This window comes from Nicotiana tomentosiformis, chromosome 4 (genome assembly GCF_000390325.3).
Source record: "Nicotiana tomentosiformis chromosome 4, ASM39032v3, whole genome shotgun sequence".
Taxonomy (NCBI): Eukaryota; Viridiplantae; Streptophyta; class Magnoliopsida; order Solanales; family Solanaceae; genus Nicotiana; species Nicotiana tomentosiformis.
This window is the reverse complement of record NC_090815.1, coordinates 17,596,720-17,740,898: the sequence shown is the minus strand read 5'-3', so window position 1 is coordinate 17,740,898 and position 144,179 is coordinate 17,596,720. Positions and strand designations below refer to the sequence as shown.

At 38.3% G+C, this 144,179-nt stretch overlaps 9 protein-coding genes, 1 non-coding gene and 3 pseudogenes across 16 annotated transcripts; 8 read left to right on the top strand and 5 right to left on the bottom strand.

The window, feature by feature from the left end:
• Positions 1 to 19,868: 19,868 nt before the first annotated feature.
• LOC104107230 (UPF0481 protein At3g47200-like) lies at positions 19,869 to 23,453 on the bottom strand (annotated as a pseudogene).
• Positions 23,454 to 26,323: 2,870 nt separating this feature from the next.
• Positions 26,324 to 26,430, bottom strand: LOC117278563 (small nucleolar RNA R71). Its single transcript, XR_004508927.1, has one exon. It is a non-coding gene; the product is annotated as a small nucleolar RNA R71 (small nucleolar RNA).
• Positions 26,431 to 48,102: 21,672 nt separating this feature from the next.
• Positions 48,103 to 49,795, top strand: LOC104102764 (putative GEM-like protein 8). The gene is made up of 4 exons (XM_009610613.4): positions 48,103 to 48,394; positions 48,514 to 48,588; positions 48,963 to 49,237; positions 49,321 to 49,795. Exons 1-4 carry the CDS (start codon positions 48,238 to 48,240, stop codon positions 49,510 to 49,512), a joined length of 699 nt encoding a protein of 232 aa, XP_009608908.1. The 5' UTR covers positions 48,103 to 48,237; the 3' UTR covers positions 49,513 to 49,795.
• Positions 49,796 to 51,302: 1,507 nt separating this feature from the next.
• Positions 51,303 to 53,158, top strand: LOC104102689 (putative GEM-like protein 8). Its single transcript, XM_009610506.4, has 4 exons — positions 51,303 to 51,757; positions 51,859 to 51,933; positions 52,385 to 52,659; positions 52,743 to 53,158. Exons 1-4 carry the CDS (start codon positions 51,601 to 51,603, stop codon positions 52,932 to 52,934), a joined length of 699 nt encoding a protein of 232 aa, XP_009608801.1. The 5' UTR covers positions 51,303 to 51,600; the 3' UTR covers positions 52,935 to 53,158.
• A 5,453-nt stretch (positions 53,159 to 58,611) lies between these two features.
• Positions 58,612 to 68,310, top strand: LOC104102931 (putative GEM-like protein 8; annotated as a pseudogene).
• A 2,144-nt stretch (positions 68,311 to 70,454) lies between these two features.
• Positions 70,455 to 72,115, top strand: LOC104103091 (putative GEM-like protein 8). Its single transcript, XM_009611002.4, has 4 exons — positions 70,455 to 70,942; positions 71,044 to 71,118; positions 71,353 to 71,627; positions 71,711 to 72,115. The coding sequence occupies exons 1-4, from the start codon at positions 70,786 to 70,788 to the stop codon at positions 71,900 to 71,902; spliced, it is 699 nt and encodes a 232-aa protein (XP_009609297.2). The 5' UTR covers positions 70,455 to 70,785; the 3' UTR covers positions 71,903 to 72,115.
• A 2,808-nt stretch (positions 72,116 to 74,923) lies between these two features.
• LOC104102842 (putative GEM-like protein 8) lies at positions 74,924 to 76,680 on the top strand. Its single transcript, XM_009610717.4, has 4 exons — positions 74,924 to 75,332; positions 75,434 to 75,508; positions 75,951 to 76,225; positions 76,309 to 76,680. The coding sequence occupies exons 1-4, from the start codon at positions 75,176 to 75,178 to the stop codon at positions 76,498 to 76,500; spliced, it is 699 nt and encodes a 232-aa protein (XP_009609012.1). The 5' UTR covers positions 74,924 to 75,175; the 3' UTR covers positions 76,501 to 76,680.
• Positions 76,681 to 81,525: 4,845 nt separating this feature from the next.
• On the top strand, positions 81,526 to 84,405 carry LOC104089123 (putative GEM-like protein 8; annotated as a pseudogene).
• An 844-nt stretch (positions 84,406 to 85,249) lies between these two features.
• On the bottom strand, positions 85,250 to 87,525 carry LOC104089118 (uncharacterized). Its single transcript, XM_009593947.4, has 2 exons — positions 87,057 to 87,525; positions 85,250 to 86,225 (listed from the first exon to the last, which is right to left on the bottom strand). The coding sequence occupies exons 1-2, from the start codon at positions 87,400 to 87,402 to the stop codon at positions 85,333 to 85,335; spliced, it is 1,239 nt and encodes a 412-aa protein (XP_009592242.1). The 5' UTR covers positions 87,403 to 87,525; the 3' UTR covers positions 85,250 to 85,332.
• Positions 87,526 to 88,424: 899 nt separating this feature from the next.
• LOC104089119 (FAD synthetase 2, chloroplastic-like) lies at positions 88,425 to 96,446 on the bottom strand. Of its 3 annotated transcripts, none has more exons than XM_009593948.4 (6): positions 96,074 to 96,446; positions 94,658 to 94,710; positions 93,562 to 93,697; positions 91,248 to 91,423; positions 90,726 to 91,159; positions 88,425 to 89,894 (listed from the first exon to the last, which is right to left on the bottom strand). In XM_009593948.4, exons 1-6 carry the CDS (start codon positions 96,298 to 96,300, stop codon positions 89,772 to 89,774), a joined length of 1,149 nt encoding a protein of 382 aa, XP_009592243.1. In that variant the 5' UTR covers positions 96,301 to 96,446; the 3' UTR covers positions 88,425 to 89,771. The 3 variants fall into 3 exon arrangements, with proteins under 3 accessions (XP_009592243.1, XP_009592245.1, XP_018623976.1); XM_009593950.4 differs by having other exon boundaries at positions 88,425 to 89,847; positions 96,074 to 96,442; XM_018768460.3 differs by lacking the exon at positions 88,425 to 89,894 and having other exon boundaries at positions 90,594 to 91,159; positions 96,074 to 96,440.
• A 1,523-nt stretch (positions 96,447 to 97,969) lies between these two features.
• LOC104089121 (uncharacterized) lies at positions 97,970 to 99,515 on the top strand. The gene has a single exon (XM_033654253.2). The coding sequence runs from the start codon at positions 98,107 to 98,109 to the stop codon at positions 99,184 to 99,186; it is 1,080 nt and encodes a 359-aa protein (XP_033510144.1). The 5' UTR covers positions 97,970 to 98,106; the 3' UTR covers positions 99,187 to 99,515.
• A 405-nt stretch (positions 99,516 to 99,920) lies between these two features.
• On the bottom strand, positions 99,921 to 103,115 carry LOC104089122 (pentatricopeptide repeat-containing protein At2g13600). Its single transcript, XM_009593952.4, has one exon. It carries the CDS (start codon positions 102,269 to 102,271, stop codon positions 100,145 to 100,147), a length of 2,127 nt encoding a protein of 708 aa, XP_009592247.1. The 5' UTR covers positions 102,272 to 103,115; the 3' UTR covers positions 99,921 to 100,144.
• Positions 103,116 to 125,043: 21,928 nt separating this feature from the next.
• Positions 125,044 to 129,163, top strand: LOC104120910 (protein-S-isoprenylcysteine O-methyltransferase A-like). 5 transcript variants are annotated; one of them, XR_011415285.1, is made up of 4 exons: positions 125,044 to 125,260; positions 126,513 to 128,090; positions 128,667 to 128,725; positions 128,804 to 129,163. XR_011415285.1 is itself a non-coding variant. In XM_009632776.4 (3 exons), exons 2-3 carry the CDS (start codon positions 126,431 to 126,433, stop codon positions 127,216 to 127,218), a joined length of 669 nt encoding a protein of 222 aa, XP_009631071.1. In that variant the 5' UTR covers positions 125,073 to 125,260; positions 126,428 to 126,430; the 3' UTR covers positions 127,219 to 127,787. The 5 variants fall into 5 exon arrangements, 4 of the variants coding, with proteins under 4 accessions (XP_009631071.1, XP_009631074.1, XP_009631072.1 ...); XM_009632776.4 differs by lacking the exons at positions 128,667 to 128,725; positions 128,804 to 129,163 and adding an exon at positions 126,428 to 126,512 and having other exon boundaries at positions 125,073 to 125,260; positions 126,632 to 127,787; XM_009632777.4 differs by lacking the exons at positions 125,044 to 125,260; positions 128,667 to 128,725; positions 128,804 to 129,163 and adding exons at positions 125,542 to 125,848; positions 126,428 to 126,512 and having other exon boundaries at positions 126,632 to 127,787.
• The last annotated feature ends 15,016 nt before the right edge of the window (positions 129,164 to 144,179 follow it).

The window sequence follows — 144,179 nt, the reverse complement described above, 5'->3', positions numbered from 1 at the left end:
CTTTTAAGGCTAACTTAAGGAACCAAGTGTTCCGATTTCAACCCAAACAATTCCAAATCCGAACCAACTATCCCCGCAAATCATAAATCATTAAAAACACATACGAGAAGTTTTATTTTAGGGACCAGGATTCTAAAAGTCAAAATGACCGATTGGGTCATTACATTCTCCACCTCTTAAATAAATGTTCGTTCTCGAACAGGTTTAGAATTGTACCTGGAGTGCTGAATAAGTGTGGATATTTGCTCCGCATGTTTTCCTCGGCCTCCCAAGTCACTTCCTCGATTGGTTGGCCCCTCCACTGGATTTTACTGTAGAAATCCTCTTGGACCTCGACTGGCAAACTTGTTTATCAACAATGGCAATTGGTTCTTCTTCATAACCCAAGCTATTATTTAGCTGAACTGTGCTGAAGTCTAACACATGTGATAGGTCGGCATGATACTTCCGGAGCATAGATACATGGAAAACCGGATGAACTCCTGACAGATTAGGAGGCAATGCAAGCTCATATGCAACCTCCCCAACTCGTCTCAACATCTCAAATGGGCCTATAAACCTTGGGCTAAACTTGCCCTTCTTACCGAATCTCATGATTCCCTTCATCGGTGAAACCTTCAAGAGAACTTTTTCACCCATCCTAAATGATAAATCTCGCGCTTTCTGATCTGCGTAACTCTTCTGTCTGGACTGCACTATACGAAGTCGCTCCTGAATCATCTTAACCTTTTCCAAGGCATCCTTCACCAAATCAGTACCATATAACTTAGCCTCACCGGGATCAAACCACCCGATGGGTGAACGACATCGCCGACCATATAAAGCCTCAAATAGAGCCATCTTGATGCTGGATTGGTAACTGTTATTATAAGAAAACTCGGCCAAAGGTAAAAAATGATCCCACTGACCTCCAAAGTCAATCACACATGCCCTGAGCATATCTTCAGAAATCTGAATTGTCCGCTCTGACTACCCGTTGGTCTGCGGATGAAAGGCTGTGCTGAGCTCTACACGGGTCCCCAATTCACTATGTACTGCTCTTTATAAATGTAAAGTAAACTGAGGGCCTCTATCTGATATGATAGAAATTGGCACACCGTGCAACCGAACTATCTCCTGAATATATATCTGAGCCAACCTCTCTGAAGTATACGTAGTCACATCAGGAATAAAATGTGCCGACTTGGTCAACCTGTCAACAATGACCCAAACTGCATCAAACTTCCGCAAGGTCCGCGGCAACCCAACTACAAAGTCCATAGTGATGCGTTCCCATTTCCACTCCGATATAGTCATCTGCTGAAGTAGGCCACCTGGCCTCTGGTGCTCATATTTAACTTGCTGACAATTTAGACACCTAGCTACATACTCAACTATGTCCTTTTTCATTAGTCTCTACCAATAATGCTACCTCAAATCACGATACATCTTCGTAGCACCTGGATGAATAGAATACTGGGAATTGTGTGCTTTCTCTAGGATCTTTTTGCTCAGTCCATCCACATTAGGAACACATAGACGATCCTGGAGTCGTAGAACACCATCCGTGCCAATAGTAACTTCCTTGGAACCACCCCGTAGTACCGTTTCTCGAAGAACCATTAAGTGTGGATCATCATACTGGCGAGCCTTGATCTGTTCAAATAGTAAAGACTGAGCTACAACACATGCAAGAAATCGGCTGGGATTTGAAATATCCAGCCGCACAAGTCTGTTGGCCAAGGACTGAATATCTAAAGCTAGCGGCCTCTCCTCTGCTGAAATGAAAGCCAAACTACCCATACTCTCCGCCTTTCTACTTAAGGCGTCTGCAACCATATTTGCTTTGCCCGGATAATACAGGATAGTAATATCATAATCTTTTAGTAACTCAAGCCATCTGTGTTGTCTCAAATTTAGGTCCCTCTGCTTGAACAAATGCTGCAAACTGCGATGATCTGTGTAAACTTCACAAGACACCCCATAAAGATAATGCCTCCAAATCTTAAGAGCGTGAACAATCGCAACTAACTCCAAATCATGTACTGGATAATTCTTCTCGTAGGGCTTCAGCTGACGTGAAGCATATGCAATAACTCGCCCTTCCTGCATCAATACACAACCCAAGCCAACGCGTGAAGCGTCACAATACACTGTATACATCCTCGAACCGGAAGGCAACACTAATACTTGTGATGTAGTCAATGCTGTCTTGAGCTTCTGAAAGCTCACCTCACAATCACTGGACCATCAGAACGGAGCACCCTTCTGAGTTAATTGGGTCAAAGGTGCTGCAATAGATGAAAAACCTTCCACGAACCGACGATAATAACCTGCTAAACCCAGAAAACTCCTGATCTCAGTCGCCGAAGTGGGACGATGCCAATTCTGAACTGCCTCAATCTTTTTGGGATCAACCTTAATGCCCTCGCCTGATACAATATGCCCCAAAAATGCTACAGACTCTAGCCAAAACTCACATTTAGAGAACTTAGCATATAGCTTTTGTTCCCGCAACGTCTGAAGCACTACTCTCATATGCTGCTCATTCTCCTCCTTACTGCGCGAGTAGAGCAAAATGTCATCAATGAAGACAATGACAAATGAATCAATATATGGCCTGAATACCATGTTCATCAGATCCATAAAACACTGCCGAGGCGTTAGTTAAACCAAAGGACATTACCAGAAACTCATAATGACCATATCTAGTCCAGAAAGCAGTCTTCGGAACATCCGAATCCCGAATCTTCAACTGATAGTACCCCGACTTCAAGTCGATCTTAGAGAACACCCTAGCACCCTGCAACTGGTCAAATGGATCATCAATACGCGACAACCGGTACTTGTTCTTAATAGTGACTTTGTTCAATTGGCGATAATCAATACAAGTCCGCATTGTTCCATCCCTCTTCTTCATAAATAATTCCAGTGCACCCCAAGGCTATACACTCGGTCTGACGAACCCTTTGGCTAGTAACTCTTCAAGCTGTTCTTTCAATTCTTTCGGAGCCATGCGATACAGTGGGATAGATATAGGCTGGGTATCTGGAGCCAAGTCAATACAGAAATCAATATCACGATCAGGTGGCATACCTGGAAGATCTGAAGGAAATACATCAGAGAACTCTCAAACTACAGGCACTGAATCAATAGTAGGAGTCTCTATAGTAATATCCCGAACATAAGCTAGATAAGCTAAATAACCCTTCTCAACTATGTGTTGAGCCTTTATAAAAGAAATAACCTGATTAAATGCACTAACAGACGAACCCTTCCACTCCAGCTCAGGCAATGATGGAATAGCCAAGGTAACAGTCTTGGCATGACAATCTAGAATAGCATGATATGGAGATAACCAGTCCATGTGCAGAATAATTTCAAAATCGGTCATCTCAAGCAATAGGAGATCTGCTCTAGTTTCATAACCACAGAATGTAATAATATAGGACTAGTAGATCTGGTTCACAACAACAGAATCGCCCACAGGAGTGGACACATAAATAAGAGTACTCAAGGACTCACGAGAAATACCCAGGAATGGAGCAAATAGAGATGACACATATGAATACGTAGATCCTGGATCAAATAATATTGAGGTATCTTTGCCGCAAACAGAAATAATACCTGAAATCACGGCATTTGAGGCCTCTGCATCTGGTCTGGCCAGAAAAGCATAGAACCGAGCTGGAGCGCCAACTGGCTAACCTCCACCTCTAGGACGGCCCCTACCCACCTATCCTCCACCTCTTGGTGGTCGGACAACTGGTGGAGCAACTGGTCCGGTAATCATAGGCTGCTGACCCTAAAATCTCCGTATGTGACAGGGATCCCCGCACTCATAACAACTCTTCGGTGTGATGGGCTGTTGACTAAGAGTCTGGCCCTGGGGAACTGAATACCCACTGGGGGGACCTTGAATAGCCGGTGGGCGATAAGAACTCTCTGGTGTAGCACTGAGATAGTATCGCACTGGAGCACCTCAAGGAGGCGGTGTTATTGGATATGGGGGCCTGCAGGACTGCCCTCTCACGAACTGACCTCTGCCCCCAGACGGAGCACCTCTGAACTCTCCAGAATACCTAAACCGCTTATCTCTAGTAACATGCTCTCGGCTACACTGACGTACACCCTCAATCCTGCGGGCTATCTCTACGACTAGCTCATAAGAAGTACCCATCTCAACCTCTCGAGCCATAGTGGCCTGAATGCCAGTATGTAAACCTGCAACAAACCTCTGCACTCTCTCCGCCTCAGTAGGGAGTATCATACGTGCATGGCGAGATAATTCAGAAACCTCATAATCGGTTACTGACATCTGACCCTGTTAGAGCTGCTCAAACTGAAACCGCAACTCTTCCCTCTGGGAGGGTAGAATATACCTGTCCAGGAAGATTCAGGTGAACCTGTCCCAAGTCATGGGAGGAGAATCTGCTGGAACATAAGACTGCCACCATCTACGGGTTCTGCCTTCTAGCCGAAAAGTAGCAAAGTCTACCCCATGAGACTTCAATATCCTCATGTTGTACAGTCTATCCTTGCATCGATCAATGAAATCCTGGGGATCCTCATGTCGCTCACCCCCAAAGATAGGAGGATGTAGTCTAGTCCATCTGTCTAATAGTTTCTGAGGATCAGCGGCTGCAGCTGGCCTGGGCTTAGGTGTAGCTGCTGCCACTGGCTGGGCTCTACCCACGGGTAGTGCACCCTGGGTCTGATATACAATAGCTTCCTATCCATGAGCCTGTGCGGTAAGGGTCTATGCTCCCTCGCCCGCCTGAGATGTGGCTGGGTCTGCTGGAAATAAACCGGTCTGAGTCATATTGTCCATGAACCGCAACATACGACCCATGACATCCTGAAATCCTGGTGCAGATGTAAAATCTACCGGAGCTGGCTCTGCCACAGGAACCTCACCCTGTTCCTCAACAATGGGGTTCTCTGCTAGACCTACTGGCGGCATAACTGGAATAGTCCTGGGATGTCCTCGCCCTCTACCACGGGCTGGAGCCCTCCCTCGGCCTCGGCCTTGACCTCTAGCAACTGGGGGAGTAGCTCTTCCCTGGTCTGGAACCCCATTAGAGCGCGTTCTCACCATCTGTGAGAGAATAAGATAAGGATATTTAGTACTATATTAATTGCACGATGGAATATGAAGAAAGGTAGTTTCCTAATACCCTATAGCCTCTCGAAGATAAGTACAGACATCTCCGTACCGATCCGCAAGACTCTATTAGGTCTGCTCATAACTTGTAAGACCTGTATGAACCTAGTGCTCTGATACCATGTTGTCACGACCCAATTTCACCTATAGGTCGTGATGGCACCCAACATTACAGCTAGGCAAGCCAACTAATAAATTAAACGTATATTAATCATTCTTTAAAAAATTTCCAAGTAATTATGTTCTTTTTCCTAGCAATATTAATGAAAATAGAAAAGATACCGATTAATTTAAATCCAAGATAAATAATCAACTCCCAATTCTATAAATGTGTGTGCCAAGACCTGGTGTCACAAGTGTATGAGCATCTAGTAGATTATACAAAACTCTAAATAATATCTGAAATAAAATAGACAGAATGTAAATACAAGAAGAGACATTGGTAGATGTAGAACAGCTCAAAAAGGCAGTTCACCACTACGCCTCTAGATAACGTGGGTGTAAGACAATAGGTCCCCCACTAGTACTTGCCTCAGGTCCTCTACAAAAAGTGCAGCAAGTGTAGTATGAGCACGTAAACAATATATACCCAGTAAGTATCAAGCCTAATCTCGAAGTGGTAGAGACGAGATGGCAAACTTTGACACTCACTATGGGTCAATAATAATAATTGAAATAAAACTAGAATATCTAAATCAGCATGATTCACAGAATATAACAATAATTAATTTAACCAGCAGAAGTATATAAATTCCTTCAATTCCAATAAATTTATAATTTATAAAAATAATCTCATTTACAGGAATAACAATCATTCCTTAGCAAGCAGGGATAATAATTCTTTAAATTCCAAGGATTTTCAATTTATCAAGTAGCTTCACAAGCTGCAATAAACTATCAAAGTGTCGTGTAATAATTATTATTAGGCACGATTTCTGCCGAGGTCGTACGGCCCAATCCAGAATGTCGTGTACACTGCCGAGGGACGTGCCGCATGATCCATAGATACATCTATCCTGCCGAGGCGTTCGGCCCGCTCCACAAGAAAGGAGGACATTTTCTTATGTACCTCCGGAAGGAGAGTATATTTATTATAAGATCAATTCGAGAGGATGAACAATTTCTCTTAATAATTAATTATTTTACACAGAACATTAAGCATATGAGATTTCTATCCTTTAATATTTTTATCTAACAATTCACAATATATATATATATATATATATATATATATATATATATATATATATATATATATATAAACAAAGAATATAATTTACACAAGTAATTCATGCTTTGAGTCCTAAACTACCCGGACTTTAGCATTAATAGCAGCTACGAACGGACTCTCGTCACCTCGTGCGTACGTAGCTCCCGCAATTAGCAACAATTATTACTTTAATTACCTATGAGGTAATTTCTCCCTTACAAGATTAGACAAGAGATTTACCTTGTCTTGCTCCAGTTTAGTCCACTAGTAGGCCTTTTCCTTGATTATCCAACTTTGATTGGCTCGAATCTAACAAAAAATAATTTGATACAATCACTAAAATTTATAGGAATCAATTCTATAATAAAATACTATATTTTCAATAAAAATTCCGAAATTAATTAAAATTTCATCTGTGGGGCTCACGTCTCGGAATTCGATGAAAGTTACGAAATCCGATAACTCATTCAATTACGAGTCCAACCATACCAGTTTTGCTAAAATCCGACTCCGAATCGATACCGAAATCTCAAAAATTTATTTCTATGAGATTTCTAAAAATTTCCAAAATTTCAATCTCAAAACACTAATTAAATGGTGAAAACAATAATATATTTGTGTATAAAGACCAAATCCGAGTTAGAATCACTTATCCCAATGTCTTTCCTTGAAAATCTGACAAAAGTCGCCTCTGCTCAAGCTCAAGTTCGTCAAAAATGGCAAATGGGACGAAATTCCCTCCTTTATAGATCTTCCCAAGCAGCCTTCGGAACTGGGCCTCGATCGTGGCTTCGATCATGGCCCTCGAGCTTGGCCTCGATCATGGCCTCGATCATGGCATCGAGGCTGGGCCTTGGTTATGGCCTCGATCATGGCATCGCGCCTGGGCCTTCGATCATGGCATCGATCATGGCATCGAGCCTGAGCGTTCGATCATGGCCTCGATCATGGCATCGAGCCTGGGCCTTCGATCATGGCCTCGATCATGGCTCGATATCTGGGCTCGATCCTGAGCCTCGTCCCTGGCTTCGACCCTGGCCGTCGACCCTGGGCTCGATCTTGGGCTCGATCACAGCCAAGAATATTCAGCAAAAGAGAAAAATTGCAGCAGCTTTTTAAGTCCAATTTTTGATCCGTTAACCATTCGAAACTCATCCGAGGCCCTCGGGACCTCAACCAAATATACCAACAAGTCCTAAAACATCATACGAACTTATTTGAAACCTCAAATCACATGAAACGACCCTAAAATCACGAATCATGTTCCAATTCAAGCATAATGAAACTTAGAATTTCCAACTTCTACATTCGATGTCGAAACCTATCAAATCAAGTCCGATTGATCTTAAATTTTGCACACAAGTCATAAATTACATAACGGAGCTGTGAAAATTTTCAAAACTGGATTCTGACCCTGATATCAAAAAGTCAACTCCCCGGTCAAACTTTCAAGTTTAAATTCTTGTTTTAGCCATTTCAATCCTAATTCAACTACGGACTTTCAAATTAAATTTCGAACACGCTCCTAAGTCCAAAATCATCATACGGAGCTATTGGAACCGTCAAATCCCGATTTTGGGGTCGTTTTCTCAAAATGTTGACCGAAGTCAAGCTTGGCTCTTTTAAGGCTAACTTAAGGAACCAAGTGTTTCGATTTCAACCCAAACACTTCCAAATCTCTAACCAACCATCCCCGCAAGTCATAAATCATTAAAAGCACATACGGGAAGTTTTATTTTAGGAAACGGGGTTCTAAAAGTCAAAATGACCGGTTGGGTCATTATAATCCAATTGGACTGAGCTAAAATCTAATACATGGGACGGATCACCATAATATTTTCGGAGCATAGACACATGGAACACCGGATGAACAGCTGATAAACTAGGTGGTAATGCAAGCCTGAAGGCTACTTCGCCCACCCTTTCAAGAATTTCAAAGGGTCCTATATACCTTGGGCTCAACTTGCCCTTCTTTCCGAACCTCATTACACCTTTCATAGGTGAAACCCGGAGCAATACTCTTTCTCCAACCATGAATGCAATATCACGAACTTTACGGCCAGCAAAACTCTTTTGCCTAGACTGAGCTGTGCAAAGTCGATCCTAAATAATTTTGACCTTATCCAAGGCATCCTGTGCCAAATCGGTACCCAACAACCAAGCCTCTCCCGGTTCAAACCAGCCAACTAGCGATCGGCGTCGCCTTCCGTATAATGCCTCATATGGAGACATCTGAATGTTCGACTGGTAGCTATTATTATAAGCAAACTCCGCAAATGGAAAGAACTGATCCCAAGAACCTACAAAGTCTATAACACAAGCGTGAAGCATATCTTCCAATATATGAATAGTGCGCTCTGATTGTCCGTCTGTCTGTGGATGAAATGTTGTACTAAACTCAAACCGCATGCCTAAATCATGTTGTATAGCCCTCCAGAAGTGTGAGGTAAACTGAGTACCTCGATCTGAAATAATAGACACGGGCACACCGTGAAGGCGGACAATCTCACGAATGTAAATTTCAGCTAACCGCTCTGAAGAATAGGTAACTGCCACTGGAATGAAATGTGCTGACTTGGTCAGCCTGTCCACAATGACCCAAACTGCGTCAAATTTTCTCTGAGTCCATGGGAGCCCAACAACAAAATCTATAGTGATACGCTCCCACTTCCACTCAGGAATTTCTAACTTCCGAAGCAAACCACCAGGTCTCTGATGCTCGTACTTGACTTGCTGACAATTTAGACACCGAGCTACATATGCAACTATATCCTTATTCATTCTCCTCCACCAATAATGTTGCCGCAAATCTTGATACATTTTAGCGGCACCTGGATGAATAGAATACCTGGAACTGTGTGCCTTTTCAAGAATTAATTCACGAAGCCCGTCAACATTAGGCATACAAATACGACCCTGCATTCGCAGAACTCCATCTTCCCCCACAGCAACCTATTTGGCATCTTCGTGTCGCATCGTGTCCTTAAGGACAAGTAAATGAGGATCATCATACTGCCGCTCTCTGATGCGCTCATATAAAGAAGACCGAGCGACTGTGCAAGCTAGAACCCGACTAGGTTCTGAAACATCTAACCTCACGAACTGATTGGCCAAAGTCTGGACATCTACAACTAACGGTCTCTCACCAACCGGAATATAAGCAAGGTTTCCCATACTCACAGCCTTTCTACTCAAAGCATCGGCCACCACATTAGCCTTTCCTGGGTGATACAAAATGGTGATATCATAGTCTTTCAACAACTACAACCATCTTCTCTGCCTCAAATTAAGAACTTTTTGTTTGAACAGATACTGAAGGCTACGATGATCAGTAAATACCTCACACGAGACACCGTAAAGGTAATGCCTCCAAATCTTCAGCGCATGAACAATAACTTCCATTTCTAAGTCATGAACAGGATAATTCTTCTCGTGAACTTTCAACTGTCGCGACGCATATGCAATCACCCTGCCATCTTGTGCCAATACTGCACCAAGTCCAACACGAGATGCATCACAATACACTGTATAGGATCCTGAACCTGTGGGTAATACCAACACTGGCGCCGTAGTTAAGGCAGTCTTGAGCTTCTGAAAGCTCAACTCACGCTCATCTGACCATCCGAATGGAATACCTTTCTGGGTCAGTCTGGTCAATGGGCTTGCTTTAGATGAAAACCCTTCCACGAACCGGCGATAATAACCTGCCAAACACAGGAAAATCCGTATCTCCGTAACTGAAGTAGGTCTAGGCCAATTCTAAACTGCCTCAATCTTCTTAAGATCCACTTTTATGCCTTCAGCCGATACTACATGCCCCAAAAAGGCAACTGAGTCTAACCAAAATTCACATTTTGAAAATTTGGCATATAACTGATTATTTTTCAAAGTTTGAAGCACACTCCGAAGGTGCTGCTCATGCTCCTCTCGACTTTTGGAATCAAGATATCATCAATGAACACAACCATAAAGGAATCAAAATAAGTTTTGAACACCCAATTCATCAAATCCATAAATGTTGTTAGGGTATTTGTCAGCCCAAATGACATCACTAGGAATTCATAATGCCCATACCGAATCCGAAAAGCTGTCTTAGGAACATCGGATGCCCTAATCTTCAACTGATGGTAATCAGACCTCAAATCGATCTTCGAAAATGCCTTGGAACCCTGAAGTTGATCGAATAAATCATCAATTCTTGGCAACAGATACTTGTTCTTGATAGTGACCTTGTTCAACTGTCGATAATCTATACACATTCGCATTGAACCATCTTTCTTCTATACAAATAATACTGGTGCACCCCAGGGCGAGACACTGGGCCTAATGAATCCCTGATCAAGCAAGTCTTGTAACTGATCCTTTAATTCTTTCAACTCCGGCGGGGCCATACGGTATGGTGGGATAGAAATGGGCTGAATGCCCGGAGCTAAATCAATACAGAAGTCAATATCTCTATCGGGTGGCATCCCCGGCAAATCTGCAGGAAATACATCTGAAAATTCACGGACAACTGGAACTGAATCCATATAAGGAACATCTGCACTAGAATCACGAATATGAGCCAAATAGGCTAGACAACCATTCTCGACCGTACACCGAGCCTTCATATAAGAAATAACCCTGCTGGTAGAGTGAACAAGAGTTCCTTTCCACTCTAATTAAGGTAATCCCGGCATGGCTAAGGTCACCGTTTTGGTGTGACAATCCAATATAGCATGATAAGGGGACAGCCAATCCATACCCAAGATTACATCAAAATCTACCATATCAAGAAGTAAAAGATCCACACTAGTCTCCAGCCTCCTAATAGTAATCACACACGAGCGATAGACATGATCTACCATGATAGAATCTCCCACCGTAGTGGATATACACACAGAAGCACTTAGAAAATCACGAGGCATCACCAGATATGAAGCAAAATAAGAGGACACATAGGAATAAGTAGATCCTGGATCAAATAGAACTGAAGCATCTTTATGGAAAACTGGAACAATACCTGTAATTACAGTATCAGATGATTTGGCCTTCGGCCTTGCTGAAAAAGCATAAAATCGGGGTTGGGCCCCACCACCCTGAACTGCGTCTCTGGGACAGCCTCTAACTGGTTGGCCTCCACCTGTAATGGCCTGACCTCTACCTCTAATGGCTTGACCTCCACCTCTAGCTTCCTGACCCCTACCTCTAACTGGCTGAGCAGGCGGTGAAGCAACCGGTGCCGGTATGATGGCACGAGAATCCTGCCGAGATCTGTTACTTGATAACCTAGGGCAATACCTCCTCATGTGACCAATGTTCTCATACTCATAACACCCATCCTGCTGCCGTGGCTGCTAAAGCTGAAGCTAACTCGAACGGGCCGGATAACCGCTGTAGTGACTCTGGAGTGGTGGTGCACTAATAGGATCTGAATGTGCACTACATGCTGGCTGCCCAAAGTAAGGCATAATAGGACCGTGACTCCCTAAAGTACCGTGAGAAGCCTGAAGTGCTTAATGAAACGGCCTGGGAGGATGACCCCTACCAAAATTACCCCTGCCTCCACACGAGGCATCACTGAACCCATCGAACTGACGAGGCCTCTTATCAGACCCTTGCCCTCTCTCCTACGCAAGAACCATCTCGATCCTCCTCGCGACATTAGTAGCCGCCTGAAAGGAAATCTCACTTCCGGTCTCCTTGGCCATCTGAAGCCTGATAGGGTGAGTGAGTCCCTCAATAAACCTCCTCACTTTCTCTCCGTCAGTAGGTAGTAAAAGGAGAGCATGACGAGCTAAATCCACAAAATGGGACTCATACTGAGTAACAGTCATACTGCCCTGCTGTAGACGCTCAAATTGCCTGCGATAATCCTCTCTCAATCTAATAGGGAGAAACTTCTCCCGAAATAGCCGTGAGAACTGTTCCCAGGTCAATGCTGGCAATCCAACTGGTCTAGTCAATGTATAATCTCTCCACCACCTCTTGGTGGAACATGTCATATGAAATACAGCAAAATCGACCCCATTGGTCTCAACTATACCCATGTTTCGTAGCACCTCATGGCAACGGTCAAGATAATCCTGTGGGTCCTCAGAAGGTGTACCACTGAAGTGAACTGGAAAGAGCTTAGTAAACTTATCCAGTCTCAATAAGGCCTCAGAAGACATGGCGGGCCTATCACCGGCTTGTGCCGCAACCACTGGTTGAACTACCCCAACTAGTGGGGCTGCTGAGGCCTGATACTGGGGAGCCATCTACTCCGGAGGTGGAGTAGTGGGAGCTGTTCTCCTCCCACAGCCTGTGAGATGGCTGGTGCCACTGGAATTGTACCATTCTGGGCCACGCCCTCCATAAGACTCACCAAATGGACTAGGGCGTCCTAAAGCACTGGAGTAGCTATGAATCCTTTCGGGACCTGAACTGGTCCAACCGGTACAGTCTGAACTGGAACCTCCTCCTGAAGATCCACCTGAGGTTCTACAACAGGCACTGCTGCTCGAGCTCTAGATTGAGCTCTACCTCTGCCTCTGCCTCGGCCTCTAGCACGACCTCGGCCTTGACCTCTACCCTTGGCCATAGTTGCCACCGAGGGCTCTGGTCTCTGTCCGTTGGTAGATGTATTACGTGTTCTCGCCATCTGTGAGAGAATAAGAATAGAATGGTTCAATTATCGATGATAGAATAAGATCGCACAATAGAATAAGAAATAAGTGATATTGTTCCTAAACTTTATAGCCTCTGAAAGATAAGTACAGACGTCTCCGTACCGACCCTCCAGACTCTACTAAGTTTGCTCGTGACTCATGAGACCTATGTAACCTAGGGATCTGATACCAACTGTCACGACCCGAAATTTTCACCTTCGGGGCCGTGATGGCGCCTAATATTTCACTTACTAGGCAAGCCAACGTTAGAATATAATTAGCCATTTTAACAAAATTTTAAATTAATTAATAATAACGAAACAAATGCAAAAATAAAGTCTGAAATAAAGTGAATAATCGATAATAAACGAGATATCTAAATACCATCCCAGAACTGGAGTCACAAGTTCACGAGCTTCTAAAATAATACAAATAAGGGTCTGGATAAAATAAAGTTGTCTGAAAGAAAATACACAGCTAAAATAAAGTAGACGGAGACTTCAGAACTGCGGATGCTGTGTAGTTATACCTCAAGTCTCCTCTGGGTAGCTGAAATCCGAGCAAGTCTATGGTACGTCGTTGTGACCAACTCCGAAATCTGCACAAGAAGTGCAAAGTGTAGTATGAGTACAACCGACCCCATGTACTCTGTAAGTGCCGAGCCTAACCTCGACGAAGTAGTGACGAGGCTAAGGCAGGTCGCTTACATTAACCTGTACACAATAATAATAATAATAATAATAATAATAACAGGAATAGTAGTAAGACCGGTAAATAATATCAATAATTGAAGTCAATTCAGCATTCTTAATCCCTCAACTTGTTTCTTTTGAGGCGTGCAACCCGCTCCAACAATATAAACTTAAAATAAATCTGTTACGGCGTGCAACCCGATCCCCCAATATAAACTTTAAATAAATCTGTTGCGGCGTGCAACCCGATCCCCCAATATAAACTTTAAATAAATCTATTGCGGCGTGCAACCCGTATCCCCCATATATTTTAATAACTCTTAAATGTAATAAAAATACTCCAATAAATATCACGTTCAATGAGAAACTATTAAGCATCAAGGCATACGGTAATTATAATTTATTTATGAATCAAACAATGACCAGTAGCAATTAATTATTTGCTTAATTATTTAAACATCTTAAATTATTTTAAGACACGAATTAATTGTTATAATAATTATTTCTCTCCTATTCCTTGTCAAAAACTATCGAATTCCGACATTGGATTGGCTTTCAAATCTTCATTTTATATTTTTGGAAGATTTTATAAAAATCTAATTTTTCTTCCATAAATTCACGAATTCATAATGTAAATGAGTATGGAATCATGAAATATAATCAATATAGGATAAGGAACACTTACCCCAATGTTTTTCCGTGAAAAATCGCCTTACCCGAGCTCAAAATCTTGAAAAATAAAAAATGGGACGAAAACCCATTTCCAGAACTTAAGTTCTGCTGTCCAGGAATTTCTTCTTCGCGAACGCGATAGCACCCTCGCGTTCGAGAAGCACAATTTTGTGTTGCCCCAGATTTCTTATTCGCGAACGCGAAGGCAATCTCGCGAACGCGATGCCTTGCCAAACTTGGCCTTCGCGAACGCGAAGCCTTATCGCCTGGTGCCTGGCCAGGCATCGCCTTTCTACGCGAACGCGAACGCTCCCACGCGTTCGCGATGTACACTGCCATTTACCCCTTCGCGAACGCGTGGAAGTCTTCGCGAACGTGAAGAGTAAATTTTTCCTGCCTCCAGTTCCTCTTCCCGAACGTGATACCCCTTTCGCGAACGCGAAGAAGGAAACCAGACAGTGCATCAGAAAAATTCCAGCAAAGTTTCAAGTCCAAAATTCAACCTGTTAACCATCTGAAACTCACCCGAGGCCCCCGAGACCTCAACCAAATACACCATCAAGTCCTAAAACATCATACGAACTTAGTCGAAACTTCAAATCACATCAAACAACGCTAAAACCACAAATCACACAACAATTCAAGTTTAAGGAACTTAAAAATTTTCAACTTCTACATTCGATGCCGAAATATATCAAATCAAGTCCGATTGACCTCAGATTTTGCACACAAGTCATAAATGACATAACGGACCTATTCCAATTTCCAGAATTGGATTCTGACCCCGATATTAAAAAGTCAACTCCGTAGTCAAACTTGAAAATCTTTAGCCTTTAAATTTCTAGTTTCCGTTAAATGGTCATAACTTGAGCTAAGGACCTCCAAATTAAATTTCGGGCATACGCCCAAGTCTCAAGTCACGAGACGCATCTAATGGAACTGTTAAAATACTGATCCGGGTCTATTTGCTAAAAATATTGACCAAAGTCAACTTAATTGAGTTTTAAGACTCTATTTCATATTTTAATCAATTTTTCATATAAAAACTTTTCGGAAAATTATACGGACTGCGTACGCAAGTCGAGGAATGATGCATAGTACTTTTCGAGGTCTTAGATCACAGAAATAATTATTAAATTTAAATATGACCTTTTGGGTCATCACAATTTTTATTTGGCTTAATATAATGGAGTTTCATTGATTTTTTACGAAATTTGGCTAAAAAAAGAAGATATAAACAGTTAAGATGTAACGACCCGGCCGGTTATTTTGAGTATTATAACTCTGTTCCTATATTTTCTGCTCAATTTATGCCCAATAATTGTTCATGACTTACCGGGTTACTTGGTTCGGGTCCGGAAGGAATTTGGAGTTAAATGAGACACTTAGTCTCATAATTGAAAATTTAAGTTAGAAAAGTTGACCAGATGGGGACTTATGAGTAAATGACCTCGGATTCGAATTCTGATAATTCCAATAGCTCTGTATGGTGATTTTGGACTTAGGAGCGTGTCCGAAAAATTATTTGGAGGTCCGTAGTGGAATTAGGCTTTAAATGGCGAAAGTCGAATTTTTGGGAAGTCCGACCGGGGGTTGACTTTTTGATATCGGGGTGAGAATCCGATTGTGGAAATTTGAATAGCTTTGTTATGTAATATATGACTTGTGCGCAAAATTTGAAGTCATTCCGGATTGATTTGATGTGTTTCGGCACAAGATATAAAATTTAAAAGTTTAAAGTTCATAGATTTTGATTTGAGGTGCGATTCAACGTTTTGATGTGATTTGAGGCCTCGAGTAGGTCTGTGTTATGTTATGGAACGTATTGGTATATTTGGTTGAGGTCCCGAGGGGCTTGGGTGTATTTTTAGATCATTGGTTGAGAGATTAATAAAGTTAAGAAATTTGGGAGTTTGTCCATGGTCAATATCGGGTAAAGATGATCTCTTTTCAGTGTTTTGAGTGCGCGAGAAGGTCCGTAGCATGTTTTATGATTGAAATGCATATATGATTCGTGTCCGAGAGGTTCCGGATGAGTTTCGGGGTGAGTTTTGAGCGAGTTTGTCATTTCAGCACTCTAATATTGTCCTGGCACTTTTGGGGGTGCGGACCACACATTTTTGGGTGCTGAGGCGAAGGAAGGGCGCGGACCACACATAAGAGTGCGGACCGCAGCAGAAAAATGCGGACCTCAGAGGAGGGGCGCGGACCGCACAATTCTATCTGCGGCCGCACTCCAGGGAGTTCTGCAGATTCTCTGGTCCGATTTCGGAAGCTTATATCTTTTGATCGACAAAGACTTTTGAGATGATTCAAAAACAAAAGTTATAGCTCTTCGTGTCTAATTTCCAGAAATGTAAAGAAATCATAATTCAAACATCTGTAGAGAAAGTTATGATCAATTTACTCAAGCCTGGTAGAGGAGAAGGTTGTGAAGTGCGGCCGCACTATTTTTGTGCGACCGCAGGAGCTGGGGATGTGCGGCCATGCCATTTTTGTGCGGAACGCACCTTGGAAGTTCAGAGGATGTACTATATATCCGAAGTTTAGGTTATTATTTCATTTTTAGACTTTGGGAGCTCGGTTTGAGACGATTTTTCGTGGGGTTTTCAAAAAATTCATCGGGGTAAGTGATTCTAACTCAGATCTGGTTAATATACATGAATATATCACTGATTTCATCATTTAATTAGTACTTTGAGATGGAAATTTGGGAAAAATTGTAGAAATTTCATAAAAATAAAATTTTGGGATTTGAACACCGATCTGGAGTCGGATTTGAGTGAAATTAGTATGGTTGAACTCGTAATTGAATGGGTTATCGGGTTTTGTAACTTTTATCGGGTTTTGAGATGTGGTCGCGATGTTTGAGCTAAATTTCAGATTTTTATGGATAATTAGCATTTTCTTATGGAAATAATTTCAATGAATTGTATTGACTGAAACGAGTTAATTGTGACTAAATTCGAGGCGTTTGGAGGCCAATTCACGAGGCAAAGGCTTAGAGGAATAAGAATTTCACGGTTGGAGGTAAGTAACATTTTTAAACCTGGTCCTGAGGGTATGAAACCTCGGAATTTGGTATCATGAAATTATTTTGGAGGTGACGCACATACTAGATGACGGGTGTGTGGGCGTGTACCGAGGGGATTGTGACTTGATCCGACCCGTGGAAACTGTAAAGCTGAATAACTTGTTGATAGTTATGTGCTCTCTATGTGTTATGGAAACCTGACTATAAGTCTTGCTAGAAATCATGTTTAGGCTATATGTTGGTATTATTGGGACCCACATAGGTCGTGTACATATTGAATTATCTGTTTAAATTATTATTTTGTACTCAGTCACAGCTTACTTGATTATTTTATCTCAGTTTCTATTGTTCATTATTGATGTATCATATCATTGTTGTTTGGGCTGATTTTTATGATTTTTGAGAGCCCCGAGAGATTGGAGAGCTTTATGACTGAGTGAGGCCGAGGGACTGATTGTGAGATATTATACTATAGTACGTGAGTTGGCCGTGCAACACGTGAGTTGGCCGTGCGGATCCTTATATTATACTATTGCACGTGAGTTGGCCGTGCAGCACGTGAGTTGGCCGTGCGGATCCTTATATTATACTATTGCACGTGAGTTGACCGTGCAGCACGTGAGTTGGCCGTGCGGATCTTTATATTATACTATTGCACGTGAGTTGGCCGTGCGGATCCTTATATTATACTGTTGCACGTGAGTTGACCGTGTAACATGTGAGTTGGCCGTGCGGATCCTTATATTATACTATTGCACGTGAGTTGGCCGTGCAGCACGTGAGTTGGTTGTGCGGATCCTTATATTATACTATAGCACGTGAGTTGGCCGTGCAGCACGTGAGTTGGCCGTGCAGATCCAGATATTTATATTATGGCACATGAGTTGTCCGTGCAGATTAAAGCGCTTGGGCTGTAGGAGCCCCTCCGGAGTCTGTACACCCCCAGTGAGCGCGGATACCCATTGAGTGTGAGTGCTAAGGGCTGAGAGCCGAGTGTATGAGTTGTTGTGACGAGTGGTGTAATTATTGGCCTGAGAGGCAGTACTTGCTTTTCATTTGTTATTGTACTTAGTTGCTATCTGTCATTGTTGTGAAATTCTCTGAAAGATTTTATATCCGGATTACATGAACTTGAACAATATAAAATTGATTTGGCTTAAATTGTCGGATTTGAAAGCATGTCTATTCTTTGCTGGAATTACTAGAAATGAAATGTAACTGTGTAACTCGTCATTACCTTCAGTTCCTTATTTATTATTGTTACTTGCTGAGTTGGTTGTACTCATACTATACCCTGCACTTCGTGTGCAGATCCAGGTATTCACGGTCATAGCGGGTGTTGATTCTTTCGCACAGTTGATTTTCCGGAGATTCAGAGGTAACTGCTGTATTTCGCAGACCTTGCCTCTCCTTCCTTATCTCCTTATTTACAGTATTTGGTCTCAGACTGTTATGGACCATATTTTCCACACTTGTATTCATATTAGATACTCATGTACTCAGTGACACCAGGTTTTGGGGGAGTGTTTGTATTAGTAATTGTGGAATTTTATATTGTATTTAAATATTATATTTTCAACCTTAAATAGAAGTTTTGATTTATTGAGATTATCGGCCTGTCTAGTATCGAGATAGGCGTCATCACGACATGTTGAAATTTTGGGTCGTGACATAAAACAAATCCTCATTGCATCTAAAGATGAATAAAATAAATACACGTTTAAAAACTATTTCATTGCTCCTATTTTGGTTAAGAATAATGGAACTCTAGCAAAAAATATTCTATAGATTTCACCAGAAAAAAGTGAACTGTTGGGATATACAGTCGTTGCATCTAAGTAATTAGTTAGTTTTTCGTTATTTCATGTTTGTCTAATTAAAACTAATGATGATGAAAAAGCAAGAGAATCAATAAAATTCTTCCACCTCCCAATTAATATTCCGCCCTATCCACCCGTAATAACCTTACATTCACACACTAGCACATTTTGATTTTGATATTTTCCAACAAAGATTCCCTCACATTGACAGCACACACATTTTTACAGATTATTGGTTTTTAGCGTTTGAGGAATTTTTTGCTAACGAAAGGCCCATTTCTCACTCTCTATTACTCGATTAATACACGAGTTTGATTAATACTTGATGTGTTACTGTAATTTATTCTTTAAAAGTATGCTCACATTGAAATTATCTTGAGTTTGCATCGTTATCTTCATTATAATGTGGTTAGTTATCCTCTGTTGCATGAGTCATTTTTGAGTCATCATAAACAACTTCCCTTAGATAAAGTATGCTCACATAAGCTTGTTTTCCCTAAACATTGCGAGACCCTTATTATCAGTAACGAAAATAGATGGTAAGGATTGATACAACTGACCCAATTAGTTTGAGATTGAGGTGTAATAATAGTTGTTTATATTTTTGTTACAAAGAGAGAAGAGGTTGATAATTGAAAATCTGCTACTTCTACGAAGACACAATCAGAGAAAAGAAAAGACTTTCATTTTATTATAGTTCTCACGCCATTAATGCACAAGCTTTGATGCAGTAAATTGCATGTCTGGAGTTGTGAGGAAACTCTACAATGGAGACATTCAAACTACTTAACACCACCTGTGAAAGCTAGAACAGTCTGTATAGCTGTGAGTATGAGGAGTATGACGGCTCCCACAGTTGAAGCTCCCGCCCAAGGACTGTTAAAATAATTATGCCTCAAACTTGCCTTCATTCGGTTCCATGGTTTTTCACAATGTTGAACTAACATCAAGTATTCTTGTTTGTAATAGAAGTCATAAGAAATGGCAACCCCTTCCCCAATTTTGTTAAAAAGGCTAGCCACTCTTTTGTCCTCTCCTATCTCGTTCTTGATGATTCCTTTCTGGCGAAGCAAACTCCCATCTTTGTCCGAGTCGATAAGATAATCCATAAAAATGGAAAAATCACTGAAATATCTAGGATGTACATCAGATGATTGTTGCTCGTATGCTATAAGATTTCTCAGGATCATCTCTGTACAGTCAAAGACTTCAAAACAAGGGATTGTCATCACTCCATTCTCAAATTTAATGTCAAATAAACTTGTGTTATCTCCAAGGTCGTGATCTTCCAATCTTCTATAAATTTTTCCAATTTTTGAACATGTAACTCCAGCTTCGCGAAGCTCTGTTGCATTCGGCATGTTAGCATCCCATGTTTGGTGGTCCTTACCATTTGGCATATTTTTCAATCTAACCATTTGTAAAGGATTCCAACATAAGCCTTTCGTGCAATGTTCCATTTCCAAACTAGGGTTTTCAAGAGTAAGGCTAGTTTTCTTCTCCAAAGGGTGACATGACATATGTACTAGTTGAAGTAAATGTTTGATGTTTTTGGCATCACTTTCAATCTCAAGAAAGGATGCATGACTCATCTTCAAGAAGGAAGAATTAAAGGTCTCTTTCACCAATTTTAGGAATGGTACTATTGGATCCAGTGACGAAAGGGGTTAGGGTGAACACGCTTCCGCCCCTAAATCCGCCCCTGATTGGATCCATAGTCATGTTGTGAAGCTTAGTGAGGACAAAGAAAGGATGTTGGGTTTCTAGTAATAACAAATCTCGACGTACTTGACCATCTATGCAACTGTAGGGGATAATAATATCTTTTTCTGTTGGCTTCCTTCCACAACGCTCCCGAATAAACTCAACTATAAAACAACCATCAACCAACAACATTTTCAAAAATTGACCAGTATTGTTATCACTATAAATATCCTCTATATCATCATAACACTTTAGTGCCTCATCCTTCAATTTCTCCAATTCACTAATGCAAGTTTTCACATCAAGCCCTACTTTCCTCCTGAGAAATCGTTGTAGGTAACGCAATTTATAATTCTCCATTGAGCGTAGTTGTGAATTCTTCTTATGGTAAGGACCAATAGAGACCAACATTGACTTATAAGCATCTGGATTTGATTCACTTAGTCCCACACTTACTCTGAATATGGTACAAGATTTGGTAGATGAATGGTACAAATCTAAATATATTTCATCAAGAATTTGATTTGTCTCGAATTGATCCACATTCCTCCCTTCTTCTATCTCAAATTAATGGAAAAGAGTTATAGGAGTTTCAAGCTAAATTACAAAAGTTTGAGGTTAAAACTGCGTGAAAAAGAAGTATGAGCAAAACTTCTTTATATGACAAAGTTGGATGTACATAGGTCGGTTTGGTGAAATTTTTTCATTTATCAAACCAACCGAATTATGTTCGTTTGCTAAATCTATAAACCAAATTAAAATCAAAAATCAAATTCCTAAACATTTCCTACTTTTTGTACGAAAACACAACAAAACAAAAAGGGCAGCCCAGTGCACAAGGCATTTCATGTTCACACAGGGTTCAGGGAAGGGTCACACCCTAAGGAGTGTGATCACTGTGATGTAGACAATCTACCCTAATACCAGCCTTAGTGACTGTTTTCATGCCTCGAATCCGTGACATATAAGTCATATAAAGACAACTTTATCGTTGCTCTAAGGTTTTCCTTCACAAAAATAAAGTAACAACGTAATGCTTGTACATGTTGAGGGAGAGAGAGTGGGAGAGAGTGTGTGTGTGGGGGGGGATACCTCATGTTCCGTAGTTTGATGAAGCAGCCGAGTTCGATGATTTATTGGGGTAATCTCAATAGAGTGTGCCATCCCTCTTAAATAACTTTCTTGAACTGTAATTCCTATTAAAGACAGGTCGGGTTAAAATGGTATGGTATCAAATTCTTTTTAATTTTCTAGACATAGATGGCTATTATTATTAATAATCAAATGACTTGCCATAACCTGTTAGAAATTTTAATTCTTAGATTGAAAGAACTAAATGGTTCTACAAAAAAAATAAAAACATCAGGAAGGGTACATTAATTTTTAATTAATTGAAAGCACATAGCTCTATTATCCATATCTGAAACTTTATGTACTTTGTCTTTTTATATCATCAAAAATTAATGGGAATTTGATGGAGTATTAGACTTTTCTACTCTTTAAGAAAATGAAAACACGTGGGAGTAATAAAAACTGTCATATGTATGTTAGAGAGTGGGGTATTTGTCTGTCAATACGATACGGTATTTAAATATTTCGTTACAGTATTTTTGGTATTTGATTTCTTAAAATATTATACCAATATTATACCTAATTAATTTGGTATGATTCGACTTTTCTCCTTTGAGTTTCAGTTTATTCGGTCAGTAACTACGGTTAATTTAGCTTGAATATTAATTAATGCATAAAACCTCGAGAAACTAAACGCACAAACGATTTCAATAAGGTGGATGTTGTATAAAAAATTTTAAGTTGTAACAACATTTTCGAAAGAACACACAAACTGACGATGAGTAAGAGTCTTAAATCTAAAGCAAAATTTTGAGACGAAATATATCTATTAAGGGCTTCTTTCGCCAAGCCGCCGAAAGTACCTTATTTTGAAAAATATTTTTAATCAAAATTATTTGTCAAAAAGGTTATTTGAAAGAGTAGCGGTTTATGTTTGGATAAATCATTTGAGAAGTACTTTCGTTAGTCAATTATGAAAAAGGAAGTTACTACTAGTTAAATTGGTAAAGATGAATTTTTTATTTGGGTAATCTTGTTCTTAAAGAAATTAAAAATACTTATTTTTGGAAAAGCTACTTTTTTAACTTCCACTTAAAAACTAAAATATAACTTTTATTACTACTCAAAAGCACTTATTTATTCACCATAAACTTGGCCAACACCTTCATTGTCTAAAGTAACTGTTTTTAAAAAAAAATTTAAAAAAATACTTTTGGCCAATCAGATACTTGACCAAAGAATATAACTTATTTATATGTTTAGCATAGAACGAGAAAATTGCAAAAAGAAAATGACCTTTTTTTGGTTTTGCTGTTTCTTCTTTCGTTGGTTCGATCTCTTGCTTCTCCCGAATGATGAGAGCTGGCCTGCAAAGTTATAAGAGGAATCAAATCAAATATTCATATTATATAATACAGATAATCGAAAATATCTGATATATGGCCTTGTTTTGAACTTTCAACACAAAATATTGTTGGCCAATGAGAGAAGATAATGAGAAATCCGTTGACTCCGAGTCAATGGTTATTTTCCTTGTTTGCATCAATGGTCTCCGATGATAGAAGCTAATAGAGAATGAGAAAAGTCAATGATTATTTTCCTCAATATTTTTCGAGGCTTTGTTGTTGTTGTTTTTTTTTTTTTTTTGCTTCTTTTTACGTATTTAATATCCACAATGGAGCAAAAAAATCTGAATTCACAAAAAAAAAACCGCATTGAAAGTACAACGCTCCCTAATCCGTTCCTAGTATCATGTCACTTATAACATAACTACATATTACTATGGAGTATTATCACTTTTAGCCCGCGCCAGAAATTATTTATATTTGGTAGCCGAAAAAGTGTATAAAATTTGTATAATTTTTGTATATAACATACAGAATGTGTGTTTATATATATATATATATATATATATATATATATATATATATATATATATATATATATATATATATACAAAAAACTATACATATTTTCGGTTATTAATTTGAGAGCGGCTATATAGTCATTTTTCCTATTACTTACTACTTATATTCATAACAACCTGAAAATAAGGCAAGCTATTACAACAAGTTACACCCAACAACAACAATCATTACATACCCAGCGTGATCCCACAAGTCGGCTCTAGGAAGGATAGGGTGTACGCAACCTTATCCCTACCTTGTGTGAGGTAGAGATGTTGTTTCTTAGACCCTCGACCCAAAAAAATATTTTCAAAACAGATTTAAAAAATACAAAAGTATAAAATCTAAGATGAAAATACTGAACAAAAGAAAAATATAGATAGCAAAAATAGTACAACAAGTTACACTCATAGTATTGGTGCTCGAACAAAATGCTGTATCTTTAGCACATTACTCGCCCTATATTTTGTTAATTTAGTGAATTATTGTGCGACATTTGAACTAAATTATATTATTTTATGTGTAGGAACATCGGAAGAAATAGTCGAATGAAAGTTGCACAAAAAGAGGACAAAAATACAAGAAAAGAGCGCAAAAGCATCAATTACTCAAACTGTGCTACAGGCCAGGCTTCGCAAGGTCTATAGTCAGGTTGACCGCGCTATAGACCAAGCTTCGCGAGGTTTATAGCCAGGTTGAACACGCTATAGACCAGGTTTTACGAGGTCTATAGCCATATTGACCGCGCTATAGACCAGGCTTCGCGAGGTCTATAGCAGGTGATTAAAAGTCGCAGGTTAAAAGACTCCGACCAGGATTTGGACTCAAGGACTTCGACCCCAACATATAAATACTTCCTATATGAGTTGAGAAAGGGCGGGACACTATTTTGGAGAAGAAAAAGGCGAGATAGCACGATGGAGCAAGAAGCAAAATGAGTTTCCCTTCCGTTTAGTTTAATGTCTTTAAACATCATGACGATTGTTGATACATTTATGAGTAGCTAAATTTTCTAATCTAGGGTTTGATGGTACCGATTGGAGGACGATTTTCTACTACATTTAATATAGATTTGCCTTTGATTTTTCTTTACTTGTGCAACTATATTTTCATTGTTGTTGATTGAAAAGCTCTCAATTAACTGTACCTATTTAGTGTGTATATTGCTCGAGAGAGAGAGTTTGCATTTAGGTAGTTGTTGAACAACACCACTCCTAACATATTTGAGAGATCAATACGGAGGGTTTAAAGGCGGGATTAGAGATAATGAAACCTTGGTGCGATCGTAGTGAGCGGTGAATTAGTTCTAGCTAGCGTAGTTCGAGAGAATACGTCTAGTAAATTATGGTAGTTACTCGAGAGAGAGATACGACACCCAAAGTACTCACGATCGGTAGAGATTACTTAGGTGAATTTATAGGTAACATGGTGGGGGAGATTCCGACAATAGAAAAAATTATAACCCTAGACTTTTCCAATTCTTGTCTACAATATTTGCTCCGTTAGTTATAAATTACTGCATTTTAATTACTTTGCTCTTACTTAGTAAACATTCAAATCGTTATTTAATATTTCTAAAGGTTAAATACTTGAATTCGTGCGGAACTAGTGGTTGTAATTAGTAGGTTAATTCCCTGTGGGATTCGACTTCGGACTTGTAAATCGGATTATATTTGTAACGACCGCTAGATTTCTTAGGAGGCATAGTTGGGCGTGATCAAATTTTGGTACCGTTGCCGGAGAATTAACGGTGTTATTAATTATGGCTAAAAGAATTGTTAGAATTCATAGTCTATTTAACTTTCTTGACTTGAAATTCATTATATTGAAACTCTAACGTTTGTAGTCTTGTGTGTTACAGGTGCATGGCTAGAAACTCCTCAAGAACTGATGAATTGTACGAAGTATTACCGGACCCTGAGAAAGTTTTCAATGCACTAAATCGAGCAAACAAGAAAGACAAACGACAAGAGAACTCAACAGAGCGAATCGAACTAGACATGGATGACGTAATAAACAACCAAAACAATGTGAATGACCCGAACAATCAGGGTATAGCACCTCTTGTGCCAGAAGCGGCTTTGTATGATTGGGCATAACCCACCGCTAAAGATCTGGCAACTGTTATTGCCGTCCCTCAGATACAAGAGGAGTGCTTTCAAACCACAAACAACATGCTACATCTGCTGCAGAATAAGGGACTGTTCTCCGAGTCTTATATTGAAGATCCACAACAGCATATGAAAAACATTTTGTCAATTTTTGTCACTCAAAGGCAATCGAATGTGACACTGGAAGCAATTAGACTGTTATTGTTTCCATTCTCAGTGACTGGAGAAGCTTAAACTTGGCTCAATTAGCTCCCCATAAACTCCATCACCACTTGGGAGGAATTAGTCAAGCCGTTTTTGAACAAGTTCTACCCACCCAATAAGATTGCCAAGCAAGTTTATGAGATATTGAGCTTCAGGCAGAAATCACCTGAAACACTACAAGAAACGTGGGAGAGGTTCAAGGGGATGATGGTTAAGTATCCACATCATGGCATTCCAGATCAGATGTTGGGGTAAAGGTTTTACATGGGATTGGTAGATAGCTTGAAGGCCAACGTTGATGCTTTAGCAGGTGGAGCATTTTTGAGAAAATCATTTAGAGAGTGTAAGGTCCTGCTAGATAAAATGGCTCAAACTCAGGATGGATGACAAGAGACACTACAATCACATTTGTAGTTCACTCGGTAGCTTTGGACCCAAACAACTCCATAGCCGAGAATATGGGCACTCTGATGACGCAAATGAGTATCCTCACCAAGAAGATTGATGATCAGGCCAGAAGCAGGTACACATAGTTGACACAACTAATGTGGGCTTATGTACACCATGCATTAACCAACCATATGTGTGCTCGTGGAGTGGTGAAAGTGACAACCAGGACTATCAGGAAAATATGAACTATGTGGGAAACTATGGAGGACAGAGGCAAGGTGGTCAGAATTGGGGCCAGTAGTATAGACCAGCACAACATCAATACAATAATAGCAATAATCTTGGAGCTGCACGACCACAGGGTCAGACTGTGCCTTAAAGTAGGCAGCAAGGATACAATCAGCATAATCAACAACTAGCTTATCAATAACCTCAACAGCAACAGATAGTGTGACAAGGTGATGGGTTGTTTGAAATAAAAGGAATGTTGCAACAACTCATTGGGTCCAGCGGGAAAATGGAAGAAAAGGTCCATCAGATGCAAGAAAAGGCACACCAGATGCACGAAAAGGTAGTATCTCACGACTCAGCTATCAAGGGCATTGAGATTCAACTAGGGCAAATATCCATGGCCCTTAACAATCTTCCTCATGGGACATTACCTACAGACACACATGTTAACCCGAAAGAGCAATTCCCGAAGTAGCTGATGGCTGTGAGTCTGAGAAACGGTAGAGATCTTGATCTAGAGCAAGAAATTGTTCGCGAAAGCCGACCAACTGAGATACTCGTGCCAGTACCAATTGAGGTAGATGAGTCAACTGAGCTAACAGAAGTAAGAATTCAGCCAACCCAGGAGGAAATAAACAAGGCAAAAGAGGTTGCAAAGGAGGTTGAGGAAGTGCGAGAGAAAGGCATTAGAAAAAGTTCCCGAGAAGGATCAAAGTCAAGTCACAGGAAAGAAGCGACCGCCAGCACTACAAAGATGAGACTGATTTGGGGGTGAGCATAAACTTGATGCCCTTGTCTATTTATAAAAAGTTAGGCATTGGAAGAGCAATATCCACATCCATGTTACTACATCTAGCCGACCGAACGGTGAAGAGTCCATAAGGTATACTTGATGATGTACTTGTGCAGGTTGGAAAGTTTGTGTTTCCGGCAGATTTTGTCATTTTGGACTGCCAGGTTGACAAGGAGATTCCCATAATTTTGGGAAGGCCATTCTTGGCCACTGGGAAAGCTTTGATTGATTGTGAAACTGGGAAGCTAAAGATGAGACTGAACGATGAAGAGATAACGTTCAATGTACAGAAGTTTATGTGACGGCCCAGTGAGTTTGCTAACTACTCTATGATAGAAGCTGTGGATGTGATTTTGGAGGAGGAAAATGAGGCACTGAATGCAAAAGACCCCCTAGCAGCCTGCCTGATGAACCTAGAAGAGGTAGATGGTGAAAACTTAGCGGAGTACTGGAACCTTGAAGGCCAAGGTACTGAAAAAGAGAGCTAAAATTCGAGCCTCCACACTTAGAAGAAAGAAAGACCCATTCAGCTAAGCCATCAATCGAAGAGCCAACGCAGTTGGAGCTACAATCCTTGTCGTCCCACCTCAGGTATGCTTTCTTAGGACCTAGTTCGACATTGCCTGTTATTATCTCATCTGGTTTGTTAGATGTGCAGGTAGAACAACTTTTGCAGGTTCTAAAGGAGTGCAAGACTGCAATTAGATGGACCATTGCAGACATAAAGGGTATCAGTCCAACGTTTTGTATGCATAAGATTCTACTAGAAGATGGGCACAAACCTTCCAGAGAACATCAAAGAAGGCTGAATCCCAACATGAATGAAGTCGTGAAGAAAGAAGTGATCAAGTGGTTAGATGTGGGAATCATCTTCCCCATCTCTGACAGCAACTGGGTCAACCCAGTTCAATGTGTGCCAAAGAAGGGTGGAATGACTGTAGTGCAAAATGAGAACAACGAGTTGATCTCAACAAGAACAGTCACGGGATGGCGAATCAGTATGGATTACAAAAGATTAAACAAGGCCACTCGAAAAGACCATTTTCCGCTGCCATTCATTGATCAGATGCTAGATAGATTGGCGTGGAGGTCCCACTTTTGCTTCCTGGATAGATACTCGAGGTATAACCAGATCTCTATTGCCCCGGAAGATAGAGAGAAAATGTCGTTCACCTATCCGTATGGAATCTATGCCTTTCGGAGAATGCCGTTTGGCCTATGCAATGCATCCGCCACATTCCAAAGGTGCATGATGGCTATTTTCACAGATATGGGCACAACCTTTTGAGATGATGTGTGATGCAAGTAACTATACTGTGGGAGCAGTTCTTGGGCAGAGAAAAGATAAAGTCATGCACCCAATCTACTATGCAAGTAAAACCTTGAGTGGTGCCCAACTGAATTACATAGTGACAGAGAAAGAGATTGTTACACCCTGTGCGTCCCAAGGTGACGTAATGAATATGAATTAATAATAATTTAAATGATTTTAAAGTCATAATATGGCTATATATGATGTTTGAATAGAAAATATAAAGTTTGGGAAAACTCGGATTAATGTTGCGGAAAAACCGACTAAGGATTTACCTTATGACATAGTTGTTTTGAGAAATACACTTCATATGCTAGATGAGGTCTTTTTGGGACATATTATATACCAAATTTAAGATCTTGGAATTTAGTTTCCAACTCTCTTAACCGTTCATTCATATGACACCCGGATAAAAAGTTATAAGCATTGGAAGAAGGACCAATGCGAGAGTGCCAAGTAGCACCTTTTGACTTTTCAAACAAAATGGATATTTATATCCTTATCTCGTTTGTTTCTTCCATTTTCCAGAATACACAACCAAATTAGACCCCTAACTTTACTTTTAAGCTCTCTGCAAGAGCTTCAAATAAGATTATCATCTCGTGCATGGAATCAAGAAGCGATAACATTAAAACGATCCCTACGACGTAAGTATCGCTATATCGCCTCTCTTTTTCTTTGTAGTTTGAGTTTTGGAAGGTATTTCATAGTTAAGAAAATGTGTACTTTCTGTATTTAAGTATTTAAATATTAAGGAAGGTTGATAAATTCGTTTCCTAATAGTTAGAACTCACGGGACGGTGATCGGAAGTCGTGAGTTTGAGTTATTCAGTTGTAGCAGACTGTTTTGTGGATTGTTTTATGTTGTTGTTGGTATGCGTGTTTGAATACTATTTTGTGGAGTTTTGGAGGAGTAAGGGTGTGGAGAAATACCACATAAATTCAGGGTGGTGGGCGGATCGTTCGTCATAATATTTTCGTGCCATTTGACACTACTATGATGGTCATTTTGTGTATGAAAAGATTGGGGTGTGTTGGGCTGTTTTGTAGTATTTTGTGGTGTATATAAGGTTGAAAAATAATGTATACATGTTGATATTATTGTGTTTGGTTTTATCTTGAATTTGAAGGAAGTAAGGATTATAGGGGAGATGTTGCCCGTTTTAATATAAAATAAGTTTGTCGTTCATTGTGCGATAGTTGTACCTTTCGTAACTTAATGATAGTATTATTATTGTTATTTTAGATTAAGGTACGAAGAGGCGAGTTCAACTTTGTGATTAGATAGATTGAGATAAGGTATGTTAAGGCTATCCCTTCTTTCCTTTTGGCATGATCCATATGATTCAACGAAACGAGCAAGCACGCCGCTTCCACGAATGATTCTATTCCTAGAAGTACTAGGGTTCCTACTATCATATCGTCTGTTCATGGGTCTCATGACATTCCTAGAGATCTTATTGACTTATTTCATTATGCACTTCATTCATTTATACATGTATATTAACCCATGACCAGATAGCATTATATATGCGTATAGTATATGTATATGGTTTATGGGGGAAAGGTTATGGCATTATATACGCACCACCACCTGATCAGCTGGTATACGTTGATGATTTCGCCAACAGTGGCTGAGATGATATGGTGGGATGCCCGCAGAGGCTTGATGATGTTATGTACGCATATACTTATGCATGGTATGTCATTTATACGCACATGCATGACATTATAAATATTTTCTTGATTCATAGAGCTATTCAGACTTACAGGTTGAGTTTCTTACTCCATGTTTCTTTCATGCCTTACATACACGGTACTTTATTTGTACTGGCGCCCCTTTTTCCTGGGGACGTTGCGTTTCATGGCCGCAAGTCCCGATAGATAGGTTGAGAGTTCTCCTAGTAGGCTATCAGCTCAGCAGAAGGTGCTTGTGCACTCCACTTGTTCTGAATTTGCCTATTTGGTCAGTATGATTTGAATATGTATTGATTGGTATGATGGGGCCCTGTCCCGACCTTTATGACGTTTATGTACTCTTAGAGGCTTGTAGACAGATGACATGTATATGGATACTTGTATGGCCTTATCGGCCTATGTCTTGAGTATACAAATGATTATGCCGGCCTTATAGGCTTGTATGTCACATGTATAAGTTTCTATATTATGTTGGGTCGTCCTATGTCTAGTATTCCCTTATGTTTTATTCTAGTTATCTCATGACGGCCTTTCAGGCAGAGAAATTAAGCATTCTGAGTTACTTTCAACAATAACAAAGATATATTCACTTGACAACACCCATTTCAGTTATGCCCTGTGGGAGCTAACAGATATAATTTAAGAGAAGGATGGGATATCAGCATCCAGCTGGGGTTAGAGTAACCCAAAATTATGGATGGATTGTTATCATTAACTCACATTTTCGAGGGATATTGCAAACGTGGTAATGGTTCTCCTTGTGAAACACCCAGATGGTGCACTCTAGAATAGAACAATCAGATATGAATACTAGAATGTTCAAAAATTTCAGAAGATTGGCATTGGAATCCTAGAAGGGATAAATATTTACCTTTGTATGGCTCTCGGCCCTAGTAAAAAGAGAGTGTTAGGCGACTCGAAGAGCCAGTGAGTTGAATCAAGGGGGGCTAAAAGTGAAGGAATGTTTTGAAGAAGTTTTCATAATAAGGTGATAGACAAAAATATTAGCAAGAAAATAAGAACAAAGTAAATGAAGCATTATGAGTAAGATGTGATAAATGGATGATAACGGTAAATCAAAATATGGCAGGACTACAAATTCTATAGTCAAGTGAAGGAAAAGACAAGAAGTTACATTACTTGAGAAAATAGAAGAGTATAAGCCATAAAGTCATGTCCCTATTTCGAGAAATGAGTTGGTGACTCAAATGTGATTACCTGAAGGAAAAGTTAGACCCCCAGAGTAATAAAAATTAGTATGGGCTAGTGAATAAGATAAACTGAACATGAATTCGGGATCGAAGGATTTGATAATAGTTAACATCGTGAGAATTTCAGAGATCGTGTTCCGGGTGATAATTGAATGGACAACAGAAGAATAACTTTTAAAGGTCATTCAGGAAGACGTTTTCCCTAAAACAAGCGTTGTGAGAAGAGTTAGGCTTAAGGGACTAAGTGTGCCAGTTACACTAGGTGTCACCTTTGTGTGTAAGAAATTAAATTATCCATGGTACAGAAGGGTTACCGCAAGGCAAGTAAGAGTCCGTGAAGATGTGAGAAGATGCCAAATATGAAGAGGTGAAACATTTATAGGTAAATCATCATAGCAATAAATGTTAGTACTCCCCTAAAGGGGGGAAAGATGGTGTGATATGGTATTAAGTCAGAGTTATGTGGTTAAGGTAACTATGGAATAGTAAAGGATGAATGTGGTAGAAAGGCAAAAGGAATGAGATTGCATTTATTCAGATCCTACGGATATGATACGACTCCAGAACATTATGTAAGCATGACAACAGGGAGAGGCAGAAAGGGTTCCATCACTAGATGTTATTGATAAATAAGTGCAAATGAACACTGGATACATAAGGAGCCAGTGTGCGGGGTAAGTTAAGACAAATGATATAACCCACGAGAGATTACGCAAAATATAGATATGATAATGGACTAACGTGTAGTTAGTAGTTGATTTGGGAAGAGCCTAGACATGGCTAAAGAAGAGGGTACCGACAAATCACCAGGTTGTGCAAGATAAACATAGCGAAACCCAACATAGGGAATTCAGTCTCGTAAATATGATGACATCATAATACTTGAGAAATATTCAGATAGGAGTTGGGGTTGTTAAAGAACAAGGTACCGTATAAGTGTTATGAAAAAAAAAAAATGGTGCCACTGAGAAGACAATCAAAAATTTTAGTTCAGAATCAACTTTACAAGCACAAGGGCGTGGAGGTAAGTAATTAAGGATAATTATAGGCGAGTAAGAACGTCAAAAATTCTTTCGGATATACGATATAATAAGCTCGCAGCTTTACAGAAGTCAAAGGGTGTCTCTTAAGTACTACAAAGAAAGACTAGCTGAGGGAATAAGGAAGAAGGCTTCAACTTAAGTATTGTGACATATGGAAGAAATGGTCTCGTAACAACAGTATCACAATAACATTGTATGCACTCCATAAGAATGTGGAACCTATCGTGGCTAATGAACGGGAAGAATAAAAAATCAAAAGATGATATTTGAGATCATATGAGTTACAGGAAATTCCAGTATTTGTGGGCAATGAGATAAGCCATGTATTCATGCAACAAGTGGCAGAACGACCATGAAAAGTAATTACTTATGTTTAAAGACAACTAAGAAAGCACGAGAAGAATTATCCGACCCACGATTTAGAGTTAGATGCGGTGATTCATGCACTAACGATGTGGAGGCACTATTTGTATGGAATTCATGTTGATATCTATTCGGATCATAATCGCCTTCAATATATCTTCAATCAAAAGGAATTGAATTTATGCCAAAGGAGATGGTTGGAGCTACTGAAAGACTATGACGTTGATATTTTATACCATCCGGGAAGGCGAATGTAGTATCCGACGCCCTCAATCGTAGATCTATGGGTAGACTGTCATATTTATAGCTAGATGAGTGTGGGATAGCCCATGAGATGCATCAGTTAGCTAGTCTTGGAGTTCAATTACTGGACTTAAGTGATACCGGAGTTACTATTCACGACACGACAACATCGTCTTTAGGATCTAAAGTGAAAGAATGTCAGTATGAGGATCCTGTGCTAGCTCATTACAGATATACATCCCCTCAAAAGAAGAATACACCATTTGAGATTATAGGAGATGGAGTCCTTAGATATCGAGGTCGATTATGTGTTCTAATGTGGCAGGGTTACGCCAGCAGGTTATGTGAGAAGCTCACTATTCTCGTTATTCTATTTATCCAGGAGCGACGAAGATGTATCATGATATCAGGGGAATATACTGGTGGGATGAAATGAAGAAGGATATAGCAGATTTTGTTGCTCAGTGCCCAAATTGTCAGCAGGTTAAGATTGAGCATCAGAAACCCTATGGATTATTACAAGCTATAGAGATTCCGACTTGGAAATGGGAAGTGATTAATATGGATTTCATCATAGGCTTACCTCATACCCAATGTAAGTTTGATGATATATGGGTTATTGTCGATAGACTAACAAAAGCAGCCCATTTTCTGTCTGTCAGGACTACTTACTTAGAATAGGATTATGCAAGGCTTTACATTAGGGAGATAGTACGACTTCATGGTGTCCCTATATCTATTATCTTAGATATCTTAGATAGAGGTTCTCAGTTTACAGTTAATTTCTAGAGGTCCTTCCAAAAAGGATTGGGGACTTAGGTAAGTCTTAGTACAATATTTCATTCCCAGACAGACAGTCAGGCTGAACGTACTATTCAGACATTATAGGATATGCTACGGTCTTGTGTGATGGACTTCAGGGGTATCTGGGACGATCATCTTCCACTTATTGAGTTTGCATATAATAATAGTTATCATTCCAGCATGAAGATGGCTCCATACGAAGCTCTTTACAGACGGAAGTGTAGGTCACCTATCGGATGGTTCCAGGTTGGGGAAACTAAGTTAGTAGGACCAGAGTTGGTACAATAGGCAGTTGAGAAGATTAAGCTTATACGGGAAAGGCTATTAGCAGCTCAGAGCCGTCAAAAGTCCTATGCAGATAATCGATGACGAGACTTAGAGTTTCAGGTAGATGACTGGGTATTCCTAAAGGTATCACCGATGAAAGGCGTTATGAGATTCGGTAAGAAAGGAAAGCTTATCCCTCGGTATATTGGACCTTATAAGATTATACGCAGAGTAGGCCAAGTAGCATATGAGTTACACTTGCCTTCCAAATTGGAGTCTGTACATCCAGTATTTCATGTGTCTATGCTCCGTAGGTGTATTGGAGATCCCTCTAAAGTCATTCCAGTTGACGATGTTCAGGTTACAGAGAAGCTATCATATGAGGAAGCTCCCATTGTTATACTAGATAGACAAGTTTGGAGATTAAGAACTAAGGATGTAGCTTCGGTTAAAGTACATTGGATTAACAATAATATGGAGGAGATTACTTGGAAAGCTGAAGAAGAAATGAAGACTAGGTATCCTCACTTGTTTCCACTTCTGAAGGAGGATCAGACTGAGACATCACAGCCTTTAGGTACGTATATGGTACTTGATTCTTATGTTAGTTATTGTTATTGGTCGTGTGAGGCCATTGGTGTTATTGATGATTGTGGCCCTGTGTGGATTTGTATTGTTGGGTTTTCTGTGTGACAAGTTAGTACTAGTACCGTTACAGAGGATACTCTGCCAAAATTTATATAGATTTCTGGGAGTTTAACATTCGAGGACGAATGTTTCTAAGGGGGGAAGATTGTTACACCCTGTGCATTCCAAGGTGATGTAATGAATATGAGACTTGTTAATCATGATTTAAATAATTTTAAATTCATAATATATCTATATAGTATGTTTGGATAGAAAATATGAAGTTTGGAAAAAATCGGATTAAAGTGGCGGAAAAACGACTAAGGATTTGCCTTGTAACAGAGTTTTTTGCGAAATACATTTCGTGTGCTATATGAGGTCATTTTGGGACATATTATATACTAAATTAAAGGTCTTGGAATTTAGTTTCCAACTCTATTAACCGTGCATTCATACAACACCCGAATAAAAAGTTATAAACGTTGGAAGAAGGACCAATGCGAGGGTGCCAAGTAGCACCTTTTGACTTTTCAAACAAAATGGATATTTATATCCTTATCTCATTTATTTCTTCCATTTTCCAGATCACACAACCCAATAAGACTCCTAACTTTACTCTTAAGCTCTCTTCAAGAGCTTCAAACAAGATTATCATCCCGGACATGGAATCAAGAAGCGATAACATTAAAATGATCTCTACGACGTAAGTATCGCTATATCGCCTCTCTTTTTCTTTGTAATTTGAGTTTTGGAAGGTACTTAATAGTTAATAAAATATTTAATTTCTGTATTTACGTGTTTAAATATCAAGGAAGGTTGATAAATTTATTTCCTAATAGTTAGAACTCACGGGACGGTGATCGAAAGCCGTGAGTTCGAGTTATTCACTTGTACCAGACTATTTTGTAGATTGTTTTGTGTTGCTGTTAGTTTGTGTGTTTTACTACTGTTTTGTGGAGTTTTGGAGGAGTAATGTTGGGGATAAACACCACATAAATGCAGGGTGGTGGCCTGGTCGTTCGTCGAAATATTTTCGGGCCATTTGACACTACTACGGTGGCCGTTTTGTGAGATTGGGGTGTGTTGGGCTGTTTTGTAGTATTTTGTGGTGTATATAAGATTGGAAAATAATGTATACATGTTGATATTTTTGTGTTTGGTGTTATCTTGAATTTCAAAGAAGTAAGGATTATAGGGGAGATGCTGCCCGTTTTAATACAAAATAAGCTTGTCGTTCGTTTTGTGATAATTGTACCTTTCGTAACTTAATGATAGTATTATTATTGGTGTTTTAGGTTAAGGTACGAAGAGGCAAGTTCAACTTGGTGATTTAAAAGATTGTGATAAGGTATGTTAAGGCTATCCCTTCTTTCTTTTTGGCATGATCCATATGATACAACGAAATGAGCAAGCATGCCATTTTCACGAATGATTCTATTCCTAGAAGTACTAGGGTTACCTATATTCTTGATTCCCCATATGTCCTACTATCATATCGTCTATTCATGGGTCTCATGACATTCAGATAGATCTTATTGAATTATTTCATTATGCACTGCATTTATTTATACATGTATATTGATCCATGACCAGATGGTGTTATATACGCATATAGTATATGTATATGATTTATGGGGGAAAGGTTATGGTATTAAATACGCACCACCACCTGATCAGCTGGTATACGTTGATGATTTCACCCATAGTGGATGAGATGATATGATGGGATTCCCTCAGAGGCTTTATGATGTTATGTACGCATATACTTATGCATGGTATGGCATTTATACGCACATGCATGACATTATAAATATTTTCATGATTCACATAGCTATTCAGACTTACAGGTTAAGTTTCTTACTCCATGTTTCTTTCATGCCTTACATACTCGGTACTTTATTTATACTGACGTCCCTTTTGTCTGGGGACATTGCGTTTCATGCCCGCAGGTCCCGATAGACAGGTTGAGAGATCTCCTAGTAGGCTATCAGCTCAGCAGAAGGTGTTTGTGCACTCCACTTGCTCCGAAGTTGCCTATTTGGTCAGTATGATTTGAATATGTATTGATGGGTATGACGGGGCCTTGTCCCGACCTTTATAACATTTATGTACTCTTAGGGGCTTGTAGGCAGATAATATGTATATGGATACATGTATGGCCTTATCGGCCTATGTCTTGAGTATACAAATGATTATGTCATCTTTATAGGCTCATATGTCACATGTATAAGTTTCTATATCATGTTGGGCCGTCCTATGTCTAGTATTCCCTTATGTTTTATTCTAGTTAACTCATGACAGCCTTTCCGGTTCATTTACCCATGATAGTATGATAAGAATGATACGTTACGTTGGTACTCGGTTGAGTTAGGCATCGAGTGCCCGTCACGGCCCTACGGTTTGGGTCGTGACAGAGATGCTAGCAGTGGTGTTTGCATTTGGCAAATTCAAGTCATATATAATAGGCTCAAAGGTAATTGTTTATTCTGGCCATGCGACTCTCAGGTACCTAATTGAGAAGAAGGAGTCAAAGCCACACCTGATTCAATGAGTGCTATTGTTGCAAGAGTTCGACTTGGAAATCCGTGACCACAAAGGAACGGAAAACCAAGTTACTGGTCATTTGTCCAGGATTGAAGGAGCTAAAAAGAGGGTTGAGGTGGAAGAGATCGTGGAGACTTTCCCAGATGAAAAATATTTAGCCACGAGCCTTGAGGTAGCATCATGGTATGCAGATATTGCAAACTACCTGGAGAGCGGTATTGTTCCCTATGACTTGTCCTCTGTGCAAAAGAAGAGGTTCTTTCGTGATTGTCGCATGTATTTCTAGGATGAACCATATTTGTTTAGGATTTGTATTGATAACATGATCCGGAGATGCATTCCCGAGATAGACCAACCTTCTGTTTTGCAGGCATGTCATGCTTCCCCGTATGGAGGCCATTTTGGAGGAGTAAGGACAGGTGCTAAATGCTGGAGTCAGGCTTTTATTGGCCGGCATTATTTAAAGATGCACACTTTTGGGTGAAAAGCTGTGATGAGTGCCAACGGACAGGGAATATTTCCCGTCGACATGAGATGCCCATGAACCCAATTCAAGAGGTGAAAGTATTCGATGTATGGGAAATCGATTTTATGGGACCATTTGTTAGCTCATATAGCAACAAGTACATACTGGTAGCTAAGGACTATGTCTCCAAATGGGTAGAAGTCGTGGCACTCACAACAAATGATGCAAAAGGAGTTATTGGTTTTCTAAGAAAGAATATCTTCACCCGATTTGGTACTCCAAGAGCGATCATCAGTGATGGAGGCACCCACTTCTGCAACCGGGCCTTTGCAAAGTTGTTGGAAATATATGGCGTTTGCCATAAGATCGTATCACCCACAAACAAGTAGGCAAGTGGAGGTGTCGAACAGATAAATCTAGAGTGTTTTGACCAATACTATAAATGCTACTCAAACTGATTGGGCGAAACAATTGGATGATGCACTATGGTCCTATCACACTGCATTCAAAACTCTAATTGGTATGTCACCATACAAATTGGTGTTTGGAAAGGCGTGTCACTTACCGGTGGAGTTAGAGCATAGAGCATTTTGGGCATTAAGGCAATTAAATCTTGACATGGAGGCCGCTGGTACGAGTAGAGTCACAGAGCTTCATGAACTTGACAAATTCCATTGCCATGCTTTTGACAGCACCAGGTTGTACAAAGAAAGGATGAAGATGATGTACGATAAGCATATTCAAGAGAGAATTTTAAAATCCGGAGATGTCGTGTTGTTGTATAATTCAAGATTGAAATTATTTTCGGGTAAGCTGAAATCTAACTGGTCGGGACCATTTAGAGTTGTACAAGTATTCTCAAGTGGAGCTATAGAAATTGAATTCGAGGATGGAACGAATGGGTTTAAAGTCAATGGGAAAAGGTTGAAACATTACCTCGGCATGGATGAGGAAAGTTTGTATCCGTTACTCATTTGTAGGAGCCTCAAATGTTGAGTGAACCTTAAGTTCGATAGCCTGCGAGGTGCCGCGACGTTAAATCAGGCGCTTCGTGGGAGGCAACCCATTGTAATATTGTATTCGTCATGGCGTGACGTTAACTAAGGTGCTCGTTAGGAGGAAACCCAACTTGTAGTTTATTTTAGAGTAACTAGAATTTTCTTTTCGTTTTTAGACACTAACAAGTTTTTAGTTAAGTCTTGGTGTGCGAACAGGTACTAGAGCACGCTGGGAGGTCGTAGTGCTTAGAATCGTTCACAAAATGTAATAAAAAAAATCACTTTAGTAAGCTCCGGACCACACTGCCTACCTTGTGTCGCACAACATGCAGCACCAGTGGACCGGGCAGCAGACCTCGCGGCGCCAGGTTCCTAGCGCGCTAGGCCAGGCTTCGTCTCTCGCGTCGCCAGGGTTCCACCATGCTGTAGAGCACGAATCGCTTGGGCTGTAGCGATATCTACCTCGCGACAGACCTCGCGACGCTAGGTAAGTGGTAATGTTTTATTTATTTATTAGTTTGCTTTTCTTATTACTTCTTTCTACTAAACACTACACACACACCTTAATTAAAACAACACTGACCGCCCTAATCTCCCATCTCACAAAACACCCTACTCCTCAATCTCACAAATCACCCTACTGCCCACTCCAATTTCCCCCTCCCCTTCATACGCAAACTCCATTAAAGCCATTCATTAATCCATTCCTTCACTCACCAACAACATCAATTGAAGAGAAATTTCTCCTCCTAAGCATCGAAGGTATGGTCTCTAACTCTTTTCTTTGCCAAATTTCGAATTGTGGAAAGTAATGAAATCGGATAACTTTTGGGTTTGTGATTCATAGTAACAATGTGCTTGTTTGTCCTAACCCCATAAACCCCATAGGAATGGTATTGTTGTTATGTACAAAAAGTGGTAGCACGAAATTCCCAAGACGATTTGGGAGGGTAAGGCAATCCCTCTTTCCTATAAGCACCTCCATGACACTAGCGCACGCTAAGTGTTTGTCAAAATGCCTCAAAGGCATTCTTTGTCCCCATTGGAGCCCGAGTCTCCGGGATTGTAATAATAGCGATATGTCGCCTTGCACCACTTGAAATTTTAAGTTTGGGGTGGCTTACCGGTAGCCATATGCTCCACTATTGTAGTAGACATCATTGTATCATTGCTTGATTCTCATGCTAAAATAAAGAGGTGAAGTCTGAGTAGCCTCGAAAATTATTGAACATCATGTGATGAACTCTTAAGTGTGGGTTCGTAAGACCATGTTTTGAAGTGATTAAATGCTTCCATGTTTGACTAATGTCTACTTGTGTAGGTACGAATATGCCTCCTAAGAAGGACAACGGTAAAGGCAAGGGCAAAGCCACTGCTCCCAACAAAGCTAAGGCTTCTTCCGCACCTCCACCGAAAAAGAGAAAAGGAGGGGAAGCCACTTCAAGCCAAGTTGAGGGGTTGCAAGCAGTTGCAGCTCTAGCAGCCTCACATCCCACAATAGGCGGGACAATAAGAATTTGGTCTTAAGAGTATACCCACATCTGCCAAGGACTGGTACAAGCTTTGTCAGCTGAAACATATACACTCTGAGTCGGCTATTCATGAGCGCCGTCTAAAAGCTAAGTATCACTCAATTTGGAAGGGTATTCATGATCTTTGATTGAGCTACATGTTTAGAAACACTGAGGATATCAATGAAAACCTTATCCATGAATTTTACGCCGGGTATGATCCGAATAATCCTGAGCAGCTAGTACCTATTTGGGGGAGGTTGATTGATTTTTCTGCATCAGCTATATGCAATTACTTGGGAGATCTGGATGTTCCCCAGGAGCCCCTGGATAACTTCATTACCCGTCCAATATATCTGGCATTGAGACACACTCTCTGTGGTGTCAATTATGTATCCGCTTGGGTTCGTGACAAGAATACCAAAGGTCATATGAAATTTCCAAAGAAAAAAATGAAGTCGGAAGCTCAGGTGTGTTTGAAAATTATCAATACGCGCTTACTACTATGCAACCATGAGACTCTTATTAGCCGTGAAAGGATATGCATGTTGTACTTCCTAATGACTGGCCAAAAAAGTGAATGTGGGCCGCTTGATACGCTACCAGATGGCGCAGGTGAGAACAAGCAAGAGAATTGATAGATTGACCTTCGGTAACATGCTGACTCAGTATCTGGGAAAAAAGGATGTGGAGGATGAGCAAGCTTTTGATGTAGTCATTCCACGACCCCTCTGACTGACAGACATCACCAGCATTCGGACGAAAGAGGAGAGTGCGATGGCCTCACTGACAGGGGCCGAGCGTAATGCTTGAGATGATAGCTTTATGGCCTATTTATATGGGATGATGGACTTGCAGCTTAGAATTGGAGGGAGGCCGGCCACTACGGAGGAGAAGGCCATTTTGGAGGAGTGTTTCTCGCTCAATGCTCATGCCCAACAGTTGGTTGGGCTTGGCGATGGCCAACGACTCCCAGAGGATGAGGATGTCAACACGCCAGAGTGTTCCGAGGCCGAGCCAGAGCAGTCCGAGGAGGAGGATGATGATGATGCGGAGGAGGGAGCAGAGGATGAAGAGTGGACAACTGCAGATGGGGCCTTCGAAGATGAAGGCGATGACGATGACTGATCAGGGAGTTTTTCCTACCACCCTACTTGATTCTTTTTATGAATTTATATATGCACTGAGGACATTGCATGAATTAAGTGTGGGGTGGGAGGTTATATTATTTGTGACTTGCAAAAATATTAGATACACTAATTACTTCTTATTTTATTTTTATTTTTATTTTTTTTAGCTTCGTCTTTTCTATTTTAGAATAGAATATAAAAATTAAAAACAAATTGAAATGATTAAACCTTTACCGATGATGGATCTCCTTAACAGTTTTCTTGAGGGACTAAAGTCTAACAAAAATAAATGAAAACACAGAAAAATCCAAAAGTATATACTTTTATTATTTTAGGTAGTAATAATCCCTCATGATTTTTCTTTGTGTCTCGGTACTTTTCTAAGGGATGTAGTTGAACCGAGTAGTAGTTTTTTATCTTTAGAGTAGAGTAAGATTTAGGGAATAAAAGGATGGAAAAATGAGATATGTTAGGCGCCTTTGACTAGTTTGATAGTAGCAAATTTAGGCTCTAGCATATGTAGTACCTTCCCTATGGTTTGAAAATGCTTATGATGCCTTGTTAAGTAGATAACATGTTTATTGACGCCTATATCTCGTTTTCTTGGCTTGTGTCACTTTGTACTTGATGCTTAATATTTTGTGGCTCCGTGAATACTTGCAGTTGTTTGAGAATCGGAATGGAACCGTCCTTAGCGAGTCATGTGCCATGTGTGGTGAGAAATTGTATAGTCTGTATCTTTGCATTAGAGTCTAGAACTTACCCGATATATGAGTTGAAGTGAAATTTTAGGTTTTCCTCGGTTCGAAAAATAATTTTAGGCTTCCTTTGCTTTGTTTGAGCTTAATGCTTACCACAAATAATATCTATCCATAGTCAACCCTTTTAAGCCTATAAACATTTATTTGGCAACCACATTACAAGCCTATACCCCTTTGTTCTTAATTATCATTGTTTTGATCATTTTACTTCTTAAAATACTTTAATTGTAAAATGAGCGCTAAAATAAGTTAGGAGGGAACTTGGGTGGATTTTGAATGAAACCAATGAATGAATGAAAGGTGCACTTATATTGTAAAGAATACACCACTAGCAGGAATGGTAGAGAAAAAAAGTATTGTTGAAAAGAAAAAAAGAATGTAGCAAAAGAAAATAAGAATATCTTGCTCTTGCTAGTGGGTATAAAGTAAAGTAGTGCTTAAAGAAATAGGAAATACTTTGGGCATGATATTGTTTGTGAAATTGCAGTTGGGTTGAAGAAATATGCAATTAAGTTAATTTTGTGATGTGTTAAAATGCTTAAGAGAGTCAGTCACTATTCCCAAATTTATCCTACCCGTCCTTTAGTCCACATTATAACCATAAAAAGTCCTAATTGATTTTAGATCGAGCAAGCCTACATTAGTAGAGGTTTATATAATGGGCAATCGTATGGTACTTTGTGCATGCATGTGACTTCTTTGTGAGAGTGCATGGTTTCTTTGATATATGTGAGTCCTTCAAATATATTTGAGCATTTGATTCGAATGTATGGATTCAACTTACTCTCTTGTTCTTGTTGTGAGGGCGCATGATTTCACAAGGGATAAGTGACATTATTAATTAGATTTCTCTATGATGTTAAGTATTCAAGCCATGAATGCATTGTAATATTGAGTCGGTGTGTGAGGTTATGATTGTTATAAGCATGTTGTCTTGTTGTTGAATAAATTTTTGAAGTATGATATAAAGTAAAGGGAAGTGTGTGTTGAAAGCATATTATAAAGTTTAATTGTTGCTATCAACCATAATCATAGGTATGGTGTGCTTCAGATGTGCTAAAAGAAAATAAAGTGCTCAATGTTAGTGTGAATTGGTGGTTGACTCGAGGACGAGCAACGTTTAAGTGTGGGGTGGTGATGTTCGGCCAAAATGCTATACCTTTAGTACATTACTCGCACTATAATTTATTGGTTTAGTGAATTATTGTGCGACATTTGAACTAAATTGTGTTATTTTGTGTGTAGGAACATCGGAAGAAATAGTCGAATGAAAGTTGCATAAAAAGAGGGAAAAATGCAAGAAAAGAGTGCAAAAGCATCAATTACCCAAACCGTGCTACAGACCAGGCTTCACGAGGTCTATAGCCAGGTTGACCGCACTATAGACCAGGTTTCGCGAGGTATATAGCCAGGTTGACCGTGCTATAGATCAGGTTTCGCGAGGTCTATAGTTAGGTGATTAAAAGTCGCGGGTTAAAAGACTCTGACCTGGATTTGGACTCAAGGACTTCGACCCTAACATATAAATACTTTCCATATGAGTTAAGAAGGGGTGGGATACTATTTTGGAGAAGAAAAAGGCGAGATAGCACGGTGGAGCAAGAAGCAAAACGAGTTTCCCTTCTGTTCATCTCTATACTTTATAGTTTAATATCTTTAAACATCATGGCAATTGTTGATACATTTATGGGTATCTAAACTTTCTAATCTAGGATTTGATGGAACCGATTGGACGATAATTTTATACTACGTTTAATATATTTTTTCCTTTGATATTTCTTTACTTGTTCAACTATATTTTCATTGTTGTTAATTGAAGAGTTCTCAATTAACTGTGCCTATTTAGTGTGTATATTGCTCGAGAGAGAGAGAAAGAGAGCGAGAGTACACATTTAGGTAGTTGTCGAACAACACCACTCCTAACGTATTTGAGAGATCAGTACGGAGGGTTTAAAGGCGGGATTAGAGATAACGAAATATTGGTGCGATTGTAGTGAGCCGTGAATTAGTGCCGTGTAGTAAATTATGGCAATTACTCGAGAGAGAGCTATGACACCCAAAGTACTCACAATCGGTAGAGAATACTTAGGCGAATTTATAGGTAACGTGGTGGAGGAGATTCCGACAATAGGGGAAATCATAACCCTATACTTTTTCAATTCTTGTCTACAATATTTACTCTGTTAGTTATAAATTACTGCATTTTAATTACTTTGCTCTTAGTTATTAAACATTCAAATCGTTATTTAATATTTCTGAAGGTTGAATACTTGAATTCGTATGGAACTAGTAGTTGTAATTAGTAAGTTAATTTCCTGTGACATTTGACTTCAGAGTTGTAAATCAGATTATATTTGCAACGACCACTAGACCTCTTCGGAGGCATAGTTGGGCCTGATCAAGTATACAAAAAATATTTGCCATGCTTGTGGACAAACAATCATTTGTTGTCATCCGAGTAAAGATTTATCACACAAAAATCACTATTTTAATTTTATCACTTAAAAGTCATCCAACTAAATCCCTATTAATTCAAAAATAAAATTGGAATTTTGGAATATGGTGAGCACAAGCACAACCATCACAGATTACAATTCCAAAGTGCATAATGTTCTCGTAACACTGCTATATATCCGAGTGGCATATTGTTAGGCTTTTCAATGCTACTTATCAACAACAGCAGGTCCAATTGCAGGCAGGGGCGGAGCTAGAACACAGATTACGTGTTTGGCCGAATCCAATAACTTTAATCCAAACCTTATATTTGTCTTCAGAAATCTATTGAATATGTGCAAATTATTAATTTAAAACCTAGTATCTTAAACGGACTAGATTCCCGAACCTATAAACTGTTGGGTTTAAGCTTAAAATAACATAAAATATAGTGAATGAGAAATAGAAGAAAAAATAATTTTTTTGAATTTTCCTCTTTTACAAAAGGGACATTGTCCCATATTGGAAGAGGAAAAGAGTTTTGATGGATATATATACAATTGTACTTCTTCTAGCTCTTAAAGAGTTGAAAAGAAGGCAAATCTCGCATCGTCGTCGTCGCACGACTTTGACTTCAGCTTTGTTCATCTGATTGTTCGATAAACTTTTGGACCAATTTGTTAATATTAAGATTACATTAATATTATTTAAATCCAAATTAACTTAGCCCAACCATCACAGATTACAATTCCAAAGTGCATCATGTAGCCTCCCCCTCCAAAGTGCATTATGTTCCCGTAACACTACTATATATCTGAGTGGTATATTGTTAAAGGTTTCTCAATGCTTATCAACAACAGCTGGTTCAATTGCAGGGCAGGGGCGGAGCTAGAACATACATGTTAGACCGAATTCAGTAACTTTAAACCATTGACGATAACACATTATTGAATAAAAAATGATGCATCTATCATCTAAGAGCTTTAAATCTAAGATTCTCAAATGATCTTATATCAAAATTTTAAAACGTTAAACTAAGCTTTATCTCATTTAATAAATTGGTAAGAGAAAAGGAACCACTTTTAAATTGTGAAAAGATCATTCAAGATGTGAGGAAAAGGAGATACTTACACTTGTGTATCTCTATTCTCGTTTTGTACATAATAGAGGTTGATTTCATATTATTTTAAGTTTTGAGTAACTTACACATTCGATAAAAGTTTGACCAACTAGATTGTTGGATAACACATAATTCGAAAAAACAAATCCAAACACATGGCAAAACAATAAAAATACTTTTAAAGTAACTTATTAATTATGCCGAAAGAGGCGTATGAAAATGCATCCCAAAATATACTTATTTTTTTGTGCATAAAGTTCATCTCTAAATACTTTTTGTTTCTTTAGATTCTTCAAGTTATTGTCTTCCAAAGGCAAAAGTTGGTCAAATTACAAAGCATTACTCAGAAATTTCAAATCATTAGTCATGCGTACGTGGTTCAACATAAAGTCAGCATACAATGGCTTACAGATCTGCCTTAAAAGTGCACAAGATCTGTTGGCCCTGCGCACATATTGAAATCTTTTAATATGGATTGAGAGTCTGTCCAAAACAGTTTCTCTAACTTTACACCGTAGAGATAAAATCTGCCTACACACTATTTTTTCCATACTTCACTTATGAAATTACATTGAATTTGTTATTGTTGATAATGTGCATTAATCAACTACGGTTTAATGATAACAACATATGTGAAGACATGTGTCATAACACTGTGTACGGGTAGGTTTTACCGGATAAAATAACATTAACATCCAACCAAAACAACTTGCTTCTCACTAAAGACAATTCAACTATCTTCTTAGGAAAATTACATTGTATAGATAGATAAAAGACTTATATATATATATATATATATATATATATATATATTGACACCCCATGACTTTTTCGTGGATTTACTTATTTATATTTTTATATCCTTAGTGAAAATTCTGACTCCGCCACTGACAATATTCATGTATAAAGTCAAACTATTAGTTTTATTTCAAATAAATGCTTATTCAATCCTTTTACATATAAAAAATTATCAACTCGGATCCATAAAAGTTAAAGTGCCTTATGATAATACCAATTGGGATTTTAAACATTAGAAGATACTAAATAAGATTATGGTTAAAAAATGAATTACACGCGAGTCGATTTGCATAAAAAAGTAAAAAGATCGCTCAGGTTTTGACAAAATGACATCAAAACGCATAGGTTTCTCTTACTTTTGCTCTAATTACAAAAGTAGGTTGCATCACAAAGCAAATCTGACAGCTCAAAAGTTAGAAACACCACATGTGCACCCAAATCTTGATAACAAAATTAGTCAGCAATGAGATTTGTTTACTGTAATTGATCAGACAACTAAAAGAAAGACATTTTCAAAACCTATGCAGCAATAATAAGACAGATTAAAACCATGAGAGACCAGGATTTAGTTTGATAAGTGATTTCTTCTCGTCTGGTGGGTAGCATTAGGGTCGGTATGATATGCGGCATAAATTTATACCGTCAACCAAATATAGTATAAACTTAGTCTCAAACTTAATCCTAAATATCTCATCTTATCCTACCTTTGTCCCATCAAACTTGGTATTATTTTATCCCACCTCCCAGGTGAGATAAATTAGTCTAGGTCAGATAATCTTGGGATAATATAGTCCACGTGCCAAACGGCTCGTTAGTACTTATGTTGATGGGAGGTTGTAGGTACCAGCCGAAGGAATATATAGTTGACGTGCCCACAAACTGACCGGACACAACTATTATGAGAGAGATGGACAGAAAGCAAAGGGAAAAACAAAGAAAGGAAAGGAAGGTTGAACATGCACTGCACTTAGATTTTTGTATATTTCAAATTACAATTAACAAAAAGATTATGGAAGACACTGTAACTTTTGAAAATCTCAGCCGACATTCCATCTTCCAGACAACCTTTTCTTCTTGGTACAAAAAAAAATTCTAAAAAAGCACATGCATTATCTTTTATGGTTGTTGATGACCCAAAGGTGACTCATGCAACAATTAGTTAAAAGATTCATCAACTTCTCCTCAAACCCTTATATATAATGATACAAGAAATGTTCTAAAACCATCAACCAAAACTTAAATATTTTTCACTGACCATTACAATACAGCAATATTCCACTGCAGAATCAGAATCACAATGAAGAACTTACTAAGTGGAAATGTGGTGGATATTCCAATGAATTCAGATGTATGCTCATTTGAAAGGCCGCCAAAAAGACTACTATCCCTATCTTCTTGCCAAGACCATATTGTTCCATCTGTAACTTCGAAGATCCTATCAAAATTAAAGCAAAGTGAGTATTTCCGCTGTCTCTTGATGAAGAATAATAAACTTGTTCTTGTACTAGTACTGAGTATTAATGACCCTTAGAATGACGAAATCTTAAAGATAACAATATTCTTGAATATGCAGGAAAATCTGTGATTGGGAAGATGACCAAACTGGGAGAGAGGATGGACTGTCTTGCACAAGGCATTCGCGAACATGGTAAGCACTTATATAGTAATATTCTTGATATATAACATTAAAAAAGGTATAAGAAATTGAAGATGAAAAAGAGTATTTGATTCAATTGTATTTGGACATGAACGAACTTGGAATTTTTTTTTTGATGTTTAGTGTCTTAAAACCAATTTTCACTTGACATACTCATCAAACAAGTTTTTCAATATTGGAAATACTGGTAATAAAATTTCAACTTGCATATAATGATTTCATTATTTGAAAGTGAAGCATGGCCAAACGCAAAGAATGTAAATCTAAAGTATTGATGTAAAAAACCATGCAAGAAGCACTATTTACACGTATATACGATAGAAAGTATTGATTTTAATGACAATGTTTTAACTTAAATTGTGCAGTGAGCCTAAGCCCGAAGCTAACAGAAACTGTGAAGGGAAAATTGAGCCTTGGGGCCAAAATTCTTCAAGTAGGAGGGCTGGAAAGAATATTCAAGCAGAAGTTTAAGGTTAAAGATGATGAAAAGCTATTGAAGGTTTCTCAATGCTATTTATCAACGACAGCTGGTCCAATGGCAGGCCTTCTCTTCATCTCTACTGATAAGATTGCTTTCTGCAGTGAGCGATCAATAAAGCTCTTATCTCCAACTGGAAAGTTGCTTAAAATCCGTTACAAGGTACCCCTCTGCTCTGGTTTTCTTTCATCTCTAATTTTCTATCCATGTAAAGCATAATCTAATAGGCCGGTTAACAATTGCAGGTATTGATCCCAATAAATAAAACAAAGAAAGCAAAAGAGAGTGAAAATATGGAAAAGCGATCACAGAAGTATATACAAGTAGTTACAGAGGATGATTTTGAGTTCTGGTTTATGGGATTCCTTAATCATCAAAAGACTCTAAGATATCTACAGCAAGCAATTTCAAGTTCTTCAAGCAAGCTAAGAAGATAGTTTTTTTCTCCTTTTCTTTTTTCATTTTGTTTCCAAATTCCCCCATTCATCAATGTTAAATGTTGATGAAGAAAGGAATTTACAGATCAGTTCAAACTTGTAACTAGCTCCATTGCTCAAGGAGGTCTTAGGTTTTGTAGGCTTTGAGCCTTAGGAGTTAATAGTAAATATGGATGTATAGACTTATTGTAAAAACAATGCAAACGAAAGGCTAATCCATCTTTTGGGACTTGGCCATAGTCATGCTATCATTTTAATGAAATCTATGGTGAATCTTGATTCATCCGTCCCTTTCACATCATTCTCAATATCTCAGCAGCCTCATGTATAGTGAAACCAAGAGAGTAGGATACCATATACCTAAACCCTACAATCCAAAAGAAAAAGGCATAAGCCTTATTATATTTTAATTTAATTATAATATCCTTCTTGAGATTTTTTTCGTGTAACATGTATGCTCTTCGTTTTGCATGTAATAGAGGTTCACTTCATTTTATTTAAGTTCTCCGTAACTAAACTCATTTTCTGACAAAAAATGACCAACTAGCTTGTTGGATCGTATAATTCGAAAAACGAATGAAAACACAGTGCAAACCTCCAAAAATATTATTCTCTCTGAGCCAGTTTATGTGATGGAGTTTGACTCGACATGAAGTTTAAGAAAAAAAAAACTTTTGTACTTATGGTCCTAAACCTACAATAAAATTTTTGTCACCATAAAAGCATATTGCCATTTAGAATAAAATGAAATTTTTTAAGTTGCATTATTTCCAAAAAAAATGTGTCATTCTTTTTGAACGGACTAATAAGAATAATGCCACATAATATGTATTATTGGGAGTATTAAAGATAACTTCTTTATAACTTGCTAAGTATTTTGGAAGAAACAAATGAAAAATGCATCAGAACACGTTATTTTTTGTACCTCATTTAAAAAAAGAAACAGGGTCCGGGGAAGGGCCATACCCCAAGGAGTATGATGTAGACAACCTACCCTAATGCAAGCATTAGTGGCTGCTCCACGGCTTGAACCCGTGACCTATAGGTCACACAGAGACAACTTTACCGTTGCTTCAAGGCTCCCTACTTTTTGTGCCTCCTTCTGTAATTTTTTATTTCTATAGATATTTCAAAGTATTGTTGTCTAAAGACAAAAGTTGGTCAAACTATGGAGAAAATAAATTAGTTTACTGAAAACGTCTAAATTATGTCTGTATGTGTTGCGTTCCACAGAGAGTCGGCATGGATGCCTACAAATCCTGCCTTTACACCTCAAGATGAGATTAAAAAATGTGCTATAATATATTTAGGGAAACAATGTGCTTCTCAATAAATATTTAGGTCAACTCCTACTAGCAATTTCAAGACAACATCCCTCTAGAGAGTCAAAACTATTAATTTTAGTTTAAACAAATGCTTACTCATAAATCCTAATCTATATAAAAATTATCAGTCGATTTGAATGGAAAGAAGTAAAGTAATTAGGGTGAATAAGATGACTTCAATATTCAAAACTCTCTTACTTTTGCTCAACTTACAAAAGTAGGTTGCATCATAAAGCAAATCTGCCAACTCAAAAGTTAAACACACCACATATGCACACAAATCTTGATAAAGAAATAAGTCAGCAATGACATTAGTTTACTGTAATTGAGCAGACAGCTAAAAGAAGACATTTTCAATACCTTTAGGAGCAAGAAAAAAAGATATATATTGATGGACTGATGCAAGCAAAGGGATATAAAAAAAAGAAAATAAAGGGTGAGGTTGAACATGCACTGCACTTTGATTTTTGAATATTTCAAATTTCAATCAATAAAAAGATTTATTGAAAACACTCCCATCTTCCTGACAACCTTTTTCTTCTTGGTACAAAAGAAAATTCTAAAAAGCACATGCATGATCTTTTTTTTTGGTTGTTGATGACCCATAGCTGACTCATGCATGCAACAATTAGTTAAAAGATTCATCAACTTCTCCCAAACTCCTATATATATATAGTGCTACAAGGATTGTTCTTAAACCATCAACCAAAACTTAAATATTTCTCACAATACAGCAATATTCCACCGCAAAATCAGAATCACAATGAAGAACTTACTCAGTGGAACTGTGGTGGGTATTCCCATGAGTTCAGCAGTATGCTCACTTGAAAGGCAGCCAAAAAGACTACTGGTTCTATCTGCAAGTGAAGACCATATTATTCCATATGCAACTTCAAAGAACTTTTCTAAAATAAAGCAAAGTGAGTATTTCATCTGTCTCATGATGAAGAATCAACTTGATCTTGTCGTATGACCCTAGAATGAAGAGATCATAAAAATAAAAATATTCTTGAATATGCAGGAAATTCTGTCATTAGTAAGATGAACAAATTCGGAGAAAGGATGGACTGTCTTGCACAAGGCATCCGTGAGCATGGTAAGCACTTATATTCTCCATAAAAGACTTCAAAATATTTATTGAAAATATTACTAAGACAATATTTTGTTTAAGTTGAAACAAAAAAGTATTTGAAATTGAAATTGAAAAATAGTATTTGGAAGTTGAAATTGTGTCTGGACATTAGTTCTCCGTGGAAAAATTATTACGGTTTTGCGAGTAAAAAACAATTATCTCACTTGAAATGCTACTCAGACAAGCTTTTCAATATTTCACCCGTCTTTTAAATGCTAAAAAGTTCCACTATCTGCAAATACGGATGGCCAAACTTCACCTTCAGTATTTGCAAGTGAAGTCATGGCCAAACACTAGTGTAAATCTAAAGAACACAGATATGTGAGTCAATGAAGTACACAAATTCGTGCAAGAAGCACAATTTACATGTATATACCGTAGAAAGTATTGGTTGTAATGTCCTTTATTTGTGCAGTGAGCCTAAGCCCGAAACTAACAGAAACTGTGAAGGGAAAATTGAGCCTTGGGGCAAAGATTCTTCAAGTAGGAGGGTTGGAGAGAATATTCAAGCAGAAGTTTAGTGTTAGAGATGATGAAAAGCTATTGAAAGTTTCTCAATGCTATTTATCAACGACAGCTGGTCCAATGGCAGGCCTTTTCTTCATCTCTACTGATAAGATTACTTTCTGCAGTGAGCGATCAATAAAGCTCTTATCTCCAACTGGAAAGTTGCTTAAAATCCGTTACAAGGTACCCCTCTGCTCTGGTTTTCATTCATCTCTATTTTTCTAGCCATGTAAAGCATAATCTAATAGGCCGGTTCATAATTGCAGGTATCAATCCCAATAAGTAAGATAAAGGAAGCAAAAGAGAACGGAAATAGGGAAAAGCCATCACAGAAGTATATACAAGTAGTTACAAAGGATGATTTTGAGTTTTGGTTTATGGGATTCCTTAATCATCAAAAAACTCTAAGATATCTACAGCAGGCAATTTCAAGCTCTTCCAGCAAGCTAAGAAGATAGTTTTTTTCTCCCTTTCTTTTTTCATTTTGTTTCCAAATTCGCCCATTCATCAATGTAAAATGTTGATGCAGAAACGAATTTACAGATTTGTTCAAACTTGTAACTAGCTCCATTGCTCAAGGGAGGTCTTAGGTTTTGTAGGCTTTGAGCATTGGGAGTTAATACGGATGTATAGACTTATTGTAATACTAATGCAAACGGAAGGATAATTCATGTTTTTGGGACTTGGCCATAGTCATCCAACCATTTTCATGAAAAGCTAGAGTGAATCTTGATTCATCCATCCCGTTCATATCATCCCCACAGCATAATCACACACCAACCATAATCTATAAAGAGTGTATCTAACAGTTGGGTGGTGTCAAATATCTCAAACTACCTCAATAGTTCAAACCCTAGTACTTGGGTGAAAATTTGGCAGAATAGGGTATCCAACAAAAATCTAAGATTTGAGAGTTAAATCATGTGTTATTGTAACGACCCGGCCGGTTGTTTTGAGTATTATAGCCCCGTTTTCCCATTTACTGCTCAATTTATGCTTTATAGTCGTTTTAAAACTTACCGGGTTAGTTGGTTCGAGTCCGGAGGGAATTCGGAGTGAAATGATACACTTAGTCTTATAATTGAAAATTTTAAGTTAGAAAAGTTGACCGGATGTGGACTTATGTGTAAACGACCTCGCATTTGAATTTTGATGATTCTAATAGCTCTGTATGGTGATTTTGGACTTAGGAGCGTGTCCGGAAAAATATTTGAAGGTCTGTAGTGGAATTAGACTTGAAATGGCGAAAGATGAATTTTTGGAAAGTTTGACAGGGAGTTGACTTTTTGATATCGGGTCGGAATCCGATTCTGAAAATTGGAATAGCTTCGTTATGTCAACTATGACTTGTGTGCAAAATTTGAGGACAATCGGACTTGATTCGATAGGTTTCGGCATCGAATGTAAAAGTTGGAATTTCTTAGTTTCATAAGCTCGAATTGGGGCATGATTCGTGGTTTTAGCGTTGTTTGATGTGATTTGAGGCTTCGACTAAGTTCGTATGATGTTTTAGGACTTGTTGGTATATTTAGTTGAGGTTCCGAGGGGTTCGGGTGAGTTTCGGAGTGGTTTCGGACTATTTCTAAGCCATTCTTAGTTGCTGGTTTTTGGCCATAGAGGTATTCATCGCGATCGCGGACAAATAATCGCGATCGCGAAGAGCAATTTTGCTGTTTGGACACTGTGAATCGCGATCGCGGAAGCCTTTTCGCGATCGCGTAGAGGAAAATCCTGCTGCACTAACCCGACTTTGGAAGCTTATATCTCGCAATCTATAAGGAATTCGGAGATGATCCAAAAATGAAAGTTGTAGCCCTTTGTGTCTAGTATTCAGAAAGTTAAACCATTTGTAATTTGGAGTTTTGTACAAATTGTTATGACCATTATAGTAGAGACTGTCTGGAAGAGCTGGGCACTTGTTCTTCGCGATCGCGAAAGGCAAATTTTGGGCTGGAAATTTTTGTGTTTCGCGATCGCGAAGTGTAAAATACTGGACAGAAGATAAAATCGTGGGTTATGGTTTCTTTCTCCATTTTCGGATTTTGGAGCTCGGATTTGGCGACTTTGGAGAGGAAATTTTTCACACAACTTGGGGTAAGTGTTCTTGACTCCCTTGTGATTACATTCCATGAATTAATCTTCGTTTTTGGCGTTAGATTATTGATTTTTCAAGAGAAATCGGAGGAATTTCTACAATTTTATAAAATGAATTTTCGAGATTTGAACACCGATTCGGAGTCGGATTTGAGTGAAATTAGTATGGTTGAACTTTTAATTGGATGAGTTGTCGGATTTTGTGAGTTTCGTCGGATTCCGAGACGTGGGCCCCACTGGCTTTTTTTAGCTAAATTTCGGATTTTTATGAAAAATTAGCATTTTCTTATGGAAATAATTCCAATAAATTTTATTGACTAAATCGAATTAATTGTGGCTAGATTCGAGGCGTTTGGATGCCAATTCACAATGCAAAGGCATAGCGAAATTACACGGTTTGAGGTATGTAACACTTCTAAACTTGGTTCTGAGGGTATGAATCCCCGAAATTTGGTATGATATAAATTGTTTGGAGGTGACACACACGATAGGTGACGAGCATTTAGAAGTGCACCACAAAAATTGTGTCTTGAATAAATCCTGTGCAGTTGTAAAATTAATGAATCATGTTATTATCTGAACATGTTCCACGTGTTAGAGAAATTGAGCCGAGACTCTTATTAAATATCGTGTTTAAGCTATGTGCCAATATTTTGGGACCCATGGGGTCGTGTTGCTGTTGAATTAATTGTTTAAAAAATATACATTTCACACTCAGTCATATTCGTCCATTGTGAGGATATTTATGGGATCGAGCTGCACGCCGCAGCAGGCCATATTGGCTTTATATATGTTATCAATAAATGGACCGGGGCTGCCCGCCTGCAGCAGGCCTTATAGGCTTTACTATTTTATGGATCCGGGTTGCCCGCCTGTAGCAGGCCTCATAGGTTTTGTTATTATACGGATCGGGACTGCCCGCCTGCAGTAGGCCATATAGGCTTTCTATCACGCTTGGGCTGAAGGAGCCCCTCCGGAGTCTGTACACACCCCCAGTGAGCGTAGATGATTATATATATTCGGAATGGATTTCCCAGGGCATGGACTTGCGTTACTTATTTATATTGTAATGAATTCACCTGGACATGGATCTTGTCCGTATCATTTACATTTGGGGATAAATTACCCCATGGCTGGATTGGTCTTATATGGTACTGAGTGATTGACTGTCAGTCAATGTGTATATATATACGGGTTGGAACACCCCTGGGCTACATTGGCCATAAACAGTACCGAGTGACCGAATAATTGGTGACCAGTATTTACTTGAGGTCTTTCTACTGAGATGTCGTATTTCTCATATCATGCAGTATTGATCTATTTCACTTGTACTGAGTTTAACTGTTGAACTTGAAAGCATGCCTACATTGTTGTACCATTATTTATACTGGAATGTACCTGCGAAGCTCGTCACTACTTTCAGTCCAGAGGTTAGTCTTGTTACTTATTGAGTTAGTTGTATACATACTACACTCTGCACCTCGTGTGCGGATCCAGGTACTCTCGAATACGGCGGCTGCTAGATTTCGAAGTTAATTCTATTGGGGACTATCAAGGTAGCTGCTTGACGTCTGCAGACTTGATTCCCTTCCTGTTTAATTATTGTATTGTTCTATATTTTCAGACAGTGATTTTGTCAGTCAGACTTTGTATTCATATTAGATGCTCATGTACTCAGTGACACCGGATTTTGAGAGTGTTATATTTGTATTTGTGAGATTTTTTCCGCTGAATTTAATTATTTTATTTTTAAATTTAAAAGATATGGTGGTTTATTAAGATTGTGGGCTTGCCTAAGATTGAGATAGGCGCCATCATAACTGGTGAGATTTTGGATCGTGAAAGTTATTATAATAGGAATAGCTTAAATCAAGTTAAATACGACTTACCTTGAAATTCAGAAGAAGTGGGGAGTGATTTCATCTTCTTGGACCAAGTTAGGGGTGTGGGAGTCAAGAAAAGTGATAAATCGTTATAGTTGCACATGTGAATAGCTTTGCTGCCATTCACTACTAGAAATCCGGTAAAAACCGACCAACGTTGGTCGGTAATGGCCAAAAACCGACCAAAACGCGACCATTTACGTGTGGACGATATTTTTTGTGGTCGGAAAGGCATACCGACCAAAGTTGGTCGGAAATTACCGACCAACTTTGGTCGGTCAATTAAATTCAGAAAAAAAAATATTGCAAAAAAAAACCGACCAAAGTTGGTCGGTATTTTAATTATGTAATAAAAAGATTCACTATCTGGGAATCGAACAGGGTTCTGTACTGTGGTAGGATACTATGCTACCACTAGACCATTGGTACATTTTGTTTTAAGACTGTCTTTTATTTGATTTATACTCTTTAATTGTATTTTCGCACGAAAATAACCGACCAAAGTTGGTCGGTTTTATTAAAAAGTAAAATTACCGACCAAAGTTGGTCGGTTTTTTTAAATGACCGGCCGAATTAACCGACCAATTTTGGTCGGTTTTTTTAATATTAATTTTTATTTATTTTAATTGAAAAACCGACCAAAGTTGGTCGGTTTCTTGAAACATAAATTTCGCGGGACTCAAAAATAGTTTCCCGCATTTTTGCGCCAAAGAAAACCGACCAAAGTTGGTCGGTTTCGTAAAAAATAAAAATTAAAAAAAATATTTTGAAAAACCGACCAACTTTGGTCCGTTTTTTTGACCGACCAAAGTTGGTCGATCGACCTTGGTCGGTTTTTGCCGAATTTCTAGTAGTAATTGCAGGCCTTGTGCAGTGATAGCAACACTGAAGATTTGAGATCCCAGGAAGAAAGCGGTGATAGCGGTCCTTGGGATCATGTTCACAATTTATGAAGTTGAGCTCAATACCTCAGCCAGCTCATAGAGTGGCGATTGCAGCAACCGGGCTCAGGATTGTGATTTTTGAGCTTGGGCTTACTACCTCCCAGACCTTGCCTTGCTGCGATCGTGAGTCATGTGTTGTGATCGCAACTTCCTTTGTTACCATGCAAAGATCACTAATGTTGTGATTGTGGCTCCGCAATTGTGCTCATAGCACCAGTTCATTTTGACCAGTGTTGCCCTTTTCTCACCCACAGTCCGCTTTGATCCCCGTAGCGAGCCAGCAAACAGCCTTAAGGCAAAACTTATAGCCATGTTTTAAACACCCACACCATCCAACTAACTCAATTTAGTCCCGAGCATGCAATCCAATCTCAAATGCCTCCTACTTGGAATTGCAAGATTAATTGGAGAAGAAATGTCACTTTTTTTGACTTTAGTAGTATGAAAACAATCCAACTATTAGTTTTATTTTAAATAAATGCTTATTCAATCCTTTTACACATAAATGATTATCAACTCAGAGCCACAAAGAAGGGACATACGATAATACCAATTGAAATTTTAAGTTTTAGAAGAAACTACAACAACAACAAAAAACCCAATAGTTTTCCACAAGTGGGGGTCTGGGGAGGGTAAGATGTACGCAGCCTTACCCCTACCCCTGGAAGGGAAGTTTTAGAAGAAACTAAATAAGATTATGGTTAGAAAAACAAATATTACATGCGACTGTAGAGAAATGTGGCCCATGAATGGAATTTATGAGTCGATTTGCATAGAAAAGTAAAAAGGTCGTTTAGGTTTTGATAAGATGACTTCAAAATGCATATGTTACTCTTAACTTACAAAAGTAGGTTGCATCACAAAGCAAATGTGCCAACTCAAAAGTTATACACACCACATGTGCACCCAAATCTTGATAACAAAATAAGTCAGCAATGAGATTAGTTTACTGTAATTGACCAGATAACTAAAAGAAAGACATTTTCAAACCTTGCAGCAATAGAAGACATAGATTAAAACCATGAGAGACCAGGGTTTAATTCAAGCAAAAAGTAAAAATGCTAGGTGATTTCTTCTTATAAGCCTAAGCTTTGGTGGGTAGCGTTATCCGGTACCTATGCTGATGGGAGATCGCAAGTACCTGATGGAATAGTCAAGGTGCATACAAACTAACACGGACACCACCGTTATGGGAGAGAGAGAGAGAGATTAACGGACAGAAAGCAAAGGGAAAAACAAAGAAAAGAAAGAAGAGGTTGAACATGCACTGCACTTTGATTTTTGAATATTTCAAATTTCAATATAAAAAATGATTATGGAAAACACTACAACTTTTGTAAATCTCAGCCTTCCAGACAACCTTTTCTTCTTGGAACAAAAGAAAATTCCAAAAAGCACATGCAATATCTTTTATGGTTGTTAGTGGTGACCCATAGGTGACTCATGCAACAATTAGTTGAAAGATTCATCAACTTCTCCCAAACTCCTATACATAGTCTAGAAGGAATGCTTTTAAGCCATCAACGGAAGACTTATTTATCAGTGACCTTTACAATACAGCAATCCACTTCAAAAGCAGAAGTCACAATGAAGAAATTACTCAATGAAAATGTGGTGGATATTCCAATGAATTCAGCAGTATGCTCAATTGAATGGCAGCCAAAAAGACTACTATCCCTATCTTCTTGCCAAGACCATATGTTCAAAGATCTTATCTAAATTAAAGCAAAGTGAGCATTTCCGTTGTCTGTTGAGGAAGAATAATCAACTTGTTCTTGTACTAGTACGGAGTATTAATGACCCTCAAACGAAGAAATCTTAAAGATAAATATTCTTGAATATGCAGGAAAATCTGTGATTGGTAAGATGACCAAACTGGGAGAAAGGATGGACTGTCTTGCACAAGGCATCCGCGAACATGGTAAGCACTTACATAGTTATATTTTTGATATATAACAGTAAAAAAAGTATTAAAAATTGAAGATGAAAAAAAGTATTTGATTCAGTTGTGTTTGGACATGAACGAACTTGGAAAAATATTGATGTTTAGTGTCTTAAAACCAATTTTCACTTGACATACTCATCAAACCAAGTTTTTCAATATTGGAAATATTGGTAATCAAATTTCAACTTGCATATCATGATTTCAGTAGTTGCAAGTGAAGCATGGCCAAACGCAAAGAATGTAAATATAAAGAACACAGATTGGTGAGTCATGATGTACAAAACCATGGAAGAAAGCACTATTTAAATGTATATACGATAGAAAGTGTTTACCCAAAAAATTGGATAAAGTTAAATTTGTGTATGGTTCTAAGGATATGTGATATAATTTGATACAAATCGTATAGAGAAATAGAAATACGTGTATTCTTGACTATGAGAATGAGAATAATGAGCAAGAAGAACGAATAAGATAAAGTGAAATAAACATACGGGGATATCTTTCAATATGAGAAGAAATCTTCTGTTACCATGTGTGAACCTCCCTGTGCTTACAAGGATTCCCCCTTTATAGTAGAGAGATATTACTTTATTTATAATAAAAAATATATAGTGGAGAACTCATGATGAATTGTCTCTTCCTCGATTTCTACCAAGATTCTCTACCCTAGTGTGGTCGCAACGGCTCCTGTCTGCGAGCTCGATACTGGCTCGAGCTCGGTATTGGGTCGAGCCCTCGGTCTTGGTTCGAGTTCAACATTCAGGGTGAGTGTCAATCGGTCTGTGCATCTCCGACAACCTTCACGTTGCACTTGCGGTTCGATTCGGTCATCGGCTCGATAATGATACCGAGTCGATTCCTCGATCGGTCTTGGAGCTCGAGGCTTGTTTGTACTATCCTCGGAACTCGTCTCGAGCTCTCACTTCGATCGCTTACCATTCGAACTCGATCAAACGTACGGAGGCCGATATCTATTTCGACCGTATACAAATAGTCCCCTCGTTTCTCAGGAAGAATGTGGTGAGAAGCGATATGATTTTCGACGGCTCGGTCGGATTATAAGCTGACGTTTTCACTGGGCTCGATCATGACGTACGTGATAGTTGTCCCGTCGATTTAGTCTTTCAAGGTATTTAATGCACGTCAGACGGTGGTCGGCCACCGCTGATACTGAACCGCCACGGTATAAACCTATAAATAACCCTTCCATTTATCATTTACCACTTTTACATCTTCAATCTCCCAAATTTTCTTACTCTTTCTGCCTCTATTTCGCCGCTTGTAGAGCCACCTTCATCAGCGTTTGGCACCATCAACCTTTCATCTTCCTTTGCTTTTCTTTCTCTTACATCAATGGCAAAAACTTCAAAAACCGTACCTCAGAAGGAGAAAGCTTCCTCTTCACGGCCGTCCGGTGACAAGGCGCCGGTGGAGCCGCCTCCCCACGAGTATGTTCCTGGCCCGTGTACTCTGAAGATCAATTTTAAGGTTGAAAATCCTTCGTCGGTTCCGGGTTGATTTGAGCATGTGTCGATGTACATGTGCTCGATAACAGAGGGCCATCTCGAGGTTGTGTTGCAAATTCTCTCTCCCGAAAAGAGCGTCATCACTCATGTGGACGGTTTTTAAGTGTTTATACTTACCCCTTCACGTTGGGTCCCGTCGACCTAGTGATCATTGATTTTTGCAAAAGATATCAGGTCACCCTCGGTCAAATTCATCCTTCTCTATAGCACATAGTAACCTTACTTCGCTTCTTCTCCAACAAGGCCGGGGGCCTGGATTTCATCCTAAATCACCTCATACGATTGTATCGGCCTCAAATCGTTCGAGGACTAATCAGGCTTCATCGTCGGGCATCGAAAGCTTTAATGTCGAGCATCGACGAAGACAAGGATCGGGGTTGGATGGGCCGTTATATTCGGGTGAGGACCCATGACCTCATCCCGGAAGAGAAGATGTCGTTCCCCGAGGAATGGAATTTCGACCGTAAGTGATTTTCATAAGGCGTTGCTTTTTGTACCTTTCTCTGATTCTATCTGATATCTTTCTCCGATATACAACTGCCCCTTGGATGCCACAAGCGGTACCCGACCTCGAGGATTGGGTTCGGAAGTTAGCCTCGACTTCCTCTTATGCCGAACGCGCTTGGCGTGATTTGGCAAAAGGTAGATGGGAGGCCAAGAATCACGGTAAGGGTCACTTCCTTTCATGCAGGTGTAACCAAGGATGCCGTTTTGAGGCCTTCGAGTGGTGAGGAAGGAATCAAATCCCCGGTCCCGGAACTGGGGAAAGATAAAAAATGAAAAGTTGTCTCTCGGTCAGAGGACCCCAAGCCCAAAACTCGAAGGGTGAGGAGGAAGGCAATTGCTCTTTCGACGGACTCGGTCCAATGACTGAGAGAAGAAGAAGAAGAAGATGATGCTTCGGCTTTGGTGATCCGATCTGCGAAAGCTATCGAGGTCGTCAGACCTTCTGAGCCGATGACGGCTATACCGGTCGGGGTCGGTTCCGATACCCCGAGTCTCGATCAGAGCGTCCCGAGCGATTCGCTCGGGACTATGATAGTGGGTCATTTGCCTTCTCTTCCGACCTTTTCTGAGGAGGCGTTACAAGAAGCTCGAGAACTGAAGACCCCCAATATAGGCGGAGGCTCTAGTGTAGAGGACTCTTTTCGAGATTGCTTTACTAGAGTCGATGATGCCTCCGATATTAGTGACACTTTTCTTCTCCTAGAAGAGGCTCAACGTTTCATTTCTCGGGTAATGATTTTACTGTGCTTGGTTTCTTCGTCTTTTCTAAACTTGACTTGTGTTTTTTCCCTATTGTGTATGCCATTAGCAAGTTTCGAGTCGACCTCAGCCAGTGTGAGGACGAGCTTCAGAAGGTCTCGGGGGAGAGAGATTCTTTGCGGCTTCTTTGCAGCCAAAAAGACGAGGTTATAAAGGACCTCCAAGCAGATTTGGCTAAGGCTCGTGAAGAAGAGGCCGAACTAGATAAGCAGGTGAGCCTCGTTCCGTTAGAGTATGGGTTTGACCCAACTGTGGAAGCTAACCCTTCGTTATCTCAGCTGCAGCAAAAGGTTGAAAAGATCGGGTTGCTTCGGGAAGAAGTCGACCAAATCAAGGCCGAATGTGACCGGTGGAAGGAGACTATCGACCGCCTGGCTGCAGAAAAAGAAACCATCTTGGCCAAATTATTATCGGCCGATGTTCAGCTTCGAAGCGTCAAGCAAAAAGGTTCGGCTCAGGCCAAGAGGATCGAGGAGCTTGAAACAAGGCTTGTTGAGGCCAAGGCGGAGATTGAGTCGTCGAAAGTCATGGCGAACAAGTCCATTGCCGTGTATCGGGCTGATGCCGAGGCTGCTCAAATGGAGGCAAGAAAGGCAACGGATACTGCCGACACTCGAGCACATTGGGTTGCCGAACTTTCTAAGTGTAGGTCTCGGAGAGAGACCACCGAGGAGATACACGCTCGAGGTTTCGAACTTGCTGAAGAGATAAAAAGGGCTAAAGAACTTGAAGCTGATGTTGAAGCCTTGGCTTCTGATGGCGATGATGATGATGATGATGACAGTAGCAAGAGCGAGTCCGAAAATGGGGGGAGCCCGGTGGAGAAGAGACCGCTCTCGATGATAATCCAGAAGCTTAGCCCTTAGCTTCTTCTATGTTGCATTTATTTATGTAAACCATCTTTGTATATCTATACAGATATCCTTTTCTTTTACTGACTTGCTTCGTGAAGATTTTATTCATGCCTTGCGGATGTTTTCATGAGGATTTAGGTGATTTCATCGAATTCGGCCTTCGTAGCCTTTATGGCCGAGTGAGTGCTTGCTCGAGCTCGAAATAAAAGTAGCCCACAGGCTTAGTGGTCGAGTGGGTGCTTGCCCGAACTCGAAAAATAAAAGTAGCCCATAGGCTTAGTAGTCGAGTGAACGTTTCGAACTCAAAGTAAGATAGCCCTTAGGCTTTAATAATTAAGTGAGTGATTGTTTCGAACTCGAACTCAAAGTATATTAGCCCGTAGACTTTTATGATCGAGTGAGTGATTGCTCGAACTCGAAGTAAGATAGCCCTTAGGCTTTAATAATTGAGTGAGTGATTGTTTTCGAACTCGAATTCAAAGTATCTTAGCCCGTAGGCTTTTTATGATTGAGTGAGTGATTGCTCGAACAAGTAGCTCGTAGGCTTAGTAGTCGAGTGAGTGATTGCTCGAACAAGTAGCCTGTAGGCTTAGTAGTCGAGTGAATGATTCGAACTCGTAATGTAGCTCGTAGGCGTAATGGTCGAGTGAGTGCTTGCTCGAACTCGAAATAAAAGTAGCCCGTAGGCTTAGTAGTCGAGTGAATGATACGAACTCGAAGTAATGTAGCCCGTAGGCGTAATGGTCGAGTGAGTTCTTGCTCGAACTCGAAATAAAAGTAGCCCGTAGGCATAATGGTCGAGTGAGTGCTTGCTCGAACTCGAAATAAAAGTAGCATGTAGGCTTAGTACTCGAGTGAATGATTCGAACTCGAAGTAATGTAGCCTGTAGGCGTAATGGTCGAGTGAGTGCTTGCTCGACCTCGAAATAAAAGTAGCATGTAGACTTAGTAGTCGAGTGAATGATTCGAACTCGAAGTAATGTAGCCCGTAGGCGTAATGGTCGAGTGAGTGTTTGCTCGAACTCGAAATAAAAGTAGCCCGTAGGCATAATGGTCGAGTGAGTGCTTGCTCGAGCTTGAAATAAAAGTAGCCCCGTAGGCTTAATGGTCGAGTGAGTGCTTGCTCGAACTCGAAATAAAAGTAGCCCGTGGGCTTAGTAGTCGAGTGAATGATTCGAACTCGAAGTAATGTAGCCCGTAGGCGTAATGGTCGAGTGAGTGCTTGCTCGAACTCGAAATAAAAGTAGCCCGTAGGCGTAATGGTCGAGTGAGTGATACGAACTCGAAGTAATGTAGCCCGTAGGCGTAATGGTCGAGTGAGTGCTTGCTCGAACTTGAAATAAAAGTAGCCTGTAGGCGTAATGGTCGACTGAGTGCTTGCTCGAACTCGAAATAAAAGTAGCATGTAGCTTAGTAGTCGAGTAAATGATTCGAACTCGAAGTAATGTAGCCCGTAGGCGTAATGGTCGAGTGAGTGCTTGCTCGACCTCGAAATAAAAGTAGCATGTACACTTAGTAGTCGAGTGAATGATTAGAACTTGAAGTAATGTAGCCCGTAGGCGTAATGGACGAGTGAGTGCTTGCTCGAACTCGAAATTAAAGTAGCCCGTAGGCATAATGGTCGAGTGAGTGCTTGCTCGAGCTCGAAATAAAAGTAGCCACATAGGCTTAATGGTCGAGTGAGTGCTTGCTCGAACTCGAAATAAAAGTAACCTGTAGGCTTAGTGATCGAGTGAGTGCTTGCTCGAGCACGAAATAAAAGTAGCCCGTAGGCGTAATGGTCGAGTGAATGCTTGCTCGAACTCAAAATAAAAATAGCCCGTAGGCTTAGTGATCGAGTGAGTGTTTGCTCGAACTCGATCCTGTTTGCATAATGAATCTTGGATATAAGATATCGGTAAAGAAGAGAGCTTTCTTTGCAAGTCATGATACATGCGTTCATGTTTTGCGTCAGGGCTCGGGCCAACTACATGAGCATGGTTCATTTTGACCATTTGGCTCTTACAACGTTTCCTGTCGAGACATTGTTTGTCATGAAATAACGAAGTAACTTCCTTTGCACCGAACTTGATAATCGTCACAGATACGTTCCATGATAGAGCCCCCCGAGTATTCGAGGTTGATTGTAAAGAGGCCTCGGATACTTAGCAGTAGTATCGTTTTAGGCGTTACACGTTCCAATTGCTTGGTAGTTGATTGCCATTTTATTAGACCGGGCTTGGGGGATTTCCGCTATATGACCGGTATCGATCTCTGGTCGACTTTTGCTTGGTAGTTCTTTTAGACCTAGAAATCAACTGGTCATCTTCGACTCTTATTTTGGATTGATATTGATTGTGCACATCGGTCCAAGTAATAGCTGGGTACTCGATCAGATTATGCTTCAGCTGCCGTGAAGCCATCGAGCTTCGCTCGTTCAGACCTTGAGTGAAAGCTTGAACAGCCCAATCATCTGTGAATGGTGGCAGATCCATTCGTTCCATTTGAAAACGAGATACGAACTCCCTTAGCATCTCGTTATCCTTTTGTATTACCTTGAACAGATCCGACTTTTTGGCCTCGACCTTTATGGCTCCGGCATGTGCTTTTACGAAGCGATCTGCAAGCATAGCAAAAGAATCAATAGAGTTAGATGGTAAATTATGATACCATATCATTGCCCCCTATGGTTTCACCGAATTTTTTTAATAATACGGATTCGATCTCATCATCTTCCAAATCATTGCCCTTGATGGCACACGTGTAAGAAGTGATATGCTCGTTGGGGTCGGTCGTTCCGTTATATTTGGGAATTTCGGGCATACGAAATTACCTGGGGATTGGTTTTGGGGCCGCGCTCGAGGGAAAAGGTTTTTGCGCGAATTTTTTGGAATCCAACCCTTTTATAATTTGTGGAGCTCCCGGGATCTGATCGACACTAGAGTTATATGTTTCTATTTTTTTATCGTTGGTTTCGACTCGCTTTGTGAGTTCCTCGAGCAATTTAGCAATTTTGGGAGTAGTCCCCGATTCTTGCTCATTTGACTTCACTATGGCTAGCTCCGTTCTGTGGGTGAGTTTTCGAAGCGGATTGGGCTCCGACCTACTTTGTACCTGAGTTTGGCTCTGCAACTGAGCTATAGCTATTTGTTGGGCTTGTAACATCTCGAAGATCATCCGTAAGCTGACTTCGATCTCCTCCACGTTATAGGTGTCTCGAGCTACAGATCGAGTTCCGCCCTAAATGCTTTTTCCGGTTCGGACTCAAATCGTATAGAGAAATAGAAATACGTGTATTCTTGACTATGAGAATGAGAAGAGTGAGCAAGAAGAACGAATAAGATAAAGTGAAATAAACATAAGGGAATATCTTTCAATATGAAAAGAAATCTTCTGTTACCATGTGTGACCCTCCATGTGCTTACAAAGATTCCCTCATTTATAGCAAAGAGATCTTACTTTATTTATAATAAAAAATATATAGTGGAGAACCATGATGAATCGTCTCTTCCTCGATTCCTACCAAGATTTTCTCACCTAGTGCGGTCGCAACGGCTCCTATCTGCGAGCTCGATACTGGCTCGAGCTCGGTATTGGGTCGAGCCCTCGGTCTTGGTTCGAGTTCGACATTCGGGGTGAGTGTCAATCGGTCTGTGCATCTCCGACAACCTTCACGTTGCCTTGCATTGCGGTTCGATTCGGCCATCGGCTCGATAATGATACCGAGCCGATTCCTCGATCGGTCTTGGAGCTCGAGGCTTGTTTGTACTATCCTCGGAACTCGTCTCGAGCTCTCACTTCGATCGCTTACCATTCGAACTCGATGAAACGTACGGAGGCCGAAATCTATTTCGACCGTATATAGAAAGTATAGATTGTAATGACATTAACGTTTCAACTTTAATTGTGCAGTGAGCCTAAGACCGAAACTAACAGAAAAAGGGAAAATTGAGCCTTGGGGCGAAAATACATCAAGTAGGAGGGTTGGAGAGAATATTCAAGCAGAAGTTTAGTGTTAGAGATGATGAAAAGCTGTTGAAAGTTTCTCAATGCTATTTATCAACGACATCTGGTTCAATGGCAGGCCTTCTCTTCATCTCTGCTGATAAGATTGCTTTCTGCAGTGAGCGATCAATAAAGCTCTCATCTCCAACCGGAAAGTTGCTTAGAATCCGTTACAAGGTACACCTCTGCTCTGGTTTACTTTCATCTCTAATTTTCTAGACATGTAAAGCATAATCTTATAGGCCGGTTCATAATTGCAGGTATCGATCCCAATAAGTAAGACAAGAAAGCAAAAGAGAGTGGAAATATGGAAAAGCCGTCACAGAAGTATATACAAGTAGTTACAGAGGATGATTTTGAGTTCTGGTTTATAGGATTCCTTAATCATCAAAAGACTCTGAGATATCTGCAGCAGGCAATTTCAAGTTCTTCAAGCAAGCTAAGAAGATAGCGTTTTCTCCTTTTCTTTTTTCATTTTGTTTGCAAATTCGCCCATTCATCAATGCAAAATGTTGATACAACATGAATTTACAGATCTATTCAAAGTTGTGACTAGCTCCATTGCTCAAAGGAGGTTTTAGGTTTGTAGGGTTTGAGCAACAACAACAACAACCTGTTATTCCCGGTCAATATTGCTGTATTTGTAAATATTAATTCTGCAAAATATAAGTTAACGTAATGAAACAATAATAATAAATTCGAGCCCACTGAATTCACAGTGTTTCCTTAAGGAATTTAATCCCCTCCTAGTACCCAAGGTAATGGATTATTTCCTCCCAGGATAGAACGAATAACACACTGGTGTAGCGGTACTTCAAACCCCAGTGTTTCGGCGAACACAAAGTTCGGTAGCAAATCACACTTACAGTTGCTTTGTTTGAAGTTAAAAAACAATGCAGAACGAAGGAGTATATACTCAGAAAAACGTATGGAAGTTCTGAGAGGAAGGAGTGCAATGTATAGCCAATTTGTTGAGCGAATTGTATGTTGAGTTTAGTATCTTTCTTCAACATTTGCTGCTCATATATATAGCAGCCAAGAAGGAGTGCAAGACCAAACGTCCACCCTTCATGGTGGAGCAAGCATTACATGTTTGTGGAGCAAGCACTTCATGGTGGGAAGACCATTATCCGGCTGCCAAATTATCAATACACGGATTGGAAAATATCCGTTACAAATACGGATAATCTTACGTTAATATTTACTATTAACAAATAAATTTGGTCCAAAAAATTAATCAATCAATCGATCATTTGACCAAATCCAAATCCAAATCCGAATCCGAATCCGAATCCGAAGCCGAAGCCGAAGCCGAAGCCGTAGCTACAAGAAGAGCAATTATATATATACCCACCAAAAATGTCTTCCACTTCCAATATGGGACAATGTCTCATTGTTAAGAGGGGGAAACTTAAAATTTTACTCAAAATTTTATTTTCCCTCCATTTCGCATTCACCCTCATTTTAAGAATATTACATCTTAAAAATAAAACCTCAACACAACCCGCTATAATCCCACTTAGACAGATACAATTTTCAACAAATACAATTAACACTTTTAGTATTTTACACATTATAGGCATTAATTGAACGCACATAAAGAAATAAAAAAGAAACAAGTTCATTACAATAGTAACATCCTGATGAAGTAATAACAGTTAGGAAGCAACATCAATCAAATCAAATTATCAGATTGAATTCACTGCTTCACGTGCTTCTCATATATATGTTCATATATATATATATATATATATATATATATATAGTGAAACCAAGAGAATAGGATACCATACCCCTAAACCCTATAATCCAAAAAAGAAAAAAGCATAAGCCTTATTATACTTTAATTTAATTATAATACCTTTGTGGAGATTTTTTTCCTGCAACATGTATGCTTTCGTTTTGCACATAATAGAGGTTCACTGTATTTTATTTAAGTTCACAGTAAATAAACTCATTTTCTCACAAAAAAATGACCAGCTAGCTTGTTGGATCGTATAATTCGAAGAACGAATGACAATACATTGCAAAACTCTAAAAATATTATTCTCTATGGGCCAATTTATGGGGTGGAGTTTGACTGACATGAAGTTTAAGAAAAAAAGAACTTTTGGACTTGTGTGGTCCTAAACCTACCATAAGATTTTTGTCACTATAAAAGCATATTGCCATTTAGGATAAAATGAAAAATTTTAAGTTAAATTATTTCCAAATAAAATGTGTCATTCTTTTGGAACGGACTAATAAGAATTTTGCCACATAATATGGATTAGAGGGAATATTAAAAATAACTTCTTAATAACTTGGTATTTTGAAAGAAACATAAGAAAAATGCATCAGAAAATATTGTTATTTTTGTGCCTCATTTTGAATTTTTTTATTTCTACAGATATTTCAAAGTAATGTTGTCCAAAGACAAAAGTTGGTCAAACTATGGAAAATATAAGTTAGTTTACTGAAAACCTTTAAATCACATGTCTGTGCGTGTTGCATTCCACACAGAGTCGACATGAATGCCTATCCTGCCTTTACACCTCAAGAGGAGATTAAAAAAAATAAAACAAATAAACACAAAGCACCAGAATTGTTGACCCTACATAGCAGATTGAAATATTTGAATGGCTAATTTTTTCCTTTGCCTGATTTAATAAGTAACAATTCTAAATGGATGACTCACTCATGTTTCAAAAGGGAACTTGAGTCAAGTGGTGGTTATGGATCACCACTAAACTGTTATCTTGTCAACTTTAATCATATAAAACTAATCAAACTAACTTGAGATAATTTTACTCTGCACTAAAAGCTTTTGAAAGAGATAATTTGTATACTTTTGAATATTCAAGAAGGCGTTTTTTACCCGGTTCACCTCAAGGATTTTGTTTATCAAGCCTGTTTATCTCAAGGATTTTGTAAATATAAGAAAGAATTTTGACTTACTTTAATATTTAGGGAAACTGGAGGGGACGTCATAAGAAGATATAGGTTACAGTTTAAGTTATGACAGCTAGTCTAACAGCAACAATGTGCTTCTCAACTAAGGCAGGTCAACTCCTACTAGCAATTTAAAGTTCAGAGTTGCACACATCCCTCTAGAGAGTCAAAACTATTAATTTAAGTTTAAACAAATGCTTACTCATGAATCCTTATCTGTATAAAAATGATCAGTCGATTTGTATGGAAAAGTAAAGTCATAAAAGTGAATTAAGCTACCTTACTAGTTACGACAAGATGACTTCAATATGCAAAATTTTATCTTACTTTTGCTCAACTTACAAAAGTAGGTTGCATCACAAAGCAAATATGCCTACTCAAAAGTTAAACATACCACATGTGCACACAAATCTTGATAACAAAATAAGTCAGCAATGAGATTAGTTTACAGTAATTGACCAGACAGCTAACAGAAGACATTTTCAATACCTTTGGAGCAAGAGAAAAAGATATATATTGATGGACTGATGCAAGCAAAGGGATTAAAAAAAAAGAAAATAAAGGGGGAGGTTGAACATGCACTGCACTTTGATTTTTGAATATTTCAAACTTCAATCAATAAAAAGATTTTATTGAAAACACTCCCATCTTCCTGACAACCTTTTTCTTCTTGGTACAAAAGAAAATTCTAAAAAGCACATGCATGATCTTTCTTTTGGTTGTTGATGACCCATAGCTGACTCATGCAACAATCAGTTAAAAGATTCATCAACTCCTCCTCAAACCCCTATATATAATGCTACAAGGAATGTTCTTAAACCATCAACCAAAACTAAAATATATCACAATACAGCAATATTCCACCGCAAAATCAGAATCACAATGAAGAACTTACTCAGTGGAACTGTGGTGGGTATTCCCATGAGTTCAGCAGTATGCTCACTTGAAAGGCAGCCAAAAAGACTACTAGCCCTATCTGCAAGTGAAGACCATATTACTCCATATGCAACTTCAAAGAACTTTTCTAAAATAAAGCAAAGTGAGTATTTCCCCCGTCTCTTGATGAAGAATCAACTTGATCTTGTCGTATGACCCTAGAATGAAGAGATCATAAAAATAAAAATATTCTTGAATATGCAGGAAATTCTGTCATTAGTAAGATGAACAAATTCGGAGAAAGGATGGACTGTCTTGCACAAGGCATCCGTGAGCATGGTAAGCATTTATATTCTCCATAAAAGATTTCAAAATATTTATTGAGAATAATAATAAGACAATGCTTTGTTTAAGTTGAAACAAAAAAAGTATATGTAGATGAAGTTGAAAAGAGTATTTGAAAGTTGAAACTGAGTGCAGACATGAGTTCTGCTTGGAAACAAAAATTCAAGTTTTGTGAGTGAAAAGTATTGATGATAGAAAGTATTGATGTAATGTCCTTTAATTGTGCAGTGAGCCTAAGCCCGAAACTAACAGAAACTGTGAAGGGAAAATTGAGCCTTGGGGCAAAAATTCTTCAAGTAGGAGGGTTGGAGAGAATATTCAAGCAGAAGTTTATTGTTAGAGATGATGAAAAGCTATTGAAGGTTTCTCAAAGCTATTTATCAACCACAGCTGGTCCAATGGCAGGCCTTCTTTTCATCTCTACTGATAAGATTGCTTTCTGCAGTGAGCGATCAATAAAGCTCTTATCTCCAACTGGAAAGTTGCTTAGAATGCGTTACAAGGTACCCCTCTGCTCTGGTTTTCTTTCATCTCTAATTTTGTAGCCATGTAAAGCATAATCTAATAGGCCGGTTCATAATTGCAGGTATCGGTCCCGATAAGCAAAATAAAGAAAGCAAAAGAGAGTGGAAATATGGAAAAGCCATCACAGAAGTATATACAAGTAGTTACAGAGGATGATTTTGAGTTCTGGTTTATGGGATTCCTTAATCATCAAAAAACTCTGAGATATCTGCAGCAGGCAATTTCAAGTTCTTCAAGCAAGCTAAGAAGATAGTTTTTTCTCCACTTTTTTTCATTTTGTTTCAAATTCGTCCATTCATCAATGTAAAATGTTGATGCAGAAATGAATTTACAGATCAGTTCAAACTTGTAACTAGCTCAATTGCTCAAAGGAGGTCTTAGGTTTTGTAGGCTTGAGCATTAGGAATTAATATGGATGTATATACTATTTGTAATACTAATGCAAACGGAAGGCTTATTCATGTTATGGACTTGTCCATAGTCATCCAACCATTTTCATTACACCTAGGGTAAGTTTTGATTCATCCATCCCGTTCACATCATCCCCACAGCATAATCACACACCAACCATAGTAATATAAAGCGTCTATATCTAATAGTTGGGTAGTGTCGAATATCTCAAACTACCTCAATTGTTCAAACCCTAGTACTTGGGTGAAATTTGGCAGAATAGGGAATCCAACCAAAACCTAATTGAGAGTTAAATCACGTTTTATTATAGTAGGAATAGCTTAAATCAAGTAAAATACGACTTACCTTGAAATTGAGAAGAAGTGGGGAGTGATTTCATCTTCTTGAACCGAGTCTGGGGTGTGGGAGTCGACAAAAGTGATAAATAGTTATAGTTGCACATCTGAATAGCTTTGCTGCGATCGCAGGCCTTGTGCAGGGATCGCAACACTGAAGATTTGGGAGCCCAGAAAGAAATCCATGATCGCGGTCCTCGGCCCATGTTCGCGAGTTATGAAGCTGAGCTCAATGCCTCAACAGCCCCATAGATTGGCGATCACAGCAACCGGGCTCACAATTGTTATTTTTGAGCTTGGGCTTACTGCCTCCCAGACCTTGTCTGCTGTGATTGTGAGTCATGTGTCGCGGTCGCAGATTCCTTTGTACTGAGCCAGACCATGCAGAAATCACTAATATCGCGGCTCCCTTACTGTGATCACAGCCTAGTTCATCTTGACCAGTCTTGCCCTTTTCTCACCCGTCCATTTTGATCCCCGTAGCGAGCGAGCAAATAAATAGCCTTAAGGCAACACTTATAACCATGTTTTAGACACTCATACTATCCAACTAACTCAATTTAGTCCCAAGCATGCATCCAACATCTCAAATTCCTCCTCTACATAGACAAATACAATTTTCAACAAGTACAACTATCCCTTTTGAACATCATAATTCATAAGTATTAATTGAATGCATATAAAGAAGTTCATTATAATATCCTTCGTAAAATAGTAACATCCTGATGAAGTCATAACAATTAGGCTGCAATCTCAATCAAATTAGATTATCAGATTGAATTCGATGCTTCATTTTATTTAAGTTTTGTGTAACTAAACTCATTTTCCGACAAAAAGTGACCGACTAGCTTGTTGGATCATATAATTCGAAAAACGAAAGAAAACACACTGCACAACTCTAAAATTATATTTAAGTGTATTCATTCTTTTTTTAATATCAATGGTAATATTCACAAAGGTTACCAAAAAAGAATGTAAAGTTATTATTCTCTATGGCCAATTTATATGGTGGAGTTTGACTCGACATGAAGTTTAAGAAATGAAGAACTTTTGGACTTATGGTCTATAAAAGCATGCCATTCAAACCACTATAAATAGGTATCTCTACGTGGAAGAATGATATATGATTAATTCAAATACCTTAACCCGACATGAATTAAACATGCAGGGAAGTGACTGGGGTACCTTAGCTTATGCCAGGTTGAAATCTTCCTTTAAGGATAAAGATGAAAATTTTCAAGTTAAATTATTTCCAAATAAAAGGTGTCATTCTTTTTTAACATACTAATAAGAATAATGCCAGATAATACGGAATAGAGGGAGTATTAAAAATAATTTCTTAATAACTTTATGCATCAGAAAATATTACTATTATTTTTGTTCTTCACTTTAAATATTTATGGTCAAACTATGGAGAAAATAAGTTAGTTTACTGAAAACTTTTAAATTATGTCTATGTGTTGCGTTCCACAAAGAGTCGGTATGGATGGCTACAAATTCTGCCTTTACACCTCAAGATAAGATAAAAAAATAAAAATAAAAACAAAGCAAGATCACTGCCTTAAAAGAGAAGGCACTATGTATAATCCAGACAAGCACCAGAATAGTTGACCCTACATACCAGATTGAAATCTTTGAATTTATTAAGCAACGACTCTAAATGGATAACTCACTCATGTTTCAGAGGGGACTTGAGTCAAGTGATGGTCATGGATCACCAGTAAACTTTATCCTGTCAACTTTAATCATATAAAACTAATCAAACTAACTTGAGATAATTTACTATGCATTAAAAGCTTTTGAAAGAGATAATTCTGTATACTTTTGAATATTCAAGAGGGATTTTTTTAGCCTGTTCACCTGAAGGATTTTGTTTATCAGGCCTGTTTACCTTAAGGATTTTGCAACTATAAGGAAGAATTTGACCTATTTTTAAAATTTACGGAAACTGGAGGGGACGTTATAGATAGATATAGATTACAATTCAAGTTATGACAGCTAGCCTAACAGCAACAATGTGGTTCTCCATAAAGGCAGGTCAACTCCTACAAGCAATTTAAAGTTCAGAGTTATAACAACATCCCTCTAGAGAGTCAAAACTATTAATTTTGGTTTAAACAAATGCTTATTCATAAATCCTTATCTATATAAAAATGGCCAGTGGAAAAGAAGTAAAGTCATTAGGGTGAATTAAGCTACCTTACTAGTTTCTACAAAATGATTTCAATTAGCAAAACTCTCTTACTTTTGCTCAACTTACAAAAGTAGGCTGCATCATAAAGCAAATCTGCCAACTCAAAAGTTAAACACACCACCATGTGCACACAAATCTTGATAACAAAATAAGTCAGCAATGAGATTAGTTTACTGTAATTGACCAGACAGCTAAAAGAAGTCATTTTCAATACCTTTGGAGCAAGAGAAAAAGATATAAATTAATGGACTGATGCAAGCAAAGGGATAAAAAAAAGAAAATAAAGGGAGAGGTTGAACATGCACTGCACTTTGATTTTTGAAATTTTCAAATTTCAATCAACAAAAAGATATCTTGACAACCTTTTTCTTCTTGGTACAAAAGAAAATTCTAAAAAGCACACGCATGATCTTTATTTGGTTGTTTCTGATGACCCATAGCTGACTCATGCAACAATCAGTTAAAAGATTCATCAACTCCTCCTCAAACCCCTATATATAACGCTACAAGGAATGTTCTTAAACCATCAACCAAAACTTAAATATATCACAATACAGCAATATTCCCCCGCAAAATCAGAATCACAATGAAGAACTTACTCAGTGGAACTGTGGTGGGTATTCCCAGGAGTTTAGCAGTATGCTCACTTGAAAGGCAGCCAAAAAGACTACTGGTTCTATCTGCAAGCGAAGACCATATTATTCCATATGCAACTTCAAAGAACTTATCTAAAATAAAGCAAAGTGAGTATTTCCGTCGTCTCTTGATGAAGAATCAACTTGATCTTGTCGTATGACCCTAGAATGAAGAGATCATAAAATTAAAAATATTTTTGAATATGCAGGAAAATCTGTCATTGGTAAGATGAATAAATTCGGAGAAAGGATGGACTGTCTTGCACAAGGCATCCGGGAGCATGGTAAGCACTTACATTCTCCATTAAATACTTCAAAAGATTAATCGAAAATATTACTAGGACATGTGTAAGTTGAAATAAAAAAGTATTTGCAGCTAAAGTTGAAAAAGAGTATTTGGAAGTTGAAACTGAGCGCGGACATGAGTTCTGCTTGAAAAAAAATTCAAGTTGTGTTACCACTCCCGAAAAAAAAAAAAAAAAAATTCAAGTTTTGTGAGTGAAAACAATTATCTTACTTGAAATGCTACTCGGACAAATTTATTTCAATATTTCACCCGTATTTCAAATGCTAAAAAATTCGCTATGTGAAGTCATCGCCAAACACTAGTGTAAATCTAAAGAACACAGATAAAGTGAGTCAAGAAGTACAAATTTCATGCAAGAAGCATTATTTACATGTATATATGTTAGAAAGTATTGATTGTAATATCCTTTAATTGTGCAGTGAGCCTAAGCCCGAAGCTAACAGAAATTGTGAAGGGAAAACTGAGCCTAGGGGCAAAAATTCTTCAAGTAGGAGGGTTGGAGAGAATATTCAAGCAGAAGTTTAATGTTAGAGATGATGAAAAGCTATTGAAGGTTTCTCAATGCTATTTATCAACGACAGCTGGTCCAATAGCAGGCCTTCTCTTCATCTCTACAGATAAGATTGCTTTCTGCAGCGAGCGATCCATAAAGCTCTTATCCCCAACTGGAAAGTTTCTTAGAATCCGTTACAAGGTACCTATCTGCTCTGTTTTCCTTACATCTCTAAATTTCTAGCCATGTAAAGCATGATCTAATAAGCCGGTTCACAATTGCAGGTATCGATCCCAATAAGTAAGATAAAGAAAGCAAAAGAAAGTGGAAATATGGAAAAGCCATCACAGAAGTATATACAAGTAGTTACAGAGGATGATTATGAGTTCTGGTTTATGGGATTCCTTAATCATCAAAAGACTCTGAGATATCTGCAGCAGGCAATTTCTAGTTCTTTAAGCAAGCTAAGAAGATAGCTTTACTCCTTTTCTTTTTTCATTTTGTTTCCAACTTCGCCTTTCATCAATGTAAAATGTTGATGCAAAACGAATTGGATCTGTTCAAACTTGTAACTAGCTCCATTTCTAGAAGGAGGTTTTAGGTTTTGTAGGCTTTGAGCCTTGGTAGTTAATACGGAAGCCTAATTCATGTTTTAAGACTTGGCCAGTCATCCAACCATTTTCATGAAACCTAGGGTGAATCTTGATTCATCTATCCCCTTCACATCATTCCCACAGGCCACAGCATAATCATACACCAACCATAATTTATAAAGAGCTCAATACCTCAACGCCCCCATAGAATGGTGATCGCAGCAACCGGGCTCACAATCGTTATTTTTGAGCTTGGGCTTATTGTCACCGGGACCTTGCCTGCTGTGATCATGAGTCATGTGTCGCGATTGAAGCTTCTCTGTATTGAGCCATGCCATGCAGAAATCACTAATATCGTGGCTCCCTTACTGCGATCACAGCACTAGTTCATTTTGACCAGTGTTGCCCTTTTCTCACCCACAGTCCATTTTGATCCCCGTAGCGAGCGAGCGAACAGCCTTAGGCAAACTTTTAGCCATGTTTAAAACACTCACACCATCCAACTAACTTAATTTAGTCCCAAGCATGCATACAACATCTCAAATGCCTCCAACATAGAGAGATACAATTTTGAACAAGTAGTTCGTCATAATATCCTTAGTAAAATATTAACATCCTGATGAAGTTATACAATTAAGATGCAACCTCAATCAAATCAAATTATCAGATTGAATTCACTGCTTCACGTGTTTCTCATACATCTTTATATATATATGAACTAGTGAAACCAAGAGAGTAGGCCAGTAGGGTACCATACCCCTAAACTCTACAATCCAAAAAAAAGAATAAGCATAAGGCTTTTTATATTTTGATTTAAGTAAAACTACTTCTTTCTTGAGATTTTTCCTGTAACAGTTATCACTCTTCTCATTTTGGACATAATAGAGGTTTACTTCATTTTATTCAAGTTTTGAGTAGCTAAACTCACTTTCCAACAAAAATTGACCAAACAGCTTGTTGGATAATATAATTCTTAAAACGAATGATAACACATTGCACAAATCTAAAAGTATTATTTTGTCCGTTTCAATTTATGTAGTGGAGTTTGACTTGACACGAAATTTAAGAAAGACAGACATTTGGAACTTTTTTTTTATAAGGTAAATTGTATTAATCAAAAGGGAGAGAACTCCCGTATACACGAAGTATACCAAAGACGTAGAGAATTTACATCAGAATATGATTCTCTACAAAAGACGCCCAATCTTCTATACAAATAGGGGCTAAATGAGTGAACCAAAAAACGATCAAAGATAAAAGACTATTCTTAAGATATGAAAAAGGAGACTCAATCTCCTCAAAAGCTCTCCTATTTCTCTCCCCCAATACTACCCACATGAGAGCTAACGGGGCGAACTTCCACGCCTTTTGCTTTCTTCTTCTACGAAAACCGCCCCAACTATATAACATTTCCTTTACAGTGCTTGGCATCACCCATTGAACACCAAAAAGATTCAGGATTGCCCTCCAAAAAGCAGAGGACACAGGACAATGCAACATAAGGTGATCAACTTCTTCCCCGAGCTTTTACACATGTAGCACCAACTAACAAGTGTAATTCCTCTCTTTCGAAGATTTTCAGCAGTCAAGATCACTCCCCTCGCCGCTAGCCATGCAAAAAAGCACACATTCGTGGGCGCCCTAGGAATCTAGATCGAGAAGTATGGAAAAGTGGTCTCTCTCACAAACATACTCTGGTAAAAAGACTTTACGGTGAACAAACCATCGCCACGCAAGCCCCATCTCCAAGAGTCGCAGGATGGCTGGAGCCTGTCTTGCCCGTATAGCAGTGCCAACAAAACTTGGAGCTCCGCAATCTCCCGATCTTGCATGTTCCTTCTGAATAAGAGGTCTCATACTTAACCCCCCCCATACTACCCCCTTTCATGCTCTTTACGAATCTGTTGGACCATCAGTTCCTTCTGGTTTGAAACTCTGAAGACGTGGGGAAGGAGACCCTCAGAGTATCCTCTCCACACCACCTATGATTCCAAAAGGCTGATTCTCCTTCCATCTCTCACCCTGTAAGTGATGTTGCCATTGAATGCTTCCCAATTCTTCATGATGCTCCTCCACATGCCACACCCGAAAGGTGTTGTGATCGCCTTGGTCCTCCAACCCCCTCCCGTTGAATCGTACTTTTCTACTATGACCTTCCTCCATAAAGCATGCTCTTCTACCCCGAATCTCCACAGCCACTTTCCCATTAAAGCTCTGTTAAATACCCTAAGATCTTTCACTCCAAGTCCACCCCACTTCTTTGGGGAAGTGACTGTCTGCCAATTCACTAGATGAAACTTTCTAGTTCCATCCGCCGCATCCCACAGAAAGTTCCTTTGAAGTCGCTCCAGTTTTTCTGTGATGCTCACCGGTGCTTGCAACAGGGATAAGTAATAGGTGGGCATACTCGATAAAGTGCTTTTGATAAGCACTTCCTTACCTCCTTTTGACAAATACCGTTTCTGCCACCCTGCTAATCTTTTTTCAACCCGCTCGATCACTGGATTCCAAACCGTAGTATCCTTATATGAAGCGCCCAAAGGAGGCCTAGGTAAGTAGTGGGAAGGGAGCCCACCTTGCATCTGAGAACACAAGACAAGGCATCAATATTAGTAACCTCACCTACCGGGAAAATCTCACACTTGCCGATGTTGATTTTGAGTCCTGATACTAACTGAAACCACTGCAGGACCTGCTTCAGGTAGGTCAACTGATCCATATCGGTATCACAGAAAACCAGTGTGTCATCCGCAAAAAGTAAATGTGAGACTCTTCGGGCACTGAGCACCCCAATCGGAGCTGAGAATCCTCTCAAGAAACCTCCGCCCGCCGCACGATCCATCATTTTGCTCAGAGCATCCATCACTAGAATGAATAACATGGGGGATAGGGGGTCACCTTGCCTGAGACCCCTGGAGCTGCCAAAGAAACCACACGGGCTACCATTAACCAGGACAGAGAATCTGACTGAGGAAATGCAGAACTTGATCCATCCCCTCCATCTTTCCCCAAACCCCATCCGCATCATAATAAAGTCTAGGAACTCCCAATTGACATGGTCGAAAGCCTTCTCAAGGTCCAACTTGCATAGTAAGCCGGGTTCTCTATTTTTCCTTCTGGAGTTTACAAGTTCATTTGCCACCAAGGCAGCATCCAGGATCTGCCTACCTTTCACAAACACATTCTGGGAGGACGAAACAGTCATGTCAAGAACCTTCTTAAGTCTGTTGGAAAGCACTTTAGAAATAATCTTGTAAATACTCCCCACGAGACTAATAGGCCTGTAGTCTCTGATACAAGATGCACCTTCTTTCTTAGGCACAATAGTAATAAAGGAAGCATTGATACTTCTCTCGAAAACACCATTCGCATGGAAGTATTCAATGGCTTCCATCAACTCCCCCTTGATGGTGTCCCAGAAGAGCTGAAAGAAAGCCAAGGAGAAACCATCAGGCCCGGGGGCCTTATCACCAGCACAACTCGACACAGCCTCGTGCACCTCCTCCTCCTCGAAAACCCTTTCTAGCCACTCGTCGTCTCCCTCCCCTATATGGTTGAACTCTATTCTCCCCAAAGTCGGCCTCCAACTAACTTCCTCTCTATATAAGTTCTCATAAAACCCCGCTATCTCCCCTTTTACCTCCTCTTCTCCCTCAATCCTTACCCCATCCACAACTAAGGACTCTACGAAGTTTCTCCTTCGATTTGCGACCGCCACCCTATGGAAAAACTTGGCATTCGAATCCCCCTCCTTTAACCAGAGCGCCCTCGATTTTTGCCGCCAACTAGTCTCCTGAGCTATTGGAACTTAAAAGTCTTAAACCTACCATAAGATTTTTAGACTATAAAAACATGACACTAGGGGTACATTAAAAAAAATTAAATTAAATTATTTCCAAATATAAGGTGTCATTCTTTTGGAAAGGACTAATATGAATAATGTCACATAATATGGAATAGAGGGAGTATTAAAAATAATTTCTTAAAAACTTGCTAAGTATTATGAAAGAAACGTATGAAAATGTATCAGAAAATATTATTATGTTTTGTGCTTCATTTTTGAACATTTTTATTTCTCCAAATTTTTTAAAATATTGTCTAACAACCAAAGGCCAAAAGTTGGTCAAAGTATTAAGAAAATAAGTTAGTTTACTCAAAAATTTGAATCATTTGACATGTGTGCGTGATGTTTTCCACATAAAGTCAGCATAAACGCCTATAAATCTGCCTTTACACTTCAAGATGAGATGGACAAAAAAAGCAAGATAAGATAACTGCCTTAAAAGAGAAGGCAGTATACATAATCCAGAGCTGGCCCTGCGTAGCAGATTGAAATCTTTGAATGACTACCCACGTTCCCTTGCCTAATGTATTAAGCAACACTTCAAAGTTAATGGATGACTCACTCATGTTTCAAAGGGGACAATCAACTAGTTAATTTATGATTAAATATTGATCACTACTAAACTGTAATGTCATAAATTCAAATAGTTATCCTGTCAACTTTAATCATATAAGACTAGAAAAACTAGCTTGAGATATTTTAACGATGCACTAAAAGCTTGTGAAAGAGGTAATTTTGTATACCTTTTAATATTCAAGAAGGATTGCCTTTTGTCTTTCCCTTCTATATAAATATTCTCTACCCTTATAAGGTAGGGGTAAGGTCTGCGTACACATTACCCTCCCCAGATCCCACTTGTGGGATTTCACTGGGTTTGTTGTTGTTGTTGTTGTAGTAGTATCAATATTGGGAGGAAACTTTAACCTAGTCTATAAAAAACATAATTCATAAATACTATACATAAATAGTTGTGCAATCATCAATCTTATAGTTTGCTTCTCAATAAAGACAGTTCAATTTCCTACTAGCAATTTAAAGTTCAAACAACAACAACTCAGTATAATCCCACTAGTGGGGTCTGGGGAGGGTAGTTTGTACGCAGACCTTACCCCTACTCTGGGGTAGAGAAGCTATTTCCGATAGACCCTCGGCTCCATCCCTCCAAGAACTCCCCACCTTGCTCTTGGGGTGACTCGAACTCACAACCTCTTGGTTGGAAGTGGAGGGTGCTCACCACTACAGCAACCCACTCTTGTCAGCCATAACATTGTCCTTGTATAGAAAATGCTTATTCAATCCTTTTCTATATAAAAATTATCAACTCAGAACCACAACATTAAAGTGCATATGATAATACCAGCTGAAACTTTAAGTTTTAGAAGAAACTAGATAAGATTATGGTTATAAAAAAAATTACATGCGACTGTCGAGAATGGCCCATGAATGGAATGCACGAGTCTATAGGGTGAATCAAACTACCTTACCAGTTTTGACAAGATGACTTCAAAATGCAAAGATTTCTCTTACTTTTGCTAAACTTATAAAAGTAGGTTGCATCACAAAGCAAATCTGCCAACTCAAAAGTTGAAAACACCACATGTGCACACAAATCTTGATCACAACTAAAAGAAAGGCATTTTCGGAAACCTGTTTCAGCAAGAGAAAGACATGGATTACTAAAATCATGAGACCAGCGCTCAAATTTCAGCAGAAGTAAGAAAATATAAGGTTAACTGCCTAAGCTTAATATAAGGTGATCTCTTCTTAAGAGCCTAAGCTTTAATGGGCAGAGTTACATTATGCATGTGCTAGTGGAAGGTCGCAGGTACCTAGTGAAATAGTCAAGGTGTGCACAAACTTCCCCAAACACCACCGTTATAATGGATCGCAAGCAAAGGGTAAAAAACAAAGAAAAGAAAGGAGAGGTTGTACGTGTACTGCACTTTGATATTTGACAATATCAAATATCAAACAACAGAAGGATTATCAAAGACATTGAAACTTTTGAAATTAGCAGCCACTACATGTTCCTGACAAACTCTAAAAAAGTACATGTTCTTTTATGGTTGTTTCTGATGACCCATAGCAGACTCATGGATGCAACAATTAGTTAAAAGATTCACCAACTTCTACCAAACTCCTATATATATATATATATATATATACACACACACACATATATATAGTGCTACAAGGATGGTTCTTAAACCATCAACCAAAGACTTATTTCTCACCGACCTTCACAATACAGTAATCCTCTTCAAAATCAGAAGTCACAATGAAGAACTTACTCAATGGACATGTGGTGGGTGGTATTCCCATGAGTTCCGCAGTATACTCATTTCAAAGGCAGCCAAAAAGACTACTGTCCATATCTGCTTGCCAAGACCATATTCGTCCATCTGCAACTTCAAAGAACTTGTCCAAAATAAAGCAAAGTGAGTAATTCCCCTGTTATTTCAGTATTTATAAATAGTAATATTAATGAAAGAAGAGATCACTGAGAAGGATATTTTGAATGTGCAGGAAAATCTGTGATTGGTAAGATGAACAAACTTGAAGAAAGGATGGATTGTCTTGCACAAGGCATCCGTGAGCGGTAAGGCACTTATATTCTCCATAAACGACTTCAAACAGATAATCGAAAATGTTACTAAGACAATGGTTTGTTTAAGTTAGAAAAAAAGTATCTGAAGTGGAAGTTGAAAAAAAAATATTTGGAAGCTGAAATTGTGTCCAGACATGAGTTTTACTTGAAAAAAAGTTGAACTTTTGCGAGTGAAAACCATTATTTCACTTGAGATACTCCTCAAACGAATTTTTCCACTATTTCATCGGTATTTCAAATACTCAAATTCAGTATTTGCAAATACTGATGGCCAAACTTCAACTTGCAAATAATGATTTAAGTATTTAAATCTAAACAACACAATATATATGTGAGTCATGATGTACAAAAATTCATGCAAGAAGCACTATTTACATGTATGATTGAAAATATTGATTGTGACGTCATTAATGTTTCAACTTTAATTGTGCAGTGAGCCTAAGCCCGAAAATCCATCCCCCTTTTTAAAACTGATTAATTAACGACCCACCAAGCAAGGGCACGTTGCGCGGTAGTAGCCAGTTCAAGGAAGTGAAACTGCCGCAGATTTCTGACCTCCAAGCCAGAACTCTATTGGGGGGAAAGCTAACAGAAATTGTGAAGTGAAAATTGAGCCTCGGGGCAAAAATTCTTCAAGTAGGAATGGTGGAGAGAATATTCAAGCAGAAGTTTAGTGTTAGACATAATGAAAAGCTATTGAAGGTTTCTCAATGCTATTTATCAACCACAACTGGTCCAATGGCAGGCCTTCTCTTCATCTCTACTGATAAGGTTGCTTTTTGCAGTGAGAGATCAATAAAGCTCTCATCTCCAACTGGAAATTTTCTTAGAATCCATTATACGGTATCCAATACATTCTACTCAGTTTTCTTTAATCTCTATTTTTCTAGCCATGTGAAGCATAATCTAATAGGTTCGAACTTGCAGGTGTTGATCCCTCTAAGTAAGATGAAGAAAGCAAAAGAGAGTGAAAATATGGAAAAGCCATCACAGAGGTATATAAAGTTAGTTACAGAGGATGATTTTGAGTTCTGGTTCATGGGATTCCTCAATCATCAAAAGACTCTCAGATATCTGCAGCAGTCAATTTCATCAAGTTCAAGCAAGCTAGGAAGATAATTAGTTTTCCTTTTTTCATTTTTTTTTTCTAGCATGCCCATTCATCAATATAAAATGTTGATGCAAAAATGAATTCTGTGATGTGTTAAAACTTGTAACTAGCTCCATTGCTCAAAGGAGGTTTTAGGTTTGGTGGGCTTGAGCCTTGTGAGTTGATGTGAATATATAGACTTAATGTAAAATTTATGCAAACAGATGGCTTTTCTTTGATGATTAATTCAGCTTTCTGCTTGTCCTGGGAGTAAGCTTTACAACCCAAGTTAGGATTTGGAAAAAGACCCAAATGCTACCTATAGGATTGACATTTTAGTAATGTTTAAATGCCCACAATAATACTGTATTAACATCTTTGCTGACTTCAAGTCTTTTTTTTCCCTGGTTATGATATAGAATGTCCTCAGTAAAATAAGATACAAGTAGAATGTCTTCATTTGAAAATATTAAATCTTTTTTCACCAAGAAAACTTATTTCCATACCACTTTCCAGGTAAAACAACTACTTTGGCTTTTGGATTCCTGTATTATCCATTTTGTAATATGCTGAGAGCGCACGGGTTAAAATACACTGACAGTGGAAAGAAATTTAACACAGACAATATATACAAGTCCATTTTGCAATCAGAATATTGGTTCCCATCTTGCAATCTGATTAATTTCTTTGGCCAACTAGTTTAAATATGGTTCTTGTAAACCTCCAGACTATATGCAGTTACAGCTAACACAATCCAATTGTGGATAAGCTCAGTCACAAATACTTTTATATATATACACACACGCATAAACCTGAACCAGCAAATGTAACTGCATGCAGTTGATACCAGTAAGGCAGTTGGCAACGGGACTTCATTTTTTCACAGAAAAACAATGAGACTTCATTCATTCACAATCTGAAAACACCTACAACAACCAATGAGGGCTACTAGTAATATACAAGGATGATATACAGGAGTTTGGGATTAAATAAATGAAAAGCAGGCAAATAATCTACAATGAAAAAGTTCATGCTTAACAAAAGACAAATAATGAGAACAAAGGACTGACACCAGGAGCTTCTAAATTCATTTTGTAGGTCTTGGAGTAAGAATGCAATCCTTCTACAGTATGATACCAAGTGCAGCAAAGGCATTCCGTAATCAAGTACTGCTCAAAGTAACTCATCTGGCTCAGCTAAGCTCCCAGTGAAGTTTATTTTGCAAGATTCAGGAAACTCAAGTCCAGCCTCCTCACACCCTGCTTTAGTTATAAGGAGACAAGATCGTACGTCTAGATATTCAAGAGACTCACATGACTTCAGAAGTTTCTTAATTCCGTCAACAGTGATCTTTGGACAGTTACTGACCTTCAAAATCTTCATCCCCAGCATAAAGTCTTCGCTTCCTAATTGTTGAAATGCAGCATCAGTTACCTCTTCACAGCAGCCAATGTCAAGAACCTCAAGCTTTTTGCATCCGGAAATGATACAGTCCAACGACGAGTCTGTAATGTTCAAACACCAATCCATCCTCAGTTTCCTAAGACTATTACTACATGCAGCAGCAAGTGACTTCATGGACTCGTCTGATATGTTACGGCAACCACCAATAACGAGTGTCTCAAGATTTTTGCAGTAGCTAGCCAAGGATAAGATTGATTCATCGCCAACTTTGTAGCAATCTAACAACTTCAATGTCCTGAGTGTCAATGAACAAGCTTTGGACACGCTAGATATCCCAATATCACCAACATTGCTGCATTTGTTAATGTCTAAATGCTTTATCCTTCGGCAACCTTCGACCAAAACAGAGAGACCCGAGTTGGTGATGTTGGTGCATCCTTGCAAACCCAGCTCTTCTAAACTATGGCAATTCTTGGAGAGAGCTTCCAGTAATGAATCTGAGACAAATCTACAGCCAGCAAGATGCAAGGTTCTCAAATCACGACACCCCTCAGCAACAGCTGAGAGACCCTTGTCTGTGATCTTTCTGCAGTAGGATATATCTAAGGACTGTAAATAAGAGAGACTGGATCCGATTGCTGCCATTCCATTGTCTGTTATGCCTGTAAAATTTGGACCATAAAATTTCAAGTTAAATTAACTAGAATACTTGAGCACAATTCAGCCTGTGTCTTTTAATCATGATGTTGTGAAAGATCTAAGATGATCGAACTATCATCTCAAGCACAAATTTTCAATAAGATTTTATTCATTGTCCACGATGAAAAACATGCGTGTGAAGGAAAAGGCAGCTTTCAGATTAGCAGCAAAGTTACACTTCTTTTGAAAGTTGGAATACATATGATGTAACTAAATGTCCTCCTTTTTGCTACAACTTCAAAACCACACAGAACAAAAGACATAACCTTTCCACAAACACAAAATTCTACAAATTCACATTTAAGTTTTCTCAAAAAACCTCCCCAAAATTTCTCCCAAAATCCTTCATAAAAATCTAAGTTTATCATTGAAATCCATTATTTACAAAATAGAAAACAGAAAAGGGCAGTCTTTTCCACAATTGGGTCAAAACCATTAGCATTTCAAACGAAAGCTTAGTCAAAACTTTTAAAACTCCTTAACGTCCAAGATTACAGTATCTCCTTTAGTCACCAGATTCCTTTTACTTGTCCACTTTAGCAAATAAAAAGATAATTAATTATTTTTTCCTAATCTTACCCATATCATTAAGTAACCATTGGAGTATTAGTAGTCAAATAAAGATTTTTGCAAACTATTAATAAGGATAATTTAGTACAATAAGCACTTAATGATTTCGCAAGGGGAGGGCAAATTACAAACTGGAAAAATAAAAGGAACCCACTAGTCTATCAGGGGTGCATTGGTGATTTAAATTCAACAAATTCAAATGTAAAGACAATTAAAAATTTGACCTTTACAGTTCTGAAGACTGAGGATTTTTAAGCAAGAGAAAGCAGCAGCAATAACGGAAAGATCAGAATCCGTAACGCCTGGGTAGAAAGATCTAGAAACTGACTGACAAAGATCAAGTTCATGCAAGCGAGTAAATCGGGCCGCAATTTTACGGAGCATATGAGGCCCGGCCCGAGCACAAAGTTTCTTCCTTTCAGTGCTTTGAATAAAAAGCCACCGCTTACAGACCAGCCCGAAAACTTCCTTGTCTTTGTCGTCTTCGAGCCGAGATAACACGGCCCGAAGCTCGTCGTCGCCGAGGCTGTCGTTTATACAAAGGCCTGAAACGACGCCGTTGCAGGCCATGTTTGGGAAGCTTATGGTTCTGATCTTCTTGGAAGAAAAAGCAGAAGGGTTTTTTGTTTTGTGTTTGTTTTATTTATAGGGTTTTCGGAATGGGCACATCTACTCCAATATTTGATGGAATAAATAATGAATTATGAGTTGGCTATAAGGGTGTTTGTATAGGAATTGGAATGTGGTGGTTACCGACTTATGAAGCAACAACAACAAACCATGACATAAACATTTGAACTTACATTTTTGTTGATTAATTGAACTAATTTCAACTAACATATAGTATCTATTTTTTGGTAAAATCATTTAATGGGTGAAACATTTCTCAATTCCCAATACTTGATCGCAAAACAACTGGTTAAGACCGCATTGGAGCTCGACTATATTTGGATTCGCGTCGCGTACGGCCCCATCCGGGGAAAGCGCTCCCTACCAAGTATTTTTCCATACCCAGGGCTCGATCCTGAGACCTCTAATTAAGTAAAAAGTAACCACATACACTGCACCACATTCTTTGATGGTACTTGTATATGGATATGACTAGACTATTCTTCATAAACAATAATTGCCATTCCCAACTTAATACTTAACTCACCATCACATTGTGTTAGTACAAGGGTCCCAAAAGTCTCGTACGGTTTACTCAGACACATAGTGTTGTCATCAATCCAAATAAATACATAACATATGTCCTTTATATATATTCTTATTACTCGAACATAGTTCATCAATAAAAATGTTCATCTCAATTTGTTACTTAAGTATAACAAATAAATATGGTTTAATGTAAACGTCGGATGTGTGTAAAGGATGAAAATGAAAGATTATGACCCAAGGAAAAGGATGAAACGCAAGCTCGAACAATTATCTTGACCAACTTAGTTTGAGAAGCAAGACATGAGCAACATCCTAGACCACGGTTCCAACATTGTCCCCCTAGAACCTTGAACTAGGTGAAATTTTGCCAAATTATCCACACGAAAGTACAACTAGATTCAAATTGATTAGAAGTAGGAATCTTAGCTACAAAATGGATAACAACACTCACTTTCTTCACAAGATCTTAAACCACATAAATTCACTTTAGATACAAAGCTTTCATCTTCCTCGTTATCCTATTAACCAAACCATTGTCATCACTTTCAACAATCAACATGATGCTTTGGAAACCAATATCCCTTGATAGTCTGATTCTTCTGAATCTGCATTTACAATATTTACTATATTTGGGTCATTCAGGCGGAGGAGGGTTGCGGTAGGCTAGCAGCCGACGTAAAACTTGTCAATTCATGATTCAGAAGCATAACTAAAATTGCAAAATAAAAGCTTTCCAATAAAAGGACTAGGAGATCCTCATGTTCCCTAGAAACAACATCACCAAATTCCAGCTTTATCAGGTCTCAGCACCCCATGTATCCTAAGCTAAACCTACCAGCAGAAGTTCCTATATTTCAGGAAATACTCAAATCTTGATTCAACTACTCCACATGCGAAGAGACAACCCTCGAGCACATTCAGCAGGACTTATACAGAATCTTTGAAAAGATCTCTGAACAGTCTGAATTCCTTGTACACCAAAAAGAACCACGGAGAAGTAGCAAGAACAGCCTCTTCCCATTGATCTAATTTGTCAAGAAGGCCAACAAGAGAGTCATACCTTTGGTGAAAAAAACATGACGGAACAGGGCAGGAGAACACAATCTCATTGCATATTGCACATTTAGAATTAGCCACAGCAACCCCTCTTTGCTAGATTTAGCTGTGTGTGTAGGATAGCTTACAGAGTCTTTCAAAGAAGAAAAACTTCACTTTAGGAAGTACTACTTGTAAATTCCCATAGCGGCTGCCAACAAGAATTCTGCCTCGACTTAGAAGAGATGCACTCCATTGAATGGGCAGCTTTTAACATTACGGCCAATAAGGCCATATACGACACACAACTTATCAACAAAAAAAAAAGGACCACATCTGAAGCACATATAAGGAAATTGTTCACACTTGAGGAGAAAAACACTTCTCCTTCTGGATCTGTACAACTTAATGCACTGACAAAATGGACAAAGAACATTCATTTTGCTCCCAGAAAAAAGAGCGGTTAACCAGCGAGCTTTTCTCTTATCCCAGCATAATGACATGCTGAGAACCATTTATCAATCTCAATGGCAATTGCATAGTAGCCAATGATTGTTAACTTGTAAAGCAACTTTTGGTCGAAACACTTAGGACCCTGTGCAATAAGATCATCCCTGCTTCCAAAGAAGAAGTAGAAACAATACTTTCCCAAATTTAATTTATAAAGGTCTTACAAGCAAAAATTCATCATGTTCTTCAAGCTCCTGAAATTAATCACTCTATCAATTAATGTGCCATAACAGCTTCTATCCTTTATAAATGTCTGGATCTTGAACACTAGTTTGATCTTCTGCAGTTTCCAAAGAACACTCTTGAAGATTGCTGTAAAATTTCCTTATCCGTGAGACAACATTCCAAATGACCACCCACTAAATATTGAACAAGGTTTTCATAAGCAATGAGGGAATGGTAATGACAATTAGGTAAAACCACTCATCATGAATAAGAGAGTATAAGTCTAGAAGGAGCACACCTTATAGATAGAGACCCAAACATGCTCATAATAAGTGGTCACAAACAGTGGCTATAGACATTGCATTCACTACTTTTGCAGAGTAAACTAAGAAAACAAAGTGTTTCCTTTTCATAGTTATTTAAGATTTTTAAAAGATACGAAACATATTGTTAGGAAAAATGAGTAAATACTGTGTGTCCTCTTTAACAGTTGAAAATTTTAGATGAAACGGTTCACAATTTTCACAAATTACAAAAGCATAGAAGGAAATGGACAACTCAGGCACTAAGGTCATTTCATTGGCAAATAGACAATCAAGTACAACAGGAATATAATCAAGGAATTGTCACTAATTAGACCAAATCCAAAAACACTCGAACAAAGAAATTCTAACTCAGTCTACTTTTAGTGATATAACAACATCCATTATGTATGGTAATGATTAAAGGTCACTTCTTAATGAAATGTGCTATTTTCTTGCACATTTATCATCTCGATTCTGTTCATACTACCATATTCTTGGCATTCAGAATATAACAGTAAACTCAACTATGTTCCCACCAAAAGTATGTGAATTGCGCAGCAATGTACCATAAAGAAAGACTGAAGGACATTCAGAAATGGTCGCACTAAAGAATTATAAGGAATGAAATTACATAATTTGAACCCCATCAAACTATTAACTACCAAAGTCAATACCCAATATTTTTAAGTCTCGAGAAGTAATACAGGTAAAATTAGCTACCTCATAGCATTCCAAATGAATATCAGTTGTATTAACTGTGACTCTGCAGGGTACAACATTCTCGTCAATCGAAACTGAACAATTCTCATAAAGACCTTCCTTGGGTGCAAGATTCAACAAACAAGACTTTGGAGCTGACAGCCTATTTTTCTCACTAATAAATCTTTCTTGGTCCTCCATCAGTAAAACAAGACGATGGTTGCGACCTAACAGCTCTGACACATATTTCATGTCTCCCTTGTCAAGGGCATACCTAACACGAGTAGATGATACTTGCCCTCTCTCCTTTTTTTCGCGAGAGTTTAAGTCTCCAGAAATTTGATTCTTGTCCATGACAGAATTGATTATATAAGCCTCTAATCCATACTCTTTACAGAGCTTCACAAGGTCCGATGCATCACCAGAAGCTCTATATCCAAAACGATAGTTTTCGCCTGAGATCATCAAGACATCCTCATATATTCTTTTCTTTTCTTAGTTTATATTGGAATCTCTATGTCAAGTTAGGATGTAACAACATACCAGCAACAACTCCTCGCACTCCCAGCTCTTTGGACAGCTTCTCCACAAACTGACGAGGCGTAAGAGATCGAACTTTGGAAAATTTTATCTGGAATTCCCTTGGGATTACATTACCGCAATAAGGAGCCCAAGATGAAAGAATCCTTTTGCGATCACAGTCAGCAACAATGGGAGCCCTGTGTAGAAAATATACACAAAATTATGCAATGATTCTTTCTCATTTCATGATGTAGCATTTCATAAAGACCACTAACTAAAGAAGGAACTACTCAACACGCTTGAGTAAGATTAGGAGGATATGTTCAGCAGATTATAAACACCTTCCAGCTTCATAGACCAAATTTTATAAACCATGACTTTTCCTATATACTACTTGAGCAGAATAAAGTTCGATAAATATTTTATTTTCAAGGAGCAAATACATGAGGTTAAGGATATCCTTTGAATTTAAGATGGAGGAACTTTTACTAGTCACCAAAAACAGAAAAAAGAAAAAAAAGGACATCCACTTAAGTTTTCCTGTGGGAATATACACTGTTGCAGGAATTAATTGATTTAAGCCAAATACATATGCAGCCCCTTATACTTGTCCAATTTTATCATCTAGACACCTAAATTAACTATTGAGCCTATTGAATACTTGAACTTGAGCCAAACTGTGCCTATGAGACACAACTCGCTGACATGGCACGTAGCGTGTCTTTCACCCGAAACTACGCGCATTTTACTGAAAAAGATATGAAGTTATCATCGGTAAATTGATATTTCGGCTATTTCTGACAACTGCTATTTTCCGTCATCTTCTCCGACTCATTTTCCTCTTCTTTTTTAGACTCCATACCAGATTCAAATCCAATAAAGTATTTCATCTTCTTCTTATTTATCCTATAAAAAGCCTATCAAACACCACTCCTCTCCATCATTCTATTCAGACACCATTCTCTTTTCTGACCCGTCTAAATAATACGCGCCGCCTTCATCAGAAAACGGCCCATGATATAGCCAAGGAAAAATACGTCAACTGACCCATTCTCCCTCAAGAATAATAATAGTCGTACCTTTTTAGCAAATTTTCAAAATCTTATTTTTTAAACAAGAAAGCTACTATACAAAATTCTAAATGAACAATACAGGAGTAATATATACATTCACGTATTATCTATAAATCCATCACTTAGGGGAGAGAGGTTAGTTGATGGAATCTTTGTGTATGTAATGGTAATTTGTGGAGGAAGGGTGTGATCTGGTGCCTATCTGTTGATGCCATGGGGGTGAGATTCCTCGGTGGTGGAACAATGGCAAACCAGGATGGTGTGTATTTGTGAATGGAAGAAGAAGAAGAAAGGGATAAAAGGGGGATCTGAATGTTTCAGCAATTTGTGAACTCAAAATGTGACTTACCCCCCAAAATAACCTTTCTCCAAAGATGACTCAATCGAGCTTGGAGATGACAAAAATGATGATTCATTGATACTGGCGACAAGGCAACTTTATCCGGTGAAAATGGAGTCGCCCGGGCAGTTGACGGGGATTCAGGGTCAATCTGGGATGAACTTGTTTTTGCCAGTGTCGGGGAGATGATAATTTGATAACAAAGAAAACGTAATTCCGGTTGGTATTGTCCCCTCTGTTTCCGGTTACTGTTTCCTTTTTTTCCTCCAGCTATTGACTTTTTCCTTATCTAACATGGCTCTTTTTTATGGGTCATATTTGCTACATACAGAGTGGTACTCATGTGTTGAACTTAGTTTAGATTGTAAAATATGTGTTCAATTGATACAGCTCGAATATAGGTGAAGTGCTCAACAGGTACAAGCATTAGTTCAGGTGTCTTAATGGGAAAATAGGGCAAGTTTAAAGGGCCATCTATGTATTCAGCCAGTGATTTATTTCTTTAATTTATCCTTTTTGTTAAAACTTGAATTAAAAACATATGGTTATATTTGCGTGCTCTTTGCACATACTCTGAACTGATCATCCTATTAACAGAAATTCCTAAACTAAAGAGTGCAAATCAACAAATCTACTGCTTCGGAGAAAGAGCATCCGTAGGTCCACGGAATTACGCTAAAAATAGAGGCATGAAGGTGCAGTATTGCTACAACTTAGAGGTTGCAAAGAGACAGTGCACATTTAGAGAATGCGAGATTGAACTCCCTGGTTGAACTAGGTACTATTACAGGTTTGGGTGTAGCAGCGAGAGTTGAGTCGAAGTTCACCATTCTCTACTTTTCTGGTCTTCCAGGGAGAGAATATTTCTCTATTAACATTCTATTAGAGTAGAGTAAAGGAGAAGAGAGAACAGAAGTTATACCTCGGTTCCCATCCAAGTACTTCCGCCATTCCAACAAATGAAAGAAGAAATGGAATTCCTCTCTTAGCTGCTTGGATTGCAAGCTCACGATGACCAATATGGAGTGCATCAAACTTCCCCAGAGCTACTATCCCACCTATTGAAATGAAACCAATGATCGAGAATTTACACATAAATGATATCCAAGAATCCTCTATTTCTTCTCATTTACAACACAAATTAGCAAGTGGAATTGAAACTCTTTTTTTTATATTGATGATAAGCAACAAGTAGAAATGAAACTCACTAATCTAAAAATGTAATTGTAGGTCCAAAGTAAATTTAGAATAAAATTTGCAGATTGACCATTCAACCGTTCACAGCTAGATTATCCCTATTTCTTTTTATACAAAAATAAGTGCACGGTATGGAAAGAACAGGTCTAAAGTGTTAGCAAAACAAATTGAGGAAAGAATGGACAATATTTCCCTTTATAATGACCCGTGTTGGAGCATGTATCAATGGCTTTCACTTTTTCTTTTCTATGATCTTGTGGTCCAATTTCCGTCAGAGGAGGGCATTAAACTGAAGCTTTCACAGGGTCATACATACCCTTCATGTTACCAATATCTCTAGGTGTGCTTTGGTGAGAGAAATTTTCCCTAACCTTGAAATGGAAGTTATCCAAGAACATAAAGACAAGATATCCTTGCAGTATATTTTGTAATTTCCTGAAGTGATTGCAGGAAATTTGATGGTTGATCATTTATTGTGTGAAATTTCATGTTTTGATAAGATAGTTGATCTCCAGCTTATGTTAGAACTGAAGTAGAAGAGCCTTCCATTATTGCAGGAAATCTTGTTATCCTCTTTCCCCATTTTCTTTAGAGAACCAGGAAGAGAAAAAGAAAAAAATTACAAAAGGAAAGAACGAGCAGAATTATGAAATAAGAATGGCTGATAACAGTTGTAGAACAAGGTATCTGTGTAGCACTTAACCACTGAAGAAACTTAATGATTTACAATAAATGATAAAAAATGGAATTGATATATATTCAGCATACATGTAATACCATTCAACAATATTATTACAAGTAGTACATGGGTTAGAGCACACCTGCAAGCATGGACAATCTTTCTGATGGAGGCTCCTCATCTTTTCCAGATTGGCTTTCCATGAAAATTGTGAAGAAAACACATATAAGCACTGGGATTCTAAAGTAAGTCATATTTTAGAATACAAAACGACATTACAATGTCAATGCAATGGAATAAAGAACTCTGACATAGAATTAATGGAAACCCGACCTCGGTAGGCTTCATTTAAACATAAAATGGAAACTACCGGCAAAATCCATGTCCAGATGAAACTATTTAAATGTATAACCCTCTCATTTAAAAACTTATAACAATTAGAAGGAAGACAGTCTTATTTATTTGTTTTAGGTCTACAACATGCTCTCTCATGTGCACAGCCTGAATCTTTTTAGACGCCGGAATATTTTTATAGATGACACGCAACGAGATTCAAACACAGGCATGTGTCTGCTCTGTTATCCGGTTGAAGCGTGTGAATCTGCTCATCTAAAACTTTAAACTGTCTGAGAGAACGCCTACTTATATAATATTCCAACAAACTTATCATATTATTTTCGTCAAAAATGTAATCCCAACTTAATGTTGCAATAAATTTTCCACTTCAATCTTATTGCAGTTATAATTACTTTTCTACACTTTACTTTTAAATGACAAAAAGGCTTAGAAATACAAGTGAAAAGAAAATTTATCTCAAACTATTAGAAAGCAAGGAGCTATGGATTGTGGTTGCACATAATGTATAAAACAGACCCCAAACTTACTCAATTTTTATTCTTTTAATATCGAGAAATTCCTGAATAATAACGAGCCTCCTCCTCTACCCTTCCTCACTTAGATACCAAAATCCACTGCAGGGTTTGAATCATGTGCTGCACTCTTACCACTAGATCAAAGCTCACTCGATTTATTGCTCAAACAAGAACAGCTATTATAAGTACCTCAAACTTTCAGAAAGTGAAGAGCTTTAGATATTCTGAAGACTTGGGTTTTACACTCTTCATAAAAAGTACCCCCCAAAAAACTAAATGTACAGCTCAAATTTACTCCCAAAAAATCACTAAATTTACTGCTGAAAGAGTAAAGGATGTTATAAATTTATCTCAAACATTCAGAAAGCAAAGAGCTTTGAATATTCTGAAGATTTGGCTAGTACACAATTCAAAGAAAGTACCCAAAAAACTAAATTTACAGCTCAAATGTACACCCCAAAAGATCACTAAATTAACAGCTCAAATTTAAACCCAAAAATCACTAAAATTGCTGCTGAAAGAGTAAAAGATGTTATATAATCTACCTCAAACTTTCAGAAAGTAAAGAGCTTTGAATATTCTGGAGATTTGGCTAGTACCCAAAAAGACTAAATTTACAGCTCAAATTTACGCACAAAAATCATTACAATTAATGTTGAAAGAGTAAAAGATGTTATAAGATTTACCTCAACGTTTGAGAAAGCAAAGAGCTTTGGGTATTTGAAGAATTGGGCTGAACACAACTGACCCCAAAATCACTAACTTTATTCCTTAATCTGAATCTGAAGTAGGTGAATGAAGAAGTTGAGATTGGTGGAGAAGCAGCAGTAAAAATGGGAGTTGTGGAAGTGCAAAATTGGTGAAAATTAGTGTCTCTTAAGTGCTGGGATATACAGCGAGACCCACCCAACATTCTTATTTTTCATCAGAAGAAGAATATGGAAATGGGTGTTGGCCTATTTCTGTAGCATTTTTGTTTTTTGTTCTTCTCCTTCTTAAAAAGCCTATCGCGTGGGCATATTTGTATCGATAGTTTTGATTCTCCTTTTTGGTTCCTTTTTCTTTATTTTTCTTTTGTTGGGGAGAGAGAAGGGTGGGCTGAGGAATTGAATAATTTATGTTTTACTAATCTAATCCACGTGTTATAATTCATGTATAATTTGTTTTTATATCATACGATCCCTAAGAACATCGCTATATTATGTTTTGAAAAACGGAAAAGGGCCAAAAATGCCTTAACTATCTCAAATAGCTCAAAAAATTTCTCTGTTTTTTTTTTTTTACCAAAAATACCACTGCCGTTTATATTTTGGACCACAAATACCCTTAAACTGTTAGTCTTGTCATTGAAGGTGACATGACAGTTCAACTGGGTTAGATTTGCTTACATGGACATCCACCTAAACAATTCAACATGGCAAAATTATTTTTTCGGAAAAATTATTTTTCCGAAATTTTTTTTAAAATACAAAATCCAACACTTATTCCGGAAAAAGTAAAAAAAAATCTGGAAAAATTATTTTTCGAAAAAATAATTTTCCGAAAAAAATATTTCTCCGAAATTTTTTACTTTATTCGGAATAAGTGTAAAAAATTCTCGGAAAAATTATTTATTTCGGAAATTTTTATTAAAATACAAAATCAACACTTATTCTAAAACAAAAGTAAAAAGTTTCCGGAAAAATGAAAAAAAAAAATTCCATTTTTTCAGAATTTTTTTTACTTTTTTCGGATTAAGTGTTGATTTTGTATTTTTAAAAAAATTTCGGAAAAAAAAAATTCCGAAAAAATAATTTTGCCATGTTGGATTGCTTAGGTGGATGGCCATGTAAGCAAATCTAACCCAGTTGGATTGCCATGTCACTTTCAATGACAAGTCTAACAGTTTAAGGGCATTTGTGGTCCAAAATATAGACGGTAGGGATATTTTTGGTACCAAAAATAAACGGAGGACATTTTTGAGCTATTTCAGATAGTTCAAGGGCATTTTTGACCATTTTTCGTTTGAAAAACTATATAGCGGTCTCTCCGTTCTAGTTTGACTCGATACGGAGTTTAAGAAAAAAAAGACTTTTAAAACTTGTTATCTTAAAAGTTTAAGGGGTAAAAGTTTTGCGGACCCAAAATATTATGGTTATAAAATTTTCTCATAAAAAATGTGTCATTCTTTTTTAAACGGACTAATAAGAAAAGTGTGTCGTCTAAATTAAAATAATATTAAGTATTAAAAGCTAAACAAGTCTGATATAAAATAAGGTGAAACTACATTGTTTAATTCTGAAAAATAAAATTTGGAAGAAGAAAAACCACCTTTTTGTTTTGGACATCTTGGTTCTGTTTTGATTTTTGCATATGGAAGAAATAATTAATCAATCTAACAGTCTATTTGTGTAAAATGCCTAAGATACTTGAGAAATATATATTTTTAATCGCTAAAAAAATAGATTTTTATATATATATATATATATATATATATATATATATATATATATATATATATATTTCATATGCTTTTTTTGATTAGATGATGCAATTAATTTCGGCCGGCAAACTAATTTTTTTATATTTTCGGGTGGAGAGGCCCAAGCTAGGGAACGATAAAGAAAGGCCCAGTGTTTGGAACTCAAAGGTAAATACTCTATTGTTGAGCGGACAGCACGGGGACACAACCTCAATATTCACGTCGCCGCCGTCGCTTCTCCGGTCTAGGTTTCCGATCATGAGCTCGTCCTCCAATCAACTTCCGCCACTTACACTTCGCACCGTTTCTATATCATACTCCGATCTCAGGGACAGAAACGCTGATTTATCGGCAAAAATAGAACAAGGTTTTGGGCCAAATGGTCTTGGAATTCTCTCCGTATCAGAGGTTCCTGGTTATTCATTATGGCGTAAGAATCTCCTCCAACTTGGCCCCAGGTTAGCTAACCTTCCCGAAGATGTGAAAATGAAACTTGAAGATCCTAATAGTAGGTATAACTTTGGATGGAGTCATGGAAAAGAAAAACTCGAATCAGGAAAATTAGATCTTTTAAAAGGATCTTTCTATGCAAATCCAATACTAGATGTACCTACTACAGAACAATCCCTAATTGAACGGTATCCATCATATTGCGGGTCAAATATTTGGCCTCGTAACGTTTTGCCCGAACTTGAAACAGCGTTTAAAACCCTTGGAAAGTTGATACTTGATGTAGGATTGCTCTTGGCTTATCACTGTGATCGCTATGCAATGCTAGAGGGTACTGACTGCGGACTTGAACGTACACTAGTCCGCTCTAGATGTCATAAAGGTCGTCTGCTTTACTATTTCCCAGCGCAGCATGGGCAGCAGACTAGTGCTGCCTGTGATTCCATGTCATCTTGGTGCGGATGGCATACGGATCATGGTTCACTTACAGGTCTTACACGTGGCATGTTTTCGAGAAATGGTGTAGGAGTGGTTTGCCCTGATAGTGCTGCTGGCCTTTACATAAGAACGCGAACTGGTGAAATAGTTAAAGTGGAGTATGGGGAGGATGAAATAGCATACCAAATAGGTGAAACAACTGAGATCCTCTCAAGTGGTCGGCTTTGTGCGACACCACATTGTGTTCGGGCACCAGAGGGTGAGGGTGATGCTGCAGTTGGTGTTGATCGTACAACGTTTGCATTATTTATGCAACCTGATTGGGACCAAAAGCTTAATTTTCCAGAGGAGGTGCATATTCATCGGGAGTTGATTCAATCCAATGGATCTCTTACTTTTGGAGAATACACTGAGAAGCTCCTTGACAAGTACTACCACCTCAAGATTTAATTGAAAGCTCAGTTAGTTGTTATGAGAGTAGTAGATTTGAAAAGCTCCTTCACTCCTCTGACACTTGCTTATAATTGGGATGTTATCTTCTGAAATGGGGTTTTGACATTCTGATAAAGATAGGAAAAAAATGTTGGAAGCAGCCAATGTAGTACAAGCTCTTGTCCTTACAAAAGCTAGTTGATTAGGTCTTGGTAAATCATGCTTTCAACATCTTCATGTACTCGAAAGAACCAATTTTTGATGTATATGTGGAATAGTAGCAATTGGTTTACCCAAACTAAAACTCTATTCTCGAGCTTCTATTCAATTCTAGAAAACCTTTTTTATTCCAAATGCTTTCATAAAGCATTTGAAAGCAGACACCCTCATAAAATGAATTGCAACTGCCTTTCTCTGACAACTATGCTAAATTTACCATAAACTTGCAGAGGAATGGCAATTCTTCAGAAGTTCACTTGCAAAAATAGGTCCTTACGCTCTTCGTACATTATCAACTAAGCAAAATTCCATGTACAGAGAATTAAATACAAAGCAAGCTGCGTTGTAATCTATACAATGTACTTTTACAAAGGCTTTACAGTATACAGATTAGATTTCTTCTAAGTTCAAATAATGAGATCAACTGGTAACTCAAGCTGCTTGCAAAGGTGGTAACAATCTTTTGCAGTCTAACCGAAACAGACTAGTTCAAGGGAAAGAAAAAGTGATATAGGAAAGATGAACATGTGATGTTCGTTAAGTAAGAAATGTTATGATGACATTTCAGTAAATTACATTTGCTAATGTGTTTCTGCCTCTGTCTTCCTGGGCAGATGGGCTGGGATACATAAAAAAATTAACCAACTGCATTTCACTCTCAAATTAGTTGGGATTGACTATATGAATCTTTTGTATACTCTCTAGTCTCTATAGAGAGGTACCGGAAGATGGCATTTTCCATAAGTCACTTTGAACATCATGCAACGGCAGCAAGTATAGGCTCTTCCAATTCTTCAGATGAGGAAGAATCTGACATGGCCTGCTCCTCATCAGCAGTCAAATGACCAACATTCGGGACATAGCCAGAGAGCTTCATCAGTTTAGTTAGTGTATTCAATGTCAGATATATCTCTTTTTTCCGCATATGTCTCCTATCTTTTACCATGAAAACATGAACCTGGCTTTCTATTTCAATCCAACTGCAACCAGGCTGTTTAACAACGCCACGCTCTCTCATAAGTTGTCGGACCATTTTGACATCTTGCCATCTCCCCTGTTCAGCATACATGTTTGATAGAAGAACATAGGGGCCAGAATTTGTAGGATCAATCTCCAGAAGCTTCTCAGCCACATACTTTCCCAACTCAATTTCCCTGTGAATTTTACATGCAGCAAGCAAAGACCCCCATACCACACTATCAGGAGACATTGGCATGGATTCAATCAAATCCTTTGCCTCTGCTAAGCAGCCAGCCCTGCCAAGTAAATCGACCATGCATGTGTAGTGGTCCTTCAACGGTGACAACCCATACTCTGTGCTCATGGAATAGAAATGTTGACGCCCCTCCTCAACCAATCCTGCATGACTACAAGCACAAAGAACCCCAATCATAGTCACATGGTCTGGCTTCTCTCCGTATACCAACATAACCTTGAAAGTTTCAAGAGCTTCAATAGCATGCCCATTTTGTGCATATCCAACTATTACGGCATTCCACGAAACCCAGTCTCTGTCCAGCATTTTGGTGAATACACAGCTACCATCTTCAACTGATCCACATTTCATATACATGTCTATGAGAGCATTTCCCACAAAGACATCAGACTCAGGTCCATTCTGAAAACTAAATCCATGCTTCAAAATATGTGCATGAGCCTGCCTGCCAAGCTTCAGATCAGCTAAACTTGCACATGCGTTGAGGAGATTCCCAAATGTATAATGAGTTGGCCAAACAGACTCTCTTTTTAGCATAAGAAAGAGATTTAATGCCTCCTCATTGTCCCCGTTCTGTGTGTATCCAGCAATAAGAGCATTCCAAGACACAACATTCCTTTCAATCATCCCTGAAAACATGGCTCTTGCAGTCTTCACACTTGCAACTCTCGCATAACCACTTACTAAACAGGTGTGTGACACCACGCTTCTGACTGGCATCTTATCGAAAATCCACCTAGCTTCATCAATTCGCCCAAACTTTGAATACATATCAACCAATGCATTGCATATAATAAGATCATCCCTAAGCTTATTCGACTTCACAATCCGGGCATGAATTTCCTTACCTTCTCTTATCGCACACAAACTCGCACAAGCACTTACTACACTTGCCAAAGTCTTCTCATCCGGTTTATACCCAAAGTCCATCATCCTAGCAAATATCTCAAGTGCCTTGCTTGCTGGCCCATTTTGCTCATAACAAGAAATTAAACTATTCCACGACACCACATTACACTCACTCATCTCATTAAACGCCTTTGTTGCACAATTCACATTACCCGTTTTCGCATACATATCAATAAGCGCAGAACCCGTGTAAACATTGTTTGAATACTTGGATTTAGCAACCGAGGCATGAATCTGAGTTCCCATTTTCAAGTCCCTTAACCCTGCACAAGCACTTAAACCACTACCATAAGCATACTCATTCAAAACAAAATCTTCTTTGTGCATTCTCGCAAAATACTCTATTGACGAATCACACAATTCACATTGTGCAAAGCTTGACACCATCAAGTTCCAAGAGCATTGATCAGGCTCAGGCATTAAGTAAAAGACTTCCTCGGCCTCAACAAGCATTCTTGATGCCGTATAAGCATTTATCATTGAGTTCCAAGTGAAGGTGTTCTTTTGGGGCATTTTATCAAACACCTTCTTGGCACACTGCAATTCACCACATTTCCCATAAGCGTCAATAAGCTTGTTGTTGATGAAGACCTCTGAACTGAAATGGGTCTTCAGAATACGGCCATGGACAGCGCGTACGACATGTTGGGACTTTGAATTGATGCAAGAGTCTAGAATCTTTGCGAGCGGTGTAGAGTCTGGGAGTGAAAAGAGGTTGCAAGTAATGAGATTTTGAAATAAAAATGTCTTCTTTGCCATTTGGCATAGGATCTAAGGAAGATTGGGTGATGGGCATGTTGCTCAGAAGAACATCAGATATTCCAACACAATGAACGTTGTTCCGAATAGTTTATGCACAGATTTCAGTATTGTCTCGGTTAACCGGAAAAAAATTGGTTGGAGCTTTCCCTTTTTAACGAGTTTTAGGCCGGCAAATTCAAGGGAAAAAGGTCAAAATTGTCCCTTTACTATCGAAAATTAGTCAAGTTTATACCCGTTTCTACTTTCGGTCCAAATATACGCCAACTTTATTCATGTTATTTTTCTCATTCTTTTTCTTTTCTGTTTCAACATGACCCCACCCCTCTTTTCTGTTCCAACATCTATTGAAAATCTATCTGCAATTTACAGTCTACCGCAGTCCTTTTGTTCCATAGATTATGGTGGGTTTTGATAGCAACTATAATAGTGGTGAAAGCGGTGGGTTTTGATTGAATTTCATGGTGGGTCTCCATTGGAGATGGTGAATAAGAGCAGTGGGCAATAGAACTTTTTTATGGTGGGATGAAGTGAGGTGATGATCAGCTATAAAAGTTGTGGTGGCTTTGGTGAAAGAAGGTGGTGGACCGGTGAAGCGGCGGCTGTTTTGATGAAGGTGCAGGCGGCGATGGCGGCCGGTGGGGGTTGGGTAGGCTGTGACTACAACTTTTTACACGGTTCATCATTAGATATATAAAACCTCAAGTTCTTTATGTTCATGTTTATAGATCTGAGATACTTTTAGGCTTTCATTTCTTTTCATCTGTTTATTCATTTTTCTGATCTTCAACTCTTCACAAGAAGATGGTAAACGGGAAGGAGGGTCAAAAAAAGGGGCATGGGTCAAAACAAATGAGCATGGTCTACAATTCGGGTTGGTATTTGCCTGGTTGGCACATTAAGTGAGGGTCCTGTCACATTGGAAATCTGTTAGGGTTAGGGACGATTTTGTATATTTTACTAACGGTAAGCGTATATTTGGACCGAAAGTAAAAACAGATATAAACGTGACTAATTTTCTATAGTATAAGGACAATTTTGACCTTCTTCCCCAAATTCAAATTAGTCCAGCCAATACTTTTTGCTTAGGCTAAGTACTAGAGGAAGTTTTTACTTAGGACAACTATTTAAATTTTGTTGGCATTAGTAAAATTTTAGTATTTGTAGGCTTCCGTAAGTTAGAATTGTCTTCTTATTCTCCTCCTTTTTCTTTTTCCCTTTCAATCAATTATGAGCATACAATTAAAATTAAAAAATAATATTAGAAATCTAAAAATTTATTAATTGTTTGTGATGCGAATTGAGCGGTTCCATTAAACTTATATTGTCTATCCTGAATGATTTTGATTGGTTTGGTTGGAGAAAATTAGAAAACATAATTGTTGGACTTTTTGAGCTTGAAAGAAAATGTTGAAGAAGAAAAAATGGATTTATTGTTTTCTGAAAGTTAGTTTAAATCTATTTATTGAAAATTATCGGCATTGGTATTAGATACTAGTATATCAAATTTGAAATTAGTTGTAGTTGATTTGGATCAATTTTGAAGCAAAAACTTGCATGTAAATTTCTATCTTGTTGACCGCCACCGATCTCCCGATCTCAAATAGGGGGACGTTCATGGTCGAGAATCATCCAAGGTCTAGGTCGGAGGTCATGGTCAAGGTTGGGGTCGAGAGTCGAGGAATCGGGGTCCGAGATTGGGGGTTAAGGGTCGGGATCCGCGATTGGATATGGGGTTGGGGTCTAAGGTCAAATTTTAGGGTCGGGGTTTAGGGCTTAGTATCTGAGGTTGGGTGGTCTGTTGTTCGTTATTTGCAGTTCGGGTCTAGAATCAGGGGTAGCGATCCGGGTCATAATATTTTTTTAGATTATCTGAATGTCCTTGAAATTATATTTCTGGTTACTAACCAAACACCAGAAAATAAGTAAAAAATTATTTATTTTTTTAGGAAATATATTTCGTATTAAACACACCCTAAGTATAAGAAAATTTATTGTTAGAATTATTTAAGGTTATAGCTATCGCTTTACTCTTTTAATAGGCAAGTATAAGCTTTACGTTGCTTTCTTTGCTTTGATTGTTTTGCGATGATCACTTATCAATCAAATTATTTAACAAACTCACTCTTGATTTAGTAAGTATTTTTTTTCTCAAAAAGAGAACCCAGAGATAATTTAATTTTATAAATATAAAGAAGCTAGGATACAAAACAAGAGGACTTGTGCAGTTGACATTACCTCTCAACTCATCTTATTTGGGGAATGTGGATTTACATATTAGTTTAGACAAAAATGTGCTAATGAAAAGAAACGTAAAGGAAGTTTTTTATTTTTATTTTTTTGCATGAAATACAAAGTCTGAGTATGCTAATACGAGCGAAAGAATTTTAAATTAACGTTTTGGTCCAGTTAGATATATGGCTCCTTTCTTTTCTTTTCAAGTTGCTTGAATTGCAAAGGTTAATGTTTTCGACCACTATATATGCACATTTTATTCTTCTTTAAGTGGTGATTCATATCCAAAATTAAGAAGAATCCCGTTGTACTTGCTTTTCAGTTGATCAACAATGGATAAATTAATTTTCTTTTAACTGTCTCTTTTAGACTAAAACAAGGGTGTCTTATCAAGTGAGTTACCAATCCAATCCAATCTAGTGTTGCACACATGGTAGTCAATTTTGCTTTAACCTTTCGGATAACAAAGGGAACCAAAGTAATTAACAACTATACATTTTTTTGTGTAGAAAATATGGATTGTTTCTACTTTTGAATAATAAAGTCAAGATTTGAATTAATGAGATTGCACAAGTGATCAGCCTTAAGCTGCAATATTTTCTATAATGTTTAGATAATCACAATAAACAAGAGTCGATTTTTAATCTAAACAAGAGTCCATCGTGTCATGTGAGTCACCCATCCAATTCAATTCAATTGAAGTACAATGAACTAGTTAAGAGAATTTGTGTGCATATTATAATGTTAAATGTCAATTGATGAGTTTTGTTCATCAAATAATTATAAGATTTTAGTCCTCAACGAGATTAGCAAAGAAGTCACGTGCAAGTCATGTGCATTTTTTTCATCCAAAAGCATCGTTAGGGTGAGGTATTTTATTTACATTATTTTAGTTATGATCATACATGCTTAATGATAGTACTAAATTCAGTTTAATGGATTTGAACGAATAAATAAGAGAAAAAAATCGACACTTGACGTAGAAAAAGTAGAAGTTAATAATAGTTGGTCTAAAGGTACGTGTATAGCATGTACATCTTTTTTTTTAATTATTACATACTTTAAAAAAATACTTATTTTTATCAGCATGCTTATTTTAGAAACTAGTTGTGCAATATGCGTGCATCCCGCGTCAATTATTAATAATTGTTTGTAAAGAATAATGAATTTATAAAAGCATACATATTTTTAAAATATTTTTTAAGGTATAAAATAAAAATTAAAGTAAAAAGAGTGAAAATTTCTTGTGAACTAGCATTTTTCTTTCCATTTGCTTAGAGAAGTGGCATATTATTATCCTTGCCGAAAAGACATATGTCCTGGTCTAATCCCAGTGTCTAGAACTCTAATAATCATACCCTTCCCATAGCTAGATTCTTGCTAAAATCACATATTCTGATACAATCCCATGAAATTAGTAGTATGTGTTGTATGCAAGGCCAAAAGTTTTTGTAGCCTTGCTGAGATATAACAATCCTTCTTCACCATTTCTTTCACTTACTCATATGACAATCTGGCTACAAAGCTCGTAGCTATGTGGTGGTAGGAGTGATTAATGCGCGACGGCTCCGATCCACATAATTAAGAATACATTTTGTAAAAAATAATTGATGGTAGTTTACTGGATCAAATGAATCAATAATTAGTTCGGCAACAGGCAAACTTACATGGATAATGTAGGTCTATAAATGATTTGGTGTAGCAACAATGAGGTTGAAACTCAACAAGAAAGCAATTGAACATATAAAAATGAGAGCCATCAATTGGCATTCTCATCATTACAAACAATTGTTATAAGAATTTGGGGCTGAGAAACTAAGAGGATAATAACAGTAGTAATGTATGTTGGATATTGATGAATTCAGCTTCACAAGTATGTAGTGATCATAATATGCAAATTGCAATGAGAAAAAGGTTGTAAGTAATACGAGTTAAATTAAGGAGTGAAACAAAGAAGTCTTCTGCAAGTTAGTCACGTCATCATTGACCTGTAGCTTCAGAAGGGGAAGTAAAAAATAGTAGCTGACTGAGAGTGTATTTGACACGGAGGAAAATATTTTATCTAATCTTTCATGTTCCATTGGCTTAAATGTTTGTGAAAATATTTTAGTTATGGACTCATTTTTTTTCAATTTAAGAAAAATTAAATGACTTCTCTACCAAGATGAAAAATATTTTTCGACACTCTACTTCAACCCTTACCTCCCCACCCACTAATCCACCCCGCCACACTTATCCACCCTGCCCCACCCCGCGATCCTCTTCGCCCACCCTTGACATCACCTTCCCCACCCACCCCTGGCACGGTTCAATTAACTGTTTGGCCCTTACAATAAATCCTATCCACCGAGCCTAGGTAGTTCGAGCATAAAGTTTCTCTCCTTGACAAAATCATTATCCGAGGGTGATGGCTCCCAGTATCGGAGGCCAAACATAGAGAGGCCTCGGATACTGCTGATGTGGTCCTTAACTCTGGTCTTCGATACTAGGTTAGCAGGATCCACTTTTGCCTCATTAAAAACCTTGCCATAATACCCATTTGGGACAAAACTGGTCTAAGGAAAAAAGAGTGCAACGCGTACTTTCAGGCCTAATAGTCATATCGTCCTTTGATCGTTACCTGCAAGTGTTAGTCTAATATGTAAAGAAAATAAATGAATGGCGCCGTACCTCAACGATAGTATCGTTTTAAGTGGGCCATGTTCCAGTTGTTCGGTATTCGCTCACCGTTCATTGCTTCGAGTTTGTATGATCCTTAGCCGATAATCTCGATAATTCGATATGGGCCTTCCTAATTTGGCCCCAGCTTCCCCTCGTTCGGGTTTCGGGTTCTCAGCGTCACCTTCCTTAATACTAAATCCCCGATACAGAAGTGTCGAAGGTTAGCTCTTCGATTGCAGTACCTTTCAATTCATTGCTTTTGGGCGGCCATCCGGACGAGGGCAGCCTCGCGCCTTTCATCTAGAATTTCCAGGCCCGTACTCATGCCCTCGTCGTTTGACTCTTCGGTCGCACATCGGAACCTAAGACTCGGTTCTCCTACTTTGACCTGTATTATAGCTTTGGCGCCGTAAACCAACGAGAACGGGGTGGCCCCGGTACTGGACTTTGAGGTCGTAGGGTATGCCCATAGGACTTCAGGCAAGATTTCTTTCCATTTTCCTTTGGCGTCTGTCAATATCTTTTTGAGGTTTTGGAGTATGGTTTTATTGGTGGACTTTGCTTGCCCATTCCCACTAGGGTGGTAGTTCTGAATGTGGATGGTCGTAGCCTTTAATATTCGGGCACTACCTAATAAGCTTTGTGCCTCTGGGCTTCTATACCCCGGGTCGCCCGAGCCTGCCTTAGATGAAAGTCCCCGAGTGAGGGTGATCTCTTGGATCTGGACAGAGGTGGCCCTTGGGCTCGATATCTTTAGCGGACCGAATGTAGAAATTTTTAAGGGACAAAATATTTATTCGTAAGGAGAAACTTTCTTTCATTTCTATACGTAATATACAAGGTTACAAATGTTTACACGCTTCGTGTCAGAGCTTGGGCGTCTACATGGGCACGGTTCAATTGACTGTTTGGCCCTTACAATAAATCCTATCCACCGAGCCTAGGTAGTTCGAGCATAAAGTTTCTCTCCTTGACAAAATCATTATCCGAGGGTGATGGCTCCTAGTATCGGAGGCCAAACATAGAGAGGCCTCGGATACTGCTGATGTGGTCCTTAACTCCGGTCTTCGATACTAGGTTAGCAGGATCCACTTTTGCCTTATTAAAAACCTTGCCATAATACCCATTTGGGACAAAACTGGTCTAAGGAAAAAAGAGTGCAACGCGTGCTTTCAGGCCTAATAGTCATATCGTCCTTTGATCGTTATCTGCAAGTGTTAGTCTAATATGTAAAGAAAATAAATGAATGGCGTCGTACCTCAACGGTAGTATCGTTTTAAGTGGGCCATATTCCAGTTGTTCGGTATTCGCTCACCGTTCATTGCTTCAAGTTTGTATGACCTTAGCCGATGATCTCGATAATTCGATATGGGCCTTCCTAATTTGGCCCCAGCTTCCCCTCGTTCGGGTTTCGGGTTCTCAGCATCACCTTCCTTAATACTAAATCCCCGATACATAAGTGTCGAAGGTTGGCTCTTCGATTGTAGTACCTTTCAATTCATTGCTTTTGGGCGGCCATCCGGACGAGGGCAGCCTCGCGCCTTTCATCTAGCAGTTCCAGGCCCGTACTCATGCCCTCGTCGTTTGACTCTTCGGTCGCACATCGGAACCTAAGACTCGGATCTCCTACTTTGACCTGTATTATAGCTTTGGCACCGTAAACCAACGAGAACGGGGTGGCCCCGGTACTGGACTTTGAGGTCGTAGGGTATGCCCAAAGGACTTCAGGCAAGATTTCTTTCCATTTTTCTTTGGCGTCTATCAATATCTTTTTGAGGTTTTGGAGTATAGTTTTATAGGTGGACTCTGCTTGCCCATTCCCACTAGGGTGGTAGTTCCGAATGTGGATGGTCGTAGCCTTTAATGTTCGGGCACTGCCTAATAAGCTTTGTGCCTCCGAGCTTCTATACCTCGGGTCGCCCGAGCCTGCCTTAGATGAAAGTCCCCGAGTAAGAGTGATCTCTTGGATCTGGACAGAGGTGGCCCTTGGGCTCGATATCTTTAGGGGACCGAATGTAGAAATTTTTAAGGGACAAAATATTTATTCGTAAGGAGAAACTTTCTTTCATTTCTATACGTAATATACAAGGTTACAAATGTGTACATGCTTCGTATCAGAGCTTGGGCATCTACATGGGCACGGTTCAATTGACTGTTTGGCCCTTACAATAAATCCTATCCACCGAGCCTAGGTAGTTCGAGCATAAAGTTTCTCTCCTTGACAAAATCATTATCCGAGGGTGATGGCTCCCAGTATCGGAGGCCAAACATAGAGAGGCCTCGGATACTGTTGATGTGGTCCTTAACTCTGGTCTTCGATACTAGGTTAGCAGGATCCACTTTTGCCTCATTAAAAACCTTGCCATAATACCCATTTGGGACAAAACTGGTCTAAGGAAAAAAGAGTGCAACGCGTGCTTTCAGGCCTAATAGTCATATCGTCCTTTGATCGTTACCTGCAAGTGTTAGTCTAATATGTAAAGAAAATAAATGAATGGCGTCGTACCTCAACGGTAGTATCATTTTAAGTGGGCCATGTTCCAGTTGTTCGGTATTCGCTCACCGTTCATTGCTTCGAGTTTGTATGATCCTTAGCCGATGATCTCGATAATTCGATATGGGCCTTCCTAATTTGGCCCCAGCTTCCCCTCGTTCGGGTTTCGGGTTCTCAGCGTCACCTTCCTTAATACTAAATCCCCGATACAGAAGTGTCGAAGGTTGGCTCTTCGATTGCAGTACCTTTCAGTTCATTGCTTTTGGGCGGCCATCCGGACGAGGGCAGCCTCGCGCCTTTCATCTAGCAGTTCCAGGCCCGTACTCATGCCCTCGTCGTTTGACTCTTCGGTCGCACATCGGAACCTAAGACTCGGTTCTCCTACTTTGACCTGTATTAGAGCTTTAGCGCCGTAAACCAACGAGAACGGGGTGGCCCCGGTACTGGACTTTGAGGTCGTAGGGTATGCCCATAGGACTTCAGGCAAGATTTCTTTCCATTTTCCTTTGGCGTCTGTCAATATCTTTTTGAGGTTTTGGAGTATGGTTTTATTGGTGGACTCCGCTTGCCCATTCCCACTAGGGTGGTAGGGTGCTTATAGGATCCTTTTGATCTTATAGTCTTCGAAAAACTTGCTTACTTTGCTGCCGATGAACTGTTTTCCATTGTCGCACACGATCTCGGCCGGCATTCTGAATTAGCATATTATGTGGTCCCAGATAAAATCAATGACTTCCATTTTCCTTACTTTCCCATACACCTAGGCTTCCACCCACTTAGAAAAATAGTCTGTCATGGATAATATAAATTGAGCCTTAACGGATTCCCATGCAAGGGGGCTGACGATGTCCATCTCCCATTTCATGAACAGTCAGGGTGATAAGACAGAATGTAGCAGCTCCCCGGACTGATGAATCATCGGAGCATGCCTTTGACACCTGTCGCATTTTGGTATGAACTCCTTTGCGTCCTTTTTCATGTATCCAGTAGTAGTCGGCTCTGATTATTTTTCGAACTAATGATTCGGTGCCCGAATGATTTTCATAGGTGCCTTCGCGGACTTCCCTTAGAACATATTCGGTATCTCCTGGTCATAGACATACTGCGAGTGGGCCAACGAATGTTTTTCTGAATAGGGTACCGTCTTCGGACAAGCTAAACTGGGCCGCCTTCGTACGCAAAGCACTCAATTTTTTAGGATCTGAGGCCAGTTTTCCGGTCTTCAAATACTCTATATATTTGTTTCTCCAGTCCCAAGTTAGGCTTGTTGCGTTTATCTCGGCGTTACCTTCTTCCAATACCGATCTCATGAGTTGTACGACCGAGTTGAACTCATCATCATCGACCGATGACCCCAAGTTAGCAAGGGCAACGACCTCACTATTTTGATCCCAAGGTACATGTTGTAGAGTTCACTCCTTGAACCGATGTAACGTTACCTGCAGCTTATCAAGGTATCTTTGCATTTGTTCCTCTCTGACTTCGAACGTCCCATTAACTTGGTTCACCACAAGGGGGGAGTCGTACTTAGCTTCGATCACCTCTGCCCCAAAGCTTTTGGCCAGTTCGAGACTTGCAATCATGGCCCCATATTCGGCTCATTGTTAGTCAACTTTACAGTCCTAATAGATTGTTTAACTACATTACCTGTTGGTGGCTTCAATATGATGCTAAGTCTGAACCCTTTTGCATTCGAGGAATAGCCCGTAAAGAGGGTCCAGATTCACGAAGAAGTCCCCGAGTTCAACAACAACTCTCTTTCGACCTCGGGTATTAGGGTCGGCGTAAAGTCGGCCAAAATTTGATATTTAATGGCGATCCGAGGTCGATATCCAATATCATACCTGCTGATTTCCATGGACCATTTGTCCAATCGTCCCGAGAGCTCGGGTTTATGCATTACATTCCTCAACGGGTAAGTAGTCACAACACATATTGGGTGACATTGAAAGTACGGTTTCAGCTTCCTAGAGGCGCTTAGCAAAGCGAGCGCCAATTTTTCTACGTGAGGGTATCTATTTTCTGCCTCGCCTAGAGTCCTGCAAACATAAAAGATTGGAAATTGCGTACCTTCCTCTTCTCGGACCAGGACCCCACTTACCTCTACCTCGGATACTGCTAGGTACAGGTATAATTTTTTGTCTGTCTTTGGAGTATGAAGCTGAGGTGGGCTCGTTGAGTTCCTCCAAGGCCCGTTGGCACTCTGGGTCCATGAGAAGTTATTCTTTTTCTTCAACAGTGAGAAGAACCGGTGGCTCTTGTCGGAGGACCTCGAGATGAATCGCCCCAAGGTAGCTATGCGTCTTGTTAAACTTTGAATGGCCTTGACATTGTCCATAACAGTAATATCTTCGATGGCCTCAATCTTATTGGGATTAATCTCGATTCCACAGTTGGACACCATGAATCCGATGAATTTCCCGGACCCGACTACGAATGCACATATCTCCGGGTTCAGCTTCATATTGTATTTCTTCAATATGCTGAAGGTTTCCTGCAAATGTTTCAAATGGTCCTCTGCTCGCAGGGACTTGACCAATATATCGTCAATGTAAACCTCCATTGATTTTCCTATTTTTTCTTCGAACATCGGATTTACTAGGTGTTGGTAAGTGGCACCGGCGTTTTTTAGTTTGAAGGGTATCACGTTATAGCAGTAGGTTCTGTACTTAGTGATGAAGGAAGTTTTTTCCTGATCGCTTGGGTTCATCCGAATTTGGTTGTACCCAGAATAAGCGTCAAGAAAACTGAGAATCTCGTGGCCGGTCGTTGCATCGATCATGCGATCGATGTTAGGCGAAGGGAAAGAGTCCTTTGGACATGCCTTATTCAAGTCTATATAGTCTACATACATTTTTAAACTTGTTTCCCTTTTTAGGGACTACTACTACATTTGCTAACTAGTCCGGGTATTTAACCTCCCACATAGACCCTATTTTAAGGAGTTTAAATACCTCGTCCTTGATGAATGCATTCTTTATTTCGGACTAAGGCCTCTTTTTTCTGCTTGACCCGGTGGAACTTCGGGTCCAGGCTCAGCTTGTGAGTGGTTATTAACTGCTGGATCCCTGTCATATTAAGGTGGGACCAAGCGAAATAATCTATGTTAGCTATAAGGAATTGAATGAGTTTTTTCTTAAGCTCGGGACTCAACCTCGTGCCCAGGTATACCTTTCGATCAGGCAAGTGCTCGATCAGTACGACTTGCTCCAGTTCCTCGATTGTCAATTTGGTAGCGTCAAAATCGTCGGGGGCTATGAAAGACCTAGGAACTCCGTAGTCGTCATCCTCACCCGTGTCTTGCTTTTTCGGTTGGGGCGAGGCCGGTGTCAGTAGTTTCTATTTGGTTTCTCCCTTGATGACCGAACCCAGATACTTTGGTGTAAAAACTGAAGATATCGGGACCACTTCGTCGACCGCTAATATCTCCTTTACGGTCGGTTGTTCTCCATAAATTGTTTTTATCCCTCCCGGCGTCGGGAACTTCAATACCTGGTGCAGCGTCGAGGGCACTGCCCTCATGTTATGAATGCACGGTCTCCCGAACAAAGCATTATACCTCATGTCCCCTTCGATCACACAAAATTTTGTTTCCTGAATGGTCCCGGCGATGTTCACCGGTAATATTATCTCCTCTTTAGTAGTCTCACTCGCCATGTTGAATCCGTTTAGAACCCTGACTGTAGGCACAATTTGGTCTTGCAAACCCAGTTGTTCCACGACCCTCGATCTAATGATATTGGCCGAGATACCTAGATCAATCAACACACGCTTAAATCGATATTTATTTATGAGTACAGATATTATCAGTGCATCGTTGTGGGGATGTACGATGCCTTCAGCGTCCTCGTCGATGAAAGATAATGTCCCTTCTAATATGTAATCTCGCATCCATTTTTCTCTCGTGATGGATACTTTGGTACGCTTCAACATTGGCCCCTAGGGACATCGACCCCACCTATGATCATGTTAATGACGTGTTGAGGTTCCTCATGCTTGGTCTGTTTATTAGAATCTCAGGAACTCCCGGAGATGTCCGTTGTTGAATAATCGGGCTAACCTCATCCCTTAATTGTCGGCAATCCTCTGTTCTGTGGTTGTGTGTGCCATGATACTTGCATATTAAGTTGGGATCCCTTTGGGCTGGATCGTACTGTAAAGGTTTAGGCCACTTGGTGTCTATGATGCGTCTGATGACGGATACGATAGCAGGCGCATCGACGTTGAAGTTGTACTCCGATAACCTTGGTGCTTCCTTAGGCCCAATGGGCCTGTCAAAACTGTTTTTGCTCATTAGTCCCCGGTTATTTTGACTTCGATCGCTTCTCCTTTCATTTCTCACAGGGTTTCATCTAGACCTGTTACCTCTACGATCACCGTTATACGGAAGATATCGATCCCTAGTTGACCTTGGTTCACGATCAATGTCTCTTTTGGGTCTGTCACTAGCTCAGACAGGATAAACAGACCTGAAAGGGGCCCCAAAAAGATCATCTTCGACTCTAATTTTTTACTGATATCGGTTATGCATCATCGGCCCATGTTACGGCTGGATATTCAATCAGATTTTGCTTCAACTGCTGCGAAGCCAACGAGCTTTGAGTATTGAGTCCTTGGGTGAAGGCTTCAGACCTTGGCAGTCAACGGGCTTCAGACCTTGGCAGTAATGACATTTCACATTTTCTCAACTCCAAACCTACAAATACACGACCTAGCTAATCTTTGGCAGATCTTTGGCTTATTTTTCAGTTCTTAGACTAGAGAAGACAAGTTTTGGAGCTAGGATTCTTGCACACACACTTGGGTCTTGAAGATTTGAAACTTTTCGTTGAGAATTTCTTACTCATTTATACTCATTTCTTCATTTTCTTGCTTTGTATTGAATATTTAAGTGTGTAGTATTTTTTCCAACACTTGAATCTTGTTTATGAGAATATTCATATTTAAAGTGTGGATTAAATACCTTGTTGTGCTTATGTATTGAATGATTTTTATTTATTATGAAGTGAGTTATTGTTTCATTAATTATTCTTGTTCTTGAATGTTTCCAAAGGGATTAACTAACCCTAGGACTCACCCATTTACTTCGGATTAATTTTGGAAAAAATAGTTCGGGGTTGGGAAAGATTAATTAACAAGAACTTAAGGCGTTAACCCTCATTTTATAGATTCTACCTAGGGATAGGAATGAACTACTTGTATCCATATTCGGGTGTGCTTAATCTCTTAATTATTTTAGGGATAATTCAATTAGGAAGTCTTGTTAGTCTTCGAAAGAAGCTAATATAGAATTATTATCCGAGGCTATTAAATAATAGATTTGCTCATATTTATAAAATTGTGAAATATATTGGATCGTTAGTTGAGTGTAATTCTCGATGCATCCATGCTTGTAGCCATTGATCATTTTACTTGCTTTCTAGGTTAGTTTACATTTTCGCATTTAGATATATAACTTTCTCAAATCAATTCTAAGTGTTTGGCATTGCACAATAAGTGATAATTCTCTTACATTCCTAACCGCCTACATATTGTTCTCTGTGGGATTCGACCCCGACTTATAGTTGGGTAAATTATATTGCATGCGACCGTGTCCATTTACTTTTTAGTAGTGGATTTGGACGTCATCAAAATTAGCGTCGTTGCCGGGGAACAATTTGGCGTATTTAGGTTGTTTGAGAAATAAGCGTAAGTGCTTTGGTCCAAACTTGTAAATACTTTGTAATTATTTTCTTATCTTTGTTTATTCTTCTTATTTATTTGTCTTGTTTATTTTCTTAGTTTTTGAAAAATGGCATCATATAATGAAAATTGGTCGGATGGTAATTGTTTATACTTTGATGACCCTTGTCCTTATTGTGGAGGACCACAATCGTGGCAAAATTGTCTAAATTCTCCTGGGGGCGGATTGTGCGCACAATCTCAAACTCATGAGTGGAGTATTTGCGATAAGTGTGGTAGGCAACATGGTCATTGGGATAATTGTGCTTATTTGTCCCTCCCTTCCCCAAGCCCCCGCTATGATGATTCTACTTTTTGTGATGAAAATCATAGGGATATGGAAGTGGAAGAAATTGAGCATGGTCAAAATGGAGAGTTCAAGCTCATGTTAGAATGCCTACTTGAAGGAGGAAACAAAGAGCAAAATATCTTGGAGGAGCTTTTGGAAAATAGTTTCCAAAATGATTTAGTGCTTGAAAGGTTGAACTTACAAATGGGAGAAATGCTTGAAGCTTTAGAGGTCCAAAAAGCCTCGAAAGTGAATGATAGCCAAGAACCTTACTTAGAGGTTGAAGACGAAAATCCTTCTTTGGCACTTGATCAAAACCAAGAAGAACTCTCAAATGCTCAAAATGAGAGGATGATGCTCATGTCGAAGGCTATTCTTGAAAATGATGAAAAGCAAAGCTTGGCACTCGATGACTTAAAACAAGCACTAACTCAAAATGATGATGATATCCGCACCTTGAAAAATCAAATGAAAATATTAGTTGAGACTCACTATGCCCACCAACTTGAGAGTGTGGAAAGAGATCAAGAAGAGTCCGACATTGAGGAAGAAAGTGAGCTTTATTTTGAGGAATCAAGTATTAAACATCTGCCAACCGACTCCATGGGTGTTAATGATGCCAAGAAAAATATGAAATTAGAGTCAATCGGTGTAAGTGACAATATGGTTGAAGTTGACTCTAGTTCGGGGGAAAAAGAGAATGTCAAAATTTGGGAAGATTTGCAATTTGAAGGCTTGAGGTTGTATTCCAAGCATTTTTCAACCTTGAAATTTCATGGTGATATGGGAATTGAGCCGTGCGAATCCATATGGAAGTGCAAAGAAGAAAAGCAAGAGCCATACATTTTGCAATTTGTATATTCAAAAAGGCAAAATGACATTCCTCACATGAAAGCCAAGAAATGCAAAATGAAGAAATTAAAGTTTGGCTTGATCATTTACTTACCACCCCATGTTGCTCGTGATCACAAGCTTGATTCCAAGTTAGGTGCCTAATTCATATCGTCCAAGTGACGAGAAAAGTGGTAAAGTTGATCCGCGTCGTGCCACGACATTAAAGGTGGCGCTTGGTGGGAGGCAACCCATTGTTTTCAAAATTCTTAGTCGTTTCTTAAATTTTCATTTTTAGAATAGTTTATTATGTTATTTTTGAATAATCTGCAAAGTTTCAGATTTTTTGGAGTTGAATTAAGAAGTTTGGGGTGTTGGAACAAACCAAAGCAGTAGCTGCCCAGAATTGGCCTGCTGAGTCCTGTTGTAACCACACTTGCAGACAAGGCACGCAGGTGCGCTTCCGCAGAAGCGGAGAATTCAGGCGCAGATGCGCAACAATTCGCAGGTGCGACGTCTAGCTCGCAGAAGCGGCTTCACAGAAGCGCTTCTGGAGTCGCATGTGCGGATATCGGGTTGGTTTAATGAAATAAACTCTCATTTCATCAGGTACACTCTAAACGTTTTCCCCCAAACTCAAACTCCTCTTATCTCTCTCACGCTACTGCTCTTCATCACTTCTCACACTTGAGTTCTCAAGCACAAGACCACACAGGTACCATGTCTCTCATCTACTCCTCTCTTATACTTCTCTTTTCTTTTTCTTCTTCTCCATCTCCACTGTTTTTCCCTATATTCTTTTTGTTATCAATTTTAGTTTTGAAAGTGAGGGATATTGGTTGAGAGTATGTAATGTGTGTTGTTGTGTTGAACATTAATGTCGGGGGAAATCTGAGTACCCAATTATTGTGTGAATTAGCATAAATTCTCACTGCTTGCAAGGTGTTCGACAAATTGTCCAAAGGAAAATCGTTTGCTAAGTACCACAAAATCAAGTTTAATAGAGTCGTAGGTTCATGTAGTGCACTAATTTAGAAGTCTTGAGTATAAATTATGTGCTAAAACTCTTATTTGAGAAGTAAAAGAGTCAAAAATTCTGGGGCTTTTGAACCCACTGATGAACATCGCAGAAGCGAATGAAATCCCGCAGATGCGGCCTCGCACCTGCGTAGACTATTCCGCAGGTGCGAACTCTGAGGAAATGGGCAAAACCGCAGAAGCGGGACCGCACCTGCGATGGCTTTTCCACATGTGCGAAAACTGGCAGAATTCCAAATTTCAGTGGCTTTGCATCTGGAGCTTCCCGGGCCCATTCGACTTGATTCTTTGGCCTAATTGCTTTTTTTAAAGTTTCCTAACATGATTTTATTGCCCGACTAACGTTGTTTTGATTTTTTGAAGGTACTTTGAGCTAAAATGGACCCGAACATGAAAGAAAATGCCTCGCTTAGTCATGAAATTGAGGAGGAAGCTGTGGAAGAACAATTTGACCAGTCACGTTTCATGTCGGCTGATTGTCAATGCCAGTATTATGACAACCTCCTCACCAAGAAGATAGTGCTTGAAAAGGGGATTTTCGAGGAGAAATTGGCCGAACTACTCCCAGAATTCTATGGCCATCTTCAAGCCTCCGGTTGGTCATGCTTAATGCCCACCCCGTGCAAAGCCAATGAGGAGTGGGTTCGTGAGTTTTACGCGAATCTTAAGTTTACAAACTTCGCCGACCCACAAGTAACCATAAGGGGTAAGACATTGAGGTTTGGAACTGAGCAGATTAATGACATACTCAGGATTCCTGACCATCCACTCGAGCCAGTGCTAGAAAAAGATCATTGCAACAACAAAGAATGGCTTGTATCTAAACTCTATCCCGCAAGCATGAGAGCAAAATGGGCCAACAAAAGAAGGGGTTTGAAGTCGATTGACTTCACAGCTGAAGCTAAAATATGGCTCTACATCCTATGCAACAGGGTATCACCTTGTGGAAATGTTTCTGATGTATCATACACTAGAGCCCTGATCATTGCATGCCTTCTTGACGACATTCCTGTGAATGTCGGCCATTATATCCTACGGGAGCTGAGAGAATGCTTGCATGACGACAGCCCAGGGTTGATGTTTCCTTCACTGATCATAGAGTTGTGTAGGCGGGCAAAGGTTAAGGTGCGCAGCACCGATCATTGGTTGCTGGCCGAAAAATCCTTTCATCCATTGAGAGTAACGGGTGAGGGTAGTACAGTCAAGAGCAAGAAGAGAAAAGTCACCACTGTTGGCGGATCAGAGTCATCCTCACAGGCAGCAGTGCCTGAGGGACTATTTGGGATATTGAACTCGCAGCTTGGCGTCGTTCATGACTTAGTGTCACAGCTCCCTAGTGAACCCTCACACTCCCAGCCTATGCCTGAGTACTTCACCAGGGATGACATGAAGACCTATTTAGATGCACAGAAAAAGCAGGCAGAGGCTCAGGAGAAGATAACAGCATCTGTTGGCAGACTTGAGGCCGCCTATGACAACTTGGCCAAGGCACATGTAGATCTTCAGTCAGACTTTGAAAAGGAGAAAGCGAGCAAGAAGAAGAAGGGTAAGTTTATGATCAAAATGTGGAGAGGCATCAAAGCCATCTTCAAATGGGGGCAGCCGGACATGAAGATACTTGTTGTTGATGCTGAGGATAGTGAGGAGTACACTTTCATGTCGAGTGCTGCTGATGATGATGTTGATGACACTGAGGATGATGAGGCCGAGAGTTCTCAACGGCAGTGATTAGCCTTTTTCCCGCAGTCTGCTAGTCTGATGCAAACCTCAGGGAGACCCTCAAACTACTCTTATTTTATTTTAATAATATGAAGTGAGGACACTGCAATGTTTTTAGTTGGGGGGTGGCTTTAGAGAGTATACTTTATTCGTACATTGATGCTATATATTTCCCGTTGCCGGGTTTATATGTGGTATGGATATTGTGTGCCCTTGCCGGGCTTGTTTTGTTATTGATTATCATGTGCTCTTACAAGAGACTTTCTTAAATATACATTTTCAATAAATGTCCTTGGGTTTTCTTTATGCTATAGTTCTTTCCCACGGAATATTTATTTGTTGAATCGGGTGGCTTTTTCCTATGACGGATGGCGTGACGACTTTCTTAAGGGAATTAGTCTTGTTTTATTATGTGGAGACTTTTGGATTATTTGATACTAACAAAATTAATCTTTTGTATGTGAAGTGTAAATTAAGAATACCCCTCCGCATTTTGGTTTTAAATTGAAAAAGTAAGTTGCATGGGGAAGAATAATTTGTGTGACAACTTTTTGGCTCATTTGGTGACTCTTTGCCCACTAGTTGGCATGATATTGCTCTAAATTCTTTTAGCAAGAAGTGAAATTGATCCGTCTTGATTAGTTCATGTTCCATGTGTGTTAGTTTTGGTTATAAATAATTCTTCTATTTACTTCTATCATCTAGAACTTGCCCGATTGGTTTTTCAATGCTAATGTTAAGTATGTTTGGTTGGAGGGATGACCTTAGGCATTCTTTGTAATCTTTGAAAAAGCCTCTTTAACCTTTCAAGCCTACCATTGCATAAATATTATCACTAGTTTACCCACATTTGAGCCTTTAACTTTTTCTTTGGCCACCTCATTACAAACCTTTACCCTTTTGTGAAATAATTCCCTCTTTTGAACCCGTCCCTCCTTGAATATTGAGAATGAGGCTAGAAGCCTAAGTTGGGGGTGTTGGTGTCAAGTTAGAAATTGGTAAGATTGTACATTGAGGGTAGAAACATATACCTCAAAGTTGTTCATATGAAGTTACTCAAGCTCCAAAAGAAAATAGCTATATATATAAAAAAAAAGAAAAAGAGAAAAATATGTATATATATAAATATGGAGTCTTGAGAAAATTAGAGAGGTATTTTAAGGTGGTTCCATGTTGGTAACTAGATGCCAATAAGGGCGATGTGGTTTAAAAAGAAGCAAAGTGCAAATGTGAGTAGTGTTCAAAAAAAAGAAAGACAAATGTGAGTAGTGTTCAAGGAGGATGTAGTCACTTGTATCCCAAATGCTTATTCGACCCTTCCCGAAACCTACATTACAATCTTAAAAAGTCCTTTTGGGATCTCCAACTGAATGTTCTTGAATAGGCGGCGAATTAAAATAATGATATTTTGTAACACTTGAAATTTTTTGTTGAGAGTGAGTATCTTTGTGCATTTGTCCCTAGTATTGTTATTGTAAATATGGTGATTTTTGGACTTTCTTTCTTGTGAGGGCACATGAATTAGGATAGATTTGTGACATTGATGTATCCCAAAATGAGTAAATTGAGCATATGTAGTAGACTAGTGCTTTTAAGTCACTTCTCGAGACTTTTTGTTGTCACTTGATTATTTTGAAACTCCTTTGCATTTATTAACGTTGATTTTAAATGAGGGAGTTATTTTGTTGAGATTCACATGCTTAAGCCTAATTATTAGTACCAACCAAATTCATAAGTATGGTGCTTAATTGGAGAATATGATTTGTGTATGATAACAATGCCACTTGTACTTTAAATGGTAGAACCTCATTGAATTGTTAGTTTTGATTTGCTTGAGGACAAGTAAAAACTTTAAGTTGGGGATGTTGATGAGTAGTGATTTCACCACTTATTTTAGTCTCTTTTATTTAAATTTTGTGTCCTTTAATTATAATATGAGGTTGTTTATGGTGTGTATTGCTAGATTTTCAGGTAAATGATGCCATGTAGAGAGTTGAATTTAATTGAAGTGGAATTGAGCAAAAAGAGTACAAAAGTGCAAAATCCTTCAGTGATTCCGCATCTGCGGAACACTGTCCGCAGATGCGACCTCGCATCTGCGAGGTGAAAGGCCGCATCTGCGGAGTTAAGCTTCTTACACTGGGATCACATCTGCGGCAAGAATCCGCACCTGCGGAGTCGCTGGTGTGACTATTTGGTCTGTATCTTCGGAGAAGGGAATTCCACATAGGCTCGCATCTGCGATGATGTATCCGTATCTGCGGAGTCGCATTTGCGCCAAAAATGTCCGCATCTGCGGAGTAGGCAATCTACTGAGTTTGCGCATCTGCGATTGAAGGCCCGTATTTGCGGAGCCGCACCTGCAAGGATCCTTCCGTAGGTGCGGTCAACGGGCTTCAGACCTGGGCAGTAGTGACATTTCATATTTTCTCAACTCCAAACCCACAAATACACGACCTAGCTAATCTTTGGCAGATCTTTGGCTTATTTTTCAGTTCTTAGACTAGAGAAGATAAGTTTTGGAGTAGGGTTCTTGCACACACACTTGGGTCTTGAAGATTTGAAGCTTTTAGTGAGAACTTCTTACTCATTTATGCTCATTTCTTCATTTCCTTGCTTTGTATTGAATATTTAAGTGTGTAGTATTTTTTCCAACACTTGAATCTTGTTTATGAGAATATTCACATTTAAAGTGTGGATTAAATACCTTGTTGTGCTTATGTATTGAATGATTTTTATTTATTATGAAGTGAGTTATTGTTTCATTAATTATTTTTATTCTTGAATGTTTCCAAAGAGATTAACTAACCCTAGGACTCATCCATTTACTTCGGATTAATTTTGGAAAAAATAGTTCGGGGATGTGAAAGATTAATTAACAAGAACTTGAGGCATTAACCATCACTTTATAGATTCTACCTAGGGATAGGAATGGACTACTTGTAGCCATATTCAGGTGTGCTTAATCTCTTAATTATTTTAGGAATAATTCAATTAGGAAGTCTTGTTAGTCTTCGAGAGAAGCTAATATAGAATTATTATCCGAGGCTAATAAATAATAAATTTGCTCATATTTATAAAATTGTGAAATATATTGGATTGTTACTTGAGTGTAATTCTCGATGCATCCATGCTTGTAGCCATTGATCATTTTACTTGCTTTCTAGGTTACTTTACATTTTCGCATTTAGATATAAATATTTTCTCAAATCAATTCTAAGTGTTTGGCATTGCACAATAAGTGATAATTCTCTTACATTCCTAATCGCCTACATATTGTTCTCTGTGGGATTCGACCCCGGCTCATAGTTGGGTAAATTATATTACATGCGACAGTGTTCATTTACTTTTTAGTAGTGAATTTGGACGTCATCAAAATCGGTGCCATTGCCGTGGAACAATTTTACGTATTTAGGTCACATTTGACGTCATCACGAACAATTTAGCGTCATCAAAATGGCACACGTATATGAGGTCACATGTTCATTTGGGTCAGTTGTCCCGTTGTACTTAGGAATTTCAGGCATACAGAACTTCTTAGGGATTTGCTTCGGAGCTGCGCTCGGAGGGAAAGGTTTTTGAACGAACTTCTTGGAATCTAGGCCCTTTAATATAGGCGGTGCTCCTGGGATCTGATCGACCCTAGAATTATAGGTTTCCACCTTTTTGTCATTGCTTCGGTTTTCTTTTCTCTTGTTTCCACACGCCTTTTCAATTCCTCGATCATCTTTATTATCTCGAGGTTGGTCCCGGGTTCAGCTTCATTTGGCCTATTTGCGGCTAGTTCATTTCTACGAGTGCTCTCCCGGGATGATCCGGGCTCGACCCCACTAGGAGCGCGACTTTGGTTTTGCAGCTGGGCTATCGCTGCCTGCTGAGCTTGCAGCATTTTGAAGATCACCCATAAGTTGATACCATCTCCCTCACCGTCACGAGCATTTTGGGCTACTGACCGGACTCCCCCGCGGACGCTATTCTCTGGATCGGTAGGAAAATTCGTGTTGATGGCCACATGTGAGCTGGCGTCGATCGGGTCCGTGACCGAGATTCCGTTGGGATCGGCAAGGGGCACCCCGTTATCAGGCGCTATATTGTTATTCTCGCCATGGTGGCTAGACTCAGCATCCGTGTTTAGAGGGGTAGATTGGGAGTTCGGCATTCTCAACGCAGACCTGAAATCAAAGACACTTCAAAAAACAAGTGTGAAGTAGGGTGTGTTATGAAAATTTATATCAAATTGCCACTATTATCCTTAGCCACACGGTGGGTGCCAGATTGTTTACCCTCAAAATCGGATAACAATTAAATTTATAAGTGGTTTTGAGGATACACGAATTAATTTGATACAAAGCGATAGGCACATGATTAATACCTGAACAAAATCAATCCACTGCATATGGAGATCATATAGTAGCGATACTTGGAGGACGATGCGGACTTCAACTCTGCGGTGGAGATGTTTGGAATTCATTTTAGACTATGGACAATATACCCTGGCGCCTGGTGAGAGCTTGATAGGTGCTGCTTGGTATTTGCCAATGACAATTGGATTCACATACACTAATAGGAGAAGGAAGCATTCAACTTATCATGTTGTAATAGTTCGTTCATTAGATTTTAGCTTTTCTATCTTTTTAAATAGCTAGTAGTTTCATGCAACTTCTATTTTGATTTTTGGTTTGGACAGCTTGTAAGCATTGGACCCATTTTTGGGATTTTATTTATATATTAGCCCTTAGGCAAAAAAAAAAAAGAAAAAAAAAGGTCAAATTGAACAAACAAAGATAAAATATATTCAAACCACACGAGGAGGATAGTTCCAGCCTTATTGAAATATTTACTCTCGATTTGGGCTCACTATGGTCAGCACTGATGAATAAGAGAAAGAGTTAATAACAGAGAAAATAAAAATATATTGCTTTGGAATGCGTGTTAGAATGCGTTTAATGAATTATCAGACCTCCTTTATATAGTAGGGGAATTCTACTCTAGGTACAACTCTATAAAAGGTATAAAAATCCTCCGATTAACTGATTGCCGGTTCTTCACCAATACGTGCCGAGATCCCCGACGTGATATCCGGCCGGTCACGGATATTACGGCCTTCCATTGGTCGTGCTCGATTGCCTGATAATATTCTTTGAAGTCGTTCAAGGCTAAGACCGATTCCGAACCATGACCCCGATATTCTCGAGGGCGGGCGTCATACCCCCGGATTCTGACTCGATGAGACTTTTGTCTCGATTTCGGTCCCCTATCATCATGTCTCGAGCTTGACTTATTTTGGCGAAGACCGGGGTGTATCAATAGCCCGGTTTTACTCGTATACATTAAGACTATTGGAACTTATGGTATTAAGCATGCCATAATATTTGTGACTATGAAAAATTCTCATGAAAGACAAAATAAGAAATTTAAAATTAAATTAATTTCAAATATATAAATCTATTATTCTTTTTTAGATTTACTAAAAATAATAATTTCATATAAAATAGAACAGTGATAATACCTTTTTATCTATTAATATAAAGTTTTTATATGTGTGTTTTTACATCTAGAAACTATTCGATATTTATATTCTATCATTTCATCACATGACTTATTGTTGGTATATTGAATAGAAAAACCTATTCTTCTTTAAATAAATCTTGCTATTTCCAAATATTAAATTTCATTAGACAGAAGAAAAACAAAATTAGCGCTTAATTTCCATGATTATACCTATCTACGAGAAAAAGAAATATCACTCCACACTGTTTTGCGCTTTTCACTTTCCCCTTTCAGATGCATATGTCGGAAATTGCTTTCAAAGTGACTAAACTTGCAAAGAATTATAAAACATTGGCTATACCTTAAAAGGAGTCCCAAAATCGGCTATCTGTGCTCTTGCCCCCGCAACCTAGTCCAAATTAGGAGCCCACTTCAAATCCCCGGTGTATTTCCTCTTGGGCCATCCGAATTAGAAACTCCGATCTCTCTCTCCGGCGAAACCGATTTGTAGGTTCGTTCTTTCCCCCCTCAATCTCCACTTTCTTTTTTACAAATGATTATTGTTGGTAAAATACGAATTAGATATTTTCCTTAAGAGTATTTATATGTACTTTGCTTCTATAAGCTCAGCTCCGATTTTTCCTATATTTGTTAATTTTTACATGTTAATTTGCAAGTTTATTTGCTTCTATATGTGATAATGGCTCCAAATTTATGATCTTGTACCTACTAATCAATTTTCTGAAACTTTTTTCTCAAAGAAAAAGGGGGGTGGGGTGGGGGGTTGGGGGAGGAAGAAAAGAGGCAAAAAGCACTAGCTGATTTTTTCCCATCTGCCCTCATGTCTTGGTGGGCAGCGTCAACCGATACCTGTTTTGGTGGGAGGCAGCGGGTATCCGGTATTTAATAGTCGAGGTGTGATTGTGAGTTTTCAATTATCACTATGAAATTAACCTTTTATTTCTTTTTTTTTATATCGATGGTGTTTGGACCAACTTGCGTGAACCTCGACTAATCCGTGGGGTTGCTATCCAGCACAGAGCACACAAGTACATGTTTTGTCTAGTGTTGCAGCTGAGATCGAACTTGGGATCTGCAGGTTGTTAATCACATGCCGCAACCACTAGGCCATCCCCTATGAGATTCATGATAAAACTCAATTTTCGAGCCATTCTGATTATTCAAACAATAAATTTTAATTTCTAGTATAACTTTTTTGTTAAGTTGCCTTATCTCAGTTAGTCTCCAATACAGCCCTTTAGTTGATATTAGTTCGTTAGAGAACGTATAGTTAATCTATAATGACTAGTTATTTCTCATGATTATTAACGAATAGAGCATTAAAAGACTAGTTATTTATTGCCAGAGTGAAAATGCGCCCAAATGAAGCGGAATGGTTACGGATCATTCATTTAGTGGGCCCTGACTAGTTTAGAGGCGTGGTATGTTGATTGATTGATTATTAGCGAGAGCTAAATCCCCTTGATGGCGTTTGAAGAGAAATTGTGAGAGCTAAGGGATCACTATGATATGTAAGCCTCTGTAGAGTAGTAGATTGTGTAAGCGGATATTGGAGACAACCCAAGAATGAGCTTATGTATAATGCACGTATAGAATCTAAGTTCTGTTATCCCCTTTGATGTCTTTGTTCGTTAATGGTGTGCACATAAATTTGCAGGAAATGTCATTCTTAAAGGATATTCTCATTGGTTCTGAAGCTCATTTTGTGGTGCTAATTGTACAGAGCTCATCAATATTTTCAGGTGTGGAGTTGAAATTTGCAACATATGGTTTCATGCATTCTAGCCTTTGGTGACTCAGATTGAAATATTCTTTGTATTTCGACGAGAAGTTTGTTTGACTTATTGGTGTGAAATGGTAGAACTTTTTGGATATACAGCATGCAGACAATTATCGCAAATGTTGATTTCAATATTATTCTTCCATGTTTCCGAGTACATTCTGGCACTTTTCATTCATGGGAAGTCAAGCGTAACTCTTAAGTCGCTTTTGATAAGCAAACATTATCTAGTGGCAATGGTTTGCTCCTTGATAGAGTACCTTATTGAACTCTATTTCTTTCCTGGCTTAAAGGAATATTGGTGGATAAGTAATTTCGGCCTTGCATTGGTTGTTCTTGGAGAAATCATAAGGAAGCTGGCAATTGTGACTGCAGGCGTAGCCTTCACTCATCTAATAAAGGTTTATCACGAAGAAAATCATCAGTTGGTTACACATGGGATCTATAGATATGTCCGGCACCCTGGTTATAATGGTTTCTTCATCTGGTCTATCGGTACTCAAATAATGCTTTGTAATCCAATATCAACCATTGCATTTGCAGTTGTTGTGTGGAAATTCTTCTCGGGGAGGATACCTTATGAGGAATTCTTCCTAAAGCAGTTTTTTGGTTCTGACTACGAGGATTATATGAGAAAAGTTCCTTCTGGTATTCCATTTGTGAGGTGATTATTCAACAAAACATCTTGAGGCCACTATATATATGCCCAGCATCCTTGTTTATTGTGGTTTCCTCTTCTGATCGTCGGTGCTCAGATAATCTTCTAAATTCAATACCAACTGCGGCTTCTTAGGGTGTAGTCTAGGAATTTTACTCTCTTAGACACTCTTACGGTTCTCATAATGTGAAGTTTGCCGGAGAAATCCTCTTTGATACCACTTTCGAAGTGATGCTTCTGTTAACCTTTGTGGAGTGCTTTATCTTATTTGGATCATCATGTTTTCATTGTATCGTGTTATTGTTAGGTAGCTAGGTGTTCCTAACCTTTACTCAATATGTTGTTCTTGGTCTTTGATATAATTGACAGGAGGCTTATAGAGAAGTTATGATCCAACGCGTGAGATAACTTTGCTAGTTCTTATGGGGAGCTGTAAGTTATCTATATTATGTATTTGGCATGGCTGATGGTTGCAGCTTTTTATCATACTGTTAAAGGAGAAAGGTCTTGTAACATTTTCTTTGATTTGACCATTTCACCTCATCTCAATTATGGTTGATTTCTTTCTGTTGCCTTTTATTCAAGCCTTCCTTTGGCCATATTTTAACGCCCCACCCCAAACCCCAAATGATTTGTTTGGCTTTATGAGGAACAGTTGGTCTATCTTTGAGTGAGTTTTGGTTAATTGTTAGTTTATGCGACACTAGTAGATTTTCAGAAACATGGGCCATATTCAATCTTCAATCTACTAAAAAAATTGTAGTTATTGTTTCTTTAGAAGTTTGGCCAGGAAGAATAGCACCGGGTGTTTGCAACACATTTATACGCTCGTTTCAGGGAAGGAAGGACATGCACCAAAAACATATAATTATGAGAAAAATAGTAAGTACATAAATATAAGTTTTATCGACTGTCAAATACTGCCCAGGGACCTTTTTATCTGTTGCTTTAGTTATTATTAAAAAGAAGGCCCAAAACATGTCACTTTAGAACAAAGGCGTTGTTTATTTTATTTTGGAAATTTTACCAAACCTTTACACATTATTTATTATAAATAAATACCTTTTTAAAAAATTGTTTTCTATAGCTACCTTTTAGGTTTTATAGCAAATTATGTATTTATGGTCACTTCTTACCGTTAAGCCATTAAATACGCTGTGTAATATTTTTCTCTCCTACTTTCTATTCTTTTTCTCACAATAACACCGTATAGTATACAACTTTGCAAAACCACGATCTCTCTCCACTCTCTCTCTCCCAACCCAGTGTCTTCCCTACGAATACAACCACCATTATCAACTGATTTATCTCCATTTTCTCTCTCAATTTTCAAAATTGATTGCTCCAAAAAGTTGTGGTAAGTGTTAAACTTGTTAGATTTTCGCTGGCACTTGTATTCTTCTGTATCTCTTTACTATTTTTTTTTAGAAATAATCACCATTGTTATGCTTTCACCAGAAAACTCGAAATTTCTTCTCCAATGGCTGATTCAACTCCTTACAAGAGGGTTACCCGAGGTATACCAACCAAAGCACTCAATTTCGAAGGGCCATCTTTCGATTTGCAAATCACTCAAGCGGAACATGTATTTGCAGGTTCAGCAGCAAATACAGTTGCGGAAAAGAGAACGAAAATACGCAATGACACATCGAAACAAGCCTAATTTCAGAAATCTTCGAAAGAATCAACACTTCATGATGCGGTAAAGAGAAAAAAACTTATGGATGACGATTCAGGGGTTAAGGGAAAAGAGGTCGATACAGGAATCAGCTCGGAAACACTAAGCGAAAAGGTAACCATAGATGTATTTATATGTATTTTAGTCTGCATACAGTGATTATTACCATATACACTGTTTTTCTCTTCTTTGTATTTTGATATATTTATATGTATTCAATAGTGCCAACATTGATTAATACTTATTACAGTGACTTTCACTGTTGTATTTAAATGTATATTGTTCCAGCTTTAGTGATGTATTCCAACTAAGTGTTCTCATCATCCTTCTCAAGCCAACTGTATTCTGCTGTATTTAGAACAACAGTCATTGTCATATCTCTCATTTTTTGTAGTAATTATCAATAGATTATGTTTGTAAATCATGAATGAGTTATGCATTCCAAATATATGTATTCATCTATATTTTCAATCATTTATTTTATCTTTTAAATTTTTGTTGTATGCAAGAAATGAAACTCTTTGTTAAACACCCGCCTATTGTATCAACACATATCAGTTCCTACACTAACTGAGACATATTCTCCGACCTCAAAGAGAAGCTTACGCCAGAGCAGTACAAATTATTTTGTAATACTTGTTTTGGAAGTTTCCTCGATATGAAGCACTATGAGGTTCAACATCAATTGTTCAGGTGCTTCATGGTTCTGCAACTGGAAGAAAGCCATGATGATTCATTTTCAATATATGTGAATGGTACAAAATTATGCTTCTCAATCAGGGAGTTTGCGGTAGTTACTTGTCTCAATTGTGTTAGTGACGTTGAAGATTTTCAGTTTAACACAAAGAAGCCTAACAGGATTGTGGATACATACTTTGGCGGTGCAAAGAATGTCAAGAAGAAAGATTTAGTGAAGTGCTTTGATGACAAGAATTGGGTTATGATAACGATGGGGATGCTATTAAGATAGCTTTGTTGTATTTCATACATACTTTCATATTATCCTCCGAGAAGAACTGCACAACCATCCCAATACTATATTTTGACTTGGTCGAGAGCGGGAGATATTCTGATTATCCATGGGGTAAGGATGCATTCCAGGCCCTTATCAGATTTATTAGCAAGAAGATAGATTCTCAGAAGAAGTACTACCGGATGGCTGGGATGCCTCTTGCTATGCAAGTATGGTTTTATGAGTGTTGTTCAAAGGTTGACCCCAAAATTGCACTTCGAGTTGATAACCGGATGCCCAGAATACTCAATTGGAAATCTACAATCAACCAGCCAACTTATGCTTACTTGATGAACATCATGTTCAACTACCAAGGAAACGTGGTAAGTTGCTATTATTTAATTGACTGGTATTTTAGTCAACATATATTTCTATTAGTAAAAACAGTTTTGGAATTTTTAATCAAATACAGTTGCATATATCATTCATCAATGCCCCTGTTTTCATAATTAAATCGAATACAGTAGAATACATAATACAGTGTTGAAACTAAAAATTAAATACAGTTGTATTCATAATACATCTATGTCCCTGTTTTCATTTGTAAACTGAATAGTTGAATACATAACACGGTATTGAAATTAAAAATTAAATACAACTGCATACATCATACAACAATGTCACTGTTTTCCTGTAATACATTAGAATATAATACAGTTTACAGCTACACATTTAATTCAATGCTATTAATTTGATTTACAATACAACTCAATATATGTATAAAGAAAATTGGCCATTTACATAAAGCATATTACATTAGTAATCATACAACAAGTGTGATTTACATTGAGTGTGTTACTGTTTTTAGATGAAATATAGCAACATTCAACCAAACGCTATAAAGTTTGCTGTTATTCAGGTTCCTCCGGATGGCATTGATGTAGAGAAAAGTCTTATTCCTTCAGACAACAATGATGATGATTTCTGATGACTTTAGTCCAACACCGCCTCTTCAGCCTAAGAAGAAACATGATGCAAGCGTTGGTCCATCTTCATCACCGCACCACAAAAAGCGCAAACAATAGTTAAGTGATCCCTCAATTGCAGATAGTCCAATCCCACATGTGCTTGCAATACCTCAAACCAAGTTTTCTCCTACTGATAAGATTGAATTCAAGAAAATTGTATTGAGTTCTAAGAAGCCGGCAGATTCTAAATCTGATAATTTGTATGCTTTAAGGCAGGATCTAAACTCATTCAAGGATTATGTAAGTATTGTTAAAATATATTCAACTTTACCGTTTATGTATTAACTTTCATATATGTTTCTAACCCATCTATAATTGTTTTTGTATTTATTAGGTGATGGGTGAGTTCACTTCTCTACGAACATTGATCAACGAAAATTTCAAAAAGCTTTTTGAAAATGCAAAAGCCAATCAGAATACAGAAAGGGTTTACTAAAGAAAAAATATACTGGGAGATATGATGGTGGTATTCAAATGTCAACCGATTCCAACTTGCATAATACTTTCAAATGCCAAACACAACATGATATACCTGTTGGGGAGAATTCAGAGGTTAACATTTTTTAACCTTTCTAGTATATATGCAAGTTTGTATATGTTTTATGTAAATATAATTTGAATACACTTATATACATGTGAATACAGTATTATATGTATATCAATACATGTTACATAATACACTTATATACATGTGCATACAGTATTAAATGTGTTTTCATGATTTACTAAATACATTTTGCAAAACAACATTCATAATTCTTCAGTTTAATTATGTATGCAACAACATACATGATTCATAATACAGTTATATACATATAAACACAATGTTATATCTGTATTCATGTTGTGAATAGATATATATTGTAAAAACAAACTTTACTATTATTCATTTTATTCAAGTATACATCAAAATACATTATTCAGAATACAATCATATACATGAAAATACATTAATAGAATACAAGTCTATACGCCTACTATGAAATTATGAAAAATTCTTTGTTTTTTACTAATCTGACAAATACAATTCTGTAAAATATGTGCTATATTAATATATTCTATTGGGTATTATAAGGTTATGGAAAGAAAGCTGAACACTGACATTCTTGCCGATGAAGCCCCACAAGCTAATGAGGTAAATCCTGTATGTGGTGACACATTAGATGCATCTACTGAGGTTAATCTTGTATGTGGTGAAGTAAGAAAGGAAGGGCCTACTCCATCGGAGGTGTCGTTTGTCATACTACCTGAAACCGACGAGGATGTATCTAGAGAAATACATGTATCACAATTTGAGCTGGCGGATGAGTACCTTCCAAGTCAAATTCCAGACACTAGAATTGTGATACATCAAGCAGCAAAAGTTGTTGATTCAACTCCTTTACCCTCTCATAGGACTCGACGTCCAAGTCGATGATATTCTTCGTCGTACGAGTCAAACTTCGACTCGGCCGGTTAGTAAATACATATACAAAAACTATGTTTTATATAGTGTTGATATATTTTCTCATGATAACTATAATTAAATGTAGCTATTAATGATGACGATAAACTACAGGTACCTCAGTAAAGTTGACTGCCATATTTGATAAGAAACACCCCTTTGAAGATGATTTAATATCGGGGCCACATCATACGTTAGTCATTCAAGAATTTGAGAAATGGGTTCGTGATGATCTTCTGGCTAAACACGATCAAAAGTGAGTTACTTTTATCGATCTACAATGTATGGGTTTTATTAATTATTATGTGAATATAATGTTATTTTCCAAATCCTTGTAGAAAGGATAAAGAAGACTATTACAAGAAACACAAGTCAACACTACATATACCGTTGGATTTTGGAGTCCATGAAGTCATTTCAAAAAATTGGTTTTACCTTCTCTCATTTGACGATCAACTATGGAATGACGATGTAAGATATAATACTTGTACATTCAGTTTATTTCATATTTTATACATGGTTTGTCAATACTTTGTGTTTCATTGTTTTGTTATTCTCATATAAATTATGTATTCATGTTACTCATGTATCTGAACACAATGTATTCATATGTATTCAATATTAACAGAAATACATTAACATACTGTATTTAATATATGTTAGTATATTCTATGCTTTCATTGAATTCAATGTATTTTGGTATATGCACTATAATCAATGATAACATTTTATCTCAAACTTCATTATTTTTCAATGTTATATCTAGCAATTTGTTATATGTAGTATGCATTTAACTGTATACACTAATTACTGTAGCACTTTTAAACAGTATGTATTTAATTGTATGCACAGTTAAACAAGTACATGTATTCAGCATGTACTGATGATATTTATTCAATTTTATATACAGCATATTGATATTATATTCTACTACCTGAGAAAGAAGGGCAAGTAAAACCAAACCACCAACTTCAAATATACAACTGTTGATTGTATATTCAAGACAAGAGTTGCTGAAATATTCAACAAGTATAATGATACAGATAGTAATGCAAGTGTAGCCATGAAAGAAGATGTTGTATGTGAATACATAAGGGGCTGCAAATTGCTAGATAATATACCATGGCATATGGTTGATAATGTCTTGATACCAGTCAACTTGAAGGACAAACTTCATTGGATATTGGCAGTTGTCTCATTTAAGGAGAGATATATCAACGTATATGACTCCTACCGATCAGCAGGCCATGATGCTTATGTGCATACTGAGATATATAAGCTTGCTAAGCTTGTACCTCTATACCTATCGATCAGTGGTTTCTACAGAGATAAGCAAATAATAGATTGGTCTCGTGAACCAGCATACAATGATAAGGCACAAACTGATCCCTTTGATGTTGATTTTATTTCGAATGTGCCTCAACTAAAGGCTGGGAACATGTATGAATTCAATCCTTTTTGTATTCTTGTATAATTTATAATACTAATAATATGAGTTTTATTTAATTGTATCAATCTACATTTTCAGGGATTGTGGGTTGTATATCGTGGCATACGCAGAGTATTTGAGCACTTATGGATTGATTCCACAAATAATATTTGATGTCAATTTACTTCGTCAAAGATATGGTTCCCTCCTTTGGAAATATGCTATGCGGAAGATAGACGCTGATGCCATAAGCGATAATGAAACACCCGCAAAGATTGTTAGACGAATGACAGATTCGGATACTTCTGTGAAGATAGTTTTAAAATAGTTTTCGGTGAAAATAGTTTTCTATGAAGATAGTTTTTTGAATATTGTTTTGGTAAAGATGGTTTTCTGTTAAGAACAAGTCATGTATCACTTTATGCACTGTATTCAAAGTGTTTATTCAGCAGTTTATAATTTTAAAGTTTTACTTTGTTTCATTGTTTTATCTAGCAGTATATATTCAGCAGTTTGTATTCATATGTATTCAGCAGATGTATATATATATATATATATATATATATATATATATATATATATATATATTCAAATATCTGCAGTATGTATTCATATGTATTCAAAATATATCTGCAGTATGTATACAACAGTTTAATAAAAATAATCCTTTAGTAAACTATGGAATTTATTCATCAGATGTATATATGTATTCAAATATATCTATAGTATGTATTCATATGTATTCCACTATATATTAAGCATTATGTATTCATATGTATTCAACAGATTGTAGTGTATATATACTGCAGTTTGTATTCTGTAACGACTCGACCGGTCGTTTTGAGCATTTGCACTTTGCTCGATAGTTTACGGGCGTGAGTATCCCCATATGATGTATTTTGACTTATGTGAATCATTGGTTTTGATTTTCAGGTTATTCGGAATCGAATTCGAAAAATGGATTTCATTGTTTAAGCTTTAAATTGGGAGAGTTGACCAAGTTTGACTTTTTAGTATTTGACCTCAGATTAGAATTTTGATGGTTCCGTTAGCTCCGTTGAGTGATTTTGGAATCAGGAGCGCGTCCGGATTGTGATTTGGAGGTCTGTGGTTGAATTTGGCTCGAAATGACGAAAGTTAAAATTTTGAAAAGGTTGACCGGGAGTGAACTTTTTGATACCGGGGTCGAATTCTAATTTCGGAAGTTGGAGTAGGTCCATAATGTCGAATGTGACTTGTGTACAAAATTTGAGGTCAATCGGACGTGATTTATTAGGTTTCGGCATCGGTCGTGGAAGTTTGAAGTTTCAAAGTTTATAGATTTCGATTTGAGGTGTAATTCGTCGTTTTGATATTGTTATGTGTGTTTTGAGGCCTCGAGTAGGTCCATATCGTGTTATGAAACTTGTTGGTATATTCGGGCGGGATTCCGAGAGGCTCGGGTGAGTTTCGGACGAGGTTCAGATCATTTCATTGCATTTTTGGATTTTTGCTAAGATTTCTGGTTCTAGTGTTTTCACATCTGCGAAAAAGTGGGCGCAGATGTGAGTCCGCAGATGCGGAAAATTGGCCGCAGAAGCGGGCAAGGACATGAAGGATAGGGATCGCAGGTGCGAAGAATTTCCCGCACCTGCGGTAGCGCAGATACGGACAATTGGACGCAGGTGCGGGGGCAGCTAGGAGAGGTTGACTCCGCAAAAGCGAGGTCAGGGCAGCAAATGCGCGTTCGCAGGTGCGGAACCGGGAGCGCAGGTGCGAGCCCTGGAGGTGCAAGTGACTTCCGTAGAAGCGGCATTTTCACCGCAGATGCGGCGTCGCAGGTGCGACTATAGGCTCGCAGATGCGAAAAGTCTGAGCAGAAAGTTTATAAGCAAGGGTTCGCGATTTTAGTCTTATTTCAATATTTTTGGACTCGGACTTAGGCGATTCTTGTGAAGATTTTTGAGGTGATTATTGAGGTAAGCTTCTTGTACTCGTTTTGGATCATAAAACTTGTTTCCCCACTGATTTCCCCACCTAATTAGTGAGATTTTGAAGTGAAATTTGGGGGTTTAAGGCTTGAGAATTGGAGAGTGGAATTTAGGGATTTGGATGACCAAATGGTGTCGGATTTTGATAAATTTGGTATGGTTAGACTCGTGAGTGTATGAGCTTTCGAATTTTGTAAATTTTATCGGATATCGAGGTGCGTACCCGGGTTGGGTTTTTTTGGCCGATTTTGGGCTTTTGATTCAAGATTTGATCTTTTTCGATCGGGATTGGTTGCTTTAGCATTGTTTGATGCATTTGAGTTGATTTTGGTTAGTTTCGAGTCGTTCGGAGGTCGAAACGCACGGGATGGCATCTTTGGATCATCGCTTGGCTTGCTCGACATTGGTATTGGCTTGTTCGAGGTAAGTAACTCTTCTAATCTTAGAACTGAGAGTATGAAACCTTGAAATACGTGTTATGTGATTTGTGTTGAGGTGACGCACATGATAGGTGACGGGCGTGTGGGCGTGAACCATGTGAATTGGGACTCTGTTGTTTCCATGGCACTGTATAGTGGCCCAATTTTGTTGATATTTGAGTTTTCACCATACGATAAAATAATTGAGCTGTCAATCATGCTAGATATCATGTTTAGGCTTTATGCCAATACTGTTGGGACCCATAATGGTCATTTTTTGCTGTCATTTCACTGATTTCATTGATATTTTATACTCAGTCATATTCATGCATTCATATCATATCTCAGTCTTAGTTGTTATTTATTGATACATCATATCATTGATGTCGGGCTAGTTTCATGACATTGTGAGCCCGTGAGTGAGACTGGAGAGATTGATGACTGAGTGAGGCCGAGAGCCTGATTATGAGTGACAATTATGGGATCGGGCTGCACGCCGCAACATGCTATATTGATTTATGCCTGGATCTGACTTATGATAATGCTTGGGCTGTAGGAGCCCCTCCGGAATCTGTACACACCCCCAGTGAGCGCAGTTGTCATTATTGAGGGATGGATCTTCCCTGGACATGGATCTTGTCCAAAGTATTATATACCTGGAGATGGATCTTCTCCACGGGCTGGATTGGCCCTACTCGGTACTGAGTGACTGATGATCAGTTGATATGTATATTCCGGGATGGATCTTCCCTGGGCTGGATTGGCCATATACAGTACCGAGTGATTGAGCATGATGAGTGAAATGTGTGAGAAAGTGAGATTGAGTACTCCGAGAATGTGAGTACTTGATTTCATCTCTGAGATACATTACATTGACATGCACACATGACATACAGGCATCGAGATGCATTTTTTCCATGCTGTACGGTATTACATCATTCATGATTTCTCACACATGTTGACAGATGGGCATAATGATGCATTTGTTTTACACCGGTTATCTCGAAAGATAATGAAACATCTTAGTTATTATTATTTAGAGGATTTTTGGGGAAAATTATTGTTTTCAAACTTATTCATATTTTTGGCAACTTCGGTAAACGATTTGGGTTTTCACTGATGTACTTGAAAGGTAGAACCATTTTCAGAAATTATGATTTTGCTGAGCATTTTTATCTCTGAGTTACTCCTTGTATTATTTGCTTTAAGTCGTTATGGATTGTTGTTGGCTATTGGTGTGGACCCGACCTTGGTACAAGCTCGTCAGTACTTTCAACCTAAGGTATGGTTTATTACTTATTGAGTACATGGGGTCGCTTGTACTTATACTATACTTCTGCACCTTGCGTGCAGATGTTGGCTGCTGATGTTGTTGTGATCTATGGGAGCTGGATTGAAGATGTACCTGCGTCCCGGTTGTAGCTGCCTCTTGTTCGTGGTAGCTTTAGATCTGTAAAACTCTGTTTATGTACTTTTCAAACAGACGATGTATTTATTTCATTTCAGTTTTGTAAATTCTATTCTTAGAAGCTCATGATTCATACTACTAGTTCTTGGGGAATGTATCAGATTCGGATATTTCTTTACTTAATTGCCTTATTTATTGCTATTGGAATTGGTTAGTGGTTAACTAGCTTACCTAGTGGGTTGGGTTAGGTGCCATCACGACTAGTTGGATTTTGGGTCGTGACATATTCATATGTATTCAGCAGATTGTATATTTGTATTCAAATATATCTGCAGTATGTATTCATATGTATTCAAAATATATTTGCAGTATGTATTCAACAGTTTACTAAAAAATATTTTTACTAAACTGGACTAAAAAATTTCATCACGCAAGAATCCAATACAGCAATAAATCAATATGTATTATTCAAATTGAAGAAATCTATGACACATCGTTATTGCAATAATTCAAATCAGAACATGAACTAATTCCTATGTGGAGCATTTCTACAGTACGCTTATTATGTCCTCCCTGCCCATATATACTACACGAATGTTGATTTTTCTTCTGCAATAATTCACTGAACGGCTTATCACGCTTCTTCTTTGGCCTTCCAGGAGGTCTTTTCCATTTGGGTGGTAAGACAACTTCCTCTGATATATGTGCTGGTATATTCCATTCATTTCGGTCAGGCAACAGATACACGGGCACCTCGTATATCATTACAACAAACTTTGATTTGTAATAGTCCGAGCAATAATCTTCTGGCATTAGAAACTTGCTCTTTAAGACATCCCAAGCATGTGGGCATGGTAATTCGTCAACTTGGAACCATCCACCATTGCACTTTTTCTCTAGGAGGCAAATGGTGTAATGCCTTCCTTCATCGTCACCATATGCAAGTGTTCAATCGATGGTACAACCTACATTAAACATAGAACTATAAGTTTTGAATATTTTTTAAAAGTCATATATATCTCAAAGAATAGACGTATTAAATACAGTATAGATGTATACAATAAAAAAAATTTAAATATCCAGCATTAAACTTTTATTTAACTTTCAAAAATTTAAATATAATATATATTTGTATGAAATACAAACATATATGTATGTATGAAATACAATGACATACAGTGATATATAATGAAATATATTGAATACAGTCTATATTTAGGCTGACAAACTATTAAAGATGAACACATTTAATTGAGGAATCCAGTGATATACATTAACATATAGTCTATCTACTAGGAAATGCATCTGATTAGAAACAAAACCATTGAATTCAACCAATGAAATGCAAATGTATAAACAAGTAATGTATACATATAATGACCAATTTTTAAAACCATTTCATAAAACAGAAAACATGCACAACTGCTATAATACAATGAGCATGCAGTATGTGAATAGTAGAAATTGTATCAGAAATAAATACATGTTATACCAAGGCTAAATACATGATACGAGGACCTAAAGCAAAAAAAAAAAACTTACAGTCATACGTGTAGACATTGCCTCATTCAAAGTAAGCATCTCTTAATATTTTTTTTCCAAGCGTTGTGTACGCGTGTGAAGCTTCTTTCCGATTGCTGCAATTCCAACGTCCAAACATCTTCCTAACTTCTTCGAGGAAGTCGTATATTGGCAATTCTCTTGTTGATACAAGTGCGACATTGATTGATTCAGCAATATTTGACGTTATGGTCCATCCCCGGTTAACAGGTGCATACAACCTAGCCCACTCTTCGTATCCAGCTAATTCCAAGTATTCTTTCACCCGAATATCTACCTTCTCTACCTTTTTCATTAGACTATCAAATTCATCCTGAGTGTATACTTTTGCCATCGAGAAGTATATCTCGCTCAACTTTGAATGACTCTTTTTGAATTTCTTATATGCGTTGTTCCATAGATGCCATATACAACCAAAATGGGGTACCGTAGGATACACTCTCGATACAGATTTGATGATGCTCTCATTTCTATCTGAAATGATGCATATGTTTTCCCTCTCACCATATGCTTCCTTGAATTGCTCAAAGAACCAGGACCAAGCAGCATCGTTTTCTGAATCAACAACACCATATGCTAGTGCATTATATGACCTGTAAATACAATTTCATACATATTAAAAAAATATCATTCGATCTGTATTAGGCAGTAAACTTAACAAATTTTATTATAATCCATATATATATATATATATATATATATATATATATATATATATATATATATATATATATATATATATATATACACACACACTCCATCCGATGTGCTGGCCGAGACGAATGTCCCTGTGTATGCCGATTTTAAATGGCTGCCATCCACAACCACAATGGGTCTACAATGATCGAACCCCTTTATAAAAGCATACAAAATATATACACATACATGAACTCATTTTTTGGTGATTTTACTATTCTAATGTGCGAACCAGGATATGTCATATCCATTGTATATAAGTACCCTGATAATTTATTGTATGAATCAGCCGGTTCACCTCTCAAAAAGTTCATTGCCTTTTCTTTAGCCTGCTACGCCAACATGTAACTAACATCTACACTAAAATCTGATTTCACATCATCAATTATATTCTTTGGGATGTATTTCCTCTTATGATTAATAAGCTAGGACCTAATCATACCACCAATAATGCTACTACTTGCTTAACGTTGCTCATACACCTTATCCTTCAACGGATATGTATGTATGCTTATCATTGAACTCCCTTACTTTGAACATTTATGATTTCTTAATACTAGAAGCCTTAAATCTACATTCACAATCCTCTAACATACATAATAATGTATAGCTGCAAATGCATTTACGTAATACATACGATCAGTATACATGATTACAGAATACACTCATATACATGTGATTACAATGTTACATATGTATATATTATTACAAAATACATTTATATACATGTGAATACAGTGTTATACATGTATACATCCTATAATTGTTTCAGAAAACTCAAGTACATAAACATTAATACAAGAGAAATAGAACGAAGGAAATAATATATTATGAAATATATATATATATATATATATATATATATATATATATATATATATATATATATATATATATATATATATATATGTTATACATGTTGTATTTTTAAAAATTCTGCCATGAATACATTATACAAAAATTCAGAATACATAACAATACAATTGAATATAACATGTTGTTCAACAAGTTGTAATTAAGAACACTCAAACCTGATAGCATTAGACCTATCAACCCGGAATTGAAACCTTTTAGCAATTGCATAATGCTCCATCACTACTTTCAATGTAGCCTTATCCTTATATACGTGTCCAGCCATAACCTCTCTTTGATTAGTTTTTGAAATAATCAAATCCCTTTCTAGTTCGAACCCCTCAATTGGTTCACCTGAATTGACCGACTCAAGAGCAAGTGTATCAATTGTATCAAATTTACACCTTTGATTTGCTTCGTCTATTTGCACTAGGTCGCCTTGAATTAAACTACCTCCAGCTACAACTTCTTTGTCCATTGTTCTTATACACAAAGGATACATCCCGAATTCTCTATTCTCTTTTTTCAACTCTACATACACCCTGAAACCCATGTCGTTATGTATTTCCATTGGCGTGCAATTTCCTTCCACTTTGTATTCAATTTTAATTGACTTTGAGCTCAAATCTATGGCAAGTTGCTTCGAAATTGAAGCAACCAAATCATTGTACGACGCATACTCTTTTATCAGTATCCCCTCAATTGAATAATCGACATAGTTATTCTCACCGTTCCAATAACTAGAATGATGCAGTAGCACGGTTAAACTTGCCATATGTAAAATCAAATTATACCGATTTCTGTATATAATTGTATGACTTTCAAACAATATCAGTGTGCCAGAACTTCCACGAACGATACCAACAAAGAAAGGAAGGATTGAATCTCTAGAGATTGCTCTATTTTAGGGGTATTTTTCGGCTGAAAATCTTTTCTATAACTGGAAATATAAATTCTGCATGTTATAATTGAGTTTGTTGAGATATATTAGGAGTCTATCGCGTTAATTGATTCACCTACCATTTTTAAACAGCTGAAAGGACCCTTTTTCCGCAGATTTACATTACTGAATTCACGAATACAGCTCGCGACGAATACATTCTCTGTTTAGCTGGACTCCCCTGTTTTTTGCCGAGTTTTGCTACTGTATTCATGAATACAATAGCTTAAATATATCGAATACACTCTATAACAAGTAAAAACATAGCTATAGGAAATAATTAAGTAAATAGTAGCTATAGCAAGCTAATAACCACTAAACAATAGTGGTTTGTGAAAATTTCTCATTTATTTTCAATTCCACTCGTTCTACTTTAATATGGCATATGGTCATTAGTTATTCATTTAAGCAAGAGATAAGGGTAATCTAACAAAATATTCTTTATGATCAACGATTAAGGAGTATTTTTTTAATGAGCCTTTCTATACATTAAATGGTTTATAAAAAGGACAAGAGAGAATACCAACCATGATGTCAAAAGAAAAACAAATGCCATGATGTGCTTATTTTAGACCCCTCCAAGTTCAAAGGAACTCTTAAGAAAAATATAACCAAGTTTTTTGGGATACACGGTTATAAAACGATCAAATAAAAGCTCTTTTATTTTCTTTAGTTTTGATTTTTTGGGTCGATTTTAGTCTAAGGTTCTATTTGGTTTTCCTAAAAGAAAAAGTGTCTTTGTTTCTTATTTTCTGGTATTTGGCTAGCAAGCAGAAAATATTATCCTAAGAGTTTATTATAATCTATGCAGATACTACGAATATGGGTGAGTGGGGAGGGGAATGAGGGTTCAGGGCTCGAGGTCTTGGTCAGGGGTTTGGAGTCGGAAGAAGGGGGAGTTCATGGATTTGGCTCGGAGGTCGGGTTCAGAGTTAGAGGTAAGGGGTCGCAATCACGGGCCGGGGAAGTGAACGAGGGTCAAAATTCGGGGTCGAGGATCGAAGGTTAGGGTTTGATGTCAGGAGTTGTGGTACAAGGTCAAGGGTTAGGGTTCGAGATCGGTGATCCAAGGCCTAAGCCCCCGGGGGCATGCAGAGAAAGAGTGGCCGAGAGTTGATAGACTTGGACGAGGGATGGCCTCCCAAACCCTGTATGTTTCTCATTGTTTGTTCCAAGATCTTCATTTTTCTAGTCATATCCTCTTGTTCCATATTTTTTTCGGGCTTTTTAATCTCTACTGGAAACACGTTCTGAAGAGTATGCTTGTACGAATCTGGAACCTTGAAAGTCAGTTACTGGGAGTAATGTTGGGCATCATGAGCATTAAGTTGTGGATCATTGTTGGACTTTTGAGCAAGAGCCGGTTGTGGTACAGTAAAAGTATGGACAATGGGTACAGTAGGTGGGTCATTTCTTAGGGGTGCGGTTGGAGGACGTCAAATGCAGGTACTGGGGATAGTGGGAAGGTTAATGTTTGGACTAAATCCAGGTTAGTACAATAAGTTACTTGTTATGGAGATGAGCACTTGAGCTGCAACTGACACATTATGAAGATTATTCGAAGGTCCTATGGGTAGTGGGGGCTGTGCCTGCCCATTCGAAGGTACATCTCTGCCAAATGTTGCTTTAGCGCTCTGACTTCTTCTACCAAACTTGTTCGACCAACTGTCCATGGACATCATCATTATCTGACTCATTCTCACTGTTGTTTACTATTTTACTTTTTCCTTTTGATCTCGTGTTGTAAGGGTGAGTCGCCAGTTTAAACCACAAACCAACCACATCTGTTTAACTTTATCTTTAAAATGACAAACAACAAACGTGTTAGAGTTAGGTATTTTGTAGGTATTAATTACACATTGTATGTCATGCACCTAATGCCATTTTCATTTCTAAAATGAGCTTGGAAGGCTTCATGCTTCATCCTAGCTTATTGGTTTATTTTATTTTTTACTTTAACACTTTCTTTTCTTATTTTTTTTTTCTTGCAGTTTTAAAATAGTTTTGATCGAACCCGTTGGAGGTTGCCTACGTATCACGTTAACAATGAATAAGATCATTATGTAGTTCAAGAGATCAGAAATAAAATAAATAAACTACCTCTTTTTTGTGGTAATTTTCTAAGGAAAGACTTCTAAAGAAGAAAGAAAATATTTTTTTGGAGTTTGATTTTTTTTTGTAGTTTGGTTTTTTGAAATTTTCGAAAGAAAGACTTTTAAAGAAGAAAGAATATATTTTTGAATTTTGAACTTTTATTTTGAATTTATGAAAGAAAAGACTTCTAGAGAAAAAAGAAATATTTTTAAATTTTAAATCTTCTTTTTAATTTTCGAAAGAAAAACTTCTGAAGAAGAACGAAAATATTTTTGAATTTTGAGAAGAAATTAAAAAAAAAATATATTTTTGGATTTTTAAAAATTGGGGGCCAGACTCGATAAAGGTTAGCTACGTATCTCACATCCGGTGAGAATCAGACCCGCGTAGTATGGTAAGTTTTGACAAACCGAAGAAACATGACACTTGAAAATTTTGGCTCATTTTGAAATGACCTTTCTTTTCTTTATTTTTCAAAAATTCGGCAGAGTTTTAGGAGTT

Coding starts and splice junctions, on each gene's coding strand:
- LOC104102764 (XM_009610613.4), top strand. CDS start 48,238: ATGAAGAACTTACTAAGTGGAAATGTGGTGGATATTCCAATGAATTCA. Junction 48,395..48,513: donor CCTATCAAAATTAAAGCAAA/GTGAGTATTTCC, acceptor TTGAATATGCAG/GAAAATCTGTGATTGGGAAG. Junction 48,589..48,962: donor ACAAGGCATTCGCGAACATG/GTAAGCACTTAT, acceptor TAAATTGTGCAG/TGAGCCTAAGCCCGAAGCTA.
- LOC104102689 (XM_009610506.4), top strand. CDS start 51,601: ATGAAGAACTTACTCAGTGGAACTGTGGTGGGTATTCCCATGAGTTCA. Junction 51,934..52,384: donor ACAAGGCATCCGTGAGCATG/GTAAGCACTTAT, acceptor TTATTTGTGCAG/TGAGCCTAAGCCCGAAACTA. Junction 52,660..52,742: donor TGCTTAAAATCCGTTACAAG/GTACCCCTCTGC, acceptor TCATAATTGCAG/GTATCAATCCCAATAAGTAA.
- LOC104103091 (XM_009611002.4), top strand. CDS start 70,786: ATGAAGAACTTACTCAGTGGAACTGTGGTGGGTATTCCCATGAGTTCA. Junction 71,119..71,352: donor ACAAGGCATCCGTGAGCATG/GTAAGCATTTAT, acceptor TTAATTGTGCAG/TGAGCCTAAGCCCGAAACTA. Junction 71,628..71,710: donor TGCTTAGAATGCGTTACAAG/GTACCCCTCTGC, acceptor TCATAATTGCAG/GTATCGGTCCCGATAAGCAA.
- LOC104102842 (XM_009610717.4), top strand. CDS start 75,176: ATGAAGAACTTACTCAGTGGAACTGTGGTGGGTATTCCCAGGAGTTTA. Junction 75,509..75,950: donor ACAAGGCATCCGGGAGCATG/GTAAGCACTTAC, acceptor TTAATTGTGCAG/TGAGCCTAAGCCCGAAGCTA. Junction 76,226..76,308: donor TTCTTAGAATCCGTTACAAG/GTACCTATCTGC, acceptor TCACAATTGCAG/GTATCGATCCCAATAAGTAA.
- LOC104089118 (XM_009593947.4), bottom strand. CDS start 87,402: ATGGCCTGCAACGGCGTCGTTTCAGGCCTTTGTATAAACGACAGCCTC. Junction 86,226..87,056: donor CAGTCTTCAGAACTGTAAAG/GTCAAATTTTTA, acceptor CAAATTTTACAG/GCATAACAGACAATGGAATG.
- LOC104089119 (XM_009593948.4), bottom strand. CDS start 96,300: ATGTTGGGTGGGTCTCGCTGTATATCCCAGCACTTAAGAGACACTAAT. Junction 94,711..96,073: donor TTGCTTTCTCAAACGTTGAG/GTAAATCTTATA, acceptor TTTCATGGAAAG/CCAATCTGGAAAAGATGAGG. Junction 89,895..90,725: donor TTCATTTGGAATGCTATGAG/GTAGCTAATTTT, acceptor TTCAATATTTAG/TGGGTGGTCATTTGGAATGT.
- LOC104089121 (XM_033654253.2), top strand. CDS start 98,107: ATGAGCTCGTCCTCCAATCAACTTCCGCCACTTACACTTCGCACCGTT.
- LOC104089122 (XM_009593952.4), bottom strand. CDS start 102,271: ATGGCAAAGAAGACATTTTTATTTCAAAATCTCATTACTTGCAACCTC.
- LOC104120910 (XM_070199608.1), top strand. CDS start 126,389: ATGTCTTTGTTCGTTAATGGTGTGCACATAAATTTGCAGGAAATGTCA. Junction 126,513..126,631: donor GAGCTCATCAATATTTTCAG/GTGTGGAGTTGA, acceptor GTGAAATGGTAG/AACTTTTTGGATATACAGCA.